This window comes from Manihot esculenta, chromosome 9 (genome assembly GCF_001659605.2).
Source record: "Manihot esculenta cultivar AM560-2 chromosome 9, M.esculenta_v8, whole genome shotgun sequence".
Taxonomy (NCBI): Eukaryota; Viridiplantae; Streptophyta; class Magnoliopsida; order Malpighiales; family Euphorbiaceae; genus Manihot; species Manihot esculenta.
In genome coordinates this window covers 17,466,640-17,609,274 of record NC_035169.2, presented here as the reverse complement: position 1 = coordinate 17,609,274, position 142,635 = coordinate 17,466,640, and the positions used below count along the sequence as shown (strand labels likewise).

Genomic DNA, 142,635 nt, shown 5'->3' with positions numbered 1-142,635 from the left:
GGACATTCTCGGAAAGTAGGAATTCCGGTGCCGGGGTCTAGCCAGGTATTACACAACTTGCTGCCCATGCTGAACCTGCTGTCCATGATGAATTAATACCAGAAAATCCAGCAATGAGGCCACCAATGCCAAGAGAAAGAACACTGAGAGAGTTGGTAGCCCCTATAGGTGATCAAACACCTCTCTACATCACCTATCCACCTCTGACAGTCCCTTTTGAGCTCAAAACAGGTTTGATACATCTACTACCTAAATTTAGAGGTTTGGAGAATGAAAATCCATACAAGCACTTGAAAGAATTTCACATTGTATGTTCATCCATGAGGCTGCAAGGCATAAGTAAAGAGCATGTAAAACTGAGAGCACTCTCATTCTCACTTGATGATTATGCTAAAGATTGGTTGTTTTACTTACTACCTGGATCAATCACTTATTGGGATGGTATGGTAAGAGCTTTTCTAAATAAACATTTCCCAACTTCTAAAGCCATAGGCATAAGAAGAGAGACTAGTGGCATTAAGCAAAAAGATACTGAGGATTTGTATGATTATTGGGAAAGATTTAAGAGATTGTGTACAAGCTGTCCTCAACATGACATTTCAGATAAATCACTCATAGAATTCTTCTATGGAGGTTTGCTACCATCCGAAAGGAAATTCATTGATGTAGCATGTGGAGGTTCAATTGAAGATAAAATACCTCAAGCAATTAGAGAGTTGATTTCAACACTTGTAGCAGCATCTAGACAATATGGAGATGAAAAGCAGCTGCAAAGATGAGTCAATGAGGTAAGTACATCTGTTCTCACTTCTCAAATTTTTGAACTAATCTCTGCTGTGAAAAGTCTTGTCATAGGTCAAGCTCAACAATTTCAGTAAATTAGACCATGTGGGATATGTGCACATGTAGGACACCCAACTGATCAATGTCCTACACTTCAAGAGGATGACCAGCAAGTGAATGCAATTGGAGGATTCAATAGCCAGCCAAGATATGATCCCTACTCTAACACCTACAATCCAGGTTGGAGGGACCATCCGAACTTCAGCTATGCAAGGGCTAACAACTACCAAAACTATCAAAGAAATCCAGCACCTCTAAGTTTCAATAAGCACCTTGAGGAGATGATGAAGACATTGGCAAATTCTGTGCAAAGTCTCCAACAGCAGATGGGTCAAATAGCCACCTCAGTGAGCAAGCTTGAATCCCAAGATAAGTTACCTTCCCAGACTGAAGCTAATCCTAGGCAAAATGTAAGTGCTATCACGTTAAGAAGTGGGAAAGAGCTTCAAGATGTCAAGGCTGGTGATGGAAGTTCACAACTGCAAAGACAAGCTACTGAAGAAAAATAGCCAGAATACTGTTTGTCCAAACGGACTGGGAAAACAGAACCAGTACACTAACAGAATACAAATCAGCAAGTAAGTTTCAAGATTCCACCTCCCTTTCCAAAAAGGTTTGAAAAATCACAAAAAGAAAAAGAAGAAAGAGAGATCCTTGAAACCTTCAGGAAAGTGGAGATCAACATACCCTTGCTAGATGCTGTGAAACAAATTCCCAAGTATGCAAAATTTTTGAAAGAACTGTGCACTAATCGAAGGAAGCTTGCTGAGAAAGAAAAGGTAAGTGTAGGTGAAGTTGTGACAGCTATCATAAAGAGAGAACTCCCAGCCAAGTACAAAGATAAAGGGATGTTTGTTGTTTCTTGTAAAATTGGAAATGTGGGCATCAAAAAGGCCATGTGTGACTTAGGTGCATCAATTAATGTTTATATCTTTGAATGCAGGTGCACTGAAAGACACAAGAGTGGTCATTTAATTGGCTGACAGATCTGTAGTATATCCAAAAGGAGTTCTAGAAGATATTCTAGTGCAAGTAGATCAACTTGTCTTTCCAGCAGATTTCTATATGATTGATATGGAGAAAGACAATAGCAACACTACTTCAGACATCCTACTTGGGCGACCCTTCTTGAGCATAGCCAGAACTAAGATAGATGTTCATGATGGCACATTGACCATGGAATTTGAAGGGGAAATAATAAAATTTAATGTTTATGATGCCATTAAATATTCCTATGACATGTCCCCTGTTTATGGTTTAGATATCATTGATTGTTTGAGCCAGGAAGTTTTTGATATGAATCAAGATGATATGCTAAACAATGACTTTTGCAGGGAGGCTAGCCAAAAAGATGAAGGAAGCCAAAAAAAGCCAAAGCTGAAAGCAACAGTCTGCTGCATTCAGCAGGTGAACTGCAACCAAACGCAGGAAGACAAGGGACCGACCACACCTTTTCAGCTCAGATCGCAGGTCAAATCGCCCAGACAAGAGGAGCAAGCGAAATCCAGTTCAGCCAGACATCCAATACAGACAGACACTTGTCCACCCAGACAGCAGATTATAGGTCAGAAAATTTCAGAACCAGATTTGAAGCCTCTTCTTGGCCACTTGAAATATGTGTACTTGGAAGCTGAGAAGACACTTCCAGTGATAGTGTCAAATCAATTAAGCCATCATGAAGAAGAAAGCCTCCTAAAAGTACTGAGGAAACACAAGAGAGCCATAGAATGGACCATAGATGACATAAAAAACATCTCCCCCACCACATGCATGCATAGAATACATATGGAGGAGGAATGCAAGCCTGTTTGAGATACTCAAAGAAGACTGAATCCTCCTATGATGGAGGTGGTGAAAAAGGAGATAGTCAAGCTTATGAATGCAGGAATCATCTACCCAATCTCTGATAGCAAATGGGTAAGTCCTGTGCATGTAGTCCTAAAGAAAACTAGAATCACCATTATTCCAAACGCTGAAGGAGAACTTGTTCCAACTAGGGTTCAGAATGGGTGGAGAGTATGCATGCACTATAGGAAGCTAAATGCAGCAACAAGAAAATATCACTTTCCCTTACCTTTCATTGATCAGATGCTAGAAAGGCTTGCATGTAAGTCCCACTATTGTTGTCTAGATGGTTTTTCAGGATTTTATCAGATTCCAGTGGCTCCAGAAGATCAAGAGAAGACCACCTTCACTTTTCCTTTTGGTACCTTGCATTTAGAAGAATGCCATTTGGACTATGCAATGCTCCTGCCACTTTCCAACGTTGTATGATGAACATATTTTCATATTATGTGGAGAAAATCATTGAAGTCTTTATGGACGACTTCACAGTGTACGGTAACTCCTTCAAAGAATGCCTTGTCAATCTGGAAAAGATCCTACAAAGATGCCTTGAATCAAATCTTGTACTTAACTATGAGAAATGCCACTTCATGGTTAACTAAGGTCTGGTCTTAGGCCATGTCGTTTCAGCTGAAGGAATTGAAGTGGACAAAGCCAAGGTGAATACCATAAAAAATCTGCCTTATCCAACAAACGTTAGAGAGATCCGCTCTTTCTTTGGCCATGTAGGATTCTACAGAAGATTCATAAAAGATGTAATACCTAGCTAGAGTCCGGCATCGAAATTCCTGTCGTCCGGTGGAATCCAGGAGGTCGAAATGCTCTAGAAGGGTAAGATTTATGTTTTTCTAAAGTAATATAGTATGTTTTAATGTTTTAAGGTTGAAATGAAAAGAGTGTTTGAAAGAAAAGAACCAAGGCAGAAAAGCCAGGTTCGGCCGCCGAAGTTGACATTCGGCCGCCGAACATGCATGGCTTTCGATTTCACGTGTGGCCGCCGAAGGTGGTCTGGCCAGCCACCTATAAAAGGCCCTCAGTCGGTTGAAAGGATAAGAATGAGGTTATCTTTTCACTTTCTGAGGTGAGACTCTGTCTTCCTTAAGTTTTCTTCATGTGTTCATTAAATCTTGCAAAGATTTGATTGATTTTTATGTTATTTTGAAGGTTTTGAGCTACAAACTTGAATTTTGAAGTTTGGAGAGTTGGAAGGAGAGTTGCTTCATATCTCCACGTTGGGATAGTTCATCTTCTTGATTTCAAAAGGTAAGTGAAGATCCTGAACTTGTTTTCATGCTTTATGAAGGTTTTATGAGGTTTTGGGGGAGAGTTGTATGAATAGGGTAAAAGAGAGTGTTTTTGATATTTTTGTGAGAAAAGCTTGTATATGTGTTATATGTTTTGTGTTGTTGGGGTTTTAAGGTAGTTTCTGACCCCTTTGAGCATATGCTTGGGTGTATGCATGTTGAGGAGTTGAAGTGTTTGAGTTTGAGGAAGATTGGTGCATTTTGGCGTAAGGCAGAGCAAGGTTCTGCCTTGCTGATGAACCCAGCTTCGGCCGTCGAAGAAGGGTTCGGCCGCGGAATGTGCTGAGGAGGTGGCTTCGGTTGCCTAAGCTTGCCCCCGAGCCTTTGGACTTTCGGCTCTGGAGGGGACTTTCGGCCGCCGAACCTACCGCCGAAAGTGTCCTATCCAGCCTTCCTTTGCATGCTTTGCATGGATGGTTGAGTAAGTGTAAGGGGATTCTTGGGGAGTTTAATAGAGTTGTTCATAAGCTAGTTTGGTCCCTCATTTGAGTCCATCTGTGTAGGCACAGACTAGAGGAACCAGAGAGAGTAGCAGTGAGTACTGCTCCAAAGGTTACAGAGCCTGCAGAGTCAGTCCAGATAGCCAGAGGTGAGTGGAACTAAACTTAATTCTTTTAATTGAAAAATGAAATGCTTTTAGCATAATTCATGCATCATGAGTATGTAGTAGGTTGTTTGCATTAGAATCCATGAATATGTTGCATTGCATAGTTATTTGTTGATGTGGGTGAATGCTGAATGATCCAATAGTCTCTGAGAGAAGTCCAGGAGCCTTTGACTATGCCCTGGCAGGTATAGAGAAGTCCAGGAGCCTTTGACTACGCCCTGGCAGGTATAGAAAAGTCCAGGAGTCTTTGACTACGCCCTGGCAATGGTAAGTACACAGGTGTTATATACACATATACATATATGACAGGAAGACCAGGTGCTCGATTCTACGCCCTGGCACAGTAGAGCTACCGGGACTATGTGGTGACAGGTTTACCCTTGATGTGGATTGTCTGTGATATGATGCATTCCATAAGATCATGTTTAATGACTTGTTTTACTGTTCTACTCACTGGGCTATAGAGCTCATCCCACTCCCTTAACCCCAGTATTGTAGGTTCAGTGTACAGGGGAAGTCCAGCAGAGTACAGGAAGAGAGAAGAGTTTTGTAATAGAATATTGTGGACATGTAATATTAAAGAGATGTAACAGTTGTGTATAAAGGTAGAATTGTGCTTGACTTAGTTATTTTTTGTGTTGTAAATCTTTTGTCTGCATGGTCTGTTTATATAACTGTTTTACAGAGTATGTGAAAAACCAGGCTTAACAGGTATGAATTAACCCATCTAGAGCAAGCTCTAGTCAGGGGTACAGAGTACAGAGATAGTGGATGCACAGGTTAAGTCTTGGTCCAGAGAAAAGTTTTTAGTTTCACAGAAAATGTATGACCATGTATGAGATTTTATAGGTACTCAGAGAATATAGCAGGCTTGCTACGGGTTCTGGCGGCCTTAAGCTGATCTGAATCCTAGCGCCGGTGACGGTCCATTTTGGGGTCGTTACACATTGGTATCAGAGCCTGGTCCACTTGATCGGACCTATAGAGAGAGTGTCGGGCTCATAGAGGTTAGAGGAAGTCAAGCACAATAGGGAATCATGTCCACTAGGATAGGATGTTGAGTCCTGTCTATTTGATGCTATGAAATGCCATGATATGCATGTGCATTAGTGAGATATATGAGTTAAATATATGCTGATATGCTATGTTATGTGTTGTTTTCCAGAGTTAAAATGCGAGGAACTCGTCGATCAGCTCGATTGACTGGAGTCCCACCAGATAGTGAGAGAACAGCTGCTCGTCCTCCTGTATTGCCAAGGGTAAGGTCACAAAGATCTAGCAGGGAAGGTACGTCAATTGACCCTAGAAGGTCTGTAGACGAGAGCAGAAGAGGTACAGTTAGAGGAGGAAGATCAGAGGAAGTGAGGGAGGCTATGGAGATTGACCAGTCTATAGATGAAAGCATGGGTATGGGTAGATCTGAAGAAGGTATGGGAGAGTCGCAGGGAGGCGCTCAGGCCTTAGGTTTTGACTATCCATCCTTTCCTCAGGACCCAGGGTATCCGATGGGAGGTATGTCGGAGTACTCTATTTATGTTCCATATCCTACTTACATGCCATATATGCCTTATCCTATGCCTCATTCTCACGATTACCCACCATATCCCATGTATCCACCTTCCCCTACCCATCCAAGTGCAGCACACCCAGAGCTAAATGAACCAGTACCTCCACCACCACAACTAGAACCAGTAGCTCCTGTTGTCCACATACATCAGCCTAGTTCATCTGGGGGAGGTAAGGTGAAAATGACAGAGTACTTGAAATTGGATGCTCCTAAATTCAATCCAGGAGATGATCCATTTGAGTACCTTAGAACTGTGAAGATGATAACCGATGAGTTGGGAGCAGATGATAGTAGAGCCATAGAAATGGCAGGGTTTACACTTAAGTGTAAGAAAGCTCGAGAATGGTTTAAGAACTATATGGAGCCCAGGATGGACAGTATGTCATGGGGAGAGTTCGCCAATGAGTTTGCAGGGTGGGCTTTTCCTGATAGCTCCAGGGAGATGAAAGTAATAGAATTTGAGCAGTTGAGACAGACAAACGAGATGAGTGTTGACGAGTTTACAGATAAGTTCCTGGATTTGCTTCAGTATGTGGGTCAAGCCTGTAACGATCCGAAAATCGGACCGCTATCGGCGCTAGGATCCAGATCGGCATAAGGCCCCCGGGACCCATAGCAAGCCTGACATACATCCTATAAACCTGTTTAATCCCATACATGATCAACAACATACATAAAAATTTGAACTTTTCTTTTCTTTTACCAAGCTCAACCTGTGCATGCACATAAGCATATATATATATACATAAACATAAACCTCACATTGGAGCTCTAACCAAATGCCCCAATGGGGTATCTCATCATACACAAGCTTGGTAGAACATAAGCATCATAAAACATAGATCATGTTTACAAAAGGGATTACTATATACACTCGATCAAGCACAATTTCTAAACCTCAATCTCAGAATCAACATTTACATGACATAACTATTCATAACTTTTACATCATTTTATAATTTATCATGTCCACATTCTAACCATTACATACACATGACTTCATTCATCTTGACTTCTCTGCCTAGCCCGTACCTGCAAACCTAGGGGGTTAGGGAGAGGGGTGAGCTACTAGAGCCCAGTGAGCAGAATAGTAATACATTTAAATCATATGTTAAATTTTCATGCTTTCATGGAATGCAACACATCACAAACAAATCACATCAAGGATGGTGTTGTCACCTATAGTCCTCTACATTCCAAAGTGCCGGGACGTAGAATGGGTCAACCGGTCTTTCTCTTAAACATAACATAACATAACATTCCAAGATGCCGGGACGTAGAATGGGTCAACCGGTCTTTCTCTTACATAGTGCCGGGACGTAGAATGGGTCAACCGGACTTCCATACCATACCGTATCTTATCACATCGCATCATATCGAGGACTAAAGATCATCCAACATCCATCCACATCCATCATAGAATTATGCAATGCAGCATATTCGTGAATTCTAATGCAAACAACCTAGGATATGACATGGCATTCATGATGCATGAACATGCTTAAACTTAATAATTTATTTGCTTTAAAACATAAAGGTTTATTCTACTCACCTCTGGCTAGCTCTGAAAATAACCTGGAGCAGCTGACTCACTGTTGGGGTCCTCGGTTCCTCGGGTCCGAACCTACACAGGTGGACTCAAATGAGGGACCAAACATACTAGAACATGACTCTAAAACATCCCCCAAAAACCCCCTAAAACACCTCAAAACAATCATGCAAAACATGCAAAGGAAGGCTGAACAGGGCACTTTCGGTGGTAGGTTCGGCGGCCGAAAGTCCCTCCAGAGCCGAAAGTCAGGCAGGTTCAGCAGCACCTTCGGCGGCCGAAAGTGCCCTCCAAAGACGAAAGTCCATTTTCGGGGGCATGCTTCGGCAGCCGGAAGGCTTGCCTCCCAGGCAGGTTCGGCGGCCGAAAGTCCTTCGACTGCCGAACTTGGTTTCTGCCAAAAGGGCAGAAACTCGGCTCCTCATGCACATTTGCCTCCCAAAACCTTCAATCAAGCATACAACTCAACCAAAACATGCATAGAAACATACATCAGCTCCTAGGGGCTTCAAACTATCCTAAACCCTAACTACAATACATAGCAACAACACATCAACTCACATTGTCCACAAGTTCACATAAAACCTAACCATAAAATACATTAAAACATTTTATGAAAACATGGTTTCACCCTTCTAGAGGTTTCCGACATCCGAGATTCCATCGGACGGTAGGAATTCCGATACCGGAGTCTAGCAGGGTATTACAAAGCCTATGATACTGATCAAAAGAAGGCAAGGAGATATACTATGAGATTGCATCCTAGGTATTCTTCCTTGATTCTTCCAGCAGAAAAGGAGAGTTTCCACTCTATAGTGGATGCAGCCAGGAAAATGGAAGCAAGTGCCAATATTTAGAGACAGTCAAAGGCACAGGCTTCGGGTTCTAAGGCCCTCAGTTCAGGAACTTCAGGCAGCAAGAGATGGGATAGAGCAAAAGGATTAAAGAACAAGTTCTGGAGTAAAGCCAAGTCTAGTCTGGGAATGGGTAGTGGCTCAAGCTCTGGCACAGCTTATCCAGTATGCAGAAGATGCGGAAGACCACATGGAGGAGCTTATCGGTTGGGATCTACAGCTTGCTATAGATGTGGACAAGAAGGGCATATTGCTCGGGATTGTCCTCAGGTGACTTTTGTGGCACCATCCCAGCAGATGAGTTCAGGCAGTGTGGTACAGCCAGTAGTACAACCAGCAACTCCAGTCATGCCTCAGAGTAGTGGCAGAGGTAGAGGGAGAAGGGCAGCCTCTACTTCAGCAGCAGGTTCCCGAGGTGGAAATCCGGTAGCCCCAGCACGGATTTTCACTGTGACACAGGAGGAGGCTAACACGTCGAACACAGTGGTGTCAGGTAATCTCATCATTGGGTGTTCAGATGTGTATGCTTTGATGGACCCCGGTGCTTCTCATTCCTTTATTACTTCGAGAGCCATAGAGAGATTGGGTTTGATCATTTCTGAGTTAGAGTATCCTTTCTGGGTCAGTGGACCCAAGTGTGACCCATCAGTGGCAGCGTCAGTCTGTCGTTTCAGTCCAGTGTTCATAGAGGGTAGATGCCTTCCAGCTGACCTTGTGGTTCTCGACTTGACAGATTTTGATGTCATTCTAGGGATGGATTGGCTATCTGCATATAGTGCTACCTTGGACTGTAGAGACAAGGTAGTTAGTCTCAGAGACCAGGATGGGTTAGAGTGTGTCTTCAGGGGAGACAGGAGAGGTACACCCAGAGGTTTGATTTCAGCCCTTCAGGCTCGTCGTTTGCTTAGGAGGGGTTGTCAGGGGTTTCTAGCTCATGTGAGAGAGCTAGATAGACAGGTTAGGGAACCAGCTTCGATACCAGTAGTCTGAGAGTTTCCAGATGTTTTCCCAGACGAACTTCCAGGACTACCACCTGGTAGGGAGATAGAGTTTGAAATAGAATTGCTGCCTGATACCAGACCTATCTCTATTCCTCCCTACTGGATGGCGCCAGCAGAGTTAAAGGAGTTGAAAGAACAGTTGCAGGATTTGGTAGATAAGGGTTTCATCCGCCCTAGTACCTCATCTTGGGGTGCTCCAATGCTCTTTGTCAGAAAGAAGGATGGATCCCTCAGACTTTGTATCGACTACAGACAGTTGAACAAGGTCACTACCAAGAATAGGTATCCTTTACCGAGGATTGATGATCTATTCGACCAGCTAGTTGGAGCAGGTTGTTTCTCTAAAATAGATCTGAGATCCGGGTATCATCAGTTGAGAGTTAGAGAGGTAGATGTGCCAAATACAGCTTTCAGGACCAGATATGGGCATTATGAGTTCTTAGTGATGCCGTTCGGGTTGACTAATGCCCCTGCAGCATTCATGGATCTCATGAACAAAGTTTTCAGCGAGTATCTAGATCACTTTATTATTGTTTTCATTGACGATATCTTAGTGTATTCCAGAGATGCAGAGGAGCATGCCCAGCATCTGAGGATAGTTCTGCAGACACTGAGAGAGCATGGTTTGTATGCCAAGTTCTCGAAGTGTGAGTTTTGGTTGAGGAGCATTTCCTTCTTGGGACACGTAGTATCAGCAGAAGGGATTGAGGTAGACCCAAGAAGATAGAGGCTGTAGCTAACTGGCCCAGACCCACTACAGTGACTGAGATTAAAAGCTTTTTGGGATTGGTAGGTTACTACAGGAGGTTCGTTCAGGACTTCTCGAAGATAGCTGCTCCTATGACCAAACTGACTCAGAAGAATCAAAAGTTTATCTGGTCAGACTAGTGCGAAGAGAGCTTTGAGGAGCTTAAAAGAAGATTGACATCAGCACCAGTGCTAGCTCTACTTGTTAGTAATAAGGATTTCATAGTGTTTTGTGATGCATCTCGAGTGGGATTGGGCTGTGTTTTGATGCAGAGTGATAGAGTGATTGCTTATGCTTCTAGACAGTTGAAGAAGCACGAGTTGAATTACCCCACCCATGACCTAGAGATGGCAGCAGTTATCTTTGCACTCAAGATGTGGAGGCATTACCTCTACGGGGTTAAATGCGAGATCTTCACTGATCACAAGAGTTTACAGTACATCTTGAGCCAGAGAGAGCTGAATTTGAGGCAGAGAAGATGGGTAGAATTGCTCAGTGATTATGATTGTAAGATCCAGTATCATCCGGGTAAGGCGAATGTTGTGGCAGACGCCCTAAGCCGGAAGTCACTAGGCAGTTTATCCCATATAGCAGCAAAGCGGAGACTAGTAGTGCTGGAGCTTTATAAGCTCATTGAGGAAGGGTTACAGCTAGAGTTGTCTGGTACGGGTGCATTGATAGCACAGATGAGAGTGACACCTGTGTTTCTGGAGCAGATAGCTCAGAAACAGCATGAGGACCTAGAGTTGATGAAAATTGTCAGGACTGTTCAGTCAGGCAACAGTTCAGAGTTCAGATTTGATAGCAAAGGGATCCTTCGCTATGGGAGTCGACTTTGTGTACCAGATAGTAGCAGTCTGAAGGAAGACATTATGAGGGAAGCTCATAATGCGAGATATAGTGTTCACCCAGGAGCCACCAAGATGTATCAGGGTCTGAAGAGGGTATATTGGTGGCCAGCCATGAAGAAAGAAGTGGCGCAGTTCATGACAGCCTGTGAGGTTTGTCAGAGGGTGAAACTGGAACATCAGAAGCCGGCTGGAATGCTTAACCCACTGCCGATTCCAGAGTGGAAATGGGAGAATATAGCTATGGATTTTGTAGTGGGCTTACCGGCAGCGTCCACCAGGATAGACTCCATATAGGTGATTGTGGACAGACTCACGAAATCTGCTCATTTCATTCCAGTTAGGAGTAACTATTCTATAGATAAACTGGCACAGGTATATTTGGATGAGATAGTGAGATTACATGGAGTTCCAGTATCTATAGTCTCAGACAGAGGACCTCAGTTCACCTCCAGGTTTTGGCGAAGTCTGCAGAGTGCGATGGGCACAAGGTTAGATTTTAGCACTGCTTTCCATCCGCAGACTCATGGACAGTCAGAGAGGACCATCCAGACCATTGAGGATATGCTCAGAATGTGTGTGTTAGACTTTGGCGGTTCTTGGAGGCAGCGTAGCTCTGGTGGAGTTTGCCTACAATAACAGTCATCATGCTAGCATCGGGATGGCTCCTTATGAAGTATTGTATGGGAGAAAGTGCAGATCACCTGTTTGCTGGGAAGAGGTAGGAGAGAAAGCTCTTGCAGGGCCAGAGTTAGTAGAGATTACCAGTAGAACAGTGCCTATGATCAGAGAGAGGATCAGAACAGCTCAGAGCAGACAGAAAAGCTATGCGGACGTTCGCAGGAAATTGTTAGAGTTCCAGGAGGGTGATTGGGTATTGCTGAAAGTGTCTCCAATGAAAGGAGTGGTTCGTTTTGGGAAGAAGGGTAAATTAGCTCCACGGTACATTGGACCCTTTGAGATTTTGTAGAGGATTGGAAATGTGTCGTATAAACTGGATTTACCTACTTCTATGGGAGAATTCACCCGGTATTTCATGTTTCTATGCTACGGAAATTTGTGTCAAATCCGGGTCAGGTTATTAGTGAGCCTGATGTGGAGATTCTAGGGGATCTCACTTATATAGAGCAGCCAGTACGGATTCTGGACACACAGATCAGACAGCTAAGAAACAAGGAGATTTCGATGGTGAAAGTTCTGTGGAACCACCATAATCTAGAAGAGTGTACTTGGGAGACGCGGGAGTCTATGCTCCAGCAGTATCCATATCTGTTTTGAGGTTCTTTTCCTCCTTTTTGTGTGTTTATTTATTTAGGAACAGTCAAGGACGAATGTTCTTAAGGGGGGGAGAATGTAATACCCGGCTAGAGTCCGACATCGGAATTCCTGTCGTCCGGTGGAATCCAGGATGTCGAAATGCTCTAGAAGGGTAAGATTTATGTTTTTCTAAAGTAATATAGTATGTTTTAATGTTTTAAGGTTGAAATGAAAAGAGTGTTTGAAAGAAAAGAACCAAGGCAGAAAAGCCAGGTTCGGCCGCCGAAGTTGACATTCGGCCGCCGAACATGCATGGCTTTCGGTTTCACGTGTGGCCGCCGAAGGTGGTCTGGCCAGCCACCTATAAAAGGCCCTCAGTCGGTTGAAAGGATAAGAATGAGGTTATCTTTTCACTTTCTGAGGTGAGACTCTGTCTTCCTTAAGTTTTCTTCATGTGTTCATTAAATCTTGCAAAGATTTGATTGATTTTTATGTTATTTTGAAGGTTTTGAGCTACAAACTTGAATTTTGAAGTTTGGAGAGTTGGAAGGAGAGTTGCTTCATATCTCCACGTTGGGATCGTTCATCTTCTTGATTTCAAGAGGTAAGTGAAGATCCTGAACTTGTTTTCATGCTTTATGAAGGTTTTATGAGGTTTTGGGGGAGAGTTGCATGAATAGGGTAAAAGAGAGTGTTTTTGATATTTTTGTGAGAAAAGCTTGTATATGTGTTATATGTTTTGTGTTGTTGGGGTTTTAAGGTAGTTTCTGACCCCTTTGAGCATATGCTTGGGTGTATGCATGTTGAGGAGTTGAGGTGTTTGAGTTTGAGGAAGATTGGTGCATTTTGGCGTAAGGCAGAGCAAGGTTCTGCCTTGCTGATGAACCCAGCTTCGGCCGTCGAAGAAGGGTTCGGCCGCGGAATGTGCTGAGGAGGTGGCTTCGGTTGCCAAAGCTTGCCCCCAAGCCTTTGGACTTTCGGCTCTGGAGGGGAGTTTCGGCTGCCGAAGATGCCCCCGAAGGATAGAGGCTTTCGTCTCTGGAGTGCCTTTCAGCCCCCGAAACTTGCCCCCGAAAGGGTTCGGCTGCCGAAAGTTGAGATTCAGCCGCCGAAGGTGCTTGAGTTTCGGCTCTGGAGAGGAATTTCGGCCGCCGAACCTGCCGCCGAAAGTGTCCTGTCCAGCCTTCCTTTGCATGCTTTGCATGGATGGTTGAGTAAGTGTAAGGGGATTCTTAGGGAGTTTAATAGAGTTGTTCATAAGCTAGTTTGGTCCCTCATTTGAGTCCATCTGTGTAGGCACAAACCAGAGGAACCAGAGAGAGCAGCAGTGAGTACTGCTCCAAAGGTTACAGAGCCTGCAGAGTCAGTCCAGATAGCTAGAGGTGAGTGGAACTAAACTTAATTCTTTTAATTGAAAAATGAAATGCTTTTAGCATAATTCATGCATCATGAGTATGCAGTAGGTTGTTTGCATTAGAATCCACGAATATGTTACATTGCATAGTTATTTGTTGATGTGGGTGAATGCTGAATGATCCAATAGTCTCTGAGAGAAGTCCAGGAGCCTTTGACTACGCCCTGGCAGGTATAGAGAAGTCCAGGAGCCTTTGACTACGCCCTGGCAGGTATAGAAAAGTCCAGGAGCCTTTGACTACGCCCTGGCAATGGTAAGTACACAGGTGACAGAGCATAATTTAGTCCATATTATCATGATATTATTGATGTTTATTTACACCTTTTCTACCTAATTTTGTGGTTTTAATCATGTTTTGCAGATATTAGGTGTAAAGAGACAATCTGGAGAAAATGCTATTAAAACTGCCAAAAAGTGCCAAATATGGAAAGTTCCAGAAAAGGAAAGTTTTCATATATGGAAAGTTCCAAATAAGGAAAGTCTTCATATATGGAAAGTGCCAAATAAGGAAAGAGTCAGAAAGCACAGTCAGCAAACTGTCCGAAATTCGAACTGCAGAATCTTTCCTGCCTTATTTAGAGCATGTGCCAAGAAAGGAAAGTTTTCAAATAAGGCAGGTTTTCAGAAAAGGAAAGTCTTCAAATGAGGAAAGTGCAGAGACAAAAGCAAATAAGGAAAGCTCACTCAGGAAATTATTTGAATTTCAAATCGCAGATCTTTCTTTCCTTATTCAAAGATGTTCACGTACTGCAGCAGTCAAATCTTCCAATTTAGGCAGCAAGGTCTCATCAAGGCACACTTGCCTCTTCTGCGTTCAGCGTTTAAAATTCAAATGAAGGCTCCACCTAAAAAGGAAAGACTGGACATATATCTTTCCACTTCTGCACATTAATGACTGCATTCTCCTGCCTCTTTTGCAATCCATGCGCGCGCCACCTCTTCTGGAAGCATGATCCGCGCGTCCTTCCTCTTCTGAAAGCCTTAGTACGTGCATATTTCCTTATGAACATCAAGCCACGACTTTTCTTCCTCTATTGGCAGCCTTGGATCGCTCTTCCTTCCTTTTCAAGCACAAGGTACGCTCCTTTCCTATTCTGAAGGCAATCTGCGCGCCAACTTCCTTCTGAAGCCTTGCAGTCCGATTCTTTCCTCTTTTGCAACAACTTGGGCAGCAAGTTGCACATGGGCAGCACCTTGGGCAGCCTCTACACTAATTAGGAAGCAAGTTCAGCATCTAAACTTATTTAGTAAGCACAATCTGCGCCTCCTTCCCTTTCTGAGACCAAACCGCGCGCACCAACTTCCTTCAGCAGTGCATTTTCGCGCAGCCTTCCTTCTGAAGCCGAAAAGCGCGATTCTTTCCTTTTCAGACACATCTTGGGCAGAAAATACCTCTTGGGCAGTAAGTATGACTTAGGGCAACACTTTTCAACTATAAAAACCCACATAAGGAGCCTCTACAGGGTCGGAAGCTCCCCTTGGGAGACACCTACGAAATTCACATCTCTTCTTCTACCTTTCTTCTTTTCTTTTATTTTTGGTTTTTGTTTCAGCCATGAGAGGCTGAAACTCTTTCATTCTAGTTGAAGAACAAGTGAAGCTTTAGTTGTATTGTGGATTGAGAGACTTGGACTACATTGTTTATCTTTTTCTTATTCAATATTCTTGTGATTTCATGCTTAAAGGACATTATCGCTTTGTTATTTAAGATCTCCATTGATTTTTATTGCAAGGTAATATATTGTTGGTTTGAGTGATTTTAAGTCCGAAATTGCTTGATTTATTCAACCATAAGAACACTTGGTGCATCACCAAGGAAATCGCATGATCTAGTGTTGTCTCCATGCATGTGGATGACTAGAATTGGTTCTCTCTATATCTTTATGCAATTGACTATTGTAAAAGGCCTAAGGCTCAAAGACGTTCTTTGGCAATTGTTAATTAGTAATTAATTGGAGGACTTTCCCTAATTGATTTAATCTTAAAGAGAGACAATGGATGTGAGAAGCTTCTTCAATCTCCATGACCAATTTATTGAATCAACAAAGGAACATATGAGTCAATGATCAATCCTATCAACTAAAGTGAATCTGAATCTTCAACTAGAGCTTTTATCATTATTGTTTCCTCTTTATTTTTATTTGCTTTATTTATTTGCTTTCACCATTAGATTAATTGAATCAATCTCAAAACCCTTTTTTTTACTTTACTTGCACTTTATTTTCATTGTCTATTTATTTTCTGTTTGTTTATTTGGTCTTGACAAGAAAGATAGGTAAGTATCAATTCCCTGTGGATTCGATCCTTTCACCACTATCTACAGTATTTATATTGTTGATAAATGAATTGATTATTTTGACCGGCTTCGACAACCGCTCTGTCAAAATTGGCGCCGTTGCCGGGGAGTTGATCTAACTTGTTTATTTTTCTTTCAGGACCCGATTTGTACTGCGAAAGACACCCTATCGCAAGATCTGAACATAAAAAAAAAATAAAGAGAAATTCACCAAAGGCACAGACACCATCGCAGATCTGAATCATGGATGAGGTAAGTATGTCCAATATTGATCCTCGATTGTCATATCTAATCTCTGTTTTGGAAAATTATGTCATAGGTCAATCCCAACAACTGGAGCGATCTCGGCCATGTGGGATGTGTGCACAAATAGGACACCTAACTGATCAATGTCCTATGCTTTATGAGAATTACCAACAAGTAGATGCATTTGGAGGATACTATGGACAGCCAAGACATGATCCCTACCTTGACACATACAATACAGGTTGGGGAGACTATCCGAACTATGACTATGCTAGGGCTGACCACTACCAGGACTACCAAAGAGATTTGCAATACAATCCATGTAGGGAAGACCATCCGAATTATGGCTATCCAGCCCAACCAACACCTACAAGTTCACAAACTGCCATGGGTGAGTTGGCAAAGATGATGCAAATGATGCAACAGCAGATAGATCAATTGAAGGCAGCCATATTAAGGAGAGAGGAAGAGCTTCAAGATGTGTGGGATTATGATGAAAGTTCACAAGTGCAAGAACAAAGTGCTGAAGAGAAACAACCAGAAAACTGTTTGTCCAAACAAACGGATCAAACAGAACTTGTTGTTGATTTAGATATCACTGATTGTTTGAGTAAAGATGTTTTTCATGTAAATCAAGATGATATACTAAATGATGATCTTTGCAGGAAAAAGAGCCAGAAAGAGCCAGAACTGAAAGAAACTGACTGTTGCATCCAACAGGTGGACTGCAGCCATGCGCAGAATGAACAGAAGCAGATCGCACCACTTCAGCTTGGTGCGCAGATCAGCCTTGCGCAGACTAAAACCACCACCTTTCGGTTGCCGAACTTCACCACCTTTTGGAAGCCGAATTTCACCACCATTCGACCGTCGAACCACTCACTTCAGTTTCCAATGCAGAATAGTCCTCTTCCACCTCCCTTTCAGGTAAGTCCTGCACAGAAAGAGCAAACTGAATCCAATTCAGCCATTCCTCCATCGCAGAAAGCCCATGCACACAATGAACAAGAGGAAATCCAAGATCCAAAACCAAAGGAGCATGCAGATCTATGCCTGCCCAAACCGCCGGATAAGGTAGAGTTTGTTTTGCCTGAATTCAGTACTAAATTGCAGCTACCCATGGAGAAATATGAACTGGAATTCAAAGTGCTGCCCAATCATCTCAAAAATGCAAACATAAGGGCAAGAGGCACACCTCATCTGAAAGAGGAGATGCTAATCATGTTACTTCATGAGTACATGAAAGAAATAAGATGGGTCATGACCAAAACAAAAAGCGTGTTACACTTTTCACTCAATGCAGATGGGACCCTTTTCCCTTCCCCAATTACTTGAGCCTTGATCAAGTGGATCGCACTATGCCAACCACACCAAAGGGAAGTACTCAGTTTCTTTGTTCTTTTATGTTTTCTATACATTGAGGACAATGCATGATTTAGGTATGGGGGTGCGGATCTCTGAAATTTTTATTTATTTATTTTTTTTTTGCTTTAGACACATTTTTCCTTTCAGTTTGCCTTTTCTTTTCAGTTTTCCTTTCAGTTTGTGTTTGATCATCCACAATCTTCTTTTTGATTTGCTTTACTCAAATTGATGAACTATGTTGGATGAGCTTTCTTTCCATGACCCCATTGATGTAATGACTCTTTAAACCTAGGTTGAATCAATTGCAATGAGATATATTCATGTTTGGGAATTGCCTTTGAATTGAATCTTTGAGCTTGCCATGGTGAAAAATATATTGATGACACTCATTTGAGAGAATGAATTGAGAATTGTGTGAATGAACTTAACATGACTTGTTTTAGCAATTGGTGTTGATTTGCCCAAATCATTGAGAGAAAGAAATTCAGAAAAGGCCTAGACTTCATAAGCACAAATTGAAAACTGTTCCAATGGTCAAAAGACTATGAACAGAGCTAGTAGCCACTTGGACAGGTGACCAACTGAGTAACTGGGGGTGGGTATCACCAATATGTACCTTCACGTCAAAAGGTTGGTGACTTCTTAAAGCAAGTTTAAAGTGCAAAAAGGCTGAATAAAGTACTTCAAGGTAAGGGCAAGTGACTCTGAAAGCTAGAACATGTCTTAACTGAACAAATGAAATGTGCATGTGTGATCTCTCTCTTGAGGAAAACCAATCCTAGCCATGGTAAGTAAAAGGAGACAAGGAAAGAGGTAAGTAACCTTGATGCATATATTCTTTATTGCAATGCTTCAAAATAGGGGTCTAGAGTAAGAGCTTAAGTGGAAATAAGGATCAAAGCAAAGAGAGCTCGTTTAACTGTGTTTGTTTGCTTGAGGACAAGCAAAAGGTTAGGTGTGGGGGTATTTGACAGAGCATAATTTAGTCCATATTATCATGATATTATTGATGTTTATTTACACCTTTTCTACCTAATTTTGTGGTTTTAATCATGTTTTGCAGATATTAGGTGTAAAGAGACAATCTGGAGAAAATGCTATTAAAACTGCCAAAAAGTGCCAAATATGGAAAGTTCCAGAAAAGGAAAGTTTTCATATATGGAAAGTTCCAAATAAGGAAAGTCTTCATATATGGAAAGTGCCAAATAAGGAAAGAGTCAGAAAGCACAGTCAGCAAACTGTTCGAAATTCGAACTGCAGAATCTTTCCTGCCTTATTTAGAACATGTGCCAAGAAAGGAAAGTTTTCAAATAAGGCAGGTTTTCAGAAAAGGAAAGTCTTCAAATGAGGAAAGTGCAGAGACAAAAGCAAATAAGGAAAGCTCAGTTAGGAAATTATTTGAATTTCAAATCGCAGATCTTTCTTTCCTTATTCAAAGATGTTCACGTACTGCAGCAGTCAAATCTTCCAATTTAGGCAGCAAGGTCTCATCAAGGCACACTTGCCTCTTTTGCGTTCAGCGTTTAAAATTCAAATGAAGGCTCCACCTAAAAAGGAAAGACTGGACATATATCTTTCCACTTCTGCACATTAATGACTGCATTCTCCTGCCTCTTTTGCAATCCATGCGCGCGCCACCTCTTCTGGAAGCATGATCCGCGCGTCCTTCCTCTTCTGAAAGCCTTAGTACGTGCATATTTCCTTATGAACATCAAGCCACGACTTTTCTTCCTCTATTGGCAGCCTTGGATCGCTCTTCCTTCCTTTTCAAGCACAAGGTACGCTCCTTTCCTATTCTGAAGGCAATATGCGCGCCAACTTCCTTCTGAAGCCTTGCAGTCCGATTCTTTCCTCTTTTGCAACAACTTGGGCAGCAAGTTGCACATGGGCAGCACCTTGGGCAGCCTCTACACTAATTAGGAAGCAAGTTCAGCATCTAAACTTATTTAGTAAGCACAATCCGCGCCTCCTTCCCTTTCTGAGACCAAACCGCGCGCACCAACTTCCTTCAGCAGTGCATTTTCGCGCAGCCTTCCTTCTGAAGCCGAAAAGCACGATTCTTTCCTTTTCAGACACATCTTGGGCAGAAAATACCTCTTGGGCAGTAAGTATGACTTAGGGCAACACTTTTCAACTATAAAAACCCACATAAGGAGCCTCTACAGGGTCGGAAGCTCCCCTTGGGAGACACCTACGAAATTCGCATCTCTTCTTCTACCTTTCTTCTTTTCTTTTATTTTTGGTTTTTGTTTCAGCCATGAGAGGCTGAAACTCTTTCATTCTAGTTGAAGAACAAGTGAAGCTTTAGTTGTATTGTGGATTGAGAGACTTGGACTACATTGTTTATCTTTTTCTTATTCAATATTCTTGTGATTTCATGCTTAAAGGACATTATCGCTTTGTTATTTAAGATCTCCATTGATTTTTATTGCAAGGTAATATATTGTTGGTTTGAGTGATTTTAAGTCCGAAATTGCTTGATTTATTCAACCATAAGAACACTTGGTGCATCACTAAGGAAATCGCATGATCTAGTGTTGTCTCCATGCATGTGGGTGACTAGAATTGGTTCTCTCTATATCTTTATGCAATTGACTATTGTAAAAGGCCTAAGGCTCAAAGACGTTCTTTGGCAATTGTTAATTAGTAATTAATTGGAGGACTTTCCCTAATTGATTTAATCTTAAAGAGAGACAATGGATGTGAGAAGCTTCTTCAATCTCCATGGCCAATTTATTGAATCAACAAAGGAACATATGAGTCAATGATCAATCCTATCAACTAAAGTGAATCTGAATCTTCAACTAGAGCTTTTATCATTATTGTTTCCTCTTTATTTTTATTTGCTTTCACCATTAGATTAATTGAATCAATCTCAAAACCCTTTTTTTTACTTTACTTGCACTTTATTTTCATTGTCTATTTATTTTCTGTTTGTTTATTTGGTCTTGACAAGAAAGATAGGTAAGTATCAATTCCCTGTGGATTCGATCCTTTCACCACTATCTACAGTATTTATATTGTTGATAAATGAATTGATTATTTTGACCGGCTTCGACAACCGCTCTGTCAACAGGTGTTATATACACGTATACATATATGACAGGAAGACCAGGTGCTCGATTCTACGCCCTGGCATGGTAGAGCTATCGGGACTATGTGGTGACAGGTTTACCCTTGATGTGGATTGTCTGTGATATGATGCATTTCATAAGATCATGTTTTAATGACTTGTTTTACTGTTATACTCACTGGGCTATAGAGCTCATCCCACTCCCTTAACCCCAGTCTTGTAGGTTCAGTGTACAGTGTACAGGGGAAGTCCAGCAGAGTACAGGAAGAGAGAAGAGTTTTGTAATAGAATATTGTGGACATGTAATATTAAAGAGATGTAACAGTTGTGTATAAAGGTAGAATTGTGCTTGACTTAGTTATTTTTTGTGTTGTAAATCTTTTGTCTACATGGTCTGTTTATATAACTATTTTACAGAGTATGTGAAAAACCAGGCTTAACAGGTATGAATTAACCCATCTAGAGCAAGCTCTAGTCAGGGGTACAGAGTACAGAGATAGTGCATGCACAGGTTAAGTCTTGGTCCAGAGAAAAGTTTTTAGTTTCACAGAAAATGTATGACCATGTATGAGATTTTACAGGTACTCAGAGAATATAGCAGGCTTGCTACGGGTTCTGGTGGCCTTAAGCCGATCTGAATCCTAGCGCCGGTAACGGTCCATTTTGGGGTCGTTACAGAAGATTTCTCCAAAATTACATTGCCATTATGCAGATTGCTCCAGCAAGATATAACATTTGATTTTGATGCAGGTTGCAAGACAACATTTGATCTAATAAAGGAATTACTTGTGACTGCCCCAATCATTCAGGCACCTGACTAGAACTTGCCCTTTAAAATCATGTGTGATGCAAGCAACTATGCTATGGGGGCAGTCTTGGGGCAATGTGTGGGAAACTCACCCCACATGATTCACTATGCATCTCGCACACTAGACACTGCCCAAAGCAATTATTCAACAACAGAAAAGGAGCTATTGGCTGTTGTATTTGCTTTAGAGAAATTCAGACCATACCTCCTAGGGACCAAAGTCATAATTTACTCAGACCATGCAGCCTTGCAGTACTTGATCAAGAAAAAGGAGGCAAAACCGAGACTCATTCGGTAGATTCTGCTATTACAAGAGTAAGATCTGGAGATACGAGACAAGAAAGGAAAGGAGAATCTAGTTGCTGATCACCTAAGCCGACTTCCCACTAGTTTCGCACCATGTCCAATCAAGGAAAACTTTCTAGACGAACATATGTTCGTCTCTCAGCTTGCTTAGTGGATCGCACCACACAAACCACATCAGGGGAGTACTTAGTTTCCTTTGAACTTTAATATTTTCAATACATTGAGGACAATGCATGAATTAGGTGTGGGGGTGCATATATCTCTGAATTTTTATTTTAAGTCCATTTTAGCTTTTTTTTTTTTTAGTTTGCACACATTTTTCATTTTTGTTATTTTTGCCTTTAATGCACACACATGTAGCCACAATTTTTTTTCCTTTTTTCTGTTTTGGTATGCTTTACTCAAACGCATAGGCTATGTTGAATGAGCTTTCTTTCCATGACCCTATTGATGTGATGACTCTTTAAACCTAAGTTGAATCAATTGCAGTGAGTTGTATTCATTGTTGGGAATTTCCTTTTGAATTGGATCTTTGAGCTTGCCATGGTGAAAAATATATGACATTACTCATTAGAGAGAATAATAGAGATGTGTGAATAATGAAATATGACTTATTTTAACAATTGGTATTGATTTGCCCAATTCATTGAGAAAGAAATTCAGCAAAGGCAGAGACTTTAAAAGCATAAATTTAAAACTGTTTCAATGATCAAAAGACTATGAACAGAGCTAGTAGCCACTTGGACAGGTGATCAACTGAGTAACTGGGGGTGGGTATCACAAATATGTACCTTCACGTCAAAAGGTTGGTGACTTTTTCAAGCAAGAATAAAGTGCAAAAAGCTGAATAAAGTGCTTCAAGTAAGGGTAAGTCACTCCGAAAGCTAGAAAAAGTCTTAACTAAATAAGAACATGTGCATGTATAATCTCTCTTTTGAGGAAAACAAATACTAGCCATGGTAGGTAAAGGGAGACAAGAAAAGAAGGAGAGTAACCTTGGTGCATACACTCTTCACTGCAATGCTTCAAAGTAGGGGTCTAGGGTAAGAGCTTAAGTGAAAATAAAGGATCAAGTAGCAAAGAGAGCTTGTTTGACTAAGTTTATTTGCTTGAGGACAAGCAAAAGGCTAGGTGTGGAGGTATTTGATCAGACAAAATTTAGACCATTTTATTATGTTGTTATTAATGTTAATTTACACTTTTTCTGCTTAATTTTGTGGTTTTGATCTCATTTTGCAGAAAATGGTATAAAAAGATAATTGGGTGAAAATGCTTTTAAAACTGCCAAAAATAGGATAAAGGGGAACAAGCATGCTTCCACAAGCCAAGTTGCAGCTGAAGAGGAGATAAATAAGGAAAGTACATTCAGCCAAGTAATTTGAAATTCAAATTTCAAATCTTCAAGATGCACATTCAAAATTCAAAATTCAAAATTCAGTTTATTCAAGAAACCAAATCTCAAGAAGATGCACTTGCCTCCTAAAAATTCAAAATTCAAAATTCGAAAGAGGACATTCAAAATTTGAAATTCAAAAGAAGGCTCAACCTCATCAAGGAAACCTAGGGCAATACCCTTATGCTATAAAAGCATAAGGACCCACACGCCCCAAGCTCCTCTTCTCTTCTCCAATTCGGATGAAGTGGCCGAACCTACCTTCTCCTTCCAAGGCTGCCGGCCATCTCTTCTTCTACTCTTTCTTTTATTTTTTTGGTTTTGTTTCAGCCATGAGTGGCTGAAACCTCTTTTTCTAGTTGAAAATTAGGTGAAACTTTGGTTGTTTTATGGATTGGGAGATCTGAACATACATTGTTTATCTTTTGTTTTTCAATATTTATGCAATTTCATGGTTAATTCCATTGTTGCTTTGTAGTTTAGATCAATAGGGCCAATTGATTCTTGATTGCAAGGTAATAATTTGTTAGTTTGGATAGTTTTAAGTCCGTAATTGCTTAAATTATTCAAACACAAGTAACTCTTGGTGTAAAAACTAAGGAAATTATATAATCTAGCAATATCACCATGCGTTGGGTAGCTAGAATTAGGTCTCTCTATTTTTTCATGCAATTGACAGTTGTTAGATGCCAAAGGCCCAAGGACGTTCCTTGGCAACTTATTGATTAGTAATTAATTAGAGGATGTTTCCTAATTGATTTATGCTTAAGAAGGGATATGGTAGTGAGAAGCGATATGGTAGTGAGAAGCGTCTTCCATCTCCATAACTAATTTATTGAATCAAACAAAGGAATCTAAGTATCAATGATCAATTCCAACAACTGAAGTGCATCCAATTATTCAACTAGAGTTTTTCTCATTATTGAATTTCTTTACTTTATTATTTGCTTTACTTTATTGCTTTCAGTATTAGTTTAACTCATCAATCTAAAATCCCCCCTTTTATTTTATTTTCAATTTGTTTACTTGGTCTTGATAAGGAAAATAGGTAAATATTAATTTCCCGTGGATTTAATCCTTTTGACATTATATGCGGTTGTAAAATTGTTGATAACAAAAAAGGTTATTTTTAACCGGTTTCGACAATTGCACAGTCAACAACTCATTAATTTGTTCATTGAATCAAACTATAGTCCATGTGTCTGCATTTAGTAACCCCATCGGATCTTTCGGTTCATCACATTGCAAGATTTTAATTTGTTCATTTATTGATGGGCAAACTACTATCAAATATTAAAATTAATTATTTAGTTACTTTAAGATTTAATCATTTAGTTTATATTTTTAAAAAAATTTAATTAAAACTTTGTAAATTTGGACTGTTTAACTCTATTATAAAAAAAAAAGAAAACATTACTTAGTTTGTTTTCTCGTTATCAGAAGATCAAATAATGTAATATTTTATATTAGTCCATTAAATATTTGAATTAAAATTTTAAATCATTAAATATCTAAAACTTATAAAAATTATAATAATTAAATACGAATTAGAGTAATTTATGTGCCAGTTTGTCTGTGAGTGTTATCAAACCCGCAGATTAGTCCAGACTAAAGTTTGATAATAAATGAGTTCTTAAATTTAATTTTTATATAACAAATTAGTCTTGTTAAAATACATCTGAATTTGCTGTTAATTCTTAACAAAATATAAAAACTACCTCTTGTAAAAGATCGAATTTATTATAGCTTGTCATTGGAAACCAAATGGGAAAATATTTTATCTGCTTTTAAATAAACTGATTCCTCTTCATTCATGGAATAGATTCAACCATCCATGACGGCGGAGACAATGGGATGATTGTTGAAATGAGTGATTCGACACTCTATTTTTTAAGTGAAGTCGAGTGTTTGATCATATAAACAGAGTAAGTACTCGTTGTCAAAATAAATTAGAAATAGTTTAACTTATTGCTAACGGTATTCAAAATTTTGTTGATTGGACTCGAAATTTTCATAAAATAATAAAATTACTATCATATAACTTCATCAATTTATAAAAATTTAGAGTATAATTAGTAAAATTTACAATATAGTCAGTAACATGTGATTATTCTTATTTTTTCGATAAAGAATCAATAATAGGGTTAATTTATGTTTAGTTATGAACATTTTTATAAATTCAAATATTAAATGGATTATGATTTTAGTTTATATATTTAATGGGTTAATTTCAATTACTATTGGTGTAAATATATATTTAATTTTATATAATATAAATGTTTAAAAAATTATATATACAAATTAAATTATATGAATATTGAAAATCACTGATATTAAACAATATGAATATTCAAAATTAAAGTAAGTTGAGTAACAAAGAACTAAATTTGTAAAGGATGTTTTAAATAAGTTTTAAAAAATAAGATTAAATAGTTAAGTTTGAAAACACAATTTCCAGAATTTTCAGGAGTTTCAAGTTGAGACTGATGTTTTATTTTTCATACATTTGAAAGTTCCCATTCACTTGCACATTTTCAAAAAGAAGGTCCATCTTCATATCAAGAAAACGTGAAACAGATTATAAGCATAACATTTGTCATCTTAACCAAGATTTAGCATATTCACATGGGTACTTTTCATGTATACCCCAATAGAAAAATCAAGGAACAAGAATTTGCAAGATATTGGGGAAAAAAAGCACACACCTGGAGTTCACGAAGCCAGCTAAAGAGAAGAAAGCTAGAAACCAATTAATATAGGAGCAATGAGAAATGCTAAATACATACCTGTACTTCTGAATTTTATTAAAAAATTTTGTGATACTGATGTAATCAAAAAATAAAATTATATTTTGATTAGTTAGACCTATAAGAAAAAGAATATGAGATAGTGGGTACCTGCAACACTCTCCTTTTATACAGTAATAAAATGAAGATAAATATAACTTTTCTTAATAATCTGACGATAATATGGTCGTCTGCTTGATAAGAGATGTTGTCAGCTAATAAATTGGTGATTTCATAAACATAGGTGTAATGAGAATACACTAGACAATGCCTGATAATGGTAGCTTTGTGTTAAGACTCGTCCTTGCTAAGAAGAGAGTGGATTTTGATGATAAATCTGGTGTTGAGGTATTCAAATCTTTTTTTTTTTGGAATCACATTAGAGACTTGTCATGTGGCCATATCTTATAGTGACGGTTCATAATTTACTTTGGACGATCGTTACATAGCATCAAATACTTTAAAATTTGAAAACATCCCATAATACAGTTAAGTTATTCAAAAAGTATTATTAATCTAACATTACAATCTTAAAGGAAGCAGGAATAAAAATATGTTGATATATTCACAAAATTCAAATTAAAGTGTTATTAATATAACATTACAATTTTAAAGGAAGCATGAATAAAAACATGTTGATATACATTGACAAAATTCAAATTATTATCTAAATTTTCAATTGACAAATTAAACCAAATAATAATGTATAAATTTTGAAAATAAAACTCATTTAATATTTTATACACTCAAAGAATCTTTTGTTTGTATTGAAATTGATACAAAAATATTATAAAATATTCATGCTACTTATTGATGAATATTGATTACGATTTTGAGAGCATCTTAATTTTATTTTTAAATAATTCATATGTGCCTTGTGAAGTTTTTAAAATTCAAGATGATACAATTTTTTAAAATAAATTTTAAACACTAAAAAATAAAATATAATTATAAATTTTCGTCAATAAATTTATTATTGGTATTTCAAATAATAGTCGGTAAATAGTAATTAAAAGAGATCTTCGAATCAAATAAGGAATGCCACGTCTTATAATATTTTATTTATGTAAAATGAATTAGTTAATTTTAAAGAACACATTAGTATTGATTCAAAAAAAAAAAAAAGAACACATTAGTAATTATATACGGTGTTAAAGGGAAAGATTTAATGTGCTAGGCCCTTTGCTAATTGCATGTAATTCTAAGATACTATTTTATTATAAATTTAAATTCAAATTTCTTTTATAATTTTCTCCTTTATTCAGAGAGAAAATAATTTGTTAAGGGTACATTTCTAAAGTCATCAATTTGATTTTATTAAAAAAAGAAGTTTTTGAAAGTAAAAAAAAAGTTTATACATTCTTATAAAATTTTAAAATTAAAACAATCTCATTATTTTACAAAACTTCTTTTCAAAAGTTAAAACAATTGCAAGTCAACTAATGGAACAGAGGCACTACCTATTGAATGATATTGAACTATTGATTTGGGGAATTACCTGCCATTTGGGATCCAATCAAAATTAAGTGGAGCTGAGTTCTGCACGTGCATAATAGCTACCTTTTCATCACTTTCAACATTTCAGCTTTTCATCCCTTCCTTATAATGCATTTTGATTTTTATTGAAACTTTGATAAAACTCTCTATCTAGGGAGTGAAACCAAATTCTTCCCGGTTCCAAAGAGAAGGTGATCGGTATGTCTAGCATAATAGAACTCCAATAACTCTCAATTAACGGTAATAACTATAAGCTATTGAGTATAAGTTTTATTTAAAAGTTAAATCAAATAGCCCTTAATATCTTTAAACTCTTGTTGGAGCTTAATGTTTTCCTCCTTATGATGACTTGGAATTCCTACTTGTCCTCCTCTGCAAGCATTATTCCACCTTTTGGATGCATTTTTAAAGCTTTTACACTCTACTAAGTGATTTCCTAATCTCTTGAATGAGTCTTTCCACAAGCTAACTATATTTCTTGGATGCCATGTATTATTTGTTTAGTGCTTCATCCATTGATTCATGAATGCATATGTTCAAATAAATTCTAAATCATTGAACTAGAAACATGTGATCAATGGTACATGTTAGCTCACACCTCCTTTTTTTATAAAGAAGTAAAAACCAAGAAGAATATAGCTTGACGAAATCCAAACTAAACCCAATCATCAAAGATTCAAACTACCGAGGTACACCCAAACCTAGGATAAATCATGCTAATTGAACAACCTGATATTAAAAATACATCAAGAAAAAGCATCTCCAAACATAATTCAAAAGAACAACACCAGGATACAAACCATGCAAATACAATATAGTAGGAAATGAAAAATCGCTAGGAGAAGAACATAATGAAATAATCAACCTCAAAGGTGTAGGTTATCAGAACATGTCAAGCAGTTGACAATAAACTAACTTAACATTAAAGCAGACTGTAAGAAGAGAATACAAAATGTTGCATCCGATCGATTACAAACTAGCTTAATGAGAAGGCAGTCGACTGCAAGAAGAGGAAACAGAGTGCGACATCCGGCTGACTGCAGCTAGCATGCTTCTATAGCCAATTGATCGAAATGCTAATTCATAGAAAAAAAGAAAAGCAACCAAAATGCATCATGAAGAAAGCACTTACATTGTAGATATGAATAACATTCCACCAAGTTTCTAACACTTAGAAAAGCCTAATTAGGCCACTACATGTCCATAAATCTAAAAGGTTTAGGACATTCAAAGTTAAGGAGAGTCCACTGCAAATGATCCAAACTATGAAGAACTTGATTAACATAATCAAAAAGTGAAATGATGCTAATTTTCTAGATATTTCATTCCAAAAAAGTTGTTCATGATAAAAAAAGTTGTTCATGATTACTATAAGAGCTAATCACTCTAATAATAGGAATAAACATAATAGTCAGGAAGCAGCAATACGAAATCATCCAAAACTAAAATAGGCATCTAAGAGAACCTGCCTAGAATCTATGTTCTAAACACACAGAACAACCCTTGAGAGACCCACTGGAACACTACCATCTCAATCCTAGCTAGCTATTCTTCAAACACGCCTAAAACCCAGTAACCAGAAACATCTTGCCTTATTCAAACATAAAACCGAAACAAATTAGAGAGTATCCCTACAAAAGAAGCTTACCTTTGTTGATACAATTAGTTAGGTTAGCTATTAGAAGCCTTTCTTCACCTTCAAATACGTGCCAAAGGTCTTTGCCCAAAGCATCAGTACAAGCTACTTCACAAAACAAGCCCCAAAAGCCTAAACTAACTAAACTAATTTGTAACCTAATTCTATTTACATATGTAGGATTCTTAATACTATCCTTATGAAGTTTTGCGTATTTGGACAATCCTCTTTCAATCTAAAATTTCACAAAAAGTTGATGTTGTTCCTTAAGACATTTAGTCTGAGATGTCGTGATTGGATCTAAGAAATCCTTCATATTTGGAACTTGCTCTAAATTTTTTCTAATACTCTCTTGTGCATGTGGGACAATTTTGTTTTTTTATGATCTTAATTTAATTTGACTCGCTTTATAATTTATTGAATTGATTATATTTAATTGACTTGTTTTATTATTAAAATAGTATGAATTGAACTTAATTCATATTACTCACAGGCAATGGATATGAGATTATTTGAATTTTAGTTAAATTTATTTATAAATAATGGACATATTATTTATCTTAATTCAATTGACTTAAACATGGTGTACATAAGATTATTTTAATTTTAATTTAATTGACTTAAACATAGTAGATATAAGATAATTTTTTTATCTTAATTCAATTGATTCACTTTAGACTTAATATAAGTGAATTGATCTTAACTCATATTATTCAAGTACAAGTACAGTGGATATCAAATTATTTTGATTTTAATTAAATTTATTTAGATATAGTGAACATATTTTTATCTTAAATCAATTAAATCAAACATAGTATATATAAAATGGTTTTGATTTTATTCAATTTAATTAGATATAATGTATATAAGATAAATTAATTTTAAATCAATTGACTCACACTTGGTGGATATAAGATGATTTTGATATTAACTCAATTGACTTATTTTATACTTGATATGAAGTGAATTCAGTTTCTATCCCCATTTTTTCACCGTTGTAGACTCTACTGAATGGATTTTTGCTAATTTAAAGTCTAACTACACCCAAATGGATGGACAACAATGGAACATTATTTTTCCTTTGGGAATCTGGTACTTATGGAAAAGAAGAAATAAGGTGATCTTTGAGAGTCCTGAGCAGAACCCGCCTATGTCCAAGCATTTTATTGTACAGCAGGCTCTTGAGAATACTGAAGCTTGGATTTTTGCTTCAGGAGTGGACCATACTATTTCTAGATCATCCACCACCTTTATTTCTTGGTCCCCTCCTACTATGGGATGGATTGCTATAAATACAGATGGTGCAGTTAAGGGTTGTCCAGGACCTGCGGGTTGTGCTGGGGTTTTTAGAGATAGTAATGGTGATTGGATTCTTGGCTATCAATCTGCCTTGGGTACTTGTACAGCAATTGAAGCTGAGCTTTGGGGCATTCTTTTGGGCTTTCGGACAGCGTGGGATAGAGGATGGAAATTTGTGTAGGTTCAAACTGATTCACAGGTGGCCATGCAATTAATTGAGAACAGCTTAGATGGAGCAGGCCGGATTAGGAATCTAGTTTCTCAGATTACGACTTTGGCGAGTTATGCATGGGAAGTTTATTTCAAGCACATCTTTCGTGAGGCTAACACTATGGCGGATTGCTTAGCGAAATCATCAGTTGGAGGCCCTCTTGGGATGTAAATTCTGGAAACACCTCCTATGGAGTCTCGTTACTACTTGCAAGCTGATGCTGTTGGAGTTATATGGCCTCGTGGCTTTGCTTAAGGGCTTAATACCCTCCTTGCTATGTAAAAAAAAAAACAGTAATTTAGCGACCAAAATTTTGGTCGCTACTATGTAATAGCAACCATTTAGCGACCATTTAGCGACCAAAATGAAATTGTCGGTGTTTGGCCAATCGCTAAATTTTAGCGACAATTTGAAAATTTGTCGCTAAAATAGCGACGAATCAGCGACCATGTTTTGGTCGCTAATTTGGTGTCATGGTAAATAAAGTATTATAAATAGTAGTTGCTGTGTAGTAGTAAATTAGTCGTTAAATTTTGGTTGCGAAATAGTCGCTGTTTTGATCACTATTTCGTCGATGTTTGGTTGCCTCAGAGAAGAGCATTTAGTCGCTATTTTGTCGCAAATTAGTAGTAAAATCAAAAAAGTATTTGTTATTTAATTTGCTTTTGTGGCTGATTAGTCACTAATAAATGCATTTAAATCTGATTCATATCATTTTTCAAATAAATTCATAAACCTGCTATAATATAAATATGTACACATACATTCCAAAACATAAAACATCAAAGACAATATATACACAACTTCATTTCATAATTCTGTAATCTAAAAGTCCAAAACATTACTATAGTTCAATACTAAGAAACTTAAAATATCTCAAAATACATAATGGATCCAAACATTAAATGACACTCATTCGCTAATTCTCTATCATGATTCGCATAATTCATCCCACCCGGCTGCTCAAGATTATCCAAGGTTTTGTTCTGACTAGGCTCCACAATAACATGGCTGCTATCAAAATCAACTTGTGCATCTAGTTACTTCTATATAGCAACAGCTAGAGAAACAACATGATCACGAATCAGAGAATCATGAGGTGGACAGTATAGCATATCAGTCAAGGCCTTGTTGAACTGAAATAGGCTAATAGATGACTTCCTATACCCTTTGTTGTAGTACATTCTTATAACTTTAGATACATGCTAACATATGTTGCCCATTTCTGAACAACAACAATCACAAATAGAAAATCTGAACTAGGGTTCCAGACAACATAAACCCTATCTCGATCAAGCTGGTCAGTAACTTTTGCACATCTATCTTCTACAATGACATCAAGGTCTAGAATCTTAAATGATTTGCGCCAAGCTGTTAAACCACTGTCCCACTCATCTTTCCAGTATCTTGCAAAATCATCCTTTTCTGAGTACTCATAAAGCCAGAAGTAGGAATGCACTTTTGTACCCAACTTATCAACCAACCAGTCAGCACGCTAATAAACAGTGGGATCCTTCTCATTCAGTAACCTTACTTTCAATTGGTTGTGGTAAAGTTCCATTGCTGTACATGTCTCCTGGCTGGCCAGTGGAAGAGTTTTCAATGCAGTTGTCCACATCCCTGGTACAGAATACATTGTATGTTAAATATAAACCTCATGTATAAAAATTCCACCAATTCCAACTAATGATACCCATATTTCAATTAAATCCATGTAATCCAGTTGATACCCATATTTCAATTAAATCCATGTAATCCATTTGAACTAAACCCCAACCTAATCTAACAAACTCACATGATTGATTCACTATTCAATGAATTATAGCACTTTAAACATTAACCACTTTGTTGCCAGCAGTAATAAACAAGAGATGGAATTGATAGGAAATCTAGAGATTATTGCAACCCAAATTGCGTAGCGAAAAAATAAAAATCTTTGATTTCCTTTCCTAGAATCCAAGTGCTTCATTTATTTCAAAGGAAGGATATGAGACTAACCTGTTAATCTCGTCGAGAAAATACAATGACGGACTGATGGTGCTGCTTTTTCAAACGAACACCCTCAATGGTATCCACATGAACGTCTTCTATTCTTCTAGAGTGCTAGTTCTCTCAAGGTTGGATAGATTATGTGCTCCACAATCTGCAATTGTTAGACTAAATTTTCTAAAAACTGTCACTCCATAATTCGTAGAAGGAGTATTTATATGTTTCAGTCTTTTGTTTCCCACAACTATTTTCCCAAAAGAGTTGTATTCAGAACCCACTATCATAATCTCGCAGATACTCAAATATCTTATGTGATAGAGTCCTTTATTTGTAACAGTTATAGATAGACTGCAGATCTTTTAAATATTATTATCTTATAATAATAAATAATTAATAATAATAACACTTTATTATTATCAATTAATATTAATAATAATAACACTTTATTATTATTAATTATATTAATGGGCTTTAGGCTTTTAGCTCATTAATATGTCATAGCACATCAACAACGTTCTTTTGTGTGTGACCCATTAGGCTCACATTAATTGGCAATAGGCCCAGTCCCACAAGGCCCATAAGTCATAAGTGGCCTCTAGCAAGACATTATGACTACCCAACTAATATGAGGATCAATAGTCTGATAAAGCCTAATAAATAGAACATGTATTAATCCCTTTATCACACGATATCTAGTTTGAATATAAGTTATGGTCAATGTCAAACTTATAATGTTCAAACTTAAGATTTCTCGATCTCTAAGTAGATTGATAAATTCAAATGATATTGATCACACTATCAATTCATTTGAGCACGGCCATGCATTTCTCAGTCTCAATTATCGAGGGGCCAAAGGAAGATATCTCTCTCAAAGAGAGGGACAAATCATATCTTAATTGTTCAATATCCTCTACATAATTTCTATTATGCTCAATCATAACCGTTATGATTATCCGATTAAAGACAATGTTTGGTTATGTCAAAACATAATAGTCCTTATGTTGGAAACTATGACAATCTCAAGTCAAAGGATTAAGACATAACTACTTTGATATTCACTTATGACAATAATCCATGTAGTGATCTCAATGCGGGTCCATCCAATACTTTGTTCTCTAACAAGTATCTATGATTATTGAATTATATCAATATATACATAATCATCTCATGATTATCAATCAATAATCATACTAGCTATATTTTATTATTATCAACATAATAATAAGTAACCAGGAATGATAATTATTATTATGTAACATGCAAACAAATAATAATGATGATAAAAACCTCTTTTATTAATAACCAAAACGACATACAAAAAGATCCAAGATAATGGCCTAGGGCAAATACACTAACAATCTCCCACTTGCACTAGGCCTAATCATACAAGTATCTAATATCCATAGACCTAGTGTGCTGATCATGCTTGACCTGTGAGAGAGGCTTGGTCAGTGGATCTATAATGTTGTCATTTGTGTCTACTTTGCATATTTTGATATCTCCTCTATCAATGATCTCTCGAATAAGGTGATATCGCCTGAGTATGTATTTAGATCTCTGATGAGATCTGGGCTCCTTTGCTTATGCTATGGCATCATTGTTATCACAATAAAGGTCCATAGGATTTGCAATATTGGGAACCACTCCCAACTCTGTGATGAATTTCTTCAACCAGACTGCCTCTTTAGCTATATCTGATGCTGCTATATACTCAGCTTCTGTTATAGAACCTGCTACAGTGCTCTGCTTGGAACTTTTCCAGCTAACAGCTCCACCATTTAAAGTGAATATAAATTCTGATTGCAATATGAAGTCATCTATGTCGGTTTGGAAACTAGCATATGTGTAACCATTTACAACTAGCTCGTCTTCCAAACCTCCATAAACTAGGAATGCATCCTTAGTCCTTCTAAGTTACTTTAGAATATTCTTAACAGCTGTTCAGTGACTTTCTCCAGGATCTGCCTGATATCTGCTTGTTGTGCTTAATGCATATGAGACGTCTAGTGTAGTACATAACATGGCATACATGATAGATCCAATAGCAGAAGTATAAGGAATCTTATTCATTCGTTCTTGCTCATCAGATGTCATAGGACATTGATTCTTGCTGAGATGAGTACCATGAGACATGGGCAAGAATCCTCTCTTGGAATCTTGCATGCTGAACCTTTTCAGCACCTTGTCAATATAAGTACTTTGACTCAAACCGATTATCCTCTTGGATCTATCCCTATAGATCTTAACACCAAGGATATATGCAGCCTCACCTAAGTTCTTCATTGAAAAAGAATTCCCTAACCAAGTCTTAACCTTTTGCAAGGTAGGGATATCATTTCCAATGAGTAATATGTCATCCACATATAGGACTAGAAACACAACTGTACTCCCACTAACCATCTTGTAAACACAATGTTCATCTTCATTCTTGATGAATCCAAAGTCCCTGACTATCTCATCAAAACGAAGATTCTAGCTTCGAGAGTCTTGCTTCAATCCATAAATGGATCTTTAAAGATTGCAAATCTTTCCAGCATTCTCAGAGATTACAAAACCCGCAGGTTGTGTCATGTACACATCCTCGAGCAAGTTTCCATTAAGGAAATCTGTTTTGACATCCATTTATCATATCTCGTAATCATAGTATGCAGCAATGGCAATGAGAATTCTAACCGAATTAAGCATTGCAACTGGCGAAAAGGTCTCATCATAGTCTATACCATGAGTTTGTTTAAAACCTTTTGCGACAAGCCTTGCTTTGTAGGTATGCACATTTCCATCCATGTCAGTTTTCTTCTTGAAAACCCATTTGCAACCACTAGTCTTAACACCCTCAGAGGGATCAATTAATGACCAAACTCGATTGTCATACATGGATTGCATTTCAGATTTCATGGCAGAAAGCCATTTCTCAGAATCTAGACCTAACACAACCTCTTGATAGGTAGTAGGCTCATCTTGATCAATGAGCAAAAGTTCACGACTATCAGTCATGAGAAATCTGTATCTCTCAGGCTGATGACGTGTCCTATCAGATCTGCGTGGGACTTGTATCACCCTTTCAGTTTCCACAACTGTTTGTGATTCTGGAAGTGGTTCTACTAGCGGTTTAATGCTCTCTTGTGGTGCTTGAGTTTTCTCAAGTCACACTGTACTCCCACTGAATCTTTGAGAGATAAATTCCTTTTCCAAAAAGGTACCATTTTGAACAACAAACACTTTGTTCTCTGAGGGAATATAGAAATAGTATCCTTTGGTTTCCTTAGGATACCCCACAAAATTGCACTTGATAGATTTTGGAGCTAGCTTATCTGAAATTGGGCATTTCACATAAGCCTCACAACCCCAAATCTTAAGAAAAGAAAAACTGGGCATTTTGCCAGTCCATAACTCATATGGTGTCTTTTCAACCGCTTTCGATGGTACTCGGTTTAAAATGAATGCAGTTATTTCCAAGGCATAACCCTAAAATGATAAAGAGAGATTTGTTTGACTCATCATAGATTGAACCATATCTAATAAAGTTTGATTTCTCCTTTCAGAAACACCATTCCATTGTGGAGTTCCTGGAGGAGTCAATTGTGAAACAATTCCACAATTTCTAAGATGTTCATCAAACTCTTGGCTCAAATATTCAACACCTCGATCAGATCAAAGCATTTTAATAGTTCTACCAAGTTGATTTTGTACTTCACTTTGAAAAGTTCTAAACATTTCAAAAGATTCATGCTTATGTTTCATTAGGTAGACGTACCATACCTACTGAAATCATCAATGAATGTAATGAAGTACTGATAACCTCCCCTGGCACTAATGCTTAGTGGGCCACATACATCTGTTTGTATTAAGTCCAATAAGTCTGAAGCTCTTTGACCTTGTCCAGTAAAAGGATCCTTTGTCATCTTACTAAGCAAACAAGATTCACAATTTTCAAATGATTCAAAATCAAATGAATTTAATAAACCATCTTTGTGGAGCTTAGATATGCGATTCTCATTTATATGGCTAAGACGACAGTGCCATAAATATGTTGGGTTTAACTCATTTGGCTTAGTTTTCTTAGAAGTTATGTTATAGATATTGTTGTCTCTAGAATCATCTAGATTAAGGACATAAAGGCCATCATATGAATTTGCAATACAATAAAACAAATCATCTTTATTAATGGAGCATTTCTTATTCTTAATAAGAAATGAAAAACCTTCATTGTCCAAAACAGAAACTGAAATAATATTCCTACTCAAAGTAGGAACATAAAAGCAATTGTTCAAAACTAACAAAAGCCCATTGGGCAAAACAAGTTCATAAGTCCCTATAGCTAAGGCAGCAACTCTTGCTCCATTGCCTACACGTAGGTCCACATCGCCCTTTTTCAATTTTCTACTCCTTTTGAGACCCTGCACATTTGTACAAAATTGAGAACCACATTCGGTATCCAATACCCATGAAGTAGAAATAGATAAATTAATATCTATAACATAAATACCCGAAGTCGTAGTCTCACTACTCTTCTTCTTCTTGCAGTCATCCAAATAGAGTTTGCAATTTCTCTTCCAATGCCTGGGTTCCTTGCAATGGAAGTAGATTCCTTCATTAGGAACTATTTCATTAAGAACTTTTGCCTTGGGTTGCCATTTAGGCTTGCCTCGTCCCTTAGGCCCATTACCACCTTTAGACTTGGGCTTCCCCTTATTTTTCATGGGCTTACCCTTATTGACATTCAAAATCTAGGTAGGCCTTTTCTTGTCATTTACCTCAGCTGTCTTTAGCATCCCATGCAGCTCAGGAATGGATTTCTCCATATTGTTCATGTTATAGTTCATGACAAACTGAGAAAAACTATCAAGTAAAGAATGTAGGATCAAATCTATGGAGAGTTCTAAACTCAAAAGGCAGCCAAGCTTAGTAAAGTGATCAATGTAGCCTTTCATCTTCAAAACATGAGCACTAACTGATTCATCTTCAGCAATTTTGCAATCATGCAATGCAATGGTAATTTCATACCTATCTTGCCTAGCTTGTTGTTGGAAAGCTTGTTTGAGATGGACACTCATCTCATAAGCCTCAAGGTGCTCCAGATCCTTCTGAAGTTCTGGACACATAGTTGCCAACATAAGACACCTAATGTCATTAGAATCATCCATATGCTTCTTATGCTTATTCTTAACAGCATTAATAGCATCAGCAGGAGGTGGTTCTGGGATAGCTTCATCAAGCACATAGAACTTTTTCTCTTGCTTGAGAATAATTCTCAAGTTTCTAAACCAGTCAACAAAATTAGTCCCATTTTCTTTCAGTTTATCCTTCTCAATGATGGATCACAGTGATAAAGTGGAATTTTTATTAGCAGCCATAATGATATACAAAATATGCAAATATAATCAATTTAGTAAATTAATATTGAGGTGATAATAATCTCCCACTAAAATATAACCCTCAAAAGAATTATTAAAAGAATAATATTTTCGTGGGTTAAGATCCATATTTCACCTAATTTCAAGTCAGCTTTGGCATGATGCTTAGAATTAAGTTATTTAGGTAGGTAACTCCTTACCAATTACATCTAATGTAACTCTTAAATTATGAGGTGTTGACATCATATGTCAAATGCATGTTATACCCCATCTAATGCCTTAGGCCCAAAACCGTTTTGATAGCCTAATTAAGCCCAACCAAAATTAAATAGATGAGTAACTATTACTCATCCTATCTTACTAAGATAACCTAAGCACTTTACTTTGGCAAAACTGCATTTTGGTGATCTTAGTCTTGATAGGTATTTAATATATGGGTGGCATTAAAACTTAAAATTTAGAGTGAGGGTTCAACTTTTAATTTTAATTATTTTGTCTTGCATATATATTTTATAGCATTCTATATGCATACATATATATATAGACTATCATGCATAGTATCTCATACTAATATATGACAAAATAATAAAACTATTTTACATAGTCATTTAAATCTGATTTAAAACTAAAAGAAAATAATTTATTTTCTTATTAAAAAATTTATTTTATTTTATTTTAAATTATTTTCAGGGGCAGAATTGTAATTAGGGCATCATCTTCTTCCTCAAGAAGAAGCCCTAGCCGTCACATGCCATTACAGGCAACCCGTCGACCCGTCCAGCTTCAACCGCAGCCAGCCCGATGCGCAAATATTGCACGTTTACCGGTCCATCGCAGTCGAGCTCGTCGCCCAGAAGATCACGCAATGGCAAGCTCGAAATAGCATTGGCGAGCTCGTGATTCGCAGAAATCGCGAGCAGCCGAGACACATCTCAGCTTCGAAGTCCCCGGCGGCCCACCGGACGAAAAGTCGGCCGCTCAAACCGCCAGCCCGTGAGGCTGGAGACGACGCAACGCTTGCACTCCCTGGCCAGCCTGCTATGACAGCGGCAATCCACAATTGAAAATCAGGATTCTCAATCTGCATGCCAACACATACGACCACCTCCCCATCGTTGCTTTGGTAGCCAGCCGACAAAGCATGCGTCAGCGGTGGGACCCACCGCGTGCTCGCCTGTGGCCTTCACAGGTGATGGTTGGCAGTAGCTGGTCCTTAGCGATTTTTGGATTCACGATGACTGTTCATTGTGAATCCAATTTTTTTTTATTAATTTAAATTTCTAATAAAAATTACCTAAATGATCCAATCATTCATCCATAAATTTAACCATAATTATCATGCCATTCAAATAAGCATATATCACATATATCACATCAATCATGGCATAATTAACTTAAATGAAAAGCACAGGTTGGCTCTGATACCACTGTTAGGAAATCTAGAGATTATTGCAACCCAAATTGCGCAGCGGAAAAATAAAAATCTTTGATTTCCTTTTCCAAAATCCAAGTGCTTCGTTTATTTCAAAGGAAGGATATGAGACTAACCTGTTAATCTCGTCGAGAAGATACAATTCCGGACTGATGATGCTGCTTTTTCAAACGAACACCCTCAATGGTATCCACACGAACGTCTTCTATCCTTCTAGAGTGCTAGCTCTCTCAAGGATGGATAGATTATGGAGGTTTGGAAGATGAGGGGAAGAAGCAAAAGCATGTGATAAGTGATGATGGCTACTTGTACTATGGTAACAGAATATGTGTACCTAACACTAGAGAGTTGAAACAGAGTATTCTTACAGAGGTACACAATAGTCCATATGTTATGCATTCAGGTAGTACTAAGATGAATCAAGATTTGAAGGTGCACTATTGGTGGCCTAGTATGAAAAGAGATATAGTTAAATTTGTAACAAAATGTTTGACATGTCAATGGGTACAAGTAGGATATCAGGTTCCATCAGGGTTATTGCAGCCTATTGCTATATCAAAATGGAAATGGGATAGAATTACTATGAATTTTATAATAGGATTGCTACTCACACTAAGGAAGAAAGATGCCATTTGGATAATAGTTGACAGGTTAACTAAATCAACACATTTCTTGCTAATCAGAGTAGATTATACATTGGAAAAGTATGCAAAATTGTACATTAAAAATCAACACATTTCTTGCTAATCAGAGTAGATTATACATTGGAAAAGTATGCAAAATTGTACATTAATGAAATTGTGAGACTGCATGGTGTTCCTATCTCTATCATATCAAACATAGATCCAGGATTCACATCCAAATTCTAGGAAAAATTACATGAAGCTCTAGATACTAAATTTAATTTTAGAACAACTTTTCATCCTCAAACAGATAGTAAATCAGAAAGAGTAATTAAAGTTTTGGAAGATATGCTTAGAAATTGTGCAATTAAATTTAAAGTAAGTTGGGAAAGATATCTTCCACTAGTAGAATTTATTTATATTAATAGTTATCAGACTATTCTTCCTAACTATATCCATCTATTTAGAAGTTGTTAACTTATGTCCATCTATCCTAACTATATCACCATGTAAATGTTCTTCAAAGCATAACAAAAGAAGCAAGCTACTTATACCTTTCATGACACAACTTGCTGTGTGTATGTCCAGTTGCTCCCATGATGACTTGCTAAGGAAAATGTCTAATCATATCCACTCGAAGGGTTAGTTTCTTGATTGCAACGATCTTCTCTAATAGAAAAATTTTGAAATAAACATTCAGCGAATTTTATTAAGTGAATTTGTCATGAAATAATAAGGATTTGGACATTGTATGCAAGAAATGTACATAATAATCCCTCTCTAATTAATATTCTAAATATCGGTAAATATTTCCGGTGAAATTTTATAGTTGCTATCCTATTATTGAATAGTGAAGTGGGATAACACATGATAAAAGTAAGAAATTGAAATTACCTAAAAAGTTTATCGACTATAGAAAAATAAAGAATGAATCACAACTCCATCGGAAACTCTGGGGATAGAAAGCCTTTTTAAATTCTTTACTAATGAAACATTGTCATGTAGATTTTAAGAGTATTGTACAAATAAACCTAAAGATTCATGTTATGTAGGGAATTGATGATACATCTTGTACCAAAAATCACTATGAGGTCATTTAACATGAACACAAAATCAAGAAAAAAATGTAAAACCTGCATTCGAAGCACCAAAGACTAGTAAATTTGCTTGTAAAATTTGGCTCGAACATCACGGGATTCAAATCCCTTAACAACTCACACATGCCAAATCGGTTAATTGGTAATATAGAATTAAACCCTATAACATGATTTAAAGTTTAGAGAGAGAGAATAGGAGATGAAATTGAAAAGTTCTCACCTTTAGAAATTTTCTGTCAGGTAGAAATCCAATACTTCTGACATCTGAAATCGAACTTATAGATTCGTAGAAAACAAATCATGAGATACGACATCAGAATTTGCAAGAAGTTGTGAATTAATGACTCGAGTGGTCGTTGCAAAGAGAGCATAGCGTTGCTTCGGGAATGAGAGATGGAGAGCGCGTGCATGAAGCCCTGGTGCCATTAGAAAAGTGCTAAACTGAAATATTTTGGGATATTAGTGTAATCAAACGATGATGTTTCCCTTATGGTGCAAATTAATGAGCCCGGCCCAAAGCGCCCAAGACTAGGATCAGTCTAGTAGAAGTGGCATAGTTTAAAAACTTTGAATGGTCATATCTCCCTTGTTGGGTGTCCGATTCGAGCGAATTTTTTTTATATTTTATGTTATTTTTCGAGAGCTACACGCTGGTAAACAGCCGTAGGCGGTTTAATCACAAATCGATCTCAAAAACATTTTATTTTGCTTAATTTATTATGTTTTTTAAAGTTTTACATATTCAAATATCATTTTCTATCATGGTAAAATACTTATTTTAAAATTTTCAACTCGAGAGTATCTTCTACATATAAAAAACTATAAATATTACTATTTATTAGTGCTAAATTTCACACTGCAGTCATAATCCCATATAATTATTTACAAACAATGATTTAGTAAATATAAACGTGGTTGTATTGTCAATGTTTCATTTATTCTATTATGTACATCTTGTGTTCAATACCCACAAAAGCCACTATTTTTTTTTATTCAATTATTTTTGGTTTGCTTCTCCATAGGTTTTCTTTTAACGGGGAGGGGAGAAGGCACTGGGATAGGAGACGAAGAGGGGGCAGGGGAAGGCACGGTACAGGAGCAGGGCCCACGCGCCGGATGGAGAGGGGCGAGATGGCGCCGCGCCGCGCCGAGGTGGAGAAGCGTATGTGTAATTTGATTGCGAGGGACACAACGGGTGCGATCATACCAGCACTAATGCACCGGATCCCATCAGAACTCCGAATTTAAACGTGCTTGGGCTTAGAGCAGTACTAAGATGGGTGACCTCTTGGGAAGTTCTCGTGTTGCACCCCTACTCTTTTTTTTTTCCTCCTCCGCAACGCTTCTCACCGCCGGCGGTGCTAATTGGGCTTTTTATTTTCTCCCATTTGTATTGCTATCAATCTAAATGCCTGTACATCTCGAAAAGTAAAATGGGAATGAAGAAAGAAAAATGAAGATCGCAGAAAGCGGACGAACGAGCAAAAAGACAGGGCCACGAGATGAAAAGACAGGCAGAGGAGAGAGTCCCGCAGCGACGGAGCAGCACGGGGAAGGGAGAAGGCACTGGGACGGGAGGCGAAGAGGGGGCAGGGGAAGGCACGGCACAGGAACGGGGCCCACGCGCTGGATGGAGAGGGGCGAGATGGCGCCGCGCCACGCCGAGGTGGGGTAAGCGTATGTGTAATTTGATTGCGAGGGACACAATTTGATTGCGAGGGACACAACGGGTGCGATCATACCAGCACTAATGCACCGGATCCCATCAGAACTCTGAAGTTAAACGTGCTTGGGCGAGAGCAGTACTAAGATGGGTGATCTCTTGGCAGTTCTCGTGTTGCACCTCTACTCTTTTTTTTTTCCTCCTCCGCAGCGCTCCTCACCGCCGGCGGTGCTATTTGGGCTTTTTATTTTCTCCCATTTGTATTGCTATCAATCTAAATACCTTCACATCTTGAAAAGTAAAATGGGAATGAAGAAAGAAAAATGAAGATCCCCGAAAGCGGACGAACGAGCATGAAGACAGCGCCACGAGATAGAAAGACAGGCAGGGGAGGGAGTCCCGCAGCGACGGAGCAGCACGGGGAGGGGAGAAGGCACTGGGACGGGAGGCGAAGAGGGGGCAGGGGAAGGCACGGTACGGGAGCGGGGCCCATGCGTCGGATGGAGAGGGGCGAGACGGCGCCATGCCGCGCTGGGCCAAGGTGGGTGAAGCGTATGTGTAAGTTGATTCCGAGGGACACAACGGGTGTGATCATACCAGCACTAATGCACCGGATCCTATCAGAACTCGAAATTTAAACGTGCTTGGGCGGGAGCAGTACTAAGATGGGTGACCTCTTGGGAAGTTCTTGTGTTGCACCCCTACTCTTTTTTTTTTCCTCCTCCGCAATGCTCCTCACTGCCGGCGGTGCTACTTGGGCTTTTTATTTTCTCCCATTTGTATTGCTATCAATCTAAATACCTTCACATCTCAAAAAGTAAAATGGGAATGAAGAAAGAAAAATGAAGATCGCCGAAAGTGGACGAACGAGCAAGAAGACAGGGCCACGAGACGGAAAGACAAGCAGGGGAGGGAGTCCCGCAGCGACGGAGCAGCACGGGGAGGGGAGAAGGCACTGGGACGGGAGGCAAAGAGGGGGCAGAGGAAGGCACGGTACGGGAACGGGACCCACACGCCGGATGGAGAGGGCCGAAACGGCACCGCGCCGCGCCGGGCCGAGGTGGGGGAAGCATATGTGTAATTTGATTCCGAGTGAGACAACTGGTGCAATCATACCAGCACTAATGCCCCGTATCTCATCAGAACTCCAAAGTTAAACGTGCTTGGGCGGGAGCAGTACTAAGATGGGTTACCTCTTGGGAAGTCCTCGTGTTGCACCCTTACTCCTTTTTTTAATATTTTTTTCCTCCTCCGCAGCGCTCCTCACCACCGGCGGAGCTATTTGGGCTTTTTCATTTCTCCCATTTGTATTGCTATCAATCTAAATGCATGTACATTTCGAAAAGTAAAACGGGAATGAAGAAAGAAAAATGAAGATCGCCGAAAGCGAACGAACGAGCAAGAAGACAGGGCCACGAGATGGAAAGACAGGAGAAGGAGGGAGTCCCGTAGCGACGTAGCAGCACAGGGAGGGGAGAAGCCACTGGGACGGGAGGCGAAGAGGGGGCAAGGGAAGGCACGGTACGGGAGCGGGATGCACGTGCCGGATGGAGAGGGGCGGGACGCACGTGCCGGATGGAGAGGGGCGGGACAGCGCCACGCCGCGCAGAGGTGGGGGAAGCGTATGTGTAATTTGATTGCGAGGGACACAACGGGTGCGATCATAACAGCACTAATGCACCGAATCCCATCAGAACTCCGAAGATAAACGTGCTTGGGCGAGAGCAGTACTAAGATGGGTGACCTCTTGAGAAGTCCTCGTGTTGCACCCTTACGCTTTTTTTTATATATTTTTTTCCTCCTCCGCAGCGCTCCTCACCGCCGGCGGTGCTATTTGGGCTTTTTATTTTCTCCCATTTGTATTGCTATCAATCTAAATGCCTGTACATCTCGAAAAGTAAAACGGGAATGAAAAAAGAAAAATGAAGATCGCCGAAAGCGGACGAACGAGCAAGAAGACAGGGCCACAAGACAGAAAGACAGGCGGGGGAGGGAGTCCCGCAGCGACGGAGGCGAGAGCAATACTAAGAAGGGTGACCTCTTGAGAAGTCCTGGTGTTGCATCTCTACTCTTTTTTTTTTTTTTTTCCTGCTCCGCAGCGCTCCTCACCGCCGGCGGTGCTATTTGGGCTTTTTATTGTCTCCCATTTGTATTGCTATCAATCTAAATACCTTCACATCTCGAAAAGTAAAACGGAAATGAAGAAAGAAAAATGAAGATCGCCGAAAGCGGACGAACGAGCAAGAAGACAGGGCCACGAGACGGAAAGACAAGCGGGGGAGGGAGTCCCGCAGCGATGGAGTAGCTCAGGGAGGGGAGAAGGCACTGGGACGGGAGGCGAAGAGGGGGTAGGGGAAAGCACTGTACGAGAGCCGGGCCCACGCGCCGGATGTAGAAGGGCGGGACGACACCGTGCCGCGTCGAGGTGGGGGAAGCATATGTGTAATTTGATTGCGAGGGACACAACGGGTGCGATCATACCAGCATTATTGCACCGGATCCCATCAGAACTCCAAAGTTAAACGTGCTTGGGCGAGAGCAGTACTAAGAAGGGTGACCTCTTGGGAAGTCCTGGGATTGCACCCCTACTCTTTTTTTTTTATTTTTTTCCTCCTCCGCAGCGCTCCTCACCGCCGGCGGTGCTATTTGGGCTTTTTATTTTCTCCCATTTGTATTGCTATCAATCTAAATACCTGTACATCTCAAAAAGTAAAATGGGAATGAAGAAAGAAAAAAGAAGACTGCCGAAAGTGGACGAACGAGCAAGAAGACAAGGCCACGAGACGGAAAGACAGGCGGGGGAGGGAGTCCCGCAATGATGGAGAAGCACGGGGAGGGTAAGGCACTAGGACTGGAGGCGAAGAGCACCCCTACTTTTTTTTTTTTTTTTTTTTTCCTCCTCCGCAGTGCTCCTCACTGCCGGCGGTGCTATTTGGGCTTTTTATTTTCTCCCATTTATAGTGCTATCAATCTAAGTACCTGTACATCTCAAAAAGTAAAACAGGAATGAAGAAAGAAAAATGAAGATCGCAGAAAGCGGACGAACGAGCAAGAAGACAGGGCCACGAGATGGAAAGACAGACGAGGGAGGGAGTCCCGCAACGACGTAGCAACATGGGGAGGGGAGAAGGCACTGGGACGGAAGGCGAAGAGGGGGCAGGGGAACGCACGGTACGGGAGCAGGGCACACGCGCCGAATGGAGAGGGACGAGACGGCGCCACGTCGCGCCGAGGTGGGGGAAGCGTATGTGTAATATGATTGCGAGGGACACAATGGGTCTGATCATACCATCACTAATGCACCGGATCCCATTAGAACTCCGAAGTTAAACGTGCTTGGGCGAGAGCAGTACTAAGATGGGTGACCGGGAAGTCCTCGTGTTGCTCCCCTGCTCTTTTTTTTTTCCTCCTCCGCAGCGCTCCTCACTGCCGGCGGTGCTATTTGGGCTTTTTATTTTCTCCCATTTGTATTGCTATCAATCTAAATACCTGTACATCTCGTAAAGTAAAACGGGAATTAAGAAAGAAAAATAAAGATCGCCGAAAGCGGACGAACGAGCAAGAAGATAGGGCCACGAGACGGAAAGACAGGCAGGGGAGGGAGTCCCGAAGCAACGGAGCAGCACGGGGAGGGGAGAAGGCATTGGGACGGGAGGTGAAGAGGGGGCAGGGGAAGGCAAGGTACGGGAGCGGGGCCCACGCGCCGGATGGAAAGGGGCGGGACGACGCCGCGCCGCGTCGAGTTGGGGGAAGCGTATGTGTAATTTGATTGCGAAGGACACAACGTGTGCGATGATACCAACACTAATGCACCGGATCCCATCAGAACTCCGAAGTTAAATGTGCTAGGGCGGGAGCAGTACTAAGATGGGTGACCTCTTGAGAAGTCCTCGTGTTGCACCCGTGCTTTTTTTTTCCTTCTCCGCAGCGCTCCTCACCGCCGGCGGTACTATTTCGGCTGTTTATTTTCTCCCATTTGTATTGCTATCAATCTAAATACCTGTACATCTCGAAAAGTAAAACGGGAATGAAGAAAGAAAAATGAAGATCGCCGAAAGCAGACAAACCAGTAAGAAGACAGGGCCACGAGACGGAAAGACAGGCGGGGGAGGGAGTCCCGCAACGACAGAGCAGCACGAGGAGGGGAGAAGGCACTAGGACGGGAGGCGAAGAGGGGGCAGGGGAAGGCACGGTACTGGAGCGGGGACCACGCTTCGGATGGAGAGGGGCAGGACGACGCCACGCCGTGCCGAGGTGGGGGAAGCGTATGTGTAATATGATTGCGAGGGACACAACGGGTGCGATCATACCATCACTAATGCACCGGATCCCATAAGAACTTTGAAGTTAAACGTGCTTGGGCGAGAGCAGTACTAAGATGGGTGACCTATTGGAAAGTCCTCGTGTTGCACCCATACTTTTTTTTTTTTATTTTCTTTTCCTCCTCCACAGCGCTCCTCACCGCCGGCGGTGCTATTTGGGCTGTTTATATTCTCCCATTTGTATTGCTATCAATCTAAATACCTGTACATCTCAAAAAGTAAAACGGGAATGAAGAAAGAAAAATGAAGATCGCCGAAAGCAGATGAACGAGCAAGAAGACAGGGCCACGAGACGGAAAGACAGGCGGGGGAGGGAGTCTCACAATGACGGAGCAGCACGGGGAGGGGAGAAGGCACCAGGACGGGAGGCGAAGAGGGGGCAGGGGAAGGCACGGTACTGGAGCGGGGCCCACGCTTCGGATGGAGAGGGGCGGGACGGCGCCACGCCGCGCCGAGGTGGGTGAAGCGTATGTGTAATGTGATTGCGAGGGACACGACGGGTGCGATCATACCATCAATAATGCACCGGATCCCATTAGAACTCCGAAGTTAAACGTGCTTGGGAAGAGCAACACTAAGATGGGTGACCTCTTGGGAAGTCCTCGTATTGCACCCATATTTTTTTTTTATTTTCTTTTCCTCCTCCGCAGCTCTCCTCAAAGCCGGCGGTGCTATTTGGGCTTTTTATTTTCTCCCATTTGTATTGCTATCAATATAAATACCTTCACATCTCAAAAAGTAAAATGGGAATGAAGAAAGAAAAATGAAGATCGCCGAAAGTGGACGAACGAGCAAGAAGACAGGGCCACGAGACGGAAAGACAAGCAGGGGAGGGAGTTCCGCAGCGAAGGAGCAGCACGGGGAGGGGAGAAGGCACTGGGACGGGAGGCGAAGAGGGGGCAGAGGAAGGCACGGTACGGGAATGGGACCCACACGCCGGATGGAGAGGGCCGAAACGGCACCGCGCCGCGCCGGGCCGAGGTGGGGGAAGCATATGTGTAATTTGATTCCGAGTGAGACAATTGGTGCAATCATACCAGCACTAATGCCCCGGATCCCATCAGAACTCCAAAGTTAAACGTGCTTGGGCGGGAGCAGTACTAAGATGGGTTACCTCTTGGGAAGTCCTCGTGTTGCACCCTTACTCCTTTTTTTAATATTTTTTTCCTCCTCCGCAGCGCTCCTCACCGCCGGCGGAGCTATTTGGGCTTTTTCATTTCTCCCATTTGTATTGCTATCAATCTAAATGCATGTACATTTCGAAAAGTAAAACAGGAATGAAGAAAGAAAAATGAAGATCGCCGAAAGCGAACGAACGAACAAGAGGACAGGGCCACGAGATGGAAAGACAGGCGAAGGAGGGAGTCCCGTAGCGACGTAGCAGCACAGGGAGGGGAGAAGCCACTGGGACGGGAGGCGAAGAGGGGGCAAGGGAAGGCACGGTACGGGAGCGGGATGCACGTGCCGGATGGAGAGGGGCGGGACGCACGTGCCGGATGGAGAGGGGCGGGACAGCGCCACGCCGCGCAGAGGTGGGGGAAGCGTATGTGTAATTTGATTGCGAGGGACACAACGGGTGCGATCATAACAGCACTAATGCACCGAATCCCATCAGAACTCCGAAGATAAACGTGCTTGGGCGAGAGCAGTACTAAGATGGGTGACCTCTTGAGAAGTCCTCGTGTTGCACCCTTACGCTTTTTTTTATATTTTTTTTCCTCCTCCGCAGCGCTCCTCACCACCGGCGGTGCTATTTGGGCTTTTTATTTTCTCCCATTTGTATTGCTATCAATCTAAATGCCTGTACATCTCGAAAAGTAAAACGGGAATGAAAAAAGAAAAATGAAGATCGCTGAAAGCGGACGAACGAGCAAGAAGACAGGGCCACAAGACAGAAAGACAGGCGGAGGAGGGAGTCCCGCAGCGACGGAGGCGAGAGCAGTACTAAGAAGGGTGACCTCTTGAGAAGTCCTGGTGTTGCATCCCTACTCTTTTTTTTTTTTATTTTTTTCCTCCTCCGCAGCGCTCCTCACCGCCGGCGGTGCTATTTGGGCTTTTTATTTTCTCCCATTTGTATTACTATCAATCTAAATACCTTCACATCTCGAAAAGTAAAACGGAAATGAAGAAAGAAAAATGAAGATCGCCGAAAGCGGACGAACGAGCAAGAAGACAGGGCCACGAGACGGAAAGACAAGCGGGGGAGGGAGTCCCGCAGCGATGGAGTAGCACAGGGAGGGGAGAAGGCACAGGGACGGGATGTGAAGAGGGGGTAGGGGAAAGCACTGTACGGGAGCCGGGCCCGCGCGCCGGATGGAGAAGGGCGGGACGGCACCGCGCCGCGTCGAGGTGGGGGAAGCATATGTGTAATTTGATTGCGAGGGACACAACGGGTGCGATCATACCAGCATTATTGCACCGGATCCCATCAGAACTCCAAAGTTAAACGTGCTTGGGCGAGAGCAGTACTAAGAAGGCTGAGCTCTTGGGAAGTCCTGGGATTGCACCCCTACTCTTTTTTATTTATTTTTTTCCTCCTCCGCAGCGCTCCTCACCGCTGGCGGTGCTATTTGGGCTTTTTATTTTCTCCCATTTGTATTGCTATCAATCTAAATACCTGTACATCTCAAAAAGTAAAATGGGAATGAAGAAAGAAAAAAGAAGATCGCCGAAAGTGGACGAACGAGCAAGAAGACAGGGCCACGAGACAGAAAGACAGGCGGGGGAGGGAGTCCCGCAATGATGGAGAAGCACGGGGAGGGTAGAAGGCACTAGGACGGGAGGCGAAGAGCACCCCTACTTTTTTTTTTTATTTTTTTTCCTCCTCCGCAGCGCTCCTCACTGCCGGCGGTGCTATTTGGGCTTTTTATTTTCTCCCATTTGTAGTGCTATCAATCTAAGTACCTGTACATCTCGAAAAGTAAAACGGGAATGAAGAAAGAAAAATGAAGATCGCAGAAAGCGGACGAACGAGCAAGAAGACAGGGCCACGAGATGGAAAGACAGACGAGGGAGGGAGTCCCGCAACGACGGAGCAACATGGGGAGGGGAGAAGGCACTGGGACGGAGGTTGAAGAGGGGGCAGGGGAACGCACGGTACGAGAGCGGGGCACACGCGCCGAATGGAGAGGGACGAGACGGCGCCACGCCGCGCCGAGGTGGGGGAAGCGTATGTGTAATATGATTGCGAAGGACACAATGGGTGTGATCATACCATTGCTAATGCACCGGATCCCATTAGAACTCCGAAGTTAAACGTGCTTGGGCGAGAGCAGTACTAAGATGGGTGACCGGGAAGTCCTCGTGTTGCTCCCCTGCTCTTTTTTTTTTTTCCTCCTCCGCAGCGCTCCTCACCGCCGACGGTGCTATTTGGGCTTTTTATTTTCTCCCATTTGTATTGCTATCAATCTAAATACCTGTACATCTCGTAAAGTAAAACGGGAATTAAGAAAGAAAAATAAAGATCGCCGAAAGCGGACGAACGAGCAAGAAGATAGGGCCATGAGACGGAAAGACAGGCGGGGGAGGGAGTCCCGAAGCAACGGAGCAGCACGGGGAGGGGAGAAGGCATTGGGACGGGAGGCGAAGAGGGGGCAGGGGAAGGCAAGGTACGGGAGCGGGGCCCACGCGCCGGATGGAAAGGGGCGGGACGACGCCGCGCCGCGTCGAGTTGGGGGAAGCGTATGTGTAATTTGATTGCGAAGGACACAACGTGTGCGATGATACCAACACTAATGCACCGGATCCCATCAGAACTCCGAAGTTAAATGTGCTAGGGCAGGAGCAGTACTAAGATGGGTGACCTCTTAAGAAGTCCTCGTGTTGCACCCATGCTTTTTTTTTCCTTCTCCGCAGCGCTCCTCACCGCCGGCGGTACTATTTGGGCTGTTTATTTTCTCCCATTTGTATTGCTATCAATCTAAATACCTGTACATCTCGAAAAGTAAAACGGGAATGAAGAAAGAAAAATGAAGATCGCCGAAAGCAGACAAACCAGTAAGAAGACAGGGCCACGAGACGGAAAGACAGGCGGGGGAGGGAGTCCCGCAACGACAGAGCAGCACGAAGAGGGAAGAAGGCACTAGGACGGGAGGCGAAGAGGGGGCATGGGAAGGCACGGTACTGGAGCGGGGACCACGCTTCGGATGGAGAGGGGCAGGACGATGCCACGCCGTGCCGAGGTGGGGGAAGCGTATGTGTAATATGATTGCGAGGGACACAACGGGTGTGATCATACCATCACTAATGCACCGGATCCCATAACAACTTTGAAGTTAAACGTGCTTGGGCGAGAGCAGTACTAAGATGGGTGACCGATTGGAAAGTCCTCGTGTTGCACGCATACTTTTTTTTTATTTTCTTTTCCTTTTCCGCAGCGCACCTCACCGCCGGCGGTGCTATTTGGGCTACTTATATTCTCCCATTTGTATTGCTATCAATCTAAATACCTGTACATCTCAAAAAGTAAAACGGGAATGAAGAAAGAAAAATGAAGATCGCCGCAAGCAGACGAACAAGCAAGAAGACAGGGCCGCGAGACGGAAAGACAGGCGGGGGAGGGAGTCTCGCAACGACGGAGCAGCATGGGGAGGGGAGAAGGCACCAGGACGGGAGGCGAAGAGGGGGCAGGGGAAGGCATGGTACTGGAGCGGGGCCAATGCCTCGGATGGAGAGGGGCGGGACGGCGCCATGCCGCGCCGACGTGGGTGAAGCGTATATGTAATATGATTGCGAGGGACACGACGGGTGCGATCATACCATCACTAATGCACCGGATCCCATTAGAACTCCGAAGTTAAACGTGCTTGGGCAAGAGCAGTACTAAGTTGGGTGACCTCTTGGGAAGTCCTCGTGTTGCACCCATACTTTTTTTTTTATTTTCTTTTCCTCCTCCGCAGCTCTCCTCACCGCCGGTGGTGCTATTTGGGCTTTTTATTTTCTCCCATTTGTATTGCTATCAATCTAAATACCTGTACATCTCGATAAGTAAAACGGGAATGAAGAAAGAAAAATGAAGATCGCCGAAAGCGGACGAACGAGCAAGAAGACAGGGCCACGAGACGGAAAGACAGGCGGGGGAAGGAGTCCCGCAACGACGAAGCAGCACGGGGAGGAGAGAAGGCACTAGGACGGGAGGCGAAGAGGGGGCAGGGGAAGGCATGGTACGGGAGCGGGGCCCACGCGCCGGATGGAGAGGGGTGCGACGGTGCCACGCCGCGCCGAGGTGGGGGAAGCGTATGTGTAATATGATTGCGAGGGACACAACGGGTGCAATCATACCATCACTAATGCACTAGATCCCATCAGAACTCCTAAGTTAAACCTGCTTGGACGAGAGCAGTATTAAGATGGGTGACCGGGAAGTCCTCGTGTTGCACCCTTACTCTTTTTTTTTTAATTTTTTTTCCTCCTCCACAGCGCTCCTCACCACCGGCGGTACTATTTGGGCTTTTTATTTTCTCCCATTTGTATTGGTATCAATCTAAATACCTGTACATCTCGAAAAGTAAAACTGGAATGAAGAATGAAAAATGAAGATCGCTGAAAGCGGACGAACGAGCAAGAAGACAGGGCCACGAAACAGAATGACAGGCGGGGGAGGGATTCCCGCAGCGACGGAGCAGCACGGGGAGGGGAGAAGGCATTGGGATGGGAGGCGAAGAGGGGGCAGGGGAAGGCACGTTACGGGAGCGAGGCCCACGCGCCGGATGGAAAGGGGCGGGATGGCGCCGCGCCGCGCTGAGGTGGGGGAAGCGTATGTGTAATTTGATTGCGAGGGACACAATGGGTGCGATCATACAAGCACTAATGCATCGGATCCCATCAGAACTCCGAAGTTAAACGTGTTTGGGCGGGAGCAGTACTAAGATGGGTGACCTCTTGGGAAGTCCTCGTGTTGCACCCATACTTTTTTTTTTATTTTTTTTCCTTCTCTGCAGCGCTCCTTACCGCCGGCGGTGCTATTTGGGCTTTTTATTTTCTCCCATTTGTATTGCTATCAATCTAAATACCTGTACATCTCGAAAAGTAAAACGAGAATGAAGAAAGAAAAATGAAGATCACTGAAAGCGGACGAACTAGCAAGAAGACAGGGCCACGAGACGGAAAGACAGGTTGGGGAGGGAGTCCCACAGCGACGGAGAAGCACGGGGAGGGGAGAAGGCACTGGGACGGGAGGCGAAGAGGAGGCAGGGGAAGGCACAGTACGGGAGCGGGTCCCACGCGCCGGATGGAGAGAGGCGGGACGGCGCTGCGCCGAGGTGGGGGAAGCGTGTGTAATTTGATTATGAGCGACACAACGGGTGCGATCATACCAGCGCTAATGCACCGGATCCCATCAGATCTCCAAAGTTAAACGTGCTTGGGCGAGAGCAGTACTGAGATGGGTGACCTCTTGGGAAGTCCTCGTGTTGCACCCTTAATCTATTTTTTTTTTTTCCCTCCTCCGCAGCGCTCCTCACCGTCGGCGGTGCTTTTTGGGCTTTTTATTTTCTCCCATTTGTACTGCTATCAATCTAAATACCTGTACATCTCGGAAAGTAAAACGGGAATGAAGAAAGAAAAATGAAGATCGCTGAAAGCGGATGAACGAGCAAGAAGACAGGGCCACGAGACGGAAAGACAGGCGGGGGAGGGAGTCCCGCAGCTACAGAGCAGCACGGGGAGGGGAGAAGGCACTGGGATGGGAGGCGAAGAGGGGGCAGGGGAAGGCACGGTACGGGAGCGGGGACACAATGGGTGTGATCATACCAGCACTTATGCACCGGATGCCATCAGAACTCCGAAATTAAACGTACTTGGGCGAGAGCAGTACTATGATGGGTCACCTCTTGGGAAGTCCTCGTGTTGCACCCCTACTCTATTTTTTTTTCCTCCTCCGCAGTGCTCCTCACCGCCGGCGGTGCTTGACAGTGCAGTTGTCGAAGCCGGTCAAAAATAACCTCTATGGTTATCAACAATCTTACAACTGCAGATAGTGGTAAAGGATCGAATCCACAGAGAATTGAGTACTTATCTATTTTTCCCAAACAAGACCAATTAGAATCAGCTGAAAGCACAATTGAAGGCAAGTAGATCAAAAGTAAAGTGCAATAAAGTAAAAAGGGGGGTTTTGAGATTGATTGGTCTAATAACTATTGAAAGCAATTAAAAAAGCAAGTAATTTAAATAAAAGAGGAAATCAATATGAGAAAGGTCTAGTTGAAAATATGGATCCACTTTGGTTGTTTGGGTTGATCATTGAAAGTTAGGTTTTCTTGATTCATTCAATAGATTAGTTATGGGGGTGGAAAACGCTTCTCACCACCATGTCTCTCCTTATGATTAAATCAATTAGGGAACGTCCTCTAATCAATTACTAATTAACAAATTGCCAAGGAACGTCCTTGGGCCATAGGCATCAAAACAATTGTCAATTGCATAAAGAATGAGAGAGATCCAATCCTAGCTACTCAAACGCATGAGATGTTGCTAGATCATACAATTCCTTAGTTTTTACACCAAGTGTTCTTAGGTCAGAATATTTTCAGCAATTACGGACTAACAAATATCCCAACTAACAATCAATTAACTTTGCAATCAAGAATCAAGTGGCCAATTTGATCAAAACAACAAAGCAATCTTAGAATTAAGCACACAATTGCATGAATATTGAACTAATGAAAAGCAAACACTTTATGTTCAGATCTCACAACCCTTTAAACAACCTTAGTTTCAACCAATCCTCAACTAGAATTAAGGGTTTCAGCCACTCATGGCTGAACCAAAACAGAAAATAGAAGAAAAGAAAACAAAAAGATGAAGAACTAAAGTGGTGGAGAGGGAAGGATGGGGCTGCCGAACCCTTGGAGAAGATGGGGATCCAAAATCTGCCTCTTCTTGCCTTCAAAAGGATCTTAAATATGTCTTGAAAGGCTGCCTAGGGTTTCTTGGGTGTCCATGCACCTTTTAGAGGCTGCCCAAAGTGCCCTTGTGCCTTCTATGTGCATGTGTGGAGTTGCAAGGACTTTTTGGTCTTTTAATTGTTGTCCAAGTGTGTCCAAGAAGCCTTCTTCACATTATTCATGCACTAAAGAGGAAGGTGGAGCCTTGATTTGAATTTTGAATGTTCATGGCATAAAGTGGGAAACATGTGATCTTCAAGATTTGGCTCATTGAATAAGGAGGAGGCTGTTCGGAGGGACTTTCGGCCGCCTAAGGTAAGATTCGGAGGCTGGACTTTCGGATCTGGAGAAAGGTTTCGGCCGCCAAAGGAGCTGCCGAAGATAGGTGACTTTCGGCTCTGGACCAGGCTTTCGGCCGCTGAAAGTGCTTCCGAAGGTGACTGGCTTTCAGCTTCCGAAAGTGCTTCCGAAGGAGGTTGAGTTTCGCCTCTGGACTAGACTTTCGGCTTCCGAAAGTGCTTCCGAAGGTGGCTTTTCCAGATTTGGCACTTTTTGACATTTTTAAGAGCATTTTCTCCAAATTGTTCCTTTACACCTAATCTCTGTAAAACATGATTAAAAGAACAAAATTAGGTAGAATAGGTACAAATAAACATCAATAAGATCATGATAATATAGGCTAAAATATGCTCTATCAGTGCTATTTGGGCTTTTTATTTTCTCCCATTTGTATTGCTATCAATCTAAATACCTGTACATCTCGAAAAGTAAAACGGAAATGAAGAAAGAAAAATGAAGATCGCCGAAAGCGGACGAACGAGTAAGAAGACAGGGCCATGAGACGGAAAGACAGGCAGGGGAGCGAGACCCACAGCGACGGAGCAGCACAGGGAGGGGAGAAGGCACTGGGAAGGGAGGCAAAGAGGGGGCAGGGGAAGGCACGGTACGAGAGCGGGGCCCATGTGCCGGATGGAGAGGGGCGGGACGGCGCGCTACTCTTTTTTTTTTTATTTTTTTTCCTCCTCCGCATAGTCCTCATTGCCGGTGGTGCTATTTGGGCTTTTTATTTTCTTCCATTTGTATTGCTATCAATCTAAATACTTGTACATCTCGAAAAGTAAAACAGGAATGAAGAAAGAAAATTGAAGATCGCCGAAACCGGACGAACGAGCAAGAAGATAGGGCCACGAGATGAAAAGACAGGCGGAGGAGGGAGTCCCGCAGCGACGGAGCAGCACGGGGAGGGGAGAAGGCACTGGGACGGGAGGCGAAGAGGGGGTAGGGGAAGGCACGGTACGGGAGCAGGGCCCACGCGCCGGATGGAGAGGGACAGGACGGCGCCGCGCCGTGCCGATGTGGGGGAAGCGTATGTGTAATTTGATTGCGAGGGACAAAATGGGTGCGATCATACTAGCACTAATGCACCGGATCCCATCAGAACTTTGAAGTTAAATGTGCTTGGGCGAGAGCAGTATTAAGATGGGTGACCTCTTGGGAAGTTCTCGTCTTGCACCCCTACCCTTTTTTTTATTTTTTATTTTTTTTCCTCCTCCGCAGTTCTCCTCACCGCCAGCGGTGCTATTTGGGCTTTTTATTTTCTTCCATTCGTATTGCTATCAATCTAAATACCTGTATATCTCGAAAAGTAAAACGGGAATAAAGAAAGAAAATTGAAGATCGCCGAAAGCGGACGAACGAGCAAGAAGACAGGGCCACTAGACGGAAAGACAGGCGGGGGAGGGAGTCGAGCATCACGGGGGGGGGGGGGGAAGGCACTGGGACGGGAGGCAAAAAGGGGGCAGAGGAAGGCACGGTACGGGAGCGGGGCCCACGCGCCTGATGGAGAGGCGCTCCTCACCGCCGACGGTGCTATTTGGGCTTTTTATTTTCTCCCATTTGTATTGCTATCAATCTAAATACCTGTACATCTCGAAAAGTAAAACAAGAATAAAGAATAAAAATTGAAGATCGCCGAAAGAGGACGAACGAGCCAGAAGACAGGGCCACTAGACAGAAAGTCAGGCGGGGCAGGGAGTCCCGCAGTGACGGAGCAGCACGGGGAGGGGAGAAGGCACTGGGACGGGAGGCGAAGAGGGGGTAGGGGAAGGAACGGTACGGGAGCGGGGCCCACGCACCGGATGGAGTGGGGCGGGACGGCGCGCTACTCTATTTTTTTATTTTTTTTCCTCCTTCGCACAGTCCTCACCGCCGGCGGTGCTATTTGGGCTTTTTAATTTCTCCCATTTGTATTGCTATCAATCTAAATACCTGTACATCTCGAAAAGTAAAACGAGAATAAAGAATAAAAATTGAAGATCGCCGAAAGAGGACGAACGAGCAAGAAGACAGGGCCACTAGATAGAAAGACAGGCGGGGGAGGGAGTCCCGCAGTGACGGAGCAGCACGGGGAGGGGAGAAGGCACTGGGACGGGAGGCGAAGAGGGTGTAGGGGAAGGCACGGTACGGGAGCGGGGCCCACGCGCCGGATGGAGTGGGGCGGGACGGCGCGCTACTCTATTTTTTTATTTTTTTTCCTCCTTCGCACAGTCCTCACCGCCGGCGGTGCTATTTGGGCTTTTTATTTTCTCCCATTTGTATTGCTATCAATCTAAATACTTGTACATCTCGATAAGTAAAACGGGAATGAAGAAAGAAAAATGAAGATCGCCGAAAGCGGACGAACGAGCAAGAAGACAGGGCCACGAGACGGAAAGACAGGCGGGGAAGGGAGTCTCGCAGCGACGGAGCAGCACGGGGAGGGGAGAAGGCACTGGGACGGGAGGCGTAGAGGGTGCAGGGGAAGGCACGGTACGGGAGTGGGGCCCACGAGCCGGTTGGAGAGGGGCGGGATGGCGCCGCGCCGTACTGATGTGGGGGAAGCGTATGTGTAATTTGATTGCGAGGGACAAAACGGGTGCGATCATACTAGCATTAATGCATCGGATCCCATCAGATCTCTGAAGTTAAATGTGCTTGGGCGATAGCAGTACTAAGATGGGTGACCTCTTGGGAAGTCCTCGTCGTGCATCTTACACTTTTTTTTATTTTGTATTTTTTTCCTCCTCCGCAGCGCTCCTCACCGTCGGCGGTGCTATTTGGGCTTTTTATTTTCTCCCATTTGTATTGCTATCAATCTAAATACTTGTACATCTCGATAAGTAAAACGGGAATGAAGAAAGAAAAATGAAGATCGCCGAAAGCGGACGAACGAGCAAGAAGACAGGGCCACGAGACGGAAAGACAGGCGGGGAAGGGAGTCTCGCAGCGACGGAGCAGCACGGGGAGGGGAGAAGGCACTGGGACGGGAGGCGTAGAGGGTGCAGGGGAAGGCACGGTACGGGAATGGGGCCCACGAGCCGGTTGTAGAGGGGCGGGATGGCGCCGCGCCGTACTGATGTGGGGGAAGCGTATGTGTAATTTGATTGCGAGGGACAAAACGGGTGCGATCATACTAGCACTAATGCATCGGATCCCATCAGATCTCTGAAGTTAAATGTGCTTGGACGAGAGCAGTACTAAGATGGGTGACCTCTTGGGAAGTCCTCGTCGTGCACCCTACTCTTTTTTTTATTTTGTATTTTTTTCCTCCTCCGCAGCGCTCCTCACCGCCGGCGGTGCTATTTGGGCTTTTTATTTTCTTCCATTTGTATTGCTATCAATCTAAATACCTGTACATCTCGAAAATTAAAACGGGAATAAAGAAAGAAAATTGAAGATCGTCGAAAGCGGACGAACGAGCAAGAAGACAGGGCCACGAGACGGAAAGACGGGCGTGGGAAGGAGTTCCGTAGCGACAAAGCAGCACGGGGAGGGGAGAAGGCACTGGGACGGGAGGCAAAGAGGGGGTAGGGGAAGGCACGGTACGGGAGCGGGGCCCATACGCCGGATGGAGAGGGGCGGGACGGCGCCGCGCCGCGCCGCGCCGAGGTGGGGGAAGCATATGTGTAATTTGATTGCGAGGGACACAACGGGTGCGATCATACCATTACTAATGCACCGGTTCCCATCAGAACTCCGAAGTTAAACATGGTTGGTCGAGAGCAGTACTAAGATGGGTGACCTCTTAAGATGTCACCTCTTAGGATGTCCTCGTGTTGCACCCCTACTCTTTTTTTTTTTATTTTTTTCTTCCTCCGCAGCCCTTCTCACCGCCAGCGGTGCTATTTGGGCTTTTTATTTTCTCCCATTTGTATTGCTATCAATCTAAATACCTGTACATCTCGAAAAGTAAAGCGGGAATGAAGAAAGAAATATGAAGATCGCCGAAAGCGGATGAACGAGCAAGAAGACAGGGCCACGAGACGGAAAGGCAGGCGGGGCAGAGAGTCTCGCAGCGACAGAACAGCACGGGGAGGGGAGAAGGAACTGGGACGGGAGGCGAAGAGGGAGCAGGGGAAGGCACGGTACGGGAGCGGGGCCCATGCGCCGGATGGAGAGGGGCGGGACGGCGCCGCGCCGCGCCGAGGTGGGGGAAGCATATGTGTAATTTGATTGCGAGGGACACAACGGGTGCGATCATACCATCATTAATGCATCGGATCCCATCAGAACTCCGAAGTTAAACATGCTTGGGCGAGAGCAGTACTAAGATAGATGACCTCTTGGGAAGTCCTCGTGTTGCACCCTAACTATTTTTTTTATTTTTTTTCCTTAAACCCCTACTATTTTTTTTTTTCCTCCTCCACAACGCTCCTCACCGCCGGGGTGCTATTTGGACTTTTTATTTTCTCCCATTTGTATTGCTATCAATCTAAATACCTGTACATCTTGAAAAGTAAAACGGGAATGAAGAAAGAAAACTGAAGATCGCAGAAAGCGGACGAACGAGCAAGAAGACAGGGCCACGAGACGGAAATACAGGCGGGAGAGGGAGTCCCGCAGCGACAGATGTAACGATCCGGAAATCGGACCGCTACCGGCGCTAGGATCCAGATCGACTTAAGGTCACCGGGACCCGTAGCAAGCCTAACATACATCCTGTAAACCAGTTAAATGCCATACATGATCAAACATAAACATGAAACTTTAAACTTTTTCTTTCCTTTACCAAGCTTAACCTGTGCATGCACAAATCCATAAACTTAAAACCCCACACTGGAGCCCTCATCAAATGCTCCAATGGGGAAACATATCATACATTAAGCTTGGTTTGCATAAAATATCATTAAAACATTTGAGAATGATCATGTGCCAAAAGGGATTAACCATACATGACTAGGGCAAAGCACAACTCTAACCATGACATGTCATTACATATCCTTATATTTCAATACATACTTTTACATTATTACATAACTTTACAAATACATCATGTCCACTACTATCCTATTACATAATCATGACCATAACCATAACCTGCTGACCTCCTGAACTATCTCTGACCCTGCAAACCTGGGGTTAGGGGAGAGGGGTGAGCTAAAAAGCCTAGTGAACAGAAACCATAAAGGAAAAGCAGTTGATTTAAAACGTATGCTTTCATGGAATGCATCACATCACAAACAAATCATATCAAGGATGAATTTGTCACCAATAGCCCTCTACATAGGAATCTCATATCATAATAAGTTCAGCAATACTTTGTGCCAGGGGCGATACGGCCATACCTGGTCTTCTCTAACTCTGTGCCAGGGGCGATACGGCCACACCTGGTCTTCTCTTACTCTGTGCCAGTGGCGATACGGCCACACTTGGTCTTCGATCTCATATCATATCATACATATCATATCGTATCATTTCATAACATGTCATATCATATCATACTGAGGGCTAGAGGATCATCCAATATCCATCCATATCATCACCATCGTATTATGCAATGTATCATATTCGTGAATTTCTAATGCAAATAACCTATTACATAACATGGCATTCATGATGCATGAACATGCTTAAAACATTCGATTTATTTAAAACTTAGTTCAGTTCCACTCACCTCTGGCTAGCTTTGGACAAACTCTGAAGCAGCTAACTCACTGCTGAACACCTCGGTTCCTCGGGTCCGATCCTACACAGGTGGACTCAAATGAGGGACCAAACACACTCTAAACAACTCATAAACAACTCCCCAAAAACCTCCTAAAACATCACCAAAGCATGCATAGAAAACACCCAAGAAAAGGCTGAACAGGACACTTTCGGCGGCAGGTTCGGCGGCCGAAAGTCCCTCCAGAGCCGAAGCTCAGCCACTTTCAGTGGCACCTTCGGCAGCCGAAAGTCCTTCCCAGAGACGAAAGTCATGCATGTTCGGCGGCACCTTCGGCAGCCGAATCTCCCCTCCAGAGCCGAAAGTCCAACTTTCGGGGGCAAGGTTCGGCAGCCAAAAGCTGCCTCCACAGGCAGGTTCGGCGGCCGAAAGACCCTTCGGCTGCTGAACCTGAGTTCATCCAGAACTCAACCTCATGCACAAACAAGCCTCCAAACATCCTAAACATGCATTCAACCTCTCAAAAACATGCATAACTCCTTAACCATTCATAGAGGAGCTTAACAACTAGATTAAACTCCAAAAACAACATCAAAAAGCATACATAAATAGCTTATGACCCACATAAGCCAAAACCATTAAAACAACCCATAATCTCACTTGCCCTCTCCCAATCATGCATACACTCTCCAACATGCATATAGGGCATAAACACTAGTCCAAGCCCCCAACAATCAGCACATAAACACACATTGGGCACAAAACCCACATAAGCCTAAACATGCATATCTACCCATACACAACCATTAAAACCTCTTAAAACTTCATTAAACACAAAGGGAAGCAAGGATCTACACTTACCTCTTGAATATCTAGGGTTGGTGCGATCCCTGATTCGGAGGTGTGGAGGATCCAAGCTCCAAAGGCCTCCAAGCTCCCAAACTTCTATTTAAGCTTCAAAACTTCAAAACAAGGGTAGAACTCATGAAAACTTGAGGGATGGGTAGAGAAAGCATGAAAACGACCAAAGGAGGACAAAAAATCACCTGAGCTCGAGAATGGGGAGAAAACTCGCCCATTTCCGATCTGAGGGCTCTTTATAGGTGGCCTGGTCAACCACCTTCGGCAGCCTAACGTGCCCCCTAAACTCATGCATGTTCGGCGACAGAACCTTGGTTCGTTCAAATAAAGCTTTCGGAGGCCAAAAGTGCTCCCGAAACCTTCCCATGTTCGGCGGCCGAACTTCACTTTCGGCGGCCGAACCTGGCAAATGCCTCCCTGGCCTAAACCTTTAGAAACTCATTTCTTTTCCATTAAAAACCATAAAATTATGTGAAAACATTTTAAAAGCACACTTTACCCTTCTAGAAGACTCTGGCATCTTCAGAATTCCAGATTCCAACGGAGATTCCGCCGGAAAGTAGGGATTCCGATGCCGAAATCTAGCCGGGTATTACATTCTTCCCCCCTTAAGAACATTCGTCCCCGAATGTTCCTCAACTAGCACATGCATAAACATAACATAAACACAATCATAACAACACATAAACTCTAGTCTATAGAGAAACACGGTACCACTGGAGTATGAACTCCCGGTCTCCCAGGTGCACTTTTCATCTTAAGGTGATTCCAAGGGACTTTCACCATCGGGATTTCCTTGTTTCCACACTTTCTGACTTGCGTGTCTGCGGTCCGTACTAGCTACTCAACATAGGTGAGATCCTCTACGATCTCCACCTCTGGTTCCTTTAAGAACCTCACTCGGATCCGACACGAACTCATATACCGTGGAAACATGGAAAAACGGATGGATCTCTTCCATTGAAGTGGGCAAATCTAACTCGTAGGATACATTCCCAATCCTTTGCAGGATTTCAAAGGGTCCGATGTATCTTAGAGTTAGTTTACCCTTTTTCCCATAACGAATCACCCTCTCTTAGGAGACACCCCCAGCAATACCACAATCTTCTCCTAGACCTTAACAAGCTTTCACTGCGCACTCTGATAAAACTCTTCCCCCTTCTGGAACTCTACACAACTTTTTCGCTGACTCACAGCAGTTCTACTTCTTTCTCTAACCACCGGCCTTCTCTCCACTGTAATATGGGATAAACTGCCAAGTGATCTCCAGCTGAGGACGTCTAACATAACATTTGCCTCACCCAGACGATATTGGATCTTGCAATCATAGTCACTATGCAGTTCTACCCATCTTCTCTGCCTTAGGTTCAACTCTAACTGACTCAAGATGTACTGCCAACTGTTATGATCTGTAAAGATCTCACATTTTACCCCATGAAGGTAATGCCTCCACATCTTGAGTGCAAAGATTACAACTGCCATCTCTAGATCATGTGTAGGATAATTCAACTCATGCTTCTTCAGCTACCTAGAAACATAAGCAATTACCCCATCACTTGCACTAACACACAATCTAACCCCACACGGGACGCGTCACAGAACAGTGCGAAATCTTCATTACTGGTAGGCAGAGCTACCACCGGTGCTGACGTCAACCTTTTCTTCGGCTCTTCAAAGCTCTCTTCACACTGAGAAGACCACACAACCCTCTGGTTCTTCTTGATCCATCTGGTCATAGGAGCGGCAACTCTAGAGAAGTTCTGGATGAACCTCCAGTAGGTAACCTGCCCAACCCAAAAAGCTCTTGATCTTTGTCACTGCAATGGGCCTGGGCTAGTCAGCTACAACTTCAACTTTCTAGAGGTCTACCTCACTTTTCTTTTTCCGACATACCATGACCCAAGAAAGATATGCTCCTTGACCGGAACTCACATTTGGAGAACTGGGCATCCAAGCCATGTTCTCTTAGGATCTGCAATCCTAACCTCAGATAATGGGCATACTTTTCTGTATTTTTGGAACTCTCCGAGGTACCGTCAATGAAGACAATAACGAAGTGATCCAAAAACCGACTAAAACTCTGCTTATGAGATCCATGAATGCTGTAGGGGCGTTCATTAACTCGAACGACATTACTAGGAACTCATAGTGCCCATATCTGATTCTAAACACCGTCTTCGGTACATCTTCTTCCTTGATCTTAACTGATGGTACCTGGACTTCAGATCTATCTTGGAAAGGCAACCAGCTCCTGCTAGCTGGTTTAAAATAGATCGTCGATCCAAGGTAACAAATACTTGTTCTGGGTAGAGACTTTGTTCAACGACTGGTAGTCGATACAAAGTCCTAGGGATCCATCCTTCATTTTCACAACCAACACTAGAGTATCACAGGGCGAGGTACTCAGTCGGATGAAACCCTTGGCTACCAACTTTTATAACTGCTCTTTCTGCTCCTTTACCTCTGCAGGTTTCACCCTATGGGGAGGGGTAGGGACGGCTCTGGTCCCCATTATCACTTTCATTTAAAACTCCATCCCCCTAGTAGATGGTACACCCGACGGCCTGTCTGGGAAAACATCTAAGAACTTTCTGACTACGGGCACTGAGACGGGTTCCCTGACCTGACTACTGACTCCCTCACAAGAGCTAAAAACTCCTGATAATCTCTCCTGAGTAACCTACAAGCCTGAGGGACTGATATCAAACCTCTAGGTATCCCAACCTTGTCCTCTCTAAGGACTACCTCTGATCCATCCTGAACTCTGAACCTGACTACCTCGTCTCTGCTATCCAAGGTAGCACTATGAGCAGAAAGCCAATCCATCCCTAGAATGACCTCAGAATCAGTCAAATCTAGAACCACTAGGTCGGCTGGAAGGCATCTACTCACAACACACTCTGAACTATACCGACAGACTGACTCTGCCACTGATGGATCACGCTTGGGTCCACTGACCCAAAGGGGACACTCTTACCCAAAAGCTATCCAACCCACTCTATCTACGGCTCTCGAAACAACAAAGAAAGAGAAATTTCAGGGTTCATTACAGCATACACATCAAAACATAAGAGAATGAGATTACCTGTCACCGCCATGTCCGATGTGTTAGCCTCCTGTTGTGCCATGGAGAAGATCCGAGCTGGAGCTGGTGGACCTTCACCTAGGGAACCTGCTGAAGAAGGGGCTGCCTCCCTTCCTCTACCTCAATCACTGCCCTGAAACATGGCTGGAGCTACTGGTTGAGCCATACCGCCTGGAGCTGTCTGATGGGACGGTGCCATCAAAGCTACCCTAGGACACTCCCAAGCTATGTGTCCCTCCTGGCCGCATCTGTAACATGCTGTAGTCCCAATTCGACAGACTCCCTTGTGCGGTCTACCGCACCTCGTACACTCTGCAACCTCCGTGCCTAAACTCGAGCCACCTTCTAATCCCAGACCAGACTTTATCCGACTTCAGAACTTGTTCTTCTTCGACCTTCTGAGGCCTCTGTCACCCTTTTTACTTTTCATGGTAGCATCGTTCAAAGAGGAGAGATTAACATCACTCGTCCCCGGGACTTTAGAACCCGAAGACTGTGCCACAGACTGATTAACTGACCCCTGAATGATGGCACTAGCCTCCATCTTCCGAGCCATATCCACTATAGCATGGAAACTCTCCCTCTCTGCAAATTGGATTAAAGAGGAATACCTGGAGTGGAGTCTCATGGTATACCTCCTTGCTCTCTTCTGATTACTATCATAGGCTTGCCCCACATACGACAACAATTCCAAAAACTTGTCGGTAAACTCATCTACACTCATCTCTTCCGTCTGCCTCAGCTGCTCAAACTCAATCATCCTCAGCTCTCTGGAACTATCTGGAAAAGCCCATCCTGCAAACTCATTGGCAAACTGCTCCTAGGATAAGCTTTCCAACCTTGGGTCCACATAGTTTTTGAACCATTCCCTTGCCTTCTTACATTTCAATGTGAACCCTGCCATCTGAATGGCTCTACTGTCACTTGCTCCCAACTCATCAGTTATCATCTTTACCGTTCTGAGATACTCAAAAGGGTCATCACCTATTTCAAACTTGGGAGCATCCAACTTTAGGTAATCTGTCATCTTTACCTTACCCCCAACTGATGAGCTAGGTTTGGGTATCTGGACATCAGGAACTATTGGTTCTGTTGGCGGTGGAGGAGGTGCAGCATTCCCTGGGTTAGGGTTTGCTGGACCTGGGTGAAAGGATGAGGGTGGAAACATGGGGTACTGTGGGTACGGTGGGTAAAAGGGAGGATAGGGCATGAAGGTGGGGTATGGGTGGTAACTGGAATAATCCGATGTACTCCCCATCGGATACCCTAGGCCTTGTGGATAGGGTTGGTACTGGGGTGGGTGAACAAAACCCGAGGCTTGAGTGCCTCCTTGGGACTCTTCCATACCCTCTACTGACATACTCATGCCCAGACTACTATCTCTTCTCTGATCATCCTCCTCTGATTCCCTCACATCATCTGACATTCTGCCCAAAACTGATCCCCTTCTGCTTGCATCAAAAGACCTTCTAGGGTCCCTTGATGTTCCTTCTCTACTAGTCCTACAAGACCTTGCCCTTTGCAGAGCAGGGGGGTGGGCATCCATGCCCTCATTCTCTGGCGGAGCTCCAATCAATCTAGCAGATCGACGAGTTCCTCTCATCCTGCTTTCTGAAAAGCACAACACACACACTTGAGCATTAACATCATATGACCCATGTGAGAACACATGAATCCTCATCACATCCATCACATACATAGCATATCATTAATGCACATGTCTTTAGTCATGGAATTACACATCATCATACAAGACAGGACTCCACATCCTATCCTAGTGGACATGATCTTCCTATTGTGCTTGCCCTTCTATAACCTTTATGAGCCCGACACACTATAGGTCCGACCATATGAACCTAGGGCTCTGATACCGATCTGTAATGACCCAAAAATTGGACCGCTACCGGCGCTATGATCCAGATCGACTTAAGGTCGCCGGGACCCGTAGCAAGCCTAACATACATCCTGTAAACCAGTTAAATCCCATACATGATCAAACATAAACCTGAAACTTTAAACTTTTTCTTTCCTTTACCAAGCTTAACCTGTGCATGCACAAATCCATAAACTTAAAACCCCACACTGAAGCCCTCATCAAATGCTCCAATGGGGCAACATATCATACATTAAGCTTGGTTTGCATAAAACATCATTAAAACATTTGAGAAAGATCATGTGCCAAAAGGGATTAGCCATACATGACTGGGGCAAAGCACAACTCTAACCATGACATGTCATTACATATCCTTACATTTCAATACATACTTTTACATTATTACATAACTTTACAAATACATCATGTCCACTACTATCCTTGTAATACCCGGCTAGACTCCGGTATCGGAATTCCTACCGTCCGGTGGAATCTTGGATGTCGGAAGCCTCTAGTAGGGTAGAAACATGTTTTCATAAAATGTTTTAATGTTTTTCATGGTTTTAAGTGAGAAGGAAATGAGTTTTTGCATGAAAACAACCTTGGAGGAAAACCCAGGTTCGGCCGCCGAACCTCAAGTTCAGCCGCCGAACATGCAGGCATTTCGGGTGTGCCTTAGGCCCCCGAAGGCATAAGTGAGGGAAGTCCAGGTTCGGCCGCCGAACATGGCATGCATGCGGAGGCACGTTCGGCCTCCGAACATGGCCTGGCCAGCCACTATAAAAGGGTCCCTTAGCCGAAATGGGCGAGCTTTTCTCCCCATTTTCGGCCAAGGTGAGCTCTCCGCCGTCCCTCACCAATCTTTGAGTTCTTCCTTCAAATCTTTCACGATTTTCACAAGTTTTCATCTTGTTTTGAAGATTTTCAAGTTTTGAGCTTTGAGACCCAAGGAAGTTGAAAATCTCCCATCTCCAAGATTAGGTCGTCTCTTTCTCGATCTTCAAGAGGTAAGAGCCGATCTTAAGCTCATTGCATGTTTTAAGTAAGTTTTATAAAGATCTATGGGGTAGAATGCATGTTTAGCTTATGGTTAGGTTTATGAGTTTATGTGGTGTTTTTGAACAATGTGGCTTGCAAATGCATGATTGATGTGTTGTAGATGGGGTTTTAGATAGTTTGAAGCCCCTAGGAGCTTGTATGCTTGTGTATGTGTGTTGTAGAATAGGTTTATGCATGTTTGGATGGAATGGGAGGCGTATATGCATTGAAGAGCTGAGTTTCTGCCACTAAGGGAGAAACCAGGTTCGGCAGCCGAAGGAACTTTCGGCCGCCGAACATGCTTGTGGAAGCAGCCTTCGGCTGCCGAAGCTTGCCCCCGAAAGGAGACTTTCGTCTCTGTTTGGGAGTTTCGGCCGCCGAAAGTGCCGCCGAACATGCATGAGTTTCGCCTCTGTCTGGGAGTTTCGGCCGTCGAAGGTGCCGCTGAACCTGCCTGACTTTTGGCTCTGGAGGGACTTTCGGCCGCCGAACCTGCCGCCGAAAGTGCCCTGTCCAGCCTTCCTTTGCATGTTTTTGCATGGATGTTCTGAGGTGTTTTAGAGGTTTTTGGGGGATGTTTTCAGAGTCATGTTATAGTATGTTGGTCCCTCATTTGAGTCCACCTGTGTAGGTTCGGACCCGAGGAACCGAGGACCTCAGCAGTGAGTCAGCTGCTTCAATCAGTGTCAGAGCTAGCCAGAGGTGAGTAGAATAAACTCTTATGTTTTAAATAAAATGAAAGTTTTAGCATGAATCATCCATCATAAATGCCATGTGATATTTTAGGGTGTTTTCATTAGAATTCACGAATATGTTGCATTACATATCTTGATGTTGTTGTGGATGGATGTTGGATGACCCATTGGTCCTCAGTATGATGAGATGTGATATGATATGTAAGACCAGGTGTGGCCTGCACTACGCCCCTGGCACTATGTAAGGGAAAGACTGGGTGTGGCCTGCAGTACGCCCCCGGCACAGTTGGACATGTATGTTATGTTTTATGTAAGAGAAAGACCAGGTGTGGCCTGCACTACGCCCCTGGCACAGTTGGACTATGTAGAGGACCCTTGGTGACAAGTCCATCCTTGATGTGATATGGTTGTGATGTGATGCATTACATGATAGCATGTGTTTTAAATTGTTATTATATTTTTGCTCACTGGGCTTTAGTAGCTCACCCCTCTCCCAAATTCCCCAGGTTTGCAGGTACAGGGTAGACCAGGAGGTCAGCAAGAGTATTGAAGTCATTTGTATGTAATAGATAGAATGTGGACATGATAAATTGTAAAGTTATGAATAGTTATGTAATGTAATGATATTGAGGATTAGAGGTTGTGCTTGACCTATGTGTAAGGTATCCCTTTTAATGCATGATCCTAGATCTTTTATGATGTTTATGTAAACCAACTCAACATATGTTGTATCGCCCATTGGGGCATTGATGAGATCCCACAGAGGGATCATGTTTATGATTATGTTCAGTGCATGCACAGGTTGAGTTTGGTGTATGAATGAAAGAAAAGTTTTAAATTTTATGTATGTTCTTGATCATGTATGGGATTAAACAGGTTTACAGGTTGTATGTCAGGCTTGCTACGGGTTCCGGCGGCCTTAAGCCGACCTCGATCCTAGCGCCGGTAGCGGTCCGATTTTCGGGTCGTTACAATCCTATTACATAATCATGACAATAACCATAACCTGCTGACCTCCTGAACTATCTCTGACCCTGCAAACCTGGGGTTAGGGGAGTGGGGTGAGCTAAAAAGCCTAGTGAACAGAAACCATAAAGGAAAAGCAGTTGATTTAAAACGTATGCTATCATGGAATGCATCACATCACAAACAAATCATATCAAGGATGAATTTGTCACCAATAGCCCTCTACATAGGAATCTCATATCATAATAAGTTCAGCAATACTTTGTGCCAGGGGCGATACGGCCATACCTGGTCTTCTCTAACTCTGTGCCAGGGGCGATACGGCCACACCTGGTCTTCTCTTACTCTGTGCCAGGGGCGATACGGCCACACTTGGTCTTCGATCTCATATCATATCATACATATCATATCGTATCATTTCATAACATGTCATATCATATCATACTGAGGGCTAGAGGATCATCCAATATCCATCCATATCATCACCATCGTATTATGCAATGTATCATATTCGTGAATTTCTAATGCAAATAACCTATTACATAACATGGCATTCATGATGCATGAACATGCTTAAAACATTCGATTTATTTAAAACATAGTTCAGTTCCACTCACCTCTGGCTAGCTTTGGACTAACTCTGAAGCAGCTAACTCACTGCTGAAAACCTCGGTTCCTCGAGTCCGATCCTACACAGGTGGACTCAAATGAGGGACCAAACACACTCTAAACAACTCATAAACAACTCCCCAAAAACCTCCTAAAACATCACCAAAGCATGCATAGAAAACACCCAAAAAAAGGCTGGACAGGGCACTTTCGATGGCAGGTTCGGCGGCCGAAAGTCCCTTCAGAGCTGAAACTTAGGCACTTTCAGCGGCACCTTCGGCGGCCGAAAGTCCTTCCCAGAGACGAAAGTCATGCATGTTCGGCGGCACCTTCGGCGGCCAAATCTCCCCTCCAGGGCCAAAAGTCCAACTTTCGGGGGCAAGGTTCGGCAGCCAAACGCTGCCTCCACAGGCAGGTTCGGCGGCCGAAAGTCCCTTCGGCTGCCGAACCTGAGTTCATCCAGAACTCAACCTCATGCACAAACAAGCCTCCAAACATCCTAAACATGCATTCAACCTCTCAAAAACATGCATAACTCCTTAACCATTCATAGAGGAGCTTAACAACTAGATTAAACTCCAAAAACAACATCAAAAAGCATACATAAATAGCTTATGACCCACATAAGCCAAAACCATTAAAACATCTCATAATCTCACTTGCCCTCTCCCACATGCATATAGGGCATAAACACTAGTCCAAGCCACATCTCATAATCTCACTTGCCCTCTCCCACATGCATATAGGGCATAAACACTAGTCCAAGCCCCCAACAATCAGCACATAAACACACATTGGGCACAAAACCCACATAAGCCTAAACATGCATATCTACCCATACACAACCATTAAAACCTCTTAAAACTTCATTAAACACAAAGGGAAGCAAGGATCTACACTTACCTCTTGAAGATCGAGGGTTGGTGCGATCCCTAATTCGGAGGTGTGGAGGATCCAAGCTCCAAAGGCCTCCAAGCTCCCAAACTTCTATTTAAGCTTCAAAACTTCAAAACAAGGGTAGAACTCATGAAAACTTGAGGGATGGGTAGAGAAAGCATGAAAACGACCAAAGGAGGACAAAAAATCACCTGAGCTCGAGAATGGGGAGAAAACTCGCCCATTTCCGATCTGAGGGCTCTTTATAAGTGGCCTGGTCAACCACCTTCGGCAGCCTAACGTGCCCCCTAAACTTATGCATGTTCGGCGGCCGAACTTGAGGTTCGGCGGCCGAACCTTGGTTCGTTCAAACAAAGCTTTCGGAGGCCAAAAGTGCTCCCGAAACCTTCCCATGTTTGGCGGCCGAACTTCACTTTCGGCAGCTGAAACTGGCAAATGCCTCCCTGGCCTAAACCTTTAGAAACACATTTCTTTTCCATTAAAAACCATAAAATTATTTGAAAACATTTTAAAAACACACTTTACCCTTCTAGAAGACTCTGGCATCTTCAGAATTCCAGATTCCAACGGAGATTCCGCCGGAAAGTAGGGATTCCGATGCCGGAATCTAGCAGGGTATTACAACGGAGAAGCACGGGGAGGGGAGAAGGCACTGGGACGGGAGGCGAAGAGGGGGCAGGGGAAGGCACGGTATGGGAGCGGGGCCCACGCCCCGGATAAAGAGGGGCAGGACGGCGCCGTGCTGCGCCGAGGTGGGGGAAGCGTATGTGTAATTTTATTGCGAAGGACACAATGGGTGTGATCATACCATCACTAATGCACCGGATCCCATCAGAACTCCGAAGTTGAACGTGCTTGGGTGAGAGCAGTACTAAGATGGGTGACCTCTTGGGAAGTCCTCGTGTTGCACCCTTACTATTTTTTTTTCCTCCTCCGCAGCGCTTCTCATTGCCGGCGGTGCTATTTGTGCTTTTTATTTTCTCCCATTTGTATTGCTATCAATCTAAATACCTGTACATCTCGAAAAGTAAAACGGGAATGAAGAAAGAAAAATGAAGATCGCCGAAAGCGGACGAACGAGCAAGAAGACAGGGCCAACTATTTTTTTTTTTTCCTCCTCCGCAGCCCTCCTCACCGCCGGCGGTGCTATTTGGGCTTTTAATTTTCTCCCATTTGTATGGCTATCAATCTAAATACCTGTACAACTCGAAAAGTAAAACGGGAATGAAGAAAGAAAAATAAAGATCGCCAAAAGCGGACGAACGAGCAAGAAGACAGGGCCACGAGACAGAAAGACAGGCGGGGGAGGGAGTCCCGCAGCGACGGAGCAGCATGGGGAGGGGAGAAGGCACTGGGACGGGAGGCGAAGAGGGGGCAGAGGATGGCACGGTACGAGAACGGGGCCCACGCGCCGGATGGAAAGGGGCAGGACGGCGTCGCGTCGCGTCGCGCCGAGGTGGGGAAGCGTATGTGTAATCTGATTGAGAGGGACACAACGAGTGCGATCATACCAGCACTAATGCACCGGATCCCATCAGAACTCCGAAGTTAAACGTGCTTGGGAGAGAGCAGTACTAAGATGGGTGACCTCTTGGGAAGTCTTCTTTTTTTTGTTTTTTTTTTCTTCCTCCGCAGAGCGCCTCACCTCCGGCAGTGCTATTTGGGCTTTTTATTTTCTCCCATATGTATTGCTATCAATCTAAATACCTGTACATCTAGAAAAGTAAAACGGGAATGAAGAAAGAAAAATGAAGATCGCCGAAAGCTGACGAACGAGCAAGAAGACAGGGCCGAGAAACTGCAAGAGCAGTACTAAGATGGGTGACCTCTTGGGAAGTCTTCTTTTTTTTATTTTTTATTTCTTCCTCCACAGCGCTCCTCACCGCCGGCGGTGCTATTTGGGCTTTTTATTTTCTCCCATATGTATTGCTATCAATCTAAATACCTGTACATCTAGAAAAGTAAAACGCGAATGAAGAAAGAAAAATGAAGATTGCCGAAAGCTGACGAACGAGCAAGAAGACAGGGCCACGAGACGGAAAGACAGGCGGGGGAGGGAGTCCCGCAGCGACGGAGCAGCACGGGGAGGGGAGAAGGCACTGGGACAGGAGACGAAGAGGGGGCAGGGGAAGGCACGGTACGGGAGCAGGGCCCACGCGCCGGATGGAGAGGGTCGGGACGGCGCTGCGTCGCGCCAAGGTGGGGGAAGCGTATGTGTAATTTGATTGCGAGGGACACAACGGGTGCGATCATACCAGCACTAATGCACTGCATCCCATCAGAACTCCGAAGCTAAACGTGCTTGGGCGAGAGCAGTACTAAGATGGGTGACCTCTTGGGAAGTCCTCGTGTCTCACCCCTACTATTTTTTTTTTATTTTTTTTTCCTTCTCCGCAGCGCTCCTCACCGCCGACGGTGCTATTTGGACTTTTTATTTTCTCCCATTTGTATTGCTATCAATCTAAATACCTGTACATCTCGAAAAGTGAAATGGGAATGAAGAAAGAAAAATGAAGATCTCCGAAAGCGGGCAAACGAGCAAGAAGACAGGGCCATGAGACGGAAAGACAGGCGGGGGAGGGAGTCCCGCAGCGACGGAGCAGCACGGGGAGGGGAGAAGGCACTGGGATGGGAGGCAAAGAGGGGGCAGGGGAAGGCACGGTACGGGAGCGGGGTCCACGCGTCAGATGGAGAGGGGCGGGACGGTGCCGCGCCGCGCCGTGGTGGGGGAAGCGTATGTGTAATTTGATTGCGAGGAGCACGTTGTGTGCGATCGTACCAGCACTAATGCACCAGATCCCATCAAAACTTTGAAGTTAAACGTGCTTGGGCAAGAGTAGTCTGGTTGAAGAAATTCATCTCAGAGTTGGGAGTGGTTCCCAACATTGCAAATCCTATGGACCTTAATTGTGATAACAACGGTGCCATAGCACAGGCAAAGGAGCCCAGATCTCATCAGAGATCTAAACACATACTCAAACGATATCACCTTATTCGAGAGATCATTGATAGAGGAGATATCAAAATATGCAAAGTAGACACAAATGACAACATTGCAGATCCACTGACCAAGCCTCTGTGTTTAACTTTGGAGTTCTGATGGGATCCGGTGCATTAGTGCTGGTATGATCGCACCCGTTGTGTCCCTCGCAATCAAATTACACATACGCTTCCCCCACCTCGGCGCGGCGCGGCGTAGTCCCGCCCCTCTCTATGCGGTGCATGGGCCCCGCTCCCGTACCGCGCCTTCCCCTGCCCCCTCTTCGCCTCCCGTCCCAGTGCCTTCTCCACTCCCCGTGCTGCTCCGTCGCTGCGGAACTGCCTCCCCAGCCTGTCTTTTTGTCCCGTGGCCCTGTATTCTTGCTCGTTCGTCCGCTTTCGGCGATCTTCATTTTTTTTTCTTCATTCCCGTTTTACTTTTCGAGATGTACAGGTATTTAGATTGATAGCAATACAAATGGGAGAAAATAAAAAGCCCAAATAGCACCGCCGGCAGTGAGGAGCGCTGCAGAGGAGGAAAAAAAATAAAAAATGAGTACGGGTGCAACACGAGGACTTCCCAAGAGGTCACCCATCTTAGTACAGCTCTCGCCCAAGCGCGTTTAACTACGAAGTTATGATGGGATCCGGTGCATTAGTGCTGGTATGATCGCACCCGTTGTGTCCCTCGCAATCAAATTACACATACGCTTCCCCCACCTCGACGCGGCGCGGCGCCGTCCCGCCCCTCTCCATCCGACGCGTGGGCCCCGCTCCCGTACCGTACCTTCCCCTGCCCCCTCTTCGCCTCCCGTCCCAGTGCCTTCTCCCTTCCCCGTGCTGCTCCATCGCTACGGGACTCCCTCCCCCGCTTGTCTTTCCGTCTCGTGGCCCTGTCTTCTTGCTCGTTCGTCCGCTTTCGGCGATCTTCATTTTTCTTTCTTCATTCCCGTTTTACTTTTCGAGATGTACAGGTATTTAGATTGATAGCAATACAAATGGGAGAAAATAAAAAGCCCAAGTAGCACCGCCGGCAGTGAGGAGCGCTGCGGAGGAGGAAAAAAAATAAAAAGAAGAGTAGGGGTGCAACACGAGGACCTCCCAAGAGGTCACCCATCTTAGTACAGCTCTCGCCCAAGCGCGTTTAACTACGAAGTTCTGATGGGATTCGGTGCATTAGTGCTGGTATAATCGCACCCATTGTGTCCCTCGCAATCAAATTACACATACGCTTCCCCCACCTCGGCGCGGCGCGGCGCCGTCCCGCCCCTCTCCATCCGATGCGTGGGCCCTGCTCCCATACCGTGCCTTCCCCTGCCCGCTTTTTGCCTCCCGTCCTAGTGCCTTCTCCCCTCCCCGTGCTGCTCCGTCGCTGCGGGACTCCCTCCCCCGCCTGTCTTTCCGTCTCGTGGCCCTGTCTTCTTGCTCGTTCGTCCGCTTTCCGCGATCTTCATTTTTCTTTCTTCATTCCCGTTTTACTTTTTGAGATGTACTGGTATTTAGATTGATAGCAATACAAATGGGAGAAAATAAAAAGCCCAAATAGCACCGCCGGCGATGAGGAGCACTGCGGAGGAGGAAAAAATATTAAAAAAATAGTAGGGGTGTAACACGAGGACTTCTTGACAGTGCGGTTGTCGAAGCCGGTAAAAAATAACCTCTACGGTTATCAACAATCTTACAACTGTAGATAGTGGTAAAGGATCGAATCCACAGAGAATTGAGTACCTGTCTATTTTTTCCAAACAAGATAAAGAGGATCAATCGAAAGCACAATTGAAAGCAAGCAAATCAAGAATAAAGTACAATAAAGTAAAAAGGAGTTTTTGAGATTGATTTGACTAACAACTATTAAAAGCAAATAAAACAGCAAGTAATTAAAATAAGAGAAGAAATCAATATGAGAAAAGTCTAGTTGAAGATATAGATGCACTTTGGTTGTTTGGGTTGATCATTGAAACTTAGGTTTTCTTGATTCATTCAATAGATTAGTTATGAGGGTGGAAAACGCTTCTCACCACCATGTCTCTCCTTATGATTAAATCAATTAGGGAACGTCCTCTAATCAATTACTAATTAACAAATTGCCAAGGAACGTCCTTGGGTCTTAGGCATCAAAACAATTGTCAATTGCATAAAGAATTAGAGAGATCCAATCCTAGCTACTCAAACGCATGAAATGTTGCTAGATCATGCAATTCCTTGGTTTTTACACCAAGTGTTCTTAGGTCAGAATATTTCCAGCAATTACGGACTAACAAATATCCCAACTAACAATCAATTAACTTTGCAATCAAGAATCAAGTGGCCAATTTGATCAAAACAACAAAGCAATCTTAGAATTAAGCACACAATTGCATGAATATTGAACTAATCAAAAGCAAACACTTTATGTTCAGATCTCACAACCCTTTAAAAAACCTTAGTTTCAACCAAACTTCAACTAGAATAAGGGTTTCAGCCACTCATGGCTGAACTAAAATAGAAATATAGAAGAGAAGAACAAAAGATGAAGAACCAAAGGTGGAGGAAGAAGGAGGTGGTGCGGCTGCCCTTGCTTGGTGATGTCCAATATTCAAAACTTTTTTTCCTTCTTGCCTTCATATGATGTTTAAATATGTCTTGAGAGGCTGCCTAGGGTTTCTTGGATACCCATGCATCTTTTGGAGATTGCCCAAAGTGCCCTTGGTCTAATATGTGCATGTGGGGAGTTGCAAGGACTTTTTGATCTTTTAATTGCTCAAGGTGTGTTCAAGAAGTCTTCTTCATGCACTAAAGAGGAAGGTGGAGCCTTGTTTTGAATTTTGAATGTGCATGGCATAAAATGGGAAACATTTGATCTTCAAGATTTGGCTTCTTGAATAAGAAGAAGGCTATTCGGAGGGACTTTCGGCCGCCTAAGGTTAGTTCCGGAGGCTAGACTTTCGGATCTGGACGGAAGGTTCGGTGGCCGAAGGTGCTTCCGAAGGTGGTGGAGTTTCGGATCTGGAGGCCACTTTTGGCTTCCGATGGTGCTTCCGAAAGTGGGTGACTTTCGTCTTCCGAAGGTGCTTCTGAAGGTGGTTGAGTTTCGGCTCTGGACTTGACTTTCGGCTTCCGAAAGTGCTTCCGAAGGTGGCTTTTCCAGATTTGGCACTTTTTGGCATTTTTATGAGCATTTTCTCCAAATTGTTTCTTTACATCTAATATCTGCAAAACATGATTAAAACCACAAAATTAGGTAGAATAGATGTAAATAAACATCAATAAGATCATGATAATATGGACTAAAATATGCTCTATCAAATACCCCCACACTTAGCCTTTGGCTTGTCCTCAAGCAAATAAACATAGTCAAATAAGCTTTCTTTGGTCTAGATCCTTATTTCCACTTAAGCTCTTACTCAAGACACCTATTTTGAATCATTGCAGTGAAGAATATATGCATGAAGATTACTCACCTTCTTTCCTTGTTTTCCTTTGCTTATCATGGCTAGGATTTGTTTTACTCAAGAGAGATCATACATGCATATATTATTTGTTCAGATAAGACTTTTTCTAGCTTTCAGAATGACTTGCCCTTACCTTGAAGTACTTTATTCAGCTTTTTGCACTTTTAATTTTGCTTGAACAAGTCACCAACCTTTTGATGTGAAGGTACATATTTGTGATACCTACCCCCAGTTACTCAGTTAGTCACCTGTCCAAGTGGCTACTAGCTCTGTTCATAGTCTTTTGCCAATTGGAACAGTTTTCAATTTGTGCTTTTGAAGTCTAAGCCTTTGTGAATTTCTTTCTCTCAATGATTTGGGCAAATCAACACCAATTGCTAAATCAAGTCCTGTTAAGTTCATTCACACAATTTTCAATTCATTCTCTCTAATGAGTGTCATTAATATATTTTTCACCATAGCAAACTGAAAGATTCAATTCAAAAGGCAATTCTCAAACATGAATACAACTCACTGCAATTAATTCAACATAAGTTTAAAGAGTTATCACATTAATGGGGTCATGAAAAGAAAAGCTCATCCAACATGGTCTATTAGTTTTAGTGAAGCAAATCAAAACACAAAAAGGAAGGAGACTGTGGTTGTGTGTGTTATTGAAAGCAAAACAAAAAATTGAAAAAAATCACACTGAAAATGAAAATAAAAATTCAAACTGAAAATTAAAGCAAAAATTAAAAATTCAGAAATATGCACCCCCACACCTAAATCATGCATTGTCCTCAATGTATAGGAATTATTAAAATGCAAAAGAAACTTAGTACTCCCCTGGGTGTGGTGTGCATGGTGCGATCCACTTGATCAAGGCTCAAGTAATTGGAGAAGGGAAAAGAGTCCCAACTGCATTGAGTAGAAAGTGTAGCACTCCTTTTGATTTGGTCATAGCCCATCCTATTTTTTCCATGTACTCATGAAGTAATATGATTAGCTTCTCCTCTTTCAGATGAGGTGTGCCTCTAACTCTTATGTTTGCATTTTTGAGATGATTGGGAAGCACTTTGAACTCCAATTCATGTTTCTCTATAGCTAGTTGCAATTTAGCATTAAGTTCAGGCAAAACAAACTCTACCTTATCCGGAGGTTTGGGAAGGCATTAATCTGCATGGTCCTTTGGTTTAGGTGCTTGGAATACCATTTGTTCCTTGTGAGCATGGGCCGTTTGCATTTGATCCATGGCTGAATTGGTTTCAGATTGCTCCTTCTACGCAAGATTTACCTGAAAGGGATGATTGGAAGGAGTTTCATGCGATGGAAGTTGTGGTGAGAGGTTCGGCGGCCGAAAGGTGGTGGTTTCAGTTTGCACAAGGCTGATCTGAAGAGGTGCGATTGGCTCTCCTTTGTTCTACGCATGTTTGCAGTCCACCTGTTGGATGAAACAATCAGTTTCTTTTAGTTCTGGCTCTTTCTAGCTCTCTTCCCTGCAAAGATTATTGTTCATAATATCATCTTGATTCATATAAAAAACATCTTTGCTCAAACAATCAATGATATCTAAACTGTCAACAGGTTCTATTTGATCAGTTGGTTTGGACAAACAGTGTTCCGGTTGTTCTTCTTCAACTGCTAGTTTTTGAAATTGTGAACTTTCATCATCATCCCATACATCTTGAAGCTCTCACTCTTTTCTTAATATGCATGCATTTTCTGCGGTGGCAAATTGATCCACCTGCTGTTGGAGACTTTGCATGGAACTTGCCATTGTTTCCATCAACTTTTCAAGACGCATATTGGAACTTGGAGGTTCTGGTTGGGCTTGATATCCTTGATAATCCTGGCAGTTGTTAGCCTCTGCATAACTGAAGTCTGGATAGTCTCCCCAACCTGGATTGTATGTATTATAGTATGGATCATGTCTAGGTTGTTCGTAGAATCCTCCATATGCATGAACTGGTTGGTCATTGAATCCTCCAAATGTATGTCTAGGCTGACTATTCTCATAAAGCATAGGACTTTGATCAGTTGGGTATCCTACATATGCATAGGTCCCATATGGCCTTGGTGGCTGAGATGCTTGAACCTGTTGAACTAGTCCTATGGCAAATTCTTTCATAAAAGATGTCAGTAAAGAAAAATCATATCTACTTACCTCATCCATGATTCAGATCTGCGATGGTGACTATGCCCTTTGGTGAGATGTTCGGCGGCTGAATGAGGATGAGGTTCGGCGGCCGAAAGTTGATGAAGTTCGCGGCCAAATGTGTTGCAGAAGGTGTTCCTGCGCAAAGGTGGTCTTCAATTTTTTTTTTAATTTGGTCCTGAAAGAAAAACAAATAAGTTAAATCAACTCCCCGGCAACGACGCCAATTTTTGACAGTGCGATTGCCGAAGCCGGTCAAAAATAACCTCTACGTTTATCAACAATCTTACAACTGTAGATAGTGGTAAAGGATTGAATCCACAGAGAATTGAGTACCTGTCTATTTTTTCCAAACAAGATCAAGAGGATCAACCGAAAGCACAATTGAAAGCAAGCAAATCAAGAGTAAAGTGCAATAAAGTAAAAAGGGGTTTTTGAGATTGATTTGACTAACAACTATTGAAAGCAAATAAAACAGCAAGTAATTAAAATAAAAGAAGAAATCAATATGAGAAAAGTCTAGTTGAAAATATGGATCCACTTTGGTTGTTTGGGTTGATCATTGAAACTTAGGTTTTCTTGATTCATTCAATAGATTAGTTATGGGGGTGGAAAACGCTTCTCACCACTATGTCTCTCCTTATGATTAAATCAATTAGGGAACGTCCTCTAATCAATTACTAATTAACAAATTGCCAATGAACGTCCTTGGGTCATAGGCATCAAAACAATTGTCAATTGCATAAAGAATTAGAGAGATCCAATCCTAGCTACTCAAACTCATGAGATATTGCTAGATCATGCAATTCCTTGGTTTTTACACCAAGTGTTCTTAGGTCAGAATATTTCTAGCAATTACGGACTAACAAATACCCCAACTAACAATCAATTAACTTTGCAATCAAGAATCAAGTGGCCAATTTGATCAAAATAACAAAGCAATCTTAGAATTAAGCACACAATTGCATGAATATTGAACTAATCAAAAGCAAACACTTTATATTCAGATCTCACAACCCTTTAAACAACCTTAATTTCAACCAAACTTCAACTAGAATAAGGGTTTCAGCCACTCATGGCTGAACCAAAACAGAAAAATAGAAGAGAAGAACAAAAGATGAAGAACCAAAGGTGGAGGAAGAAGGAGGTGGTGCGGCTGCCCTTGCTTGGTGATGTCCAATCTTCAAAACTTTTTTTTCTTCTTGCCTTCATATGATGTTTAAATATGTCTTGAGAGGCTGCCTAGGGTTTTTTGGATGCCCATGCATCTTTTGGAGATTGCCCAAAGTGCCCGTGGTCTAATATGTGCATGTGGGGAGTTGCATGGACTTTTTGGTCTTTTAATTGCTCAAGGTGTGTTCAAGAAGTCTTCTTCATGCACTAAAGAGGAAGGTGGAGCCTTGTTTTGAATTTTGAATGTGCATGGCATAAAATGGAAAACATGTGATCTTCAAGATTTGGCTTCTTGAATAAGGAGGAGGCTGTTCGGAGGAACTTTCGGCCGCCTAAGGTTAGTTTCGGAGGCTGGACTTTCGGATCTGGATGGAAGGTGACAGTGTGGTTGTCGAAGCCGGTCAAAAATAACCTTTCTGGTTATCAACAATTTTATATTTGCAGATAGTGGTGAAAGGATCGAATCCACAGGGAATTGAGAACTTACCTATTTCTCTTTTTGGGACCAAGAAAATAAACTGAAACAATAATAAAGTAAAAATGAGATAAACACTGAAAGTGGGATCAAATGAGATAAACTAAAAATTGGGATCAAAACTGTCAGCAAAATAACAGGGGGGGTTTGAGATTGATTGTAGTAAACTCATAATGAGAAAAATAATGGAAAGCAAATAATTAAATAAAAAGTAATCAATAATGAGAAAGCTTTAGTTGAAGTATTAGATCCATTTTAGTTGTTGGGATTGATCACATACACTTTGTTCTTTCGGGTTGATTCAATAGATTAGTTATAGAGATGGAAGACGCTTCTCACCACCATTATCTCTCCTTATTATTAAATTAACGTCCTCTAATTAATTACTAATTAATAAGTTGCCAAGGAACGTCCTTGGGCCTCAGGCAACAAACAACTATTAATTGCATTAAGAAATAGAGAGATCCAATCCTAGCTACCAAAACGTATGGAGACAACGCTAGATCATGCAACTTCCTTGGTTTTTATGCCAAGTGTTCTTATGTAAGAATAATCTAAGCAATTACGGACTTAAATCATTCAAACTAACAAATAATTATTTTGCAATAAAAAATCAACGTAGATTTCAATAACAAAGTAATATGAAAATTAAGTATGAAATTGCATGAATATTAAACTCCCAAAAGTTAAACAATATTTGATAAAGTCTCACAACCCATTAAACAACTAAAGTTTCAACCAATATTCAACTAGATTAAAGAAATCAACCACTCATTGGCTGAATTAAAAACAGAAAAATAAAAAATAAAAAATAAAAGGGAAAAGAAGAAAGGAACCGAAGAAATTCTGCCTTGCGGAAGTGCCGAGAATTGGAATTGTCTCTTGGTCGTCCACTTAAGATCCTTTAAATAGAGTTGGAGAGGAGTGCCCTAATTTGGAATTGCTGGCCACGTGCGGGGATGGATCGAGTGCGCGTGAGCTCGGTCCATGTGCGCTGGAATTGAAGTGTAGTCCATGTGCTGGAGTTAAAGTGGGAGCGTGCAAGCTGTCCGTGTTTTTGCGAGAACGGGCCGTCCGTGAGTGTTGAGTGCTTGATGGGTCCGTTGCGTGAGTGGTCCACATGAAGCGCTTGAGCTTGGTTCATTGGCGTGAAGCGCTTGGGCTGTCCGTGTGCTGGAGTTGAAGTGCTGTCCACGTGAGAGAATGGCCTTGGTCCAATGCGTGGGATGCGCTGCCATTCACTTGAATTTGCAGGTGAGTGTTGAGGCGTGAGCGTCCCATGTGAAGTGAATGGCGAAGGCGGGCCATGTGTAAGAACGGGGTGTCCACAAGCGGGCCCTGCGGGAGTTTGGTCCATGTACTTGGCCTAAGTTTTACACCATTTTCTGCAAAATAATATTAAAAGCACTAAATTAAGTATGAATCATGTAAATATTCATCAATAATATTAATATAAAATGGACTAATTTATGCTCTATCAAATACCCCACACCTAGCCTTTTGCTTGTCCTTAAGCAAATAAACATAGTCAAATAAGCTTTCTCACTCTAGATCCTTATTTCCACTTAAGCTCTTACTCTAGACCCCTATTTTGAATCATTGCAGTGAAGAATATATGCATTAAGATTACTCACCTTCTTTCCTTGTTTCCCTTTACTTACCATGGCTAGGATTTGTTTTACTCAAGAGAGAGATCATACATGCACATATTATTTGTTCAGATAAGACTTTTTCTAGCTTTTAAAGTGACTTGCCCTTACCTTGAAGTACCATATTCAGCCTTTTGCATTTAAGTTTTGCTTGAAAAAGTCACCAACCTTTTGACGTGAAGGTACATATTTGTGATACCCACCCCCAGTTACTCAGTTGGTCACCTGTCTAAGTGGGTACTAGCTATGTTCATAGTCTTTTGACCATTGGAACAGTTTTCAATTTGTGCTTTTGAAGTCTAGGCCTTTGTGAATTTCTTTCTCTCAATGATTTGGGCAAATCAACACTAATTGCTAAATCAAGTCATGTTAAGTTCATTCACACAAATTTCAATTTATTCTCTCTAATGAGTGTCATCAATATATTTTTTACCATGGCAAACTCAAAGATTCAATTCAAAAGGTAATTCTCAAACATGAATATAACTCATTGCAATTGATTCAACCTAAGTTTAAAGAGTTATCACATCAATGGGGTCATGAAAAGAAAAACTCATCCAACATAGTCTATAAGATTGAGTAAAGCATCTCAAAAACATAAACAAAATAAGTAATAAAAAAACTGTGGCTATATGTGTGTGTTATTGAAAGCAAAAATGAAAAATTTCAACTAATGCAAGCAAACTAAAAATCAAAGCAAAAATAAACTCAAAATTCAGAAATATGCACCCCCACACCTAAATCATGCATTGTCCTCAATGTATATGAAATATTAAAATGCAAAAGAAACTGAGTACTCCCCTGGGTGTGGTGTGCATGGTGCGATCCACTTGATCAAGGCTCAAGTAATTGGGGAAGGGAAGAGAGTCCCAACTGCATTGAGCAAAAAGTGTAGCACTCCTTTTGATTTGGTCATAACCCATCCTATTTTTTCCATGTACTCATGAAGCAACATGATTAGCTTCTCCTCTTTTAGATGAGGTGTGCCTCTAGCCCTTATGTTTGCATTTTTGATATGATTGGGTAGAACTTTGAACTCCAATTCATATTTCTCTATGGCTAGCTGCAATTTAGTACTGAAATCTGGCAAAACAAACTCTACCTTATCCGGAGGTTTGGGCAAGCATTGATCCGCATGGTCCTTTGGTTTGGGCTCTTAAACTTCCACTTGTTCCTCGTGAGCAAGGGCTGTTTGCATTGGAAGGCTGAAAGGGGTTTCAGATTGCTCCTTCTGCGCAAGATCTGACTGAAAGGGGAGCTGAAGAGTAGTCGAATTCGGCGGCCGAAAGATGGCTGAGTTCGGCGGCCGAAGGATGGTTTCAGTTTGCGATGGGAGCTGAGGTGTAGGGTCTGGCGGCCGAAAGATGGTGGAGTTCGGCGGCCGAAAAGTCATGCCTTCAGTTTGCACAAGTCCTTCCTGAAGTGGTGCGATAGAGCTCTCTTCAATCTGTGCTTGGCTGCAGTTCACCTGATGGATGCAACAGTTAGTTTCTTTTAATTCTGGCTCTTTCTGAGTCTCTTCCCTGCAAAGATCATCATTTAGTATCTTGATTTACATAAAAAACATTTTCACTCAAACAATCAATGATATCTAAATTATCAACAGGTTCTGTTTGATCAGTTTGTTTGGACAAACAGTTTTCTGGTTGTGTCTCTTTAGCAGCTTATTCTTGTACTTGCCAACTTTCATCTTCATCCTCCACATCTTGAAGCTCTTGCTCTCTTCTTAATATGATTGACTTCAATGATTTGTCCAATTGATCCATCTGTTGTTGGATACATTGCAAAGAAATTGCCAATGTCTTTATCTTCTCTTCATCAAGGTGCATGTTGGGACTTGGAGGTTCTGGTTGGGCTTGATATCCTTGATAATTTTGGTAGTTGTTATCCTCTGCATAATTGAAGTCTGAATAGTCTCCCCAACCTGGATTATATGTATTATGGTAGGGATCATATTCTGGCTGTTCGTAGTATGCTCTAAATGCATGTACTTATTGGTCATCTTCATAAAGTGTAGGACATTGGGAAGTTAGGTGTCCCACATGTGCACGGATTCTACATGGCTGAGATTGCTAAAGTCGTCGAGCCTGTAGAGCTATGACATAGCTTTCCACAGTAGAGGTTAGGTTAGGAATTTGAGGAGGGGGATTATATGTGCTCACCTCATCCATGATTTAGATCTGCGATGGTGACTGTGCCATTTGGTGAGATGTTCGGCGGCCGAATGAGGATGCGGTTCGGCAGCTAAAGGTGTTGCAGAAGGTGCTCTTGCGCAAAGGTGGTCTTTACTTCTCTTTTTTTTTTTTAACTTGGTCCTGAAAGAAAAACAAATGAGTTAAATCAATTCCCCGGCAACGGCGCCAATTTTTGACAGTGCGGTTGTCGAAGCCTGTCAAAAATAACCTTTCTGGTTATCAACAATTTTATATTTGCATATAGTGGTGAAAGGATCGAATCCACAGGGAATTAAGAACTTACCTATTTCTCTTTTTGGGACCAAGAAATTAAACTGAAACAATAATAAACTAAAAATGAGATAAACACTGAAAGTGGGATCAAATGAGATAAACACTGAAAATTGGGATCAAAACTGTCAACAAAATAACAGGGGGGGTTTGAGATTGATTGTAGTAAACTAATAATGAGAAAAATAATGGAAAACAAATAATTAAATAAAAAGTAATCAATAATGAAAAAGTTCTAGTTGAAGTATTGGATCCATTTTAGTTGTTGGGATTGATCACAAACACTTTGTTCTTTCGGGTTGATTCAATAGATTAATTATAGAGATGGAAGACGCTTCTCACCACCATTATCTCTCCTTATTATTAAATTAATTAGGGAACATCCTCTAATTAATTACTAATCAATAAGTTGCCAAGGAACGTCCTTGGGCCTCAGGCAACAAACAACTATCAATTGCATTAAGAAATAGAGAGATCCAATCCTAGCTACCCAAACGTATGGAGGCAATGCTAGATCATGCAACTCCCTTGATTTTTATGCCAAGTGTTCTTATGTAAGAATAATCTAAGCAATTACGGACTTAAATCATTCAAACTAACAAATAATTATTTTGCAATAAAAAATCAACATAGATTTCAATAACAAAGTAATTAAGTATGAAATTGCATGAATATTGAACTCCCAAAAGTTAAACAATATTTGATCAAGTCTCACAACCCATTAAACAACTAAATCTTCAACCAATATTCAACTAGATTAAAGAAATCAGTCACTCATTGGCTGAATTAAAAACAGAAAAATAAAAAATAAAAGGGAAAAGAAGAATGGAACCGAAGAAATTCTACCTTGCGGAAGTGCCGAGAATTGGAATTGTCTCTTGGTCGTCCACTTAAGATCCTTTAAATAGAGTTGGAGAGGAGTGCCCTAATTTGGAATTGCTGGCCACATGCGGGGATGGATCGAGTGCGCGTGAGCTCGGTCCATGTGCGCTGGAATTGAAGTGCGGTCCATGTGCTTGAGCTGAAGCACGGTCCATGTGCTGGAGTTAAAGTGGGAGCGTGCAAGCTGTCCGTGTTTTGCGAGAACGGGCCGTCCGTGAGTGTTGAGTGCTTGATGGGTCCGTTGCGTGAGTGGTCCATGTGAAGCGCTTGAGCTTGGTCCATTGGCGTGAAGCGCTTGGGCTGTCCGTGTGCTGGAGTTGAAGTGCTGTCCACGTGAGAGAATGGCCTTGGTCCAATGCGTGGGATGGGCTGCCGTTCACTTGAATTTGCAGGTGAGTGTTGAGGCGTGAGCGTCCCATGTGAAGTGAATGGTGAAGGCGGGCCATGTGCAAGAACGGGGTGTCCACAAGCGGGCCCTGCGGGAGTTTGGTCCATGTACTTGGCCCAAGTGCTTGAAGATTTAAAGTTCAAAATATTTTCCTTATTTAGCTTGACTTGAATCCAACTTGGCAGGCTTGCTCTCTTTTGCTCCAAATAAGGCAGTTTTAGGGGAATTTTCTCCAAATTGTCCTTTTACACAATTTTCTGCAAAATAATATTAAAAGCACTAAATTAAGCAGGAATCATGTAAATATTAATCAATAGTATTAATATAAAATGGACTAATTTATGCTCTATCAGAAGGTTCGGCGGCCGAAGGTGCTTCCGAAGGTGGTGGAGTTTCGGATCTGGAGGCCACTTTCGGCTTCCAAAGGTGCTTCCGAAAATGGGTGACTTTCGGCTTCCGAAGGTGCTTCCGAAGGTGGTTGAGTTTCGGCTCTGGACTTGACTTTCGGCTTCCGAAAGTGCTTCCGAAGGTGCTTTTCCAGATTTAGCACTTTTTGGCATTTTTAAGAGCATTTTCTCCAAATTGTTTCTTTACATCTAATATCTGCAAAACATGATTAAAACCACAAAATTAGGTAGAATAGATGTAAATAAACATCAATAAGATCATGATAATATGGACTAAAATATGCTCTATCACTTCCCAAGAGGTCATCCATCTTAGTACTGCTCTCGCCCAAGCACGGTTAACTTCGGAGTTCTGATGGGATCAGTGCATTAATGATGGCATGATCGCACCCGTTGTTTCCCTCGCAATCAAATTACACATACGCTTCCACCACCTCGGTGCGGCGCGGCGCCGTCCTGCCCCTCTCCATCCGACGCGTGGGCCCCGCTCCCATACCGTCCCTTCCCCTGCCCCCTCTTCGCCTCCCGTCCCAGTGCCTTCTCCCCTCCCCGTGCTGCTCCGTCGCTGCGGGACTCCCTCCCCCTCCTGTCTTTCCGTCTTGTGGCCTTGTCTTCTTGCTCGTTCGTCCGCTTTCAGCGATCTTCATTTTCCTTTCTTCATTCCCATTTTACTTTTCGAGATGTACAGGTATTTAGATTGATAACAATACAAATGGGAGAAAATAAAAAGCCCAAATAGCACCGCCGGCGGTGAGGAGCGCGGCGGAGGAGGAAAAAAAAATAAAAAAAAGAGTAGGGGTGCAACACAAGGACTTCCCAAGAGGTCACCCATTTTACTACTGCACTCGCCCAAGCACGTTTAACTTCGGAGTTCTGATGGGATCCGGTGCATTAGTGCTGGTATGATCGCACCCATTGTATCCCTCACAATCAAATTACACATACGATTCCCCCACCTCGGCGCGGAGCGGCGCCGTCCCGCCCCTTTCCATCCAACGCGTGGGCCTCGCTCCCGTACCATGCCTTTCCCTACCCCCTCTTCGCCTCCCGTCCCCATGCCTTCTCCCCTCCCCGTGCTGCTCCATCGGTGCGGGACTCCCTCCCCCTCCTGTCTTTCCATCTCGTGGCCCTGTCTTCTTGCTCGTTCGTCCGCTTTCGGTAATCTTCATTTTTTTTTCTTCATTCCCGTTTTACTTTTCGATATGTACTGGTATTTAGATTTATAGCAATACAAATGGGAGAAAATAAAAAGCCCAAATAGCACCGCTGGCGGTGAGGAGCGCTGCGGAGGAGGAAAAAAAAATTAAAAAAAGAGTAGGGGTGCAACACGAGGACTTCCTAAGAGGTCACTCATTTTAGTACTGCACTCGTCCAAGCACGTTTAACTTCAGAGTTCTGATGGGATCCGGTGCATTAGTGCTGGTATGATCGCACCCATTGTATCCCTCGCAATCAAATTACACATACGCTTCCCCCACCTTGGCACGGCACCGTCCCGCTCCTCTCCATCTAGCGCGTGGGCCCCGCTCCCTTACCGTGCCATCCCCTGCCCCCGCTTCGCCTCCCGTCCCAGTGCCTTCTCCGCTCCTTGTGCTGCTCCGTCGGTGCGGGACTCCCTCCCCCTCCTGTCTTTCCGTCTCGTGGCCCTGTCTTCTTGCTCGTTCGTCCGCTTTCGGCGATCTTCATTTTTCTTTCTTCATTCCCATTTTACTTTTCGAGATGTACTAGTATTTAGATTGATAGCAATACAAATGGGAGAAAATAAAAAGCCCAAATAGCACCGCCAGCGGTGAGGAGCGCTGCGGAGAAGGAAAAAAAAATAAAAAAAAGGGTAGGGCTGCAACACGAGGACTTCCCAAGAGGTCACCCATTTTAGTACTGCACTCGCCCAAGCACGTTTAACTTCGGAGTTCTGATGGGATCCGGTGCATTAGTGCTGGTATGATCGCACCCATTGTATCCCTCGCAATCAAATTACACATAAGCTTCCCCCAGCTCGGCGCGGCGCGGCGCCGTCCCGACCCTCTCCATCCAGCGCGTGGGCCCCGCTCCTGTACCGTGCCTTCCCCTGTCCCATCTTCGCCTCCCATCCCAGTGCCTTCTCCCCTCCTCGTGCTGCTCCGTCGATGCGGGTCTCCCTCCCCTTCCTGTCTTTCCGTCTCGTGGCCCTGTCTTCTTGCTCGTTCGTCCGCTTTCGGTGATCTTCATTTTTCTTTCTTCATTCCCGTTTTACTTTTCGAGATGTACTGGTATTTAGATTGATAGCAATACAAATGGGAGAAAATAAAAAGCCCAAATAGCACCACTGGCGGTGAGGAGCGCTGCGGAGGAGGAAAAAAAAATAAAAAAAATGACTAGGGGTGCAACACGAGGACGTCCCAAGAGGTCACCCATCTTAGTATTGCTCTCGCCCAAGCACATTTAACTTCTGAGTTTTGATAGGATTCAGTGCATTAGTGCTGGTATGATCGCACCCATTGTGTCCCTCGCAATCAAATCACACATACGCTTCCCCCACCTCGGCGCGGTGCGGCGCCGTCCCGCCCCACTCCATCCAGCGCGTGGGCCCCGTGCCCATACCGTGCCTTCCCCTGCCCCCTCTTCGCCTCCCGTCCCAGTGCCTTCTCCCCTTCCCGTGCTGCTCCGTCACTGCGAGACTCCCTCCCCCGCCTGTCTTTCCGTCTCGTGGCCCTGTCTTCTTGCTCGTTCATCCGCTTTTGGCGATCTTCATTTTTCTTTCTTCATTCCCGTTTTACTTTTCGAGATGTACAGGTATTTAGATTGATAGCAATACAAATGGGGGAAAATAAAAAGCCCAAAGAGCACCGCCGGCGGAGGAAAAAAAATAAAAATGATAGTAGGGGTGCAATACGAGAACTTCCCAAGAGGTCACTCATCTTAGTACTGCTCTCGCCCAAGCACGTTTAACTTTAAAGTTATGATGGGATCCGGTGCATTAGTGATGGTATGACCGCACCCGTTGTGTCCCTCGCAATCAAATTACACATACGCTTCCCCCACCTCAGCGCAGCGCGGCGCCGTCCCGCCCCTCTTTATCCGGCGCGTGGGCCCCGGCCCCCTCTTCGCCTCCCGTCCCAGTGCCTTCTCCCCTTCCCGTGCTGCTCCGTCGCTGCGAGACTCCCTCCCCCGCCTGTCTTTCTGTCTCGTGGCCCTATCTTCTTGCTCGTTCGTCCGCTTTTGGTGATCTTCATTTTTCTTTCTTCATTCCCGTTTTACTTTTCGAGATGTACAGGTATTTAGATTGATAGCAATACAAATGGGAGAAAATAAAAAGCCCAAAGAGCACCGCCGGCGGAGGAAAAAAAATAAAAATGATAGTAGGGGTGCCATACGAGAACTTCCCAAGAGGTTACTCATCTTAGTACTGCTCTCGCCCAAGCACGTTTAACTTTGAAGTTCTGATAGGATCCAGTGCATTAGTGATGGTATGACCGCACCCGTTGTGTCCCTCGCAATCAAATTACACATACGCTTCCCCCACCTCAGCGCAGCGCGGCGCCGTCCCACCCCTCTTTATCCGACGCGTGGGCCCCGGCCCCCTCTTCGCCTCTCGTCCCAGTGCCTTCTCCCCTTCCCGTGCTGCTCCGTCGCTGCGAGACTCCCTCCCCCGCCTGTCTTTCCGTCTCGTGGCCCTATCTTCTTGCTCGTTCGTCCGCTTTTGGCGATCTTCATTTTTCTTTCTTCATTCCCGTTTTACTTTTCGAGATGTACAGGTATTTAGATTGATAGCAATACAAATGGGAGAAAATAAAAAGCCCAAAGAGCACCGCCGGCGGAGGAAAAAAAATAAAAATGATAGTAGGGGTGCAATACGAGGACTTCCCAAGAGGTCACTCATCTTAATACTGCTCTCGCCCAAGCACGTTTAACTTTGAAGTTCTGATGGGATCCGGTGCATTAGTGATGGTATGATCGCACCCGTTGTGTGCCTCGCAATCAAATTACACATACGTTTCCCCCACCTCAGCGCAGCGCGGCGCCGTCCCGCCCCTCTTTATCCGGCGCATGGGCCCCGGCCCCCTCTTCGCCTCCCGTCCCAGTGCCTTCTCCCGTCCCTGTGCTGCTCTGTCGCTGCGGTACTCCCTCCGCCGCCTGTCTTTCCGTCTCGTGGCCCTGTCTTCTTGCTCGTTCGTCCGCTTTCGGCGATCTTCATTTTTCTTTCTTCATTCTCGTTTTACTTTTCAAGATGTACAGGTATTTAGATTGATAGCAATACAAATGGGAGAAAATAAAAAGGCCAAATAGCACCGTCGACGGTGAGGAGCGCTGCGGAGGAGGAAAAAAAATAAAAAAAATAGTACTGGTGTAACACGAGGACTTCCCAAGAGGTCACCCATCTTAGTACTACTCTCACCCAAGCACGTTTACTTCGGAGTTCTGATGGGATCAGTCTATTAATGATGGCATGATCGCACTTGTTGTCTCTCTCGCAATCAAATTACACATACGCTTCCACCACCTTGGCGCGGCGCGGCGCTGTCCCGCTCCTTTCCATCCGGCGTGTGGGCCCCACTCCCGTACTGTCCCTTCCCCTGCCCCCTCTTCGCCTCCCATCCCAGTGCCTTCTCCCCTCCCCGTGCTAATCCGTCGCTACATGACTCCCTCCCCCTCCTGTCTTTCCGTCTCGTGGCCCTGTCTTCTTGCTCGTTCGTCCGCTTTCGGCGATCTTCATTTTTCTTTCTATATTCCTGTTTTACTTTTCAGGATGTACAGGTATTTAGATTGACAGCAATACAAATGGGAGAAAATAAAAAGCCCAAATAGCACCGCCGGCGTTGATGAGCGCTGCGAAGATTTCCGTCTCGTGGCCCTGTCTTCTTGCTCGTTCGTCCGCTTTCGACGATCTTCATTTTTCTTTCTTCATTCCCGTTTTACTTTTCGACATGTACAGGCATTTAGATTGATAGCAATACAAATGGGAGAAAATAAAAAGCCCAAATAGCATCGCCGGCGGTGAGGAGCGTTGTAGAGGAGGGAAAAAAAAAAAACACAGTAGGGGTTTTACTTTTCGAGATGTACAGGTATTTCGATTGATAGCAATACAAATGGGAGAAAATAAAAAGCCCAAATAGCACTGCCGGCGGTGAGGAGCGCTGTGGAGGAGGAAAAAAAATTCCTCACCGCTGTGGAGGAGGAAAAAAAATAAAAAAAATATTAGAGGTGCAACACGAGGACTTCCCAAGAGGTCACCCATCTTAGTACTGCTCTCGCCCAAGCATGTTTAACTTTGGAGTTCTGATGGGATCCGGTGCATTAGTGATGGTATGATCGCACCCATTATGTCCCTTGCAATCAAATTACACATACGCTTCCCCCACCTTTGCGCGGCGCGGCGCCGTCCTGCCCCTCTCCATCCGGCGCGTGGGCCTCGCTCCCGTACCATGCCTTCCCCTGCCCCCTCTTTGCCTCCCGTCCCAGTGCCTTCTCCCTTCCCCGTGCTGCTCCGTCGCTGCGGGACTCCCTCCCCCGCCTGTCTTCCGTCTGTTGGCCCTGTCTTCTTGCTCGTTCGTCCGCTTTCGGCGATCTTCATTTTTCTTTCTTCATTCCTGTAATACCCGGCTAGACCTCGGCATCAGAATTCCTACTTTCCAGCGGAATCTCCATTGGAATCTGGATTCGAGGATGTCGGAGTTTCCTAGAAGGGTAAAAGAAAGGTGCTTAAAATGTTTTTGAATGTTTTTAGTGTTTTGATGAAGAAAACTTGAAGTGTTGAAAAGAAAAGACCAAGGAGGGAAATGTAAGGTTCGGCCGTCGAACCTCACTTTCGGCTGCCGAAGGTGGCTTGCTTTCGTTGCCACCGAAGCCCAAGTTCGGCTTCCGAAAGTGGAGGAGCTGTGGAAAATTTCTGGCTGCCGAAGGTGGTTGACCGGCCACCTATAAAAGGGTCCCTTATCCGGATTTGAGGTGAGTTTCCTCTCTCTTTTCGGGTATAGGTGAGTTCTTAACCTCCTTTGTTTGATTTCTTGGTTTTCTTCAAAGTTGAGCAAGTTTTAAGTAGTTTGCATGTTGGTTTTGAAGTTTTTGCGCAAAGAAGCTAAGTTGTGAGGCTTGGAGGTTTCGGATCTGTTTTTCCTTGCATCTCCGAGTTTAGACCATCAATCCTCTCGATCTTCAAGAGGTAAGCATGGATCCTCACTTTTCCTTATGTTTTAAGTATGTTTTGAAGGATTTTGAGTGAGTTTTGCATGGATAGGGTTTATGTTGTTCATAAGCCATATATGTGTAAATGTTTTTTTTTTGGGTTTTGAGTTAGTTCTAAGCCCCTATATGCATGAAGAAGGGTATATGCATGTGTTTGAGAGTTTGTTTGTGAGTTGTGCATGTTTTGGAGAGGTTTTGGAGGCTGGAGACGTGAGGCAGAATCGAGTTCTGCCTTCTGGGAGAACTCAGGTTCGGCCGCCAAAGCAAGGTTCGGCTGCCAAACCCCTTGAGGAGGCTGTTTTGGCCGCCTAAACCCGCCCCCGAAAGTTTGGACTTTCGGCTCTGGAGTGGAGTTTCGGCCGCCGAACATGCCGCCGAAGGTTGTGACTTTCGCCTTTGGAAGGACTTTCGGCTGCCGAACCCTACCTCTGAAAGTGCCTGACTTTCAGCTCTGGAGGGACCTTCGGCCGCCGAACTTGCCGCCGAAAGTCCCCTGTGGAGCCTTCCTTTGCTTGTTTTTCCATGCATGTTTGAGATGTTTAAGGGGAGTTTTTGGGGGAATGTTTAGAATGATGATAGAGTATGTCGGTACCTCATTTGAGTCCATCTGTGTAGGTTCGGACCCGAGGAACCAAGGAGGCCCTCAGTGTTAGCTGGTTCAGAGGTATTCCAGCGTCTACTAGAGGTGAGTAGAACTAGACTATGTTTTAAATTAAATGAAAGGTTTTAGCATGACTCATGCATCATAAATGCCATGGATATATGAGGTTGTATTGCATTAGAACCCACGAATATGTGGCATTGCATTATACGTTGTTGATGTGGATGGATGTTGGATGATCCTTTAGTCCTTGAGGGAAGTCTAGATGCCCATTCTACGCCCTGGCATGATGTATGAGAAAGTCCAGAGGCTCATGCTACGCCTTGGCACCATGTAAGAGAAAGACCAGAGGCCCATTCTACGCCACTGGCACGATGGAATGTTATGTTATGTTATTGTTATGTTATGAGAAAGACCAAGGGCCCATGCTACGCCCTGGCACTATTGGAATGTGTGAGGACTATTGGTGACAAGTTCATCCTTGATATGAGTTATTTGTGACGTGATGCATTTCATGGAAGCATGTTTTATTGATTTTATTAATGCTCTACTCACTGGGCTCTAGTAGCTCACCCCTCTCCTTAACCCCCAGGTTTGCAGGGCCAGAGATAGCATGGGATAGCTACAGGAGAAAAGTTTATGTAATAGTGGTAGTGGACATGTATTGTAACAGGATGTAAAGTCATGTAATGTTTGATGATAGCATTGTGCTTGGCCCTAGACTGGTAGATCCCTTTTGTACATGATATGTATATTATTATGTTTATAATGATATATGTTGAGGACCAAGCTTAATGTATGAAATAATGACCCATCTAGAGTATTTGATGAGGACTCTAATATGGGGTTTGATGTTAACAGAGATAGTGTGCATGCACAGGTTAAGCTTGGTAGATGTAAAGTTTCAATTTTTTTATGGGAATTGTTGATTTTGTATGGGATTTACCAGGTTTACATAATGCATAATAGGCTTGCTACGGGTCTCCGGGTCGTTACAATTCCCGTTTTACTTTTCGAGATGTATAGGTATTTAGATTGATAGCAATACAAATGGGAGAAAATAAAAAGCCAAAAGAGCACCGGCGGCGGTGAGGAGCGCTGCGGAGGAGGAAAATAAAAATAAAAATAATAGTAGGGGTGCAATACGAGGACTTCACAAGAGGTCACCCATCTTAGTACAGCTCTCGCCCAAGCACGTTTAACTTCGGAGTTCTGATGGGATCCGGTGCATTAGTGATGGTATGATCGCACCCGTTGTGTCCTTCGCAATCAAATTACACATACGCTTCCCCCATCTCGGCGCAGCGCGGCGCCGTCCCACCCCTCTTTATCCGGCGCGTGGGCCCCGCTCTCGTACTGTGCCTTCCCTTGCCCCCTCTTCGCCTCCCGTCCCAGTGCCTTCTCCCCTCCCCGTGCTTCTCCGTCGCTGCGGGACTCCCTTCCCCGCCTGTCTTTCCGTCTCGTGGACCTGTCTTCTTGCTCGTTTGTCAGCTTTCGGTGATCTTCATTTTTCTTTCCTCATTCCCGTTTTACTTTTCGAGATGTACAAGTATTTAGATTGATAGCAATACAAATGGGAGAAAATAAAAAGCCTAAATAGCACCGCCGGCGGTGAGGAGCGCTGCGGAGGAGGAAAACAATAAAAAAAAAGGATAAGGGTGCAACACGAGGACTTCCCAAGAGGTCACCCATTTTAGTACTTGTTCTCTGAGGGAATATAGAAATAGTATCCTTTGGTTTCCTTAGGATACCCCACAAAATTTCACTTGATAGATTTTAGAGCTAGCTTATCTGAAATTGGGCATTTCACATAAGCCTCACAACCTCAAATCTTAAGAAAAGACAAACTGGGCATTTTGCTAGTCCATAACTCATATGGTGTCTTTTCAACCGCTTTCGATGGTACTCGATTTAAAATGAATGCAGCTGTTTCCAAGGCATAACCCCAAAATGATAAAGGGAGATTTGTTTGACTCATCATAGATCGAACCATATCTAATAAGGTTCGATTTCTCCTTTCAGAAACACCATTCCATTGTGGAGTTCCTGGAGGAGTCAATTGTGAAAAAATTCTACAATTTCTAAGATGTTCATCAAACTCTTGGCTCAAATATTCACCACCTCGATCAGATTGAAGCACTTTAATAGTTCTACCAAGTTGATTTTATACTTTATTTTGAAAAGTTCTAAACATTTCAAAAGATTCATGCTTATGTTTCATTAGGTAGACATAGCCATACCTACTGAAATCATCAGTGAATGTAATGAAGTACTGATAACCTCCCCTAGCACTAATGCTTAGTGGGCCACATACATCTGTATGTATTAAGCCCAATAAGTCTGAAGCCCTTTGACGTTGTCCAGTAAAAGGATCCTTTGTCATCTTACCAAGCAAACAAGATTCACAATTTTCAAATGATTCAAAATCAAATGAATCTAATAAACCATTTTTATGGAGTTTAGATATGTGATTCTCATTTATGTGGCTAAGACGATAGTGCCATAAATATGTTTGGTTTAACTCATTTGGCTTAGTTTTCTTAGAAGTTATGTTATAGATATTGTTGTCTCTAGTATCATCTAGATTAAGGACATAAAGGCCATCATATGAATTTGCAATACAATAAAGCAAACCATCTTTATTAATGGAGCATTTCTTATTCTTAATAAGAAATGAAAAACCTTCATCGTCCAAAACAAAAACTGAAATAATATTCCTACTCAAAGTAGGAATATAAAAGCAATTGTTCAAAACTAACAAAAGCCCATTAGGCAATACAAGTTCATAAGTCCCTACAGCTAAGGCAGCAACTCTTGCTCCATTGCCTACACGTAGGTCCACATCACCCTTTTTTAGTTTTCTACTCCTTTTGAGACCCTGCACATTTGTACAAATGTGAGAACCAGATCCGGTATCCAATACCCATAAAGTAAAAATAGATAAATTAATATCTATAACATAAATACCTGAAGTCGTAGTCTCACTACTCTTCTTCTTCTTATACTCATCCAAATAGAGTTTGCAATTTCTCTTCCAATGCCCTGGTTCCTTGCAATGGAAGCAAATTCCTTCCTTAGGAACTATTTCCTTAGAAACTTTTGCCTTGGATTGCCATTTAGGCTTACCTAGTCCCTTAGGCCCATTACCACCTTTAGACTTGGGCTTCTCCTTTTTTTCATGGGCTTATCCTTATTGACATTCAAAATTTGGGTAGGCTTTTTCTTGACATTCACCTCAACTGTTTTTAGCATCCCATGTAACTCAGGAATGGATTTCTCCATATTGTTCATGTTATAGTTCATAACAAACTGAGAAAAACTGCTAGATAAAGAATGTAGGATCAAATCCGTAGAGAGTTCTAAACTCAGAGGATAGCCAAGCCTAGCAAGGTGATCAATGTAGCCTTTCATCTTCACAACATAAGGACTAATTGATTCACCTTCAGTCATTTTGCAATCATGCAATGCAATGGTAGTTTCATACCTATCTTGCCTAGCTTGCTGTTGGAAAGCTTATTTGAGATGGACACTCATCTCATAAGCCTCAAGGTGCTCCAGATCCTTCTGAAGTTCTGGGCACATAGTTGCCAACATAAGACATCCAATGTCATTAGAATCATCCATATGCTTCTTATGCTTGTTCTTAACAGCATTAGTAGCATCAGCAGGAGGTGGTTCTAGGATAGCTTCATCAAGCACATAGGACTTTTTTTCTTGCTTGAGAACAATTCTCAAGTTTCTAAACCAGTCAACAAAATTTGTCCTATTTTCTTTCAGTTTATCCTTCTAAAGGATGGATCGCAGTGATAAGGTGGAATTGTTATTAGCAGCCATAATTATCTACAAAATATGCAAATATAATCAATTTAGTAAATTAATATTGAGGTGATAATAATTCTCCCACTAAAATATAACCCTCAAAAATAATATTTTAGTGGGCTAAGATCCATATTTCACCTAATTCTAAGTCAGCTTTGGCATGACGCTTAGAACTAAGTTATTTAGGTAGGTAACTCCTTACCAATTACATCTAATGTAACTCTTAAAATTATGAGGTGTTGACATCATATGTCAAATGCATGTTATACCCACCGTTTTGATAGCCTAATTAAGCACAACCAAAATTAAATAAATGAGTAACTATTACTCATCCTATCTTACTAGGATAACCTAAGCACTTTGCTTTGACAAAACCTGCATTTTTGTGATCTTAGTCTTGATAAGTATTTAATATATGAGTGGCATTAAAACTTAAAATTTTAGAGTGAGGGTTCAACTTTTAATTTTAATTATTTTGTCTTGCATATATATATTATAGCATCCTACTATGCATGAATATATATAAATAGACAATAATACATAGTATCTCATACTAATATAAAATATAGTCATTTAAATCTGATTTAAAGACTAAAAGAAAATAATTTAAATTTTATTTTCTTATTAATATTTTTTTTATTTTATTTTCAGGGACAGAATTGTAATTCGGGCATTATCTTCTTCCTCAATAAGCCCTATCTGCCGCCATCTGCTGCTTTACCATCTGCCATCGCACGCTCATGTGCACAAGGTAGCTGCGTTGTGGCCATCACGTGTGATGGTTGGCAGTAGCTGGTCCTTTCCAAATTCTGGGTTCACGATGACTGTTCATCGTGAATCCTTTTTTTTAATTATTTTTTTTATTAATTTAATTTTTCTAACAAAAATTAAAATTATCGTGCTATTTTAATAAACATATATCGCATATATAATATCAATCAAGGCATAATTAATTTAAACGAAAAGCACAGGTTGGCTCTGATACCACTGTTGGGAAATCCTGAGATTATTGCAACCCAAATTCAGCAGCGGAAAAATAAAAATCTCGGATTTCCTTTTCCCAGAATTTGAGTGCTTCATTTAATTCACAAGAAGGATATGAGACTAACCTGTTAATCCCGTCGAGAAGATACAATGTTGGACTGATGGTGCTGCTTTTTCAAACGAACACCCTCTATGGTATCCAAACGAACGTCTTCTATCCTTCTAGAGTGCTAGCTCTCTCAAAGATAGATAGATTATGTGCTCCACAATCTGCAGCTTTTTAGACTGAGTTTTCTCAAAAATATCTCTCTTTCACAATTCATAGAAGGGGTATTTATATGTTTCAGTCTTTTGTTTTTCCCACAACTCATTTTCCTAAAAGGAGTTGTGTTTTTCCCACAACTCCTTTTTCTAAAAGGAGTTGTGTTCATAACCCGCTATCACAATCTTGCAGATACTCAAATATCTTATGTGATAGAGTCCTTTATCTATAACAGTTACAGATAGACTGCAGATCTTTTAAATATTATTATCTCATTATAATAAATGATTAATAATAATAACACATTATTATTATTAATTATATTAATAATTAATATTAATAATAATAACACTTTATTATTATTAATTATATTAATGATTAATAATAATAATACTTTATTATTATTAATTATATTAATAAGCTTTGGGCTTTTAGCCCATTAATATGACACAACACATCAACAACGTTCTTTTGTGTGTGACCCAATAGACTCACATTAATTGGCAATAGGCCTAGTCCCACAAGGCCCATAAGTCATAAGTGGCCTCTAGCAAGACATTATGACTACCCAACTAATATGAGGATCAATAGTCCGATAAAGCCTAATAAATATAATATGAATTAATCCCTTTGTCACACGATATCTAGTTTGAACATAAGTCATGGTCAATGTCAAACTTATAATGTTCAAACTTATGATTTCTCGATCTCTAAGTAGACTGATAAATTCAAATGATATTGATCACACTATCAATTCATTTGAGCATGGCCATGCATTTCTCAGTCTCACTTATCGAGGGACCCAGAAGATATCTCTCTTAGAGAGAGGAATAAATCCTATCTTCATTGTTCAATATCCTCTACATAATTTCTATTATGCTCAATCATAACCTTTATGATTGACCGATTAAAGACAATGTTTGGTTATGTCAAAACATAATAGTCCTTATGTTGGAAACTATGACAATCTCAAGTCAAAGGATTAAGACATAACTACTTTGAGATTTACTTATGGCAATAACCCATGTAGTGATCTCAATGCGGGTCCATCCAATACTTTGTTTTCTAACAAGTATCTATGATTATTGAATTATATTAACATATACATAATCATCTCATGACTATCAATCAATAATCATACTAGTTATATTTTATTATTATCAACATAATAATAAGTAACCAGGGATGATAATCATTATTATGTAACATGCAAACAAATAATAATGATAAAAAATGTAATACCCGACTAGAGTCCAGCATCGAAATTCTACTTTCCGGTGGAATCTCGGATGTCGGAATCCGCTAGAAGGGTAAGATTTATGTTTTTGTAAAGGATTTTCGTATGTTTTAATGTCTTAAGTATAAAAGGAAATGAGTTTTTGAAAGAAAAGAGCCAAGGAAGAAATGCAAGGTTCAGCCGCCGAAGGTGAAGTTCGGCCGCCGAACATGCATGAGGTTTGGTTTCACATTAGGCCGCCGAAGGTGGTCTAGCCAGCCACCTATAAAAGGCCCTAGGTCGGTGAATGGATAAGATTTTCTTTCCATTCACAGCCAGAGGTGAGACCATGATCTTCCTTGGGTGATTTTCATGTTTTCTTTAAATCTTGCAAAGTTTTGATGGGTTTTATGTTGTGTTTTGAAGCTTTTGAGCAAATTAACCAAAAGTTTTGAAGTTGGAGACGTTGAGGGAGAGTTTCTCCATATCTCCACGTTGGGATCGTTTATCTTCTTGTTTGTAAGAGGTAAGTGAAGATCCTGAACTGCTTTTCATGTTTTATGAAGGTTTTATGAAGTGTTTGGGTAGAAATGCATGTTTAGGGTAAGTTGAGGTTTGGTCGATTTGTGGTCAAAGCATGCTTATGTGTTTAGTTGTGTTGTTTGTTGGGGTTTTTAGTTAATTTTGGACCCCTTTGTGCCTATAATTGAGTAGATGCAGGTTGTGGAATTGTGGGTTGCATGTTTGTGTGGAGATTGGGTACGTTTGCATGAAGCAGAACAAGTTTCTGCCTTACTGGAGAATCCAGTTTCGGCCGCCGAAAGAGGGTTCGGCCACCGAACATGCTAAGGAGGTGGTTTCGGCTGCCTAAGCTTGCCCCTGAAAGTTTGGACATTCGGCTCGGGAGGGGAGTTTCGGCCGCCGAAGGTGCCGCTGAAGGTTAGGGACTTTCGTCTCTGGAGAGGACTTTCGGCCGCCGAACCTGCCGCCGAAAGTGTCCTGTCCAGCCTTCTTTTACATGTTTTTCTTAATTCTTTTAGGATGGTTTAGGGGGGTTTTGGGGAGTTTTATAGAGTTGTTCTTGCGTTGTTTGGTCCCTCATTTGAGTCCATCTGTGTAGGAACGGACCCGAGGAACCAAAGAGGGCAGCAGTGAGCACTGCTTCAGAGTCAGCTCAGAGTCAGCCAGAGATGAGTGGAACTAAACTAAATCTTTTAATATGAGAACTTAAATGCTTTTAGCATGTTCCATGCATCATGATATGTAATAGGTTGAGTGCACTAGAATACACTAATGTGACGCATTGCATTATCTATGCTTATACGGATCGGACATAGTTTTGGATTCACTAGCCCTTCGAGTAAAGTCCTGAGGAGCCCTGAGAGGGCCGGGCACAGAGCACCATAGGGTGCGTAGAGAAGTCCTGAGTAGCTCCTTCGCGGGCCGGGCATAGAACAGAGGGAATTTTGAATCTGTCCGTCTAAGATGGGTGATTTACTTGTGATGTGATGCATTCCATGTGAGCATGTTTTATTAACATGTTTTATCTGTTCTACTCACTGGGCTAGTATAGCTCATCCCTCTCCTTTAACCCCAATCTTGCAGGATCAGAGTTAAAGAGAAGTTCAGCAGGGTACAGGAAGAGAAAGAAGTTTTGTAATAGCATAGTGTGGACATGTAATCCTAGAAAGAAATGGTTTAGTCTTGTATAGTGTAGAGGATTGTGCTTGACCCATGTTGTAAATCCTTTTTGTATACATGGTCTATCATGTGCTGTGAATGTTTTTATCAGTATGTAAAAAATCAGGCTTAACAGAGTATGAGTTGAACCCGTCTAGAGCAAGCTCTAGTAAGGGGTTTTATAGTACAGAGATAGTGCATGCACAGGTTGAGCCTTGGTTCAGAGCCTCAGTTTTATGTTTTTACAGAAAATGTATGATCATGTATGGGATTTTACAGGTACACAGAGAGTATAGCAGGCTTGCTACGGGTCCCGGCAACCTTAAGTCGACCTGGATCCTAGCACCGGTAGCGGTCTGATTTTTGGGTCGTTACAGATTGGTATCAGGGCCCTAGGTTCATATGGTCGGACCTAGATAGAGTGTCGGGCTCATAGAGGTTATAGTTGGTCAAGCACAATAGGAAAGCATGTCCACTAGGATAGGATGTTGAGTCCTGTCTTGATGATGATGTGTAATGCCATGACTTAGGCATGTGCATTGTTGTTATGTGATGTTTATATGCCTAATGTGTTATGTTATGTATTGTTTTCCAGAAAGTTAAGATGCGAGGAACTCGTCGATCTGCACGATTGACTGGAGTCCCACCAGTGAATGAGGGTTCAGATGCTCATCCTCCTGCGTTGCCAAGGGCAAGGTCTCCGAGGTCTAGCAGGGAAGCTACGTCAAGGGACCCTAGAAGGTCTGTTGATGAGAGCAGAAGAGGAGCAGATAGAGGAGGAAGCTCAGAGGAAGTGAGGGAGGCTATGGATGTGGATCAGCAAAGAGAGGAAAGCATGGGTATGGAAAGGTCTGAAGAGGGTATGGGAGAGTCTCAGGGAGGCGCTCAGGCCTCGGGGTTTGGTTATCCACCCCACTATCCACCCTTTCCACAGGGCCCAGGGTATCCGATGGGGGGTACGTCGGATTACTCTAGCTTTACCCCATATCCTACCTACATGCCTTACATGCCTTATACTCCTTTTTACCCACCATACCCCATGTATCCACCCACACCTTTCTATCCCAGTTCAGCATACCCAGATCCAAGTTCAGCACCTCCACCACCAGAACCAGAACCAGTAGTCCCAGTTGTCCAAGTACCTCAACCTAGCTCAGCTGAGGGAAGTAAAGTGAAAATGACAGAGTACCTAAAGTTAGATGCTCCCAAATTCAATACGGGAGATGATCCATTTGAGTACCTCAGAACGGTTAAGATGATAACCGATGAGTTAGGAGCTGATGATAGTAGAGCCATTGAGATGGCAGGGTTCACACTCAAATATAAGAAGGCTCGAGAGTGGTTCAAGAATTATGTGGACCCCAGGTTGGACAGCATGTCATGGGGAGAGTTCGCCAATGAGTTTGCAGGATGGGCTTTTCCTGACAGTTCCAGGGAGATGAAAGTTATAGAATTTGAGCAGCTGAGGCAAACGGAAGAGATGAGTGTAGATGAATACACAAATAAGTTCCTGGATCTGTTACAGTATGTGGGTCAGGCTTATGACACTGACCAGAAGAAGGCAAGGAGATATAATATGAGACTGCATCCCAGGTATTCCTCCTTAATTCTTCCAACAGAGAAAGAGAGTTTCCACTCTATAGTGGATGCCACCAGGAAGATGGAGGCGAGTGTCATTATTCAGGGAACAGTAAAACAGCAAATGACACAGTCTTCGGGTTCTAAGACCCCCCGTGCAGCAGCTTCTGGCAGCAAGAAAGGAGAAAAGTTTAAGGCCAAGAAAGGCAAGTTCTGGAACAAGATCAAATCTAGTCTGGGAATGGGTAGTGGCTTAAGCTCTGGCACAGGCAGTACAGTATGCATGAGATGTGGAAGACAGCACAGAGGAGTTTGTCGGTTGGGATCTTCAGCCTGTTATAAATGTGGGCAGGAGGGACATTTTTCACGGGAATGTCCTCAGGCGACCTTTATCGCACCATCCCAACAGATGAGTTTAGGTAGTGTAGCACAGCCAGCAGCTCCAACCATACCTCAGAGTAGTGGCAGAGGCAAAGGGAGAGGGTCAGCCTCTTCTTCAGCAGTAGGTTCCCGAGGTGAAGGTCCGGTAGCCCCAGCACGGATCTTCACTATGACACAAGAGGAGGCAAACACGTCGAACACAGTGGTGTCAGGTAATCTTATCATTGGGTGTTCTGATGTGTATGCTTTGATGGACCCTGGTGTTTCTCACTCTTTTATTGCTTCGAGAGCCATGGAGAGATTGGGTCTGCTCATTTCTGAGTTAGAGTGTCCTCTCTGGGTCAGTGGACCCAAATGTGACCCATCAGTGGCAGTGTCAGTCTGTCGTTTCAGTCCAGTGTTCATAGAGGGTAGATGCCTTCCAGCTGACCTAGTGGTTCTAGATTTGACGGATTTTGATGTCATTCTAGGGATGGATTGGCTATCTACATATGGAGCTACCTTGGACTGCAGAGATAAGGTAGTCAGTCTTAGAGACCAGGATGGGTCTGAGTGTGTCTTCAGAGGAGACAGGAGGGGGACACCTAGAGGTTTGATCTCAGCCATTCAGGCTCGTCGTTTGCTTAGGAGGGATTGTCAGGGGTTTCTAGCTCATGTAAGAGAGCTAGATAGACAGGTTAGGGAACCAGCCTCAGTTCCAGTAGTCCGAGAGTTTTTAGACGACTTCCCAGACGAGCTTCCAGGACTACCACCTGATAGGAAGATAGAGTTTACAATAGAATTACTGCCTGGTACCAGACCTATCTCTATTCCTCCCTACAGGATGGCGCCAGCAGAGTTAAAAGAGTTGAAAGAGCAGTTGCAGGACTTGGTACAGAAGGGTTTCATCCGCCCTAGTACCTCGCCTTGGGGTGCTCAAGTGTTGTTTGTCAGAAAGAAGGATGGAACCCTCAGACTTTGTGTCGACTACAGGCAGTTGAACAAGGTCACTACCAAGAATAAGTATCCCTTGCCTAGGATCGACGATCTATTTGACCAGCTAGCTGGAGCAGGTTATTTCTCTAAAATAGATCTGAGGTCCGGGTATCATCAGTTGAGAGTCAGAGAAGCAGATGTACCAAAGACAGCTTTCAGGACCAGATATGGGCATTATGAGTTCTTAGTAATGCCGTTCGGGTTGACTAATGCCCCTGCAACATTCATAGATCTCATGAACAGAGTTTTCAGTGAGTATCTGGATCACTTTGTTATTGTCTTCATCGATGATATCTTAGTGTACTCCAGAGATGCAGAGGAGCATGCCCAGCATCTGAGGACAGTTCTACAGACACTGAGAGAGCATGGTTTATATGCCAAGTTCTCTAAGAGTGAGTTTTGGTTGAGGAGTATTTCCTTCTTGGGGCATGTTGTATCAGCCGAAGATATTGAGGTAGACCCCAAGAAGATAGAGGCTGTAGCTAACTGGCCTAGACCCACTTCAGTAACAGAGATTAAAAGCTTTCTGGGTTTGGCAGGTTACTACAGGAGGTTCGTTCAGGACTTCTCAAAGATAGCTGCTCCTATGACCAAACTGACGCAGAAAAACCAGAGGTTCGTGTGGTCGGACCAATGTGACGAGAGCTTTAACGAGTTAAAGAGAAGATTAACATCAACACCGGTGTTAGCTCTGCCCGTCAGTAATGAGGACTTCACAGTGTTCTGTGATGCGTCCAGAGAAGCAGAACAAGTTTCTGCCTTACTGGAGAATCCAGTTTCGGCTGTCGAAAGAGGGTTCGGCCGCCGAACGTGCTAAGGAGGTGGTTTTGGCTGCCTAAGCTTGCCCCCGAAAGTTTGGACATCCAGCTCGGGAGGGGAGTTTCGGCCGCCGAAGGTGCCGCCGAAGGTTAGGGACTTCCGTCTCTGGAGAGGACTTTCGGCAGCCGAAGTGCCGCCGAAAATGCTTGAGTTTCGGCTTTAGAAGGGACTTTCGGCCGCCGAACCTGCCGCCGAAAGTGCCCTGTCCAGCCTTCTTTTGCATATTTTTCTTGATTCTTTTAGGATGGTTTAGGGGGGGTTTTGGGGAGTTTTATAGAGTTGTTCTTGCGTTGTTTGGTCCCTCATTTGAGTCCATCTGTGTAGGAACGGACCAGAGGAACCAAAGAGGGCAACAGTGAGCACTGCTTCAGAGTCAGCTCAGAGTCAGCCAGAGGTGAGTGGAACTAAACTAAATCTTTTAATATGAGAACTTAAATGCTTTTAGCATGTTCCATGCATCATGATATGCAATAGGTTGAGTGCACTAGAATACACTAATGTGACGCATTGCATTATCTATGCTTGTATGGATCGGACATAGTTTTGGATTCACTAGCCCTCCGAGTAAAGTCCTGAGGAGCCCTGAGAGGGCCGGGCACAGAGCACCATAGGGTGCGTAGAGAAGTCCTGAGTAGCTCTTTCGCGAGCCGGGCACAAAACAGAGGGAATTTTGAATCTGTCCGTCTGAGATGGGTGATTTACTTGTGATGTGATGCATTCCATGTGAGCATGTTTTATTAACATGTTTTATCTATTCTACTCACTGGGCTAGTATAGCTCATCCCTCTCCTTTAACCCCAGTCTTGCAGGATCAGAGTTAAGGGGAAGTTCAGCAAGGTACAGGAAGAGAAAGAAGTTTTGTAATAGCATAGTGTGGACATGTAATCCTGGAAAGAAATGGTTTAGTCTTGTATAGTGTAGAGGATTGTGCTTGACCCATGTTGTAAATCCTTTTTGTATACATGGTCTATTATGTGCTGTGAATGTTTTTATCAGTATGTAAAAAACCAGGCTTAACAGAGTATGAGTTGAACCCATCTAGAGCAAGCTCTAGTAAGGGGTTTTATAGTACAGAGATAGTGCATGCACAGGTTGAGCCTTGGTTCAGAGCCTCAGTTTTATGTTTTTACAGAAAATGTATGATCATGTATGGGATTTTACAGGTACACAGAGAGTATAGCAGGCTTGCTACGGGTCCCGGCGACCTTAAGTTGACCTGGATCCTAGCGCCGGTAGCGGTCCGATTTTCGGGTCGTTACAAAAAATCTCTTTTATTAATAACCAAACGACATACAAAAAATGTCCAAGATAATGGCCTAGGGCATATACACTAACAAAAACTTCTGACGGAGTCTTATCGGTCCATATTCCACTGTTTAGGGTGGCAATTTTGCATTTTGATTAATTTTTTTGTAATTTTTCATATTAGAGTTTCTCTATTATAAATAGCCTTTCCTTGACTATTTATAAACAATTTTCAATTTTTCAAGAATTTCAATAAGAGTTTTCCGCTTCTAACCTCTTGTTTTTATTATTTCGTCTTAGTCAAACGTTATTGATTAAAACTCCTGACGGAGTCTAATCAGTCCAAATTCCACTGTTTAGAGGGTCAATTTTGCATTTTGATTACTTTTTTAGATTTTTTTATAATTTTGCATATTAGAATTTTTCTATTATAAATAGTCTTTCCTTGACTGTCTATAAACAATTTTAAATCTTTCAAGAATTTCAATAAGAGTTATCGATTTCTAGCTTCTTGTTTTTATTGTTTCGTCTTAGCCAAATGTTATTGGTTACAACTCCTCACGGAGTCTGATCAATCTAAATTCCACTATCTAGGGGGTCAATTTCGCATTTCAATTACTTTTTTGGATTTTTTTATAATTTTTCATAATAGAATTTTTCTATTATAAATAGTCTTTCCTTAGCTATTTATAAATACTTTTCAATCTTTTAAAAATTTCAATAAGATTTTTCGCCTTCTAACCTCTTATTTATATTATTTTGTCTAAACCGAACGTTATTAGTTAATACTCCTATTTGAGTCTATTCAGCCCAAATTCCATTGTTTAGAGGGTGAATTTTACATTTTGATTAATTTTTTAGATTTTTTTTTAATTTTCCATTATAGGATTTTTCTATTATAAATAACCTCTTCCTGTTTGGAAACACTTTTTAATCTTTGTTTTCGGCTTTTAACCTTTTGTTTCTATTGTTTCATTTTAACCAAACGTTATTGGTTAAAACTCCTGATGGAGTCTAATCAGTCCAAATTTCATCGTTTAGAGAATCAATTTTGCATTTTGATTATTTTTTTTATAATTTTCCGTATTATGGTTTTTCTATTATAATAGTATTTTTTTGACTGTCTATAAACACTTTTCAATTTTTAAGAATTTCAATAACAGTTTTCGGCTTCTAGCCTCTTGTTTACATTGTTTCGTCTTAGCCAAATGTTATTTATTAAAATTTCTGATGGAGTCTAATCAGTCTAAATTCCACAACTTAAGGTGTCAATTTTGCATTTTGATTACTTTTTTGAATTCTTTTGTAATTTTTCTTATAAGTGTTTTTTAATTATAAATAGTTTTTCCCTGACTATTTATAAACACTTTTAAATCTTTCAAGAATTTTAATAAGAGTTTTCGGCTTCTAACCTCTTATTTCTATTGTTTCATCTTAGCCAAATATTATTTGTTACAACTTCTGACAGAGTCTAATCAGTCCAAATTTCACCATTTAGGGGGTTCATTTTTCATTTTGCTTATCGATTTTTTTGTAATTTTTAATACTAGGATTTTTTTATTATAAATAGCCTTTTCCTAACTGTTTATAAACACTTTTTAATCTTTCAAGAATTTCAATAAGAGTTTTCGGCTTCTGACCTCTTATTTCTATTGTTTCGTCTTAGCTAAACGTTATTGATTAAAACTTCTGACGAAGTCTTATTAGTCTATATTCCACTGTTTAGGGTGTCAATTTTGCATTTTGATTAATTTTTTTGTAATTTTTCATAATAGAGTTTCTCTATTATAAATAGCCTTTCCTTGACTATTTATAAACAATTTTTAAATTTTCAAGAATTTCAATAAGAGTTTTCCGCTTTTAACCTCTTGTTTCTATTGTTTCGTCTTAGTCAAATGTTATTGATTAAAACTCTTGACGGAGTCTAATCAGTCCAAATTTCATTGTTTAGAGAATCAATTTTATATTTTGATTACTTTTTTAGATTTTTTTAAAATTTTTCATATTAGAAATTTTCTATTATAAATAGCTTTTCCTTAACTGTTTATAAACACTTTTCAATCTTTCAAGAATTTCTATAAGAGTTATCGGTTTCTAACCTCTTGTTTCTATTATTTCGTCTTAGCCAAATATTATTGGTTATAACTCCTCACGGAGTCTAATCAGTCCAAATTCCATTGTTTAGGGGTCAATTTCGTATTTTAATTACTTTTTTGAATTTGTTTATAATTTTTCATAATAAAATTTTTCTATTATAAATAGTCTTTCCTTAACTATTTATGAATACTTTTCAATCTTTTAAAAATTTCAATTAGAGTTTTCGGCTTCCAACCTCTTATTTATATTATTTTGTCTCAACCAAACGTTATTAGTTAATACTCCTGTCATAGTCTAATAAGTCCAAATTCTATCGTTTAGAGGGTAAATTTTGCATTTTTATTAATTTTTTAGATTTTTTTTATAATTTTTCATTATAGGATTTTTCTATTAAAAATAGCCTTTTCCTTTCTGTTTGGAAACGCTTTTCAATCTTTCAAGAATTTCAATAATAGTTTTCGGCTTTTAACCTCTTGTTTCTATTGTTTCGTCTTAGCCAAACGTTATTGGTTAAAACTCCTGACGGAGTCTAATCAGTCCAAATTTCATCATTTACAGAATCAATTTTGCATTTTGATTGTATTTTTTTATTTTTTTTTTATAATTTTCCGTATTAGGGTTTTTCTATTATAAATAATATTTTCTTGGCTGTTGATAGAACATATTTTAGTCCATCTTCTCATGATATAATTGATAATTATTTACATGATTTCTGCTTAATTTAGTGTTCTTGGCATTGTTTTGCAGAAAATGGTGAAAAAGAACAATTTGGAGAAAATCCCCTTAAAACTGCTTTAAATGGAGCAAAGGAGAGCAAGCCTGCCAAGTTGAATTCAAGTGAAGCTAAATAAGGAAATTTCTAAATAAGGAAAGTGGTAAATATGGAAAGAACATTCAATCAAGGCAATTTGAAATTTAAATTTCAAATCTCCAAGTAGCCTTTTTCTTATTCAAGAAGCCATATCTCAAGTTGCCATATATGGAGAGCCAAATGAGGAAACTATTTTGAAATTCAAATCCCCAAGATTCATATTCAGATTTTGGATTTCAAGATCCAGCTTATTAAGGAAGCTAAATCCAAAGATCACATGTTTCCCACTTCATGCCTTGTACATTCAAAATTCAAATTGCAAAAGGAGGCTCCACCTTCCTTAATTGTGATTGGGCGGCAAGGGAATATGAAGAGGCACCTTGGGCAGCAACTTGAACACCTTGGGTAGCATCTTGAAGACCTTGGGCAGCAAGTAAAAGACCAAAGAGCCCATCCCTTGCAATTTGATACATGCTCCACGTTTTTCCCTTCACACATGCACATAGAAGGCACATATTGGACCAAGTGCATTTTGGGCAGCCTCTAAAAGACTCATGGACTGCCAAGAAATCATAGGCAGCCTCTCAAGACATATTTAAAGGCCTTAAGAAGACAAGAAGTGGCAGAATTGATCACCCCCACTTCTCCAAGGTTAGGCCGCTGCTCCACCTCCTTCTCCTCCACCGCCGGTTCTTCATCTCATGCTCTCTTCTTCTATTTTCTATTTTGGTTCAGCCATGAGTGGCTGAAACCCTTAATTCTAGTTGAAGATTGGTTGAAACTAAGATTATTTTATGGATTGTGAGATCTGAACATAAACTATGTGTCTTTGATTAGTTCAATATTCATACAATTGTGTACTTGAATCTAAGATTGCTTTGTTGTTTTGATCAAATTGGCCACTTGATTCTTGATTGCAAGGTTAATTGATTGTTAGTTGGGATATTTTTTAGTCCGTAATTGCTGAAAATATTCTGACCTAAGAACACTTGGTGTAAAAACTGAGGAATTGTATGATCTAGCAACATCTCATGCCTTTGAGTAGCTAGGATTAGATCTCTCTCTTTCTTCATGCAATTGACAATTGTTTTGATGCCTAAGGCCCAAGGACGTTCCTTGGCAATTTGTTAATTAGTAATTGATTAGAGGACGTTCCCTAATTGATTTAATCATAAGGAGAGACATGGTGGTGAGAAGCGTCTTCCACCTCCATAACTAATCTATTGAATCAATCAAGAGAACATGAGTTTCAATGATCAATCCAAGCAATCAAAGTAGATCCATATCTTCAACTAGACCTTTCTCATATTGATTTCCTGTTTTATTTTAAATTACTTGCTGATTTAATTACTTTCAAAAGTTGTTAGTCAAATCAACCTCAAAACCCCCCTTTTTACTTTATTGCACTTTACTTTTATTCTGCTTTCAGTTACTTGCTTTCAGTTGTGCTTTCAGTTGATTCTCCTGATCTTGTTGGGAAAAATAGATAAGTATTCAATTCTCTATGGATTTGGTCCTTTATCACTATCTGCAGTTGTAAAATTATTGATAACCGAAAAGGTTATTTTTGATCGGCTTCGACAACCGCGAGTCAAAAATTGGCGCCGTTGCCGGGGAATTGATTTAACTTGTTTATTTTTCTTTCATGACCAGATCTGAACGTAGGGACACTCTGCCTTACGATCTAGAGATTGAATGCACTCTCAAAAGACTAGGAAAGCAAGCGGTTCCATCTGAAGAAGCGCTTGAAGACTACCTTTGTGCAGCCGGACATTCTGCCACACATTCGGCCGCCGAACCTCCTCAACCTTCGGCCGCCGAATCTTCCCTTCTCTAGCAACTGAACTTTGCACCAATGGCTGAACCTAATGCACAACATGCTGCCCCTAATGGACATGCTGTCCAGAACCAAATAATTCAAGAAAATCCAGCCATGAGGCCACAGATGCCAAGGGAAAGAACCATGAGAGAATTGGCAATACCTGTAGGCGATCAAGCACCACTTTGCATCACCTATCCACCTCTGACAGTTCCTTTTGAACTAAAAACCGGTTTGATTCATCTTCTACCTAAATTTAGAGGTTTGCAAAATAAAAATCCACACAAGCACTTGAAAGAGTTCAGTATTGTTTGTTCATCTATGAGACCTCAAAGTATTTCTGAAGATCATGTTAAGTTAAGAGCTTTTCCTTTTTCATTAGATGACTATGCTAAAGATTGGTTATTTTATTTGCCACCTGGATCTATAACTTCTTGGGATGATATGGTCCAAACCTTTTTTAACAAATACTTCCCAACATCTAAGTCAATTGGCATAATAAGAGAAATCACTAGCATAAGACAGAAACCAACTGAGGATTTATATGATTACTGGGAAAGATTTGAAAGACTATGTACAGGTTGTTCACAACATGATATGTCAGACAGGTCCCTCATACAGTTCTTCTATGGAGGACTGCTCTCATCAGAAAGAAGATTCATAGATGTAGCTTGTGGAGGATCCATTGCAGACAAAACACCTAGGGAGATGCGAGAGTTGATCTCTACACTTGCAGCCTCATCTAGGCAATATGGAGAAGAAAAGGAAATGCAGAGAGGAGTCAATGAGGTAAGTTCACCTACTATTTCTGAACTGACAGCTGTTATGAAAGATTTTGCCATAGGACTGGTTCAACATATTCAAGCAGCCCAGCCACCTAGGCCATGTGGTATCTGTGCATATGTAGGACACCCAACTGATCAATGTCCTACACTGCAAGAAGATAACCAGCAAGTTAATGCCATTGGAGGGTACAACAACTAGCCTAGACATGATTCATATTCAAACACATACAATCCAGATTGGAGAGACCACCCCAATTTCAGCTACGGAAGGGCCAATAACAATCAGAGCCATCAGAACTATCAAAGGAACCAAGCCCAACCAGCACCTTCAAATCCCATTCAACGCCTTGAAAAGATGATGGAGTCCATGGCAAGTGCTATACAAAGCCTCAATCAGCATGTGGATCTAATGGCCACATCCGGAAGCAATTCTGAAACCCAAGGTAAATTCCCTTCTCAAACAGAAACTAATCCTAAACAAAATGTCAGTGCTATTACTTTGAGAAGTGGAAAAGAGCTTCAAAATGCAAGACATGAGGAAGAAAAGCAAATAGCACCAAAGCCTACGTCATCTGAAACCTTCCCTGCGCATTCTGAAACACAAGTTGCGCCAAAGCCAAGGCAACCTGAAGCCTCTCCAGTGCAACCTGAAGCGCCTCCTGCGCAGAAGACTGATCAAAAGGTAAGCTTTCACATTCCACCTCCTTTTTCAAAAAGATTTGAAAGAACACAAAAAGAAAAGGAAGAAAAGGAGATCCTTGACACCTTTAGAAAGGTCCAAATCAACATACCTCTGCTAGATGCTGTTAAGCAGATTTCAAGGTACGCAAAATTTCTGAAAGAGTTGTGTACCAACAGAAGAAAGCTTGCTGAGAGAGAGAAAGTAAGTGTAGGTGAGGTTGTCACTGCTGTGATTAAAAGAGAACTCCCTACTAAATGCAAAGACAAAGGTATGTTTGCCATTTCTTGCAAGATTGGGAATGTTGGAATTAAGAAAGCCATGTGTGATCTTGGTGCATCTATAAACGTCATGCCTTTTTCCATCTATAAATCTCTTAATTCATGTGCACTGAAAGACACAAAAGTTATGATCCAATTAGCTGATAGATATGTGGTATATCCCATAGGTGTTCTAGAAGATGTGTTAGTTCAAGTAGATGAACTTGTCTTTCTTGCAGACTTTTATGTGATTGATACTAAGGAAGATAGTTGCAATACTAGTTCTGACATCCTTCTTGGACGTCCTTTCTTGAGTACTGCTAGAACTAAGATTGATGTACATGATGGTACTTTGACCATGGAGTTTAAAGGGGAAGTCATTAAATTCAATGTCTATGATGCTATGAAATATCCACATGATATGTCCCCTGTTTATGATCTTGATATTGTTGACTGTTTGAGCCAGAAAATTTTTGATGAAAATCAAGATGATATTCTTAACAGTGATTTCTGCAGAGATACTGATCAGGTACAACTTGAGAGCTAGAAAAAGCCAAAACTTAAGGAGACAGTCTGTAGCATCCAACAGATGAACTGCAGTCAAGTGCAGAATGAAGGAAACTCTGTAGCACCACTTCAGAAAGGCCTTGCGCAAATGGAAGCCAAGACATTTCAGCCACCGAACTCTACTGCCTTTCGGCCGTCGAACTCTACTACCTTTCGGCCTTCGAACCTTTCTCCACAGCCTCCAACACAAGCAAGCTCTTCCAGTCCTCCTCTGCAGTCAAGTCTTGCACAGAAGGAGACTTCTAAAACTACCTCTGCGCAGACACCATGGCAACACCTTTCAGAATCTGAAAAATGTAAGAATGACCTACTTGAACAAATCTTCCTTGCCCAATCAGATGAGCCATGGTACACAGACATGGTAAACTACTTGGCCACGGGTAACTTGCCTTCTGATATGCCCAAACACATAAAAGACAAAATCAAGAAAGATGCCAAATACTATGTTTGGGATGAGCCATATTTGTGGAAACATTGTGCTGACCAAATGATAAGGAGATATATTCCAGATCAAGAAATAGCTTTTGTGCTTATTTTTTATCATTTATATAGTTGTGGTGGACACTTTGGTCCAAGAAAGACTGCTCATAAAATACTTGAAAGTGGCCTGTTTTGGCCCACTATTTTTCGAGATGCTTTTCTTTTTTGCAGATCATGTGCTAGGTGTCAACAGACTGGAAATCTGAGCAAAAGGAACCAAATGCCACAAAACCCCGTCATGGTCTGTGAGGTATTTGATGTTTGGGGCATAGACTTCATGGGCCCATTCCCACCATCTTTTGGATACACCTACATCATCCTTGCAGTGGATTATGTATCCAAGTGGGTGGAAGCTAGAGCAACAAAAACTGATGATGCCAAAGTAGTAGTAGACTTTGTGAAGACCCACATCTTTGCCAGACATGGAGTACCAAAGGCAATCATCAGTGATAGAGGGACCCATTTTTGCAACAAGGTAGTGGAAAGCCTCCTCAAGAAGCACAATGTGATCCATAGAACATCCACAGCCTACCACCCTCAGACAAATAGGCAAGCTGAAGTATCCAATAGAGAAATCAAGGCCATCCTTCAAAAGACAGTCTCTCCTAACCGAAAGGATTGGAGTGCCAGACTAGAAGATGCTTTATGGGCCTACATAACAGCCTACAAGACTCCCATAGGTATGTCTCCTTACAGATTGGTCTATGAAAAAGCTTGTCACCTTCCAGTTGAACTTGAGCACAAGGCCTATTGGGCTGTTAAGAATTGCAATATGGACCTCAAGGAAGCTGGACAACATCGTAAGCTGCAACTGCAAGAGCTAGAGGAAATAAGATGAGATGCATATGAGAATTCTTGGAACTACAAAACAAAAACCAAAGCCTCCCATGACAGTCATCTTTCAAGAAAACAATTTGAGGTTGGTGATAAGGTCTTACTCTTTGACTCTCGTTTGAAATTGTTTCTAGAAAAGCTACAGTCTAGGTGGATTGGACCATTCATTGTAGAGCGTGCTTACCCCCATGGAGCTATAGACATAAAAAGCATAGAAACTGGGAAGATCTTCAAAGTAAATGGGCATCGACTGAAACCATATTATGAAGGATTCACAGTGCAAGTAGTGGAAGAAATTCCACTATCTCGGTCTGAATAGGAATCGCGCACCATGCACCACACCCCAGGGGAGTACTCAATTTCCTTTGTTCTTTTTTGTTTCTTATACATTGAGGACAATGCATGATTTAGGTGTGGGGGTGCATATCTCTTCTTCTTCCCCCTTTTCTCTTCTTCTTTTCCTTTCAGATTGCACAAATTTTTTTTTTCTTTTTTTCCTTTCAGTTTTGCGTTAGACTTGCTCTGAATAGCCACAATTGAAATTTTTAAGTTTCTGCTTTCAATAACACACACACAACCACAACCTTCTTCTTCTTCTTTTTATTTTGCTCTACTCAAACTGATGAACTATGTTGGATGAGCTTTTCTTTCCATGACCCCATTGATGTGATGACTCTTTAAACTTATGTTGAATCAATTGCAGTGAGTTGTATTCATGTTTGAGAATTGCCTTTTGAATTGAATCTTTGAGTTTGCCATGGTGAAAAATATATTGATGACACTCATTAGAGAGAATGAATTGAAAATTGTGTGAATGAACTTAATGTGACTTGATTTAGCAATTGGTGTTGATTTGCCCAAATCATTGAAAGAAAGAAATTCACAAAGACTTAGACTTCAAAAGCACAAATTGAAAACTGTTCCAATGGTCAAAAGACTATGAACAGAGCTAGTAGCCACTTGGACAGGTGACCAACTGAGTAACTGGGGGTGGGTATCACAAATATGTACCTTCACGTTAAAAGGTTGGTGACTTGTTCAAGCAAAATTAAAAGTGCAAAAAGCTGAATAAAGTACTTCAAGGTAAGGGCAAGTCACTCTGAAAGCTAGAAAAAGTCTTATCTGAACAAATAATATGTGCATGTATGATCTCTCTTGAGTAAAATAAATCCTAGCCATGGTAAGCAAAGGGAAACAAGGAAAGAAGGTGAGTAATCTTCATGCATATATTCTTCACTGCAATAATTCAAAATAGGTGTCTAGAGTAAGAGCTTAAGTGGAAATAAGGATCTAGAGCAAAGAAAGCTTGTTTGACTATATTTATTTGCTTGAGGACAAGCAAAAGGCTAAGTGTGGTGGTATTTGATAGAACATATTTTAGTCCATTTTCTCTTGATATAATTGATAATTATTTACATGATTTCTAGTTAATTTAGTGCTCTTGGCATTCTTTTGCAGAAAATGGTGAAAAAGGACACTTTGGAGAAAATCTCCTTAAAACTGCCTTAAATGGAGCAAAGGAGAGTGATAGAACATATTTTAGTCCATTTTCTCTTGATATAATTGATAATTATTTACATGATTTCTGCTTAATTTAGTGCTCTTGGCATTGTTTTGCAGAAAATGGTGAAAAAGGACACTTTGGAGAAAATCCCCTTAAAACTGCCTTAAATGGAGCAAAGGAGAGCAAGCCTGCCAAGTTGAATTCAAGTGAAGCTAAATAAGGAAAGTTCTAAATAAGGAAAGTGGTAAATATGGAAAGAACATTCAGCCAAGGCAATTTGAAATTCAAATTTCAAATCTCCAAGTAGCCTTTTCCTTATTCAAGAAGCCATATTTCAAGTTGCCATATATGGAGAGCCAAATGAGGAAAGTATTTTGAAATTTAAATCTCCAAGATTCATATTCAGATTTTGGATTTCAAGATCCAGCCTATTAAGGAAGCCAAATCCAAAGATCACATGTTTCCCACTTCATGCCTTGCACATTCAAAATTCAAATTACAAAAGGAGGCTCCACCTTCCTTAATTGTGATTGGGCGGCAAGGGAATGTGAAGAGGCACCTTGGGTGACGCGGAACCCTATGGCACAAGCCTCAAACTCACACGCACAAGTAGATACGGAATCCAAAGATCTGATAAACCCACCTCCTATGGCACCCCAAACTTAGAGAAGCTGAAACACCAATGATCGAAGGATTTAGATGAGAATCCGACAAACGCCACAACGAATAGTTGATAAGTTAGCCAAGATTCCTGGTGCAATTGATGAAAGCAAATCCTCACTCTCACTCAAAGCAATACACGCCAAAGGCATGAAAGAAATTCTGAAAAGTTTGATTAAAAGCTGCCTCTTACAATTGTTTCTTATCCTTATATAGTAAGGAGAAAAACAAATAAAACCCTAAACACTCTTCTTGGGTCTGACATAAACACCTAAGGCCCAAGCCCAATCACACACTAAAATAACGCATAAGTATTAAAACATAAGCCCAAAACATGGCCCAACACTCTAAAACTTAAAAGATAAAATATGGCCAGAATACAAGTCCAAACAAAGCTAAAATAAAACAAGTGTTAAATCATAAAAATATAGCAAGCCCATCATATCAATGCTGAATAAATTAGACAACGCTATCTCCATTACACACCTTAAGCAAGGTGAGTAGCTTAGGTGTGTCTTCAAGCTTCACGAGACATTTGCCAAAGGCAAGCTCAGTCAATTCTTGTGTTACTTGTTCTTGAATGTGTAAGTTCATAGCTGCTTCAAGCTTCTTAGCTTTGCTCCTTGTCACTGGTCCACTAGGGAGCACCAATGGATCCTTGCTTCCTTGATTCTCATGTGATTGGGTTTGCTGGTTCGTATCATTCCCTCCTTCCTCGAAAAGATTTGTCCTCAAATCTGGAACATAGTCAAAAGGAGACAAGTCAGACACATTAAAGGTAGCACTAACCCCATACTCACCTGGCAAGTCTATTTTATAAGCATTGTCATTGATTCGCTCTAAGACTTGAAATGGACCATCACCACGAGCATCCAGCTTATTCTTCCTCTGATTTGAAAATCGTTCCTTTCGGAAGTGCACCCAAACCCAATCACCAGGAACAAACACTACTTTCTTCCGTCTCCTATTTGCCCTGTCAGCATACACCTTGTTCCTCTTTTCTATGTTAGACCTAGCCTTCTCATGTAAGGACTTCACCAATTCTGCCTTTTTAGCACCATCTAAACTAGCAAGCTCATGTAAAGGTAAAGGAACAAGATCAAGTACAGTTAGTGGGTTAAAACCATAAACAAGCTCAAATGGAGAAAACCCCGTAGAAGAATGTATGCTACGGTTATATGCAAACTCAATGAAAGGCAAGCAATCTTCCCAAGTGTTCAAATTCTTACCTACTATAGCTCTGAGTAAGGTACCAAGAGTTCTATTCACCACCTCTGTTTGGCCATCTGTCTGTGGATGACAAGTAGTAGAATATAAGAGTTTAGTACCCAACTTACCCCACAATACTTTCCAAAAATGCGAAAGGTACTTTGTATCTCTATCTGACACAATTGTCCTTGGCACTCCATGAAGTCGAACCACTTCCCGGAAGAACAAGTCAGCGACATTGATGGCGTCATCAGTTTTATGGCAAGGAATGAAGTGAGCCATCTTGCTAAACCTGTCGACAACAACAAATATGCTATCTCTACCACGCCTAGTCCTAGGTAAGCCAAGCACAAAGTCCATAGAAATATCCATCCAAGGTGAACTAGGAACAGGTAAAGGCATATAAAGACCATAAGGCATAGACTTACACTTTGCCTGTCTACATGCAATACAAGAAGCACACACTTTCTCAACGTCTTTGCGCATTGAAGGCCAATAAAAATGCTCAAATAAGGTGTCATAAGTCTTATGTACTCCAAAATGCCCCATCAAACCACCGCAATGAGATTCAAGCACAAGCAGATCACGCATAGAGCATCTAGGTACACACAATTTCTTACCCTTAAACAAGTAACCATCATGCCTATAAAAAGAGTTAAAAGCTCCATGCTCACAAGCCACAAACACATTGCCGAAATCAACATCATTAATGTACAAGTCTTTAACATGCGCAAAACCAAGCAATTTAGAACTCACAGCATTAATTAAAGCATACCTCCTAGACAAAGCATCTGCAACCACATTGTCTTTCCCATGCTTATACTTAATCACATATGGGAATTGTTCAATAAACTCAACCCACTTACCATGCCTCTTATTCAACTTGCCTTATCCCTTCAAGTGTTTTAAGGACTCATGATCCGTATGTATCACGAACTCCTTGGGCAGGAGATAGTGTTGCCACACGTCCAGTGCTCTCACCAAGGCATACAACTCCTTTTCATAGGTTGAATAATTAAGATGTGCTCCGTTCAACTTCTCGCTGAAATAGGCTATTGGTTTCTTCTCTTGCATCAACACAGTCCCAATACCTACACCAGAAGCATCACACTCAATTTCAAAAGTTTTATCAAAGTTAGGTAAAGATAATATAGGAGCAGATATTAACTTCCCTTTTAAGCAGTCAAAAGCTTTCTGTTGCTCCTCTCCCCATTTGAACCCAACTTCCTTCTTAATAATTCCTGTGAGTGGTGCTGCAATCGTAGAGAAATCGCGCACAAACCTCCTGTAAAAGCTTGCAAGGCCATGAAAGCTCCTCACATCTGAAATAGATTTAGGAATAGGCCACTCCTTTATAGCTTTCACCTTCTCTTCATCTACCTCAATGCCCTGTGCACTCACAACAAAACCAAGGAAAACAAGTCTATCTATACAAAATGTGCACTTCTTAAGTTTAGCATACAAGCTCTCTTGCCTCAAAACCTGCAGAACCCAGGATCAACATGTGATCAAAAACCCCATCACACAACTTGATAAAGAACAAGACACAGATATCTTCCAGAAGGTTGCTCTACCACACCCCTAACCAACGAATGTGATTAGAAACATGGATAATCAAAGCGAAGGTTGCTCTACCACACCCCTAACCAACCATGTGATTAGAAACATAGATAATCAAGCGATTCCAGCTTCGAGAACGCCACAAGAAATTCTTGATAAGTTAACTAAGCATGGAGGAAATCCATATCAGAACGCCACAAGATTAAATCTTGATAAGTTGCTAAATAATGGAGAAGAACCAAATATTGTTCATAAAATCATTTTTTTTTTTTGAAATAAAAAATAAATTCTGTATTTTTTTTCCTTTTTGTTGAGAGAAATTATAAGATAAACTGAAATAAAAAAAAATAGAGAAAAAATATAAAAAAAACTTACGAAATAAATAAATATAGATAAATAGGAATTTATCTATCACCGTGCTCTGATACCAACTGACGCGGAACCCTATGGCACAAGCCTCAAACTCACACGCACAAGTAGATACGGAATCCAAAGATCTGATAAACCCACCTCCTATGGCACCCCAAACTTAGAGAAGCTGAAACACCAATGATCGAAGGATTTAGATGAGAATCCGACAAACGCCACAACGAATAGTTGATAAGTTAGCCAAGATTCCTGGTGCAATTGATGAAAGCAAATCCTCACTCTCACTCAAAGCAATACACGCCAAAGGCATGAAAGAAATTCTGAAAAGTTTGATTAAAAGCTGCCTCTTACAATTGTTTCTTATCCTTATATAGTAAGGAGAAAAACAAATAAAACCCTAAACACTCTTCTTGGGTCTGACATAAACACCTAAGGCCCAAGCCCAATCACACACTAAAATAACGCATAAGTATTAAAACATAAGCCCAAAACATGGCCCAACACTCTAAAACTTAAAAGATAAAATATGGCCAGAATACAAGTCCAAACAAAGCTAAAATAAAACAAGTGTTAAATCATAAAAATATAGCAAGCCCATCATATCAATGATGAATAAATTAGACAACGCTATCTCCATTACACACCTTAAGCAAGGTGAGTAGCTTAGGTGTGTCTTCAAGCTTCACGAGACATTTGCCAAAGGCAAGCTCAGTCAATTCTTGTGTTACTTGTTCTTGAATGTGTAAGTTCATAGCTGCTTCAAGCTTCTTAGCTTTGCTCCTTGTCACTGGTCCACTAGGGAGCACCAATGGATCCTTGCTTCCTTGATTCTCATGTGATTGGGTTTGCTGGTTCGTATCATAGGGCAGCAACTTGAAGACCTTGGGCAGCATCTTGAAGACCTTGGGCAGTAAGTAAAAGACTAAAGAGCCCATCCCTTGCAATTTGATACATGCTCCACGTTTTTCCCTTCACACATGCACATAGAAGGCACATATTGGACCAAGGGCATTTTGGACAGCCTCTAAAAGACTCATGGACTGCTAAGAAACCCTAGGCAGCCTCTCAAGACATATTTAAAGGCCTTAAGAAGACAAGAAGTGGCAGAATTGATCACCCCCACTCCTCTAAGGTTCGGCCGCCGCTCCACCTCCTTCTCCTCCACCGCCGGTTCTTCATCTCATGCTCTCTTCTTCTATTTTCTATTCTGGTTCAGCCATGAGTGGCTGAAACCCTTAATTCTAGTTGAAGATTGATTGAAACTAAGGTTGTTTTATGGATTATGAGATCTTAACATAAATTATGTGTCTTTGATTAGTTCAATATTCATACAATTGTGTGCTTGAATCTAAGATTGCTTTGTTGTTTTGATCAAATTGGCCACTTGTTTCTTGATTGCAAGGTTAATTGATTGTTAGTTGGGATATTTTTTAGCCCGTAATTGCTGAAAATATTCTGACCTAAGAACACTTGGTGTAAAAACTAAGGAATTGTATGATCTAGCAACATCTCATGCCTTTGAGTAGCTAGGATTGGATCTCTCTCTTTCTTCATGCAATTGACAATTATTTTGATGCCTAAGGCCCAAGGACATTCCTTGGCAATTTGTTAATTAGTAATTGATTAGAGGATGTTCCCTAATTGATTTAATCATAAGGAGAGACATGGTGGTGAGAAGCGTCTTCCACCTCCATAACTAATCTATTGAATCAATCAAGAGAACATGAGTTTCAATGATCAATCCAAGCAACCAAAGTGGATCCATATCTTCAACTAGACCTTTCCCATATTGATTTCCTCTTTTATTTTAAATTACTTGCTGATTTAATTTCTTTCAATAGTTATTAGTCAAATCAACCTCAAAACCCCCCTTTTTACTTTATTGCACTTTACTTTTATTCTGCTTTCAGTTACTTGCTTTCAGTTGTGCTTTCAGTTGATTCTCCTGATCTTGTTGGGAAAAATAGATAAGTATTCAATTCTCTGTGGATTCGATCCTTTACCACTATCTGCAGTTGTAAAATTGTTAATAACCGGAAAGGTTATTTTTGACCGGTTTCGACAACCGCGAGTCAGCTGTCTATCAACACTTTTTAATCTTTCAAGAATTTCAATAATAGTTTTCAGCTTCTAACCTCTTATTTATATTGTTTCGTCTTAACCAAACGTTATTTGTTAAAACTTCTAACGGAGTCTAATCAGTCCAAATTCCACAATTTAAGGGGTCAATTTTGCATTTTGATTACTTTTTTGGATTCTTTTGTAATTTTTCATATAAGGGTTTTTTTTTTATTATAAATAGCTTTTTCCTGACCATTTATAAACACTTTTAAATTTTTCAAGAATTTCAATAAGAGTTTTTGGCTTCTAGTCTCTTATTTCTATTGTCTCATCTTAGCCAAATATTATTGGTTATAATTTTTGACAGAGTCTAATCAGTCCAAATTCTACCATTTAGGGGGTCATTTTTTCATTTTGCTTATTGATTCTTTTGTAATTTTTAATATTAGGATTTTTCGATTATAAATAGTCTTTTCTTGATTGTTTATAAATATTTTTTAATCTTTCAAAAATTTCAATAAGAGTTTTCGGGTTCTGACCTTTTATTTCTATTTTTTCATCTTAGCCAAACGTTATTGATTAAAACTTCTGACGGAGTCTTATCGGTTCATATTCCACCGTTTAGGGTGTCAATTTTGCATTTTGATTATTTTTTTTGTAATTTTTCATATTAGATTTTCTCTATTATAAATAGCATTTCCTTGACTATTTATAAACAATTTTCAATTTTTGAAGAATTTCAATAAGAGTTTTCCACTTTTAGCCTCTTGTTTCTATTATTTCGTTTTAGTCAAACGTTATTGATTAAAACTCCTGACGGAGTCTAATCAGTTCAAATTCCACCGTTTAGAGGGTCAATTTTGCATTTTGATTACCTTTTTAGATTTTTTTATAATTTTTCATATTAGGATTTTTCTATTATATGTAGATTTTCCTTGACTGTTTATAAACACTTTTCAATTTTTTAAGAATTTCAATAAGAGTTATCGGTTTCTATTCTCTTGTTTCTATTATTTCGTCTTAACCAAATGTTATTGGTTACAACTCCTCACATAGTCTAATCAGTCTAAATTCCACTGTTTAGGGGTCAATTTCGCATTTTAATTACTTTTTTGGATTTTTTTACAATTTTCATAATAGGATTTTTGTATTATAAATAACATTTCTTTAAGTGTTTATAAATACTTTTCAATCTTTCAAAATTTCAATAAGAGTTTTCGGTTTCTAGTCTCTTATTTCCATTATTTTGTCTTAGGCAAACATTATTAGTTTATACTCCTATCAGAGTCTAATCAGTTCAAATTCCACCGTTTAGAAGGTGACTTTAGCATTTTGATTGCTTTTTTAGATTTTTTTTATAATCTTCCATTATAAGATTTTTCTATTATAAATAGCCATTTTCCTTCTTGTTTGGAAATACTTTTCAATCTTTCAAGAATTTCAATAATAGTTTTCAGTTTTTAACCTTTTCTTTCTATTGTTTCGTCTTAACCAAACGTTATTGGTTAAAACTCCTCACGGGGTCTAATCAGTCCAAATTCTACAATTTAGAGGGTCAATTTTTCATTTTGATTACTTTTTTTGAATTTATTTTAATAATTTTTCATATTAAATTTTTTCTATTATAAATAGTGTTTCTTTAGCTGTTTATAAACACTTTTCAATCTTTCAAGAATTTTACTAAGAGTTTTCGGCTTCTATCCTGTTATTTCTATTATTTCATTTTAACCAAACGTTATTGGTTAAAATTCCTGACGGAGTCTAATCAGTCCAAATTCTACCGTTTAAGGGGTTAATTTTGCATTTTGATTACTTTTTTGGATTTTTTATAATTTTTTATATTAGGGTTTTTCTATTAGAAATAGCTTTTCCTTGGCATTTTATAAACACTTTTCAATCTTTCAATAATTTCAATAAGAGTTTTCCGCTTCTTGTCTCTTATTTCTATTGTTTCATATTAGCCAAACATCATTGATTAAAACTCCTGACAGAATCTAATCAGTCTAAATTACACCATTTAGTGGATCAATTTTGCATTTTGATTACTTTTTTGAATTTTTTAATAATTTTTCATATTATGATTTTTCTATTATAAATAGTCTTTTCTTGGTTGTTTGTTAACACTTTTCAATCTTTCAAGAATTTAAATAAGAGTTTTCGGCATCTAACCTCTTATTTTTATTGTTTCGTTTTACCCAAACATTATTGGTTAAAATTTCTGACGGAATCTCATCAGTCCAAATTCCACCATTTAGAGGGTTAATTTTATATTTTGATTATTTTTTGTAATTTTTTATATTAGAATTTTTTTATTATAAATTGCCTTTACTTGGCTGTTTATAAACATTTTTCAATAAGAGTTTTCAGTTTCTAGTCTCTTATTTTTATTGTTTTGTCTCAGTTAAATGTTATTGATTAAAACTCCTGACAGAATCTAATCAGTCCAAATTCAACTGTTTAGGGGTCAATTTTGCATTTTGTTTATTTTTTGAAATTTTTTTATAATTTTTCATATTAGAATTTTTCTATTATAAATAGCATTTTATTGGCTATTTATAAACACTTTTCAAATTTTTAAAAATTTCAATAAAAATTTTCGGTTTCTAACCTCTTACTTTTATTGTTTCGTCTCAGCCATTAACATCATCATCAATAAATCGATTACTTTCTGCAACTACAACCATATTGCACTCAATTCTTTTATTGTATTTCTTGTAGTTTTTTTTCAAGCTCAAGGAAAAAAAAAGGCCATGAATAATATCTTTCGATTTGCTTTCTCTACCCAGGTATCTCGTATTTTTCAAGTCTCATTTTTCCAATGCTTTCAAACTTTGTGGTATTCTTTAAAACTTAATATTCCTATTTTTGTATTATTTTTACTCATAATTATTATTATTATATTTGATATTACCCTTTTGTATATATACATATATATGTCCCTCTATGTGTGTATGAATTATCTTATAATTAAAGATTTAGTTGGTATTTGTTACAGTTCTTATTTTATTATTTCTTTTCAAAATCATAATTATTATTTATATTGACAGTTAATTTATCCTTTTAGAATAAAAAAAATTACAAAATTTTGCATAAATTTTTAAATTCTGAATTATTTCAATTATTCAAATCTTTCAATTTTGAAGAAAGTATATCAAAATTTAAAAATTTAACTTGGAGAAAATATAATCATATAAGACTTTAGTGAAACAAGATCCAAGATTATTCTGTTAACCTTTCATATAAACCTATAGCTCAAGTGTGATGTTGTCAATTAGTTAATTAATTACAATTTTAACTAAAAATTGTAAATTTTAGATAAAATTACAAATCAGTGTAAATATCTAAAGTTTTAGTCTAATTTGCAATTTTTTTTTTCAATCATGACAGTATACATGTTAAGTGTTGAGATTTCGGTTGGAAGATACTAATAATATTACTTGTATCTTTTCTTTTAGTTACAACCATAAGTATTCCTAATCCTGGGTTGAGATTAAATCTTATTCATAATGTGTATGTTCATTAAGGGATAAATTATTTCCGGTGAGTATTTGCTCCATTAATAAAAATCGAATCTTCGACCTCACTTATATCTTATTAATTAGCAATTTCTTCATTTTTATTTCTTGGAGCACTTCTAAGCAGGCTTAAATCCTTTTACATAAATTGATATTCACATGTTTTATGATAACATGCCTTCTTTATAAAAGAAAGATTCAACCACTGATTCCAGTGATGGTGGGATGGTAAGTTGTGCTTTTATACTTATGATTCAAATTTAAGATATCTTTTTTTCTCTTTTTATATGATACTTTATTCTCCATGTATCTACATAGTACTCAAATATGCAAAGAGGTATCTAGTATGTAGGTTAATTGTTTTCACTTTTATATCTATGGAAGGAGTTCAATCTATAATCTAGATAATAGTTGGTAAATATCGGTTACAGTTATATAGGGCATGACATGTTGGTGCCATTCACTGCGCTAGGTGCCAAAGTACTAATTTACAACCTCTTATCATAGAGAAGTTTGAGGAATGCATTTATTTTTATAGTTCCAGTATGTCTTTTCTTAGTTATCTAAAAATTCTTGTCTTTTTAAGTTAAATAAATAACTAGAAGTTGATTAATCATTAGAGCAGTTATGTTTATGATATTAATAAGGAGTGTAAATAAACTAATCTATTTATGAGCTATTCGAGATTCAACTCGATAAAAATTCAATTGAATTAAGTTTGAGTTTAATTTTTAGATTCGTTAAATGAACGAGCGGAACTTAAGTTTTATAGTATTCAACTCGTTAAATCTCATAAGTTCAACTCGTTTGCAAGTAGGCTCATGAATATGTTTGATAATAGGCTCAATGAGTTGGCTCATATTTTTTAGTATTTATGTTATTTTTATATTTTATATTGGCCTAAAAAACTACAATTTTATAGGTTTTCACATTTATAGCCTGAATTTTTAATTTTAAATCAAAAAACCATAACTTTTAATTTTATTGTAATTGTAGCAATTTTTTGAATTAATTTTTTACTAGAATTAAATTAGCTCACACATACCACAGGTCTTCATTTTTACTACATAAGTAATTTAATTACCTCAAATTAAATTATAGTTAAGATCTTAAAGCCCTAATTACCTAAAATTCCCAAATAAGATTCTTATTTAAATAAGAGAAAATTAAATATTTTAATTATATGATTTGAGAATTTCATGTAATTAAGAGTTTAGGATTTTAAGTAAGATTTAATTACAGTTTAATCAAGTTGCTTATGTGATAAAAATAATAATATATAATATGTGATGTAAGTTAATTTAAATCTGATTAAAATTAATTTAAAAAGTTGCTATGATTACAATAAATTCAAAAATTAGGCTTTTTTATCTAAAATTAAAAATTTTGACGATAAATATAAAAAACTATAAAGTGGTGATTTTTTTTAGTAAATAAGCCTTTTATGAATATATAGTTATATTTATTTAAATTTTAATTTTTTTTACAAATAATATAATATTTTAAATTTGGAATATAATTATTATAAAATAATATATTCACATAACATGATAATTTATAATTTAAATTTAAATTTTAATATGAATTGCCTAGCTTTGGCACTCACTTCAACTGTGTAGCATTTGACTTGAGGCAATTCAGCCGTTGTATCTATATGTTAATTTGTACAACGAAACATACTGATTCGCTAAGAGACTATAATGTTATTAAAGCGAGTAATATATATATATATATCAAGCGGATATCAACATTAAACAAATATAGTACAAACAATCCAAATACTGCATATAGGCATAGAGATTTTAATAAAATTGCTACTCATTTTATTTCAGGGGCAAAACAGTTATTACATTATTCGATACAATGATCCTCATACCACTTGCAGATAGGGGGAATGTAACGACCTGAAAATCGGACCGCTACCGGCGCTAGGATCCAGGTCGACTTAAGGTCGCCGGGACCCGTAGCAAGCTTCTTCAGCTGCCTAGAAGCATAAGCAATCACCCTGTCAGTCTGCATCAAAACACAACCCAGTCCCACTCTAGATGCATCACAGAATACTGTGAAGTCCTCATGACTGACTGGCAGAGCTAACACCGGTGCTGATGTTAATCTTCTCTTTAACTCTTCGAAGCTCTCTTCACATTGGTCCGACCACACGAACCTCTGATTCTTCTGAGTCAGTTTGGTCATAGGAGCAGCTATCTTGGAGAAGTCCTGAACGAACCTCCTGTAGTAACCTGCCAAACCCAAAAAGCTTTTAATCTCTGTCACTGTGGTGGGTCTGGGCCAGTTAGCTACAGCCTCTATCTTCTTGGTGTCTACCTCAACTGCTCAAATTCTATCACTTTCATCTCCCTGGAATTGTCAGGAAAAATCCACCCAGCAAATTCATTGGCAAACTCTCCCCAAGACATGCTGTCCAACCTGGGGTCCACATAATTCTGGAATCACTCTCGAGCTAACTTACATTTGAGTGTGAACCCCGCCATCTCAATGGCTCTGCTATCATCCGCTCCGCTATCATCCGCTCCTAACTCATCGGTTATCATCTTAACCGTTCTGAGGTACTCAAATGGATCATCTCCCGTATTGAATTTGGGAGCATCCAATTTCAGATACTCTGTCATTTTCACTTTACTTCCCCCAGCTGAGCTAGGTTGAGGTGCTTGGACAACAGGGGCTACTGGTTCTGGTTCTGGTGGTGGAGGTGCTGAACTTGGATCTGAGTATGCTGAACTAGGATGGAAAGGTGTGGGTGGATACATGGGATATGGTGGGTAAAAAGGAGGATAAGGCATATAAGGCATGTAGGTAGGATATGGGGTAAAGCTAGAGTAATCTGACGTACTCCCCATCGAATACCCTGAGCCCAGTGGAAAGGGTGGATAGTGGGGTGGATAACCAAACCCCGAGGCCTGAGCGCCTCCCTGAGACTCTCCCATACCCTCTTCAGACCTGTCCATACCCATGCTTTCCTCTCTTGGCTGATCCACATCCATAGCCTCCCTCACTTCATTTGACCTCCCTCCTCTATCTGTTCCTCTTCTGCTCTCGTCAAAAGACCTTCTCGGGTCCCTTGACGTACCCTTCCTGCTTGATCTCTGAGACATCGCCCTTGGCAATGCAGGAGGACAAGCATCTGAACCCTCATTCTCCGGTGGGACTCCAGTCAATCGTACCGATCGACGAGTTCCTCGCATCTTAGCTTACTGGAAAACAACACATAACAGCACACATCAGCATATAAACATCACATAACAACAATGCACATGCATAACTCATGGTATTTCACATCAGCAAATAGACAGGACTCAACATCCTATCCTAGTGGACATGCTTTCCTATTGTGCTTGACCTCCTATAACCTCTATGAGCCCGACACTCTCTATAGGTCCGACCATATGAACCTAAAGCTCTGATACCAATCTGTAACGATCCGAAAATCGGACCGCTACCGGCGCTAGGATCCAGATCGACTTAAGGTCGCCGGGACCCGTAGCAAGCCTGCTATACTCTCTGTGTACCTGTAAAATCCCATATATGATTATACATTTTCTGTAAAAACATAAAACTTTTCTCTGACTCAAGGCTCAACCTGTGCATGCACTATCTCTGTACTGTACTACAGAACCCCTTACTAGAGCTTACTCTAGACGGGTTAAACTCTTAAGCCTGGTTTTCACATACTCATAAAAACATTTACATAAAAGAAACCATATATACAAAAGGGATTTACAATACATATGGGTCAAGCACACTACTAAACTCTATACAAAACTAATACATCTCTTTACAAGCTTACATGTCCACACTGTAATACCCGGCTAGACTCCGGTATCGGAATTCCTACCGTCCGGTGGAATCTCGGATGTCGGAGACCTCTAGAAGGGTAAAACCATGTTTTCATAAAATGTTTTAATGTTTTTGATGCTTTTAAGTAAAAAGAAAAATGAGTTTTGTATGAATATAACCTTGGAGGAAAACCCAGGTTCGGCCGCCGAACATGCAGGCATTTCGGGTGTGCCTTAGGCCCCCGAAGGCATAAGTGAGGGAAGTCCAGGTTCGGCCGCCGAACATGGCATGCATGCGGAGGCACGTTCGGCCCCCGAACGTGGCCTGGCCAGCCACTATAAAAGGGTCCCTTAGCCGAAATGGGCGAGCTTTTCTCCCCATTTTCGGCCAACGTGAGCTCTCCGCCGTCCCTCACCAATCTTTGAGTTCTTCCTTCAAATCTTTCACGATTTTCACAAGTTTTCATCTTATTTTGAAAATTTTCAAGTTTTGAGCAAGTTTTGAGCTTGGAGACCCAAGGAAGTTGAAAATCTCCCATCTCCGAGATTAGGTCGTCTCTCTCTCGATCTTCAAGAGGTAAGAGCCGATCTTAAGCTCATTGCATGTTTTAAGTAAGTTTTATGAAGATCTATGGGATAGAATGCATGTTTAGCTTATGGTTAGGTTTATAAGTTTATGTTACGTTTTTGAACAATATGAAGGTTTGATGTGTTGTAGATGGGGTTTTAGATGGTTTGAAGCCCCTAGGAGCTTGTATGCTTGTGTTTGTGTGTTGTACAATAGGTTTATGCATGTTTGGAAAGTTTAGGAGGCGTATATACATAGAAGAGCTGAGTTTCTGCCACTATGGGAGAAACTAGGTTCGGCAGCCGAAGGAACTTTTGGCCGTCGAACATGCTTGTGGAGGCAGCCTTCGGTGGCCGAAGCTTGCCCCCGAAAGAGGACTTTCGCCTCTGTCTGGGAGTTTCGGCCGCCGAAAGTGCCGCCGAACGTGCATGAGTTTCGCCTCTGTCTGGGAGTTTCGGCCGCCGAAGGTGCCGCCGAACCTGCCTGACTTTCGGCTCTGGAGGGACTTTCGGCCGCCGAACCTGCCGCCGAAAGTGCCCTGTCCAGCCCTCTTTTGCATGTTTTTCTATGATTGTTTCATGATGTTCTAGGGGGTTTTTGGGGGATGTTTTTAGAGTTATGTTCTAGTTGTTTGGTCCCTCATTTGAGTCCACCTGTGTAGGTTCGGACCCGAGGAACCGAGGACCCCAGCAGTGAGTTCAGCTGCTTCTGAGTCAGTAGAGCTTCAGCCAGAGGTGAGTGGAATAACCCTTATGCTTTTAAATAAATAAATCAGTTTTAGCATGATTCATGCATCATGAATGCCATGAGATATAATAGGGTGTTTGCATTAGACTCACGAATATGTTGCATTGCATAATATGTTGATGATGTGGATGAATGTTGAATGATCCTTTAGTCCCCATATGTTATGATGATGATGATACGGTACGGAAGACCAGTGAGGCCCATTCTACGCCCCTGGCACAGTTGGACCATGTTATGTTATGTTATGTAAGAGAAAGACCAGCGAGGCCCATTCTACGCCCCTGACACAGTTGGACCATGTAGGGGACTATTGGTGACAAATTCATCCTTGATGTGATTAGCTGTGATGTGATGCATTTCATGTTATCATATGTTTTAAATGTTTTATTATTCTGATCACTGGGCTCTTGTAGCTCACCCCTCTCCCTTAACCCCCAGGCTTGCAGGTACAGGGTAGACTAGGAGGTCAGCAAGAGTAATGAAGTCTTGAGCATGTAATAGATAGAATGTGGACATGACGAATTGTAGAATGATGCAATGTAAAAGTACAGTATAGATATGTAATGTATTGATGTTTAAGGATATTAGAAATGTGCTTGACCATAGTATGTTGTTATCCCTTTTAATACATGATCTCAGACGTTTTATGATGTATATATGAACCAACTCAACCCATGTTATGTAACCCATTGAGGCTTTGATTAGATCCCACAGAGGGGTCAATGTGTATAGTTATGACTATGTTCAGTGCATGCACAGGTTGAGGTTGGTATATGTGATAATGAATGAAAGAAAAGTTTTAATTTTTATGTATGTTGTTGATCATGTATGGGATTATTCAGGTTCACAGGATGCATGTTAGGCTTGCTACGGGTCCCGGCGGCCTTAAGCCGACCTGGATCCTAGCGCCGGTAGCGGTCCGATTTTCGGGTCGTTACAGAATGGTATCAGAGCCCTAGGTTCATATGGTAGGACCTAGAGTGTTGGGCTCATAGAAGTTATAGAAGGTCAAGCAGAATAGGAAGATCATGTCCACTAGGATAGGATGTGGAGTCCTGTCTTGTTTGATGATGTGAAATGCCATGATTTTATACATGTGCATTAATGCTATGATATGAATGATATGTAGGTGATGAGGGTTCATGTGTGCCCACATGAACCATATGATGCTAATGTTTGCTTGTTATGTGCTGTCTTTCAGAAAACAGGATGAGGGGAACTCGTCGATCTGTACGATTGACTGGAGTGCCACCTGAGGATGAGGGCACGAGCACCCGTCCTCCTACATTGCCTAGGGCAATGTCATATAGATCAAGTAGAGAAAGAGTGTCAAGGGACCCTAGAAGGTCTTTTGATGCTAGCAGAAGGGGGACAAATAGAGGAGGAAGTTCTTCAGATGTGAGGGAGGTTATGGAAGAGGACCAGAGGAGGGATGGGAATCTGGATGTCAGTATGGCGGAAGAAGGGACAGGGGAGTCGCAAGGAGGCGCTCAGGCCTCGGGGTATGGTTTTCCACCCCATTATCCACCCTTCCCACAGGGTTCAGGGTATCCGATGGGAGGCACATCGGATTACTCCAGCTTTAGCCCCTACCCTACCTACATGCCCTGTCCACCTTTCTATCCACCTCACCCCCAGTACCCAGCTTATCCACCCTCACCCTTTTATCCTCACCCGGCAAACCCCACCTCGGGGAATGCTGCACCCCTACCTCCACCACCTACAGAACCAGCAGCCCTAGTTACTCAACTGTCTAGACCTAGCTCAGCCAGTGGGAGCAAGGTCAAGATGATCGACTACATGAAATTGGGTGCTCCTCAGTATGAAAAAGGGGATGACCCATTTGTGTATCTTGAAAGGGTTAAGGTGATCACAGATGAGATTGGGGCTGATGACAATAGAGCCATTCAGATGGCTGGGTTCACGCTTAAGTGCAAGAAGGCACGAGAGTGGTTCAAGAATTATGTGAACCCGAGAGTGGACAGCATGTCTTGGGAGGAGTTTGCAAACGAGTTTGCGGGATGGGCTTTCCCAGATAGTTCAAGGGAGCTGAAGATGATAGAGTTTGAGCAGTTGAGGTAGACTGATGAGATGAGTGTAGAGGAGTTCACAGACAGATTCTTGGAGCTGTTGCCATTTGCAGGGCAAAATCTTGACTCGGACCAGAAAAGGTCAAGGAGATATATCATGAAACTCCACTCCAGATATTCCTCTTTGATCCAGTCAGCAGATAGGGAGAGCTTCCATGCCATAGTGGATATGGCCCGGAAAATGGAGGCCAGTGCCATCATTCAGGGGACAGTTAAGCAGTCAGTGGTACAGCCTTCTGGTTCTAAGACCCCAGGCTCTTCTTCTTTTAGTGCAGCAGCTTCAGGCAGCAAGAGGTGGAGCAGTACCACCAAGAAGCCAAAGAAGAACAAGTTTTGGAACAAGGTCAAGTCCAGTATGGGACTAGGGAGTGGCTCAAGCTCTAGTACGGATAATACAGTTTATGCAAAGTGTAGTAGGCCACACAGGGGAGTTTGCCGGGCTGGGACAGCAGCCTGCTTCAGATGCGGGCAAGAGGGACACATGGCTCGGGAGTATCCTAGGGCAGCTTTTGGAACACAGTCCCAGCAGACAGCTTTAGGTAGTGTAGCGCAACCAACAGCTCCAGCCACGACTCAGGCCAGTGGCAGAGGTAGAGGGAGAGGAGCAGCCTCTTCTTCAGCGGGTTTCAGAGGTGAAGGTCCATCAGCTCCAGCACGGATCTTCACCATGACTCAACAGGAGGCAGATGCATCTAACACCGTGGTGGCAGGTAACTTAGTCATTAGTTGTTCAAATGTGTATGCCTTGATGGACCCTAGTGCATCTCATTCTTTTATTGCTCCGAGAGCCGTTGAGAGGTTGGGTCTGATGATCTCTGGGTTAGAGTGTCCTCTCTGGGTCAGTGGACCCAAGTGTGATCCATCAGTGGCAGAGTCAGTCTGCCAGTGCAGTCTAGTCTTTGTTGAGGGAAGATGCCTTTCCGCCGACCTTGTGGTTCTAGACTTGACAGATTTTGACGTCATTCTAGGGATGGACTGGTTATCTACCCATGGTGCTACCTTGGACTGCAAGGACAAGGTAGTCAGGTTCAGAGGTCAGGATGGGTCAGAGGTTGTCTTCAGGGGAGACAGGAGGGGTACACCTAGAGGTCTGATATAAGCTCTTCAGGCTCGTAGGTTGCTTAGGAAGGGATGTCAGGGGTATTTGGCTCATGTGAGAGAGCTTAGCAGTCAGATTAGAGAGCCCGCCTCGATGCCAGTGGTTAGAGAGTTTCTAGACGTCTTCCCAGACGAGCTGCCAGGTTTACCACCTGCTAGGGAGATAGAGTTCGAGATAGAATTGATGCCTGGAACCCGACCGATCTCTATTCCTCCCTACAGGATGGCTCCAGCCGAGTTGAAAGAATTGAAAGAACAGTTGCAAGAGCTGGTAGAAAAGGGCTTCATCCGACCGAGCACCTCACCTTGGGGTGCACCAGTCTTGTTTGTGAGAAAGAAGGATGGATCCCTTAGACTTTGTATCGACTACAGGCAGTTGAATAAAGTCACTACCAAGAATAAGTACCCATTGCCAAGGATCGACGATCTATTCGACCAGCTAGCAGGAGCGGGTTGTTTCTCCAAAATAGATCTGAGATCGGGGTACCATCAGCTGAGGATCAGAGAAGAAGATGTGCCAAAGACAGCTTTCAGGACCAGATATGGGCATTTTGAGTTCCTTGTAATGCCGTTCGGGTTAACCAACGCCCCTGCAGCATTCATGGATCTCATGAACAAAGTATTTAGCCAATACCTGGATCACTTTGTTATTGTCTTCATAGATGATATCTTAGTGTATTCCAGAAATGCAGAGGAGCATGCCCATCATCTGAGGTTGGTTTTGCAGACCTTGAGGGAACATGGTTTGTATGCCAAGTTCTCTAAGTGTGAGTTCTGGCTGAGGAGCATTTCGTTCTTGGGGCATCTAGTGTCAGAGAATGGAATAGAGGTGGACCCCAAGAAGGTAGAAGCCGTGGCTAACTGGCCTAGACCCACTTCAGTGACAGAGATCAAGAGTTTCTTGGGTTTGGCAGGTTACTACAGGAGGTTCATCCAGGACTTCTCAAAAATTGCAGCTCCTTTGACCAGGTTAACCAGGAAAAATCAAAAGTTTGTGTGGACCGACCAGTGCGAAGAGAGTTTTGAAGAGCTTAAGAAGAGGTTGACTTCAGCACTAGTGTTAGCTCTGCCATCTAGTGATGAAGACTTTACAGTCTTTTATGATGCATCCCGTGTGGGACTGGGTTGTGTACTAATGCAGAATGAGAGGGTGATTGCTTATGCTTCTAGACAGCTGAAGAAGCACGAGTTAAATTACCCCACGCATGACCTAGAGATGGCAGCAGTAATCTTTGCACTCAAGATGTGGAGGCACTACCTCTATGGGGTAAAATGTGAGATCTTTATAGATCATAAGAGCCTGCAGTACATCCTGAGTCAAAGAGATTTGAATTTGAGACAGAGGAGATGGGTAGAGCTGCTGAGTGACTATGATTGCAAGATTCAGTATCATCCAAGTAAGGCGAATGTTGTGGCAGACGCCCTAAGCCGAAAGTCACTAGGCAGTCTATCCCACATCACGGCAGAGAGGAGACCAGTGGTGAAGGAGTTTTACAAGCTCATTGATGAAGGTCTACAGTTGGAGTTGTCTGGTACAGGTGCTTTAGTGGCCCAGATGAGAGTGACACTTGTGTTTCTGGAGCAAGTGGCTCAAAAACAGCATGAGGACCCAGAGTTAGTGAAGATTGCCAGGACTGTTCAGTCAGGCAAGGACAGTGAGTTCAGATTTGACAGTAAGGGGATCCTCCGCTATGGGAGTCGTTTGTGTGTACCAGATGACATAGGGCGAAAAGGAGACATTATAAGGGAGGCTCATAATGCAAGATACAGCGTTCACCCCGGAGCCACCAAGATGTATCAAGATCTGAGGAAAGTTTATTGGTGGCCAGCGATGAAGAAAGAAGTGGCACAGTTTGTGTCAGCCTACGAAGTGTGTCAGAGGGTGAAGCTGGAACATCAGAAGCCGGCTGGAATGCTTAACTCGCTACCTATTCCAGAGTGGAAATGGGAGAATATAGCTATGGACTTCGTAGTAGGGTTACCGGCGACGTCCAACAGATTGGACTCCATATGGGTGATTGTGGACAGACTCACCAAATCTGCTCACTTCATCCCTGTCAGGAGTAGCTATTCTGTGGACAAGTTGGCGCAGGTGTATGTAGATGAGATCGTCAGGCTGCATGGGGTTCCTGTTTCAATAGTGTCTGATAGAGGGCCCCAGTTCACCTCCAGGTTTTGGCGGAGTCTGCAAAATGCCATGGGTACCAGGTTGGATTTCAGTACTGCATTCCACCCCCAGACTGACGGACAGTCAGAAAGGACCATCCAGACTATCGAGGATATGCTTAGAATGTGTGTGCTAGATTTTGGCAGTTCTTAGATGCAGCATCTACCCTTGGTGGAGTTTGCCTACAATAACAACCATTATGCTAGCATCGGGATGGCTCCATATGAAGCTTTATATGGAAGGAAGTGCAGGTCACCTGTTTGCTAGGAGGAAGTTGGAGAGAAGGCCTTGTCAGGGCCTGAGCTAGTAGAGATTACCAGCAGGGTGGTACCCATAATCAGAGAAAGGATCAAGACTGCTGCAAGCAGACAGAAGAGTTATGCAGACATCCGCAGACGGCAAGTAGAGTTTCAAGAGGGGGATCTGGTATTGCTCAAGGTGTCTCCAATGAAAGGAGTGGTTCGGTTCGGAAAGAAAGGTAAACTGGCTCCACGGTACATCGGACCCTTTGAAGTCTTGCAAAAGATTGGGAATGTGTCGTACAAGCTGGATTTACCTGCTTCAATGGAAAGAATCCACCCGATTTTCCATGTTTCCATGTTGAGAAAGTTCGTGTCAGATCCGGGCAAGGTTCTTAGTGAGCCTGATGTGGAGATCCAAGAAGATCTCACCTATGTTGAGCAGCCAGTACGGATCCTAGACACCCAGATTAGGAAGCTGAGAAACAAGGAAATCCCGATGGTGAAAGTCCTGTGGAACCACCACAATATGAAAGAATGCACTTGGGAGACACGGGAGTCCATGCTCCAGCAATACCCTTATCTTTTCTGAGGTTAGTTCCTTATGAGTTTTATGAGCTTTGTATGTATGATATGTGTATGCCATGCTATGTGCTAGTTGAGGAACATTCGGGGACGAATGTTCTTAAGGGGGGGAGAATGTAATACCCGGCTAGACTCCGGTATCGGAATTCCTACCGTCCGGTGGAATCTCGGATGTCGGAGACCTCTAGAAGGGTAAAACCATGTTTTCATAAAATGTTTTAATGTTTTTGATGCTTTTAAGTAAAAAGGAAAATGAGTTTTGTATGAATATAACCTTGGAGGAAAACCTAGGTTCGGCCGCCGAACCTCAAGTTCGGCTGCCGAACATGCAGACATTTCGGGTGTGCCTTAGGCCCCCGAAGGCATAAGTGAGGGAAGTCCAGGTTCGGCCGCCGAACATGGCATGCATGCGGAGGCACGTTCGGCCCCCGAACGTGGCCTGGCCAGCCACTATAAAAGGGTCCCTTAGCCGAAATGGGCGAGCTTTTCTCCCCATTTTCGGCCAAGGTGAGCTCTCCGCCGTCCCTCACCAATCTTTGAGTTCTTCCTTCAAATCTTTCACAATTTTCACAAGTTTTCATCTTGTTTTGAAAATTTTCAAGTTTTCAGCAAGTTTTGAGCTTGGAGACCCAAAGAAGTTGAAAATCTCCCATCTCCGAGATTAGGTTGTCTCTCTCTCGATCTTCAAGAGGTAAGAGCCGATCTTAAGCTCATTGCATGTTTTAAGTAAGTTTTATGAAGATCTATGGGGTAGAATGCATGTTTAGCTTATGGTTAGGTTTATAAGTTTATGTTACGTTTTTGAACAATGTGAAGGTTTGATGTGTTGTAGATGGGGTTTTAGATGGTTTGAAGCCCCTAGGAGCTTGTACGCTTGTGTTTGTGTGTTGTAGAATAGGTTTATGCATGTTTGGAAAGTTTAGGAGGCGTATATGCATAGAAGAGCTGAGTTTCTGCCACTATGGGGGAAACCAGGTTCGGCAGCCGAAGGAACTTTCGGCCGCCGAACATGCTTGTGGAGGCAGCCTTTGGCTGCCGAAGCTTGCCCCCGAAAGAGGACTTTCGCCTCTGTCTGGGAGTTTCGGCCGCCGAACATGCATGAGTTTCGCCTCTATCTGGGAGTTTCGGCCGCCGAAGGTGCCGCCGAACCTGCCTGACTTTCGGCTCTAGAGGGACTTTCGGCCGCCGAACCTGCCGCCGAAAGTGCCCTGTCTAGCCCTCTTTTGCATGTTTTTCTATGATTGTTTCATGATGTTCTAGGGGGTTTTTGGGGGATGTTTTTAGAGTTATGTTCTAGTTGTTTGGTCCCTCATTTGAGTCCACCTGTGTAGGTTCGGACCCGAGGAACCAAGGACCCCAGCAGTGAGTTCAGCTGCTCCTGAGTCAGTAGAGCTTCAGCCAGAGGTGAGTGGAATAACCCTTATGCTTTTAAATAAATAAATCAGTTTTAGCATGATTCACGCATCATGAATGCCATGAGATATAATAGGGTGTTTGCATTAGACTCACGAATATGTTGCATTGCATAATATGTTGATGATGTGGATGAATGTTGAATGATCCTTTAGTCCCCATATGTTATGATGATGATGATACGGTACGGAAGACCAGTGAGGCCCATTCTACGCCCCTGGCACAGTTGGACCATGTTATGTTATGTTATGTAAGAGAAAGACCAGCGAGGCCCATTCTACGCCCCTGGCACAGTTGGACCATGTAGGGGACTATTGGTGAGAAATTCATCCTTGATGTGATTAGCTGTGATGTGATGCATTTCATGTTATCATATGTTTTAAATGATTTATTATTCTGCTCACTGGGCTCTTATAGCTCACCCCTCTCTCTTAACCCCCAGGCTTGCAGGTACAGGGTAGACCAGGAGGTCAACAAGAGTAATGAAGTCTTGTGCATGTAATAGATAGAATGTGGACATGACGAATTGTAGAATGATGCAATGTAAAAGTACAGTATAGATATGTAATGTATTGATGTTTAAGGATGTTAGAAATGTGCTTGACCATAGTATGTTGTTATCCCTTTTAATACATGATCTCAGACGTTTTATGATGTATATATGAACCAACTCAATGCATGTTATATAGCCCATTGAGGCTTTGATTAGATCCCACAGAGGGGTCAATGTGTATAGTTATGACTATGTTCAGTGCATGCACAGGTTGAGGTTGGTATATGTGATAATGAATGAAAGAAAAGTTTTAATTTTTATGTATGTTGTTGATCATGTATGGGATTATTCAGGTTCACAGGATGCATGTTAGGCTTGCTACGGGTCCCGGCGGCCTTAAGCCGACCTGGATCCTAGTGCCGGTAGCGGTCCGATTTTCGGGTCGTTACACACACTATGCTATTACCAAAACTCTTTACTCTTCCTGTACTCTGCTGAACTTCCCCTGACCTCTGATCCTGCAAGACTGGGGTTAAGGAGAGGGATGAGCTACTATAGCCCAGTGAGTAGAACAGATAAAACATGTTAATAAAACATGCTCACATGGAATGCATCACATCACAAGTAAATTACCCATCTCAGACGGACAGATTCAAAATTCCCTCTAAACTGTGCCCGGCCCGCGAAGGAGCTCCTCAGGACTTTATTCCGCACCCTTTGGTGCTCTGTGCCCGGCCCTCTCAGGGCTCCTCAGGACTTTACTCCGAGGGCTAATGAATCCACTCTATGTCTGTAATACCCGGCTAGTTCAGACATCGGAGTTCCTACCGTCCGGTGGAATTTTGAATGTCAGAGTTTCCCTGAAGGGTAGAGTGAAGGTTTTCTAAAATGTTTTTATATGTTTTAAGTTTTTGATTTTTCCTTTTTATGTAACAGCCCGGCCCCGTACGACCGGCCCTGTTACCGCTCACAGCCCGTTACACCTCCTGGGGGCGGCCACTGTGAGCAGCTCTTAACATCCCTTCACCCTCACGGGTTCCGGGCAGGATTTGTCCCTCGGGGGAGCCAATACGGCCCGCCCTAGCCCGAGTGGATTTGGCCCAAATTTCCCTTTGGAAATTAGGTCGCCTCCCCCACTGCTCGAACCCTTGACCTCCCACTTTAAGGGAATAGTCTGGTGAGAGTGAGTACCAATTCTTCTACTAGAAGAATTGGTACTCACTCTCACCAGACTATTCCCTTAAAGTGGGAGGTCAAGGGTTCGAGCAGTGGGGGAGGCGACCTAATTTCCAAAGGGAAATTTGGGCCAAATCCACTCGGGCTAGGGCGGGCCGTATTGGCTCCCCCGAGGGACAAATCCTGCCCGGAACCCGTGAGGGTGAAGGGATGTTAAGAGCTGCTCACAGTGGCCGCCCCCAGGAGGTGTAACGGGCTGTGAGCGGTAACAGGGCCGGTCGTACGGGGCCGGGCTGTTACAATGTCCGATCCGTACAAGCATAGAATAATGCAATGCGTCACATTAGTGTATTCTAGTGCGCTCAACCTACTACATATCATGATGCATGGAACATGCTAAAAGCATTTAAGTTCTCATATTAAAAGATTAAGTTTAATTTAGTTCCACTCACCTCTGGCTGACTCTGAACTGACTCTGAAGCAGTGCTCACTACTGCTCTCTTCGGTTCCTCTGGTCCGTTCCTACACAGGTGGACGTAAATGAGGGACCAAACTAGCTTAAGAACAACGCTATAAAACTCCCCAAAACCCCCCTAAAACATCCTAAAATAATCAAGTAAAACATGCAAAAGAAGGCTGGACAGGACACTTTCGGCGGCAGGTTCGGCGGCCGAAAGGCCCTTCCAGAGCCGAAACTCAAGCACTTTCGGCAGCACTTCGGCTGCCAAAAGTCCTCTCCAGGGACGATAGTCCCCAACCTTCGGCGGCCGAAACCCCCCTCCAGATCCGAAAGTTCAAACTTTTGGGGGCAAGTTTAGGCAAGCTTAAGCAGCCGAAACCACCTCCTTAGCATGTTCAACGGCCGAACCTTCCTTCGGCGGCCGAAACTGGGTTTGCCAGTAAGGCAGAACCCTGCTCTGCTTCAAGCAAAACTCACCCAACTGCACTCAAACATGCAAACCACAATTCCACAACCTGCATATACTCAAGTATAGGCACAAAGGGGTCCAAAACTAACTTAAAACCCCCAACAACCTCACAACTAAACACATAAGCATGCTTTGACCACAAATCAACCAAAATCTCAACTTACCCTAAACATGCATCTCTACCCATAAACTCCATAAAATCTTCAGAAAACATGCAAAGAAGTTCAGGATCTTCACTTACCTCTTACAAACAAGAAGATAAACGATCCCAACGTGGAGATATGGAGAAACTCTCCCTCAAAGTCTCAAACTTTAAAACTTTTGGTTGATTTGCTCAAAAACTTCAAAACAACATAAAACCCATCAAAACTTTAAAAGATTTGAAGAAAACATGAAGATCACCCAAGAAAGAGCATGGTCTCACCTCTGTATGTGAAAATGGAAGAAATCTTATCCATTCACCGACCTAGGGCCTTTTATAGGTGGCTGCCCAGACCACCTTCGGCGGTCTAACGTGATTCCAAACTCATGCATGTTTGGCGGCCGAACTTCCCCTTCGGCGGCCGAACCTGGAAAATCTTCCTTGGTGCTTTTCATTCAAAAACTCGTTTCCTTTTATACTTAAAACATTAACACATTCCAAAACTCTTTAGAAAAACATAATTCTTACCCTTCTAGAGGATTCCGACATCCTGGATTCCACCGGAAAGTAGCATTCCGATGCCGGACTCTAGCCGGGTATTACAGGGAACATCTACAAGGGGTGGAGGCACAGCACAGGGATTCAATAGGCTACAGTAGCTCGCTGAGCCCAATCCTCATTGGTGGCCAACTAGTCACTCCCCTCTAAAAAGTCTTACGAAGAAATTGAGCTGTGGCAGAAAGAGACATCAATATGTCTGAGATGACATCCCCTTAATAATTACATAAAAATGAATTACAAGAAACTGACACTACTCTTTTGATACTACTATTTTATACTAATTTCTATTCATCTCGTTTCCAAGAAATCCATGTTGAAAAATTACATTTTAGTCCCTCAAAATTCTAGACTCCTAACACTCTCCCACTTAAACGGTCGACGTCCGTCGACTGAGCCTGTAGGAACTCTTCATTCTTGGCGGAACGAGTTGTGAAAACCACCAAAGATCCTCTTTATAAAGAATATTTTGTCAAATGAAAAGGTCTAAGTATCGAAAAAACCAATTGATAGAAAAAGTCGAATCAAAGTAATACGGTTATAATATGAAAAATAAATTTAAAGCATTTGATAATAAATATATTCTTACTAATAAAATAATAAACATGAGATAATAAATATTATGTAATATCGTAAGTACTCACTCAATCATGTTATA

The 142,635-nt window shown here is 41.7% G+C and overlaps 1 protein-coding gene, 1 long non-coding RNA gene, 29 other non-coding genes and 12 pseudogenes across 32 annotated transcripts; 29 read left to right on the top strand and 14 right to left on the bottom strand.

Moving 5' to 3' along the window:
- Window positions 1–31,534: 31,534 nt before the first annotated feature.
- On the bottom strand, window positions 31,535–41,743 carry LOC110622299. Of its 2 annotated transcripts, none has more exons than XR_006352164.1 (3): window positions 41,469–41,743; window positions 39,645–40,820; window positions 31,535–32,373 (listed from the first exon to the last, which is right to left on the bottom strand). It is a non-coding gene; the product is annotated as an uncharacterized LOC110622299 (long non-coding RNA). The 2 variants fall into 2 exon arrangements; XR_006352165.1 differs by having other exon boundaries at window positions 39,645–40,815; window positions 41,469–41,742.
- A 698-nt stretch (window positions 41,744–42,441) lies between these two features.
- On the top strand, window positions 42,442–42,561 carry LOC122724747. The gene has a single exon (XR_006352200.1). It is a non-coding gene; the product is annotated as a 5S ribosomal RNA (ribosomal RNA).
- Window positions 42,562–42,976: 415 nt separating this feature from the next.
- LOC122724752 lies at window positions 42,977–43,094 on the top strand. The gene has a single exon (XR_006352205.1). It is a non-coding gene; the product is annotated as a 5S ribosomal RNA (ribosomal RNA).
- A 400-nt stretch (window positions 43,095–43,494) lies between these two features.
- LOC122724758 lies at window positions 43,495–43,613 on the top strand. The gene has a single exon (XR_006352211.1). It is a non-coding gene; the product is annotated as a 5S ribosomal RNA (ribosomal RNA).
- Window positions 43,614–44,013: 400 nt separating this feature from the next.
- LOC122724757 lies at window positions 44,014–44,132 on the top strand. Its single transcript, XR_006352210.1, has one exon. It is a non-coding gene; the product is annotated as a 5S ribosomal RNA (ribosomal RNA).
- Window positions 44,133–44,564: 432 nt separating this feature from the next.
- Window positions 44,565–44,683, top strand: LOC122724746. The gene has a single exon (XR_006352199.1). It is a non-coding gene; the product is annotated as a 5S ribosomal RNA (ribosomal RNA).
- Window positions 44,684–45,378: 695 nt separating this feature from the next.
- Window positions 45,379–45,497, top strand: LOC122724751. Its single transcript, XR_006352204.1, has one exon. It is a non-coding gene; the product is annotated as a 5S ribosomal RNA (ribosomal RNA).
- Window positions 45,498–46,186: 689 nt separating this feature from the next.
- LOC122724768 lies at window positions 46,187–46,301 on the top strand (annotated as a pseudogene).
- A 395-nt stretch (window positions 46,302–46,696) lies between these two features.
- On the top strand, window positions 46,697–46,815 carry LOC122724743. Its single transcript, XR_006352196.1, has one exon. It is a non-coding gene; the product is annotated as a 5S ribosomal RNA (ribosomal RNA).
- Window positions 46,816–47,207: 392 nt separating this feature from the next.
- LOC122724763 lies at window positions 47,208–47,326 on the top strand. The gene has a single exon (XR_006352216.1). It is a non-coding gene; the product is annotated as a 5S ribosomal RNA (ribosomal RNA).
- Window positions 47,327–47,731: 405 nt separating this feature from the next.
- Window positions 47,732–47,849, top strand: LOC122724775 (annotated as a pseudogene).
- A 407-nt stretch (window positions 47,850–48,256) lies between these two features.
- LOC122724779 lies at window positions 48,257–48,375 on the top strand. The gene has a single exon (XR_006352220.1). It is a non-coding gene; the product is annotated as a 5S ribosomal RNA (ribosomal RNA).
- Window positions 48,376–48,807: 432 nt separating this feature from the next.
- On the top strand, window positions 48,808–48,926 carry LOC122724745. Its single transcript, XR_006352198.1, has one exon. It is a non-coding gene; the product is annotated as a 5S ribosomal RNA (ribosomal RNA).
- A 698-nt stretch (window positions 48,927–49,624) lies between these two features.
- Window positions 49,625–49,743, top strand: LOC122724766 (annotated as a pseudogene).
- A 690-nt stretch (window positions 49,744–50,433) lies between these two features.
- LOC122724765 lies at window positions 50,434–50,548 on the top strand (annotated as a pseudogene).
- Window positions 50,549–50,945: 397 nt separating this feature from the next.
- Window positions 50,946–51,064, top strand: LOC122724755. The gene has a single exon (XR_006352208.1). It is a non-coding gene; the product is annotated as a 5S ribosomal RNA (ribosomal RNA).
- A 392-nt stretch (window positions 51,065–51,456) lies between these two features.
- On the top strand, window positions 51,457–51,575 carry LOC122724774 (annotated as a pseudogene).
- Window positions 51,576–51,977: 402 nt separating this feature from the next.
- On the top strand, window positions 51,978–52,096 carry LOC122724717. The gene has a single exon (XR_006352170.1). It is a non-coding gene; the product is annotated as a 5S ribosomal RNA (ribosomal RNA).
- A 403-nt stretch (window positions 52,097–52,499) lies between these two features.
- Window positions 52,500–52,614, top strand: LOC122724773 (annotated as a pseudogene).
- A 405-nt stretch (window positions 52,615–53,019) lies between these two features.
- LOC122724739 lies at window positions 53,020–53,138 on the top strand. The gene has a single exon (XR_006352192.1). It is a non-coding gene; the product is annotated as a 5S ribosomal RNA (ribosomal RNA).
- A 395-nt stretch (window positions 53,139–53,533) lies between these two features.
- On the top strand, window positions 53,534–53,652 carry LOC122724749. Its single transcript, XR_006352202.1, has one exon. It is a non-coding gene; the product is annotated as a 5S ribosomal RNA (ribosomal RNA).
- A 317-nt stretch (window positions 53,653–53,969) lies between these two features.
- On the top strand, window positions 53,970–54,088 carry LOC122724759. Its single transcript, XR_006352212.1, has one exon. It is a non-coding gene; the product is annotated as a 5S ribosomal RNA (ribosomal RNA).
- A 2,425-nt stretch (window positions 54,089–56,513) lies between these two features.
- On the top strand, window positions 56,514–56,632 carry LOC122724753. Its single transcript, XR_006352206.1, has one exon. It is a non-coding gene; the product is annotated as a 5S ribosomal RNA (ribosomal RNA).
- A 1,396-nt stretch (window positions 56,633–58,028) lies between these two features.
- Window positions 58,029–58,147, top strand: LOC122724770 (annotated as a pseudogene).
- Window positions 58,148–58,554: 407 nt separating this feature from the next.
- Window positions 58,555–58,673, top strand: LOC122724762. The gene has a single exon (XR_006352215.1). It is a non-coding gene; the product is annotated as a 5S ribosomal RNA (ribosomal RNA).
- A 412-nt stretch (window positions 58,674–59,085) lies between these two features.
- LOC122724776 lies at window positions 59,086–59,219 on the top strand (annotated as a pseudogene).
- A 404-nt stretch (window positions 59,220–59,623) lies between these two features.
- LOC122724754 lies at window positions 59,624–59,742 on the top strand. Its single transcript, XR_006352207.1, has one exon. It is a non-coding gene; the product is annotated as a 5S ribosomal RNA (ribosomal RNA).
- Window positions 59,743–71,857: 12,115 nt separating this feature from the next.
- On the top strand, window positions 71,858–71,976 carry LOC122724748. Its single transcript, XR_006352201.1, has one exon. It is a non-coding gene; the product is annotated as a 5S ribosomal RNA (ribosomal RNA).
- A 584-nt stretch (window positions 71,977–72,560) lies between these two features.
- Window positions 72,561–72,682, top strand: LOC122724764. Its single transcript, XR_006352217.1, has one exon. It is a non-coding gene; the product is annotated as a 5S ribosomal RNA (ribosomal RNA).
- A 622-nt stretch (window positions 72,683–73,304) lies between these two features.
- Window positions 73,305–73,423, top strand: LOC122724744. Its single transcript, XR_006352197.1, has one exon. It is a non-coding gene; the product is annotated as a 5S ribosomal RNA (ribosomal RNA).
- A 1,178-nt stretch (window positions 73,424–74,601) lies between these two features.
- On the bottom strand, window positions 74,602–74,720 carry LOC122724761. The gene has a single exon (XR_006352214.1). It is a non-coding gene; the product is annotated as a 5S ribosomal RNA (ribosomal RNA).
- Window positions 74,721–75,122: 402 nt separating this feature from the next.
- On the bottom strand, window positions 75,123–75,241 carry LOC122724728. The gene has a single exon (XR_006352181.1). It is a non-coding gene; the product is annotated as a 5S ribosomal RNA (ribosomal RNA).
- Window positions 75,242–87,841: 12,600 nt separating this feature from the next.
- On the bottom strand, window positions 87,842–87,960 carry LOC122724760. Its single transcript, XR_006352213.1, has one exon. It is a non-coding gene; the product is annotated as a 5S ribosomal RNA (ribosomal RNA).
- A 403-nt stretch (window positions 87,961–88,363) lies between these two features.
- Window positions 88,364–88,482, bottom strand: LOC122724750. The gene has a single exon (XR_006352203.1). It is a non-coding gene; the product is annotated as a 5S ribosomal RNA (ribosomal RNA).
- A 398-nt stretch (window positions 88,483–88,880) lies between these two features.
- On the bottom strand, window positions 88,881–88,999 carry LOC122724713. The gene has a single exon (XR_006352166.1). It is a non-coding gene; the product is annotated as a 5S ribosomal RNA (ribosomal RNA).
- Window positions 89,000–89,403: 404 nt separating this feature from the next.
- On the bottom strand, window positions 89,404–89,522 carry LOC122724772 (annotated as a pseudogene).
- Window positions 89,523–89,538: 16 nt separating this feature from the next.
- On the bottom strand, window positions 89,539–91,074 carry LOC122724616 (U1 small nuclear ribonucleoprotein 70 kDa-like). The gene is made up of 4 exons (XM_043960144.1): window positions 91,019–91,074; window positions 90,538–90,747; window positions 90,057–90,266; window positions 89,539–89,785 (listed from the first exon to the last, which is right to left on the bottom strand). The coding sequence occupies exons 1-4, from the start codon at window positions 91,072–91,074 to the stop codon at window positions 89,539–89,541; spliced, it is 723 nt and encodes a 240-aa protein (XP_043816079.1).
- LOC122724769 lies at window positions 89,907–90,025 on the bottom strand (annotated as a pseudogene).
- Window positions 90,388–90,506, bottom strand: LOC122724767 (annotated as a pseudogene).
- On the bottom strand, window positions 90,869–90,987 carry LOC122724756. The gene has a single exon (XR_006352209.1). It is a non-coding gene; the product is annotated as a 5S ribosomal RNA (ribosomal RNA).
- A 293-nt stretch (window positions 91,075–91,367) lies between the features above and the next one.
- Window positions 91,368–91,484, bottom strand: LOC122724777 (annotated as a pseudogene).
- Window positions 91,485–92,224: 740 nt separating this feature from the next.
- LOC122724742 lies at window positions 92,225–92,343 on the bottom strand. Its single transcript, XR_006352195.1, has one exon. It is a non-coding gene; the product is annotated as a 5S ribosomal RNA (ribosomal RNA).
- A 2,600-nt stretch (window positions 92,344–94,943) lies between these two features.
- Window positions 94,944–95,062, bottom strand: LOC122724771. Its single transcript, XR_006352218.1, has one exon. It is a non-coding gene; the product is annotated as a 5S ribosomal RNA (ribosomal RNA).
- Between the last annotated feature and the right edge of the window lie 47,573 nt (window positions 95,063–142,635).

Coding starts and splice junctions, on each gene's coding strand:
- LOC122724616 (XM_043960144.1), bottom strand. CDS start 91,074: ATGCGCCGGATAAAGAGGGGCGGGACGGCGCCGCGCTGCGCTGAGGTG. Junction 90,748..91,018: donor TGCGCTGAGGTGGGGGAAAC/GTATGTGTAATT, acceptor ACGGGAATGAAG/AAAGAAAAATGAAGATCGCC. Junction 89,786..90,056: donor TGCGCTGAGGTGGGGGAAGC/GTATGTGTAATT, acceptor ACGGGAATGAAG/AAAGAAAAATGAAGATCGCC.